Consider the following 144,179-nt stretch of genomic DNA (forward strand, 5'->3'; position numbering starts at 1 on the left):
GCAGGGGCATGTGTGAAGAGAGCTCTAGTTAAGGAGCAACTGAAGATTTCAGCAACAGAGCTTCGTGATGCTTGTAGCATTGTTGATTGGTGTAGTTTAGCACTATCACAGGGGGGGACTCTTTCACATATCCTACTGGTTCAGTGGTTGTCGTTGGAACATGGCTGTGGACATACATGCTTAGAAGGAAAAAAATTCTTGCATTCGAAGACTATCAAAAGCACAAAATAATTCTCATATATTCGCATCTTATTATAGCAACAAATGTAAAGTTGTTGAAGCATCAAGGAAGACCAAAAGTAAAAGAACTTTTTACTATTGCTAATGTTGATCATGAAGCCCTATTGGAGACCCTAAAATAGAGAGAGGACCCTATTGGAACACTCGACTAGGTATATTTACTTCTTATGTTATTTTCCTCATAATGATTCAATGAACTGATGATTATCTTGTTTAATACAACAAGTTACTAATTTTTTTATGATATTGGAATGTAGGTACATCATGAAGAGTTTCGAGGGGGGGATTGTAATTGGGGAGAATTCTTAAGATTTATGATGTATTATGATGTAAAATGTGAATTTTTTTTGTATATGATTTTTGTAATAATGAAAAAGACAGGTTAAATTAGTTGCACATTCTAATTTGCATTTTGGTAGGTTCTTTGTAAGGAATTATAAGAGGAAGATATTGAACAAGTTCTTGCAAATCATATTTGCATGTGATACAAGGCTATAAGGACAATTTTAAGAGCATTTATAACTATATGAAAGATAATTGCTTGCGGATATCTTATTACAAGTTTGGCTTTTTTCCTTATTTGATATAAAGCTGATATTATGATTATTAAAACTACTTTTATCAAACTAATCAAATAAGAAAAATCTAGAAAGTATGAATGAACAATTAGAATACTTGATTTCTTCTATTTTGCAACCAATCATGGCATTTGAAAGCATAAATAGTCATAATATTGTATAATGTTTTAAAAGACTTTCATATTGAAAAGTTGTAAAGGACCATGAGATTTGAATTTTAGTAATGTCTAGGTTTGCATAGGGTAAGTGATTCATTATATAGGTCCTAATAAGGTCTCATAATAATCTCAAGTCATTTCATAAGTTGAAACATTCAATAAGTCACTTAAAATTTAGCTTATTGCTTTAGAAAATTCAAATCTTGAATGTAATAGCTACATGAGCATTTTGGACTGAAACTCCATATTTTAAATTTTATGAAGGAATAGGAAGTGAAACCGATTGGAGGTGGTTGAGGGGTTATTAACCATCCCCTGAAACTTATAAATAGTGTTTGTACAGACTGTAAGGGTAGTATGTATGGACTGATTCATAATTTTGAATAAAAAAGCTTGGATTTTAATAGCAATTTGAAGGTTCTTTGGAGTTTTTGAGTTCTTTATGATATTCTAGTGCATTGAGGCATCTTCTAAGATCTATAAGGAAGTTTAGGACCAAGTTTTGATTTCATTTTTGAAGGGTTATTCATCTAACTTGCTGATTGTTGGTTGTAGCAGTCCTTTTCATAAGCATTTTGACAATTTTTTCATCTAATCATGGTCATTTCATGAAATGCTTACCTGATTTTTCATGGAATTCCATTGTCCTAACATGTATAGTGTCTTCTAACACTGAAATGATCAACTAACCAGAATAATTGGTGGCCACCAAACATAAAAGGGTGAAAACAAGGGTTGAAAGTGAGGGGACAATCCTATAGGAAGAGATTTTCCTTAAAGTGGGTAGTTTTTGTGAGTTGATTCATGTTTATGGTTATAAAAAATAGATGTCTAAATTTTGAATTAGTCCAAGAAGGCTTGGCACGTGTAAGATTGGTGATGCCCTAAGAACAAGGGTTTTGAGAAGGTGAATTGGGGCTTTTGAGATTAGGGAACCCATAGACTGAAATTGAGAGTGGATTTGTCTAATTGAAGTCATTTTAAGATCCTATGCAAAGTTTGGAGTCCAGATCTTAAGTCCTTCTAGTGGTTGCTTTGTAAATGCATCTTTTCTACATTGTTAAAAAATAGGAGAAGTGTGAAAGTTCATTGATATTTTCCAAAGGAAGGGTATCTATGTCTTATATATGTTTTGTGAAAGGATAAAGGGTATCCAAAACATCCATTTATTCAAGGAGTCTTTTGAAAGAAAAAAAAAAATTTATCCACCTATTTGTCTTGCTGTTGTCACAGAATTATAAAGTTGCATAGACAACATTTTGGCATGTTGTGCATTTTGGCTTGAAAAATATTGAAACTCAAGGGTAAGTGTTGGAACATGGTGAATATGTCAAAACAAACTCATTGAAGCCTTAAAACCTCCTGGAGTTGACCATTTGTGGGATTTGACCATCAGGACCTAAAAGGGTCACTTGGCACATTGTTACAAATTTACTCATTTTAGGTTGTTACTTGGGTCCATCACCCTATCCTTTGCATCATTTTTATATTGTCAACATTTAGTCTGAAGCAACATGTTGCATTTGATCCTCTCCATAATCATCTTTATGTTCAAGTGCATCATGGTTCATAGTGTTTCTCCTTTTTGTTGGTTCATCACAGTTACCATGCATTATTACAACCATGCCAACTCTTCCTCCATTGGTTACCATGCTTAGAATCATTAGAAAATTTGCATATACTCTGAATTTTTAGTAGCAAGGTTCTCACAAAAAACTTTTACAATACTATAAAAATAATCTTCTAAGTTTTGGTTAGCTACCATCTCCAAATGAGCTATTCATTAATATGGTGATTTAACATCATTCTAATATGTTGAGCTCTTAGGTCCACCCCTTGAAACAAGATTAAAATAGATAAGAATTTCTTTGCATGCAGTCTCAAGCCTCCCCAAATGAACTAGTCATTAGCAAGGTGGTTCAACATCACCCATTAGTGTTGAACCCTTAGGCCTACCTTTCCAAATGAGAGGAAAACTGGTTCTTAGTTCAATAACATTAAGGAAATACAGGGAAAACTAGTGCAAAGCACCTAATCATTTTTCTTTTCTTGATGTAATAAGGTCTAGGGATAGATCTAATGATCTCCCTATGACCATCCACATTTGTAATGGACACAAGACCCCATGGTGCAACTATAAGCCTTGGCCATCAATTGGTCCAATAAAGTGGATTTTTGGTAAATTTCATGTTTTTTTAGGTAAGTCTAGATGTTTAGAACATTATTAGGGTCCCTAGGAGTTTGTAGAGTCCATTTGCAATCAAATTTGCAATAAAACTTGTCTTAACGCAAAAATTGCAAAAAGTTGCTTAGCAACTTTTGCAATTTTCTTGACAACTTTTCAAAATCTAACTCCTAACGGCTAGAACTGTTTGAATCGCTAGTTCCATTAGCTCTAGGTGGGTGGGTGAACCCTAGTGACACCCTTTTTCTAGCCAGAAAGACCATCCATCGTCCACGGCCACCCTGTACCGAGGAGTCCCCAAGGTTCTCTAAGCACGTTTTGAGGTCGATCTTCTGAGGGTCATAACTCGGAGCTCGTGAGGGCTATCGATGAACTATCAAATGCTACAAGATGATGATGTTGAGGCTTAAAATAATCTATCTCATTTTTGAGAGATCACATTCCATTTTCATTCGGCACAATGATCTCGCTCGATGCCAAAACTCGTAGTGTGCCTCAGTTCATAGGTGCACCACAACATAACTTTGACACCACTAATCTTGGTATCAAATTGTCAGTGCTGTTAGCTTTGGATGGGTGGGTGAACCCTAATGACACCCTTGTTTCAGCCATGCAGACCATCCATCATTTGCGGGCACCTCGTACTAAGGAGTCTCCAAGGTGCTCTAAGTGCATTTCGAGGTCAATCTTTTGAGGGTCATAACCCAGAGCTTGTGAGGGCTATCGATGAACTGTAAAATGCTATAGGACAGTGACATTGAGGCCTAAAATAACCTATCTCATTTTTGAGAGATCACATTTTGTTTGGATTCGGCACAATGATCTCTCTTGATGCCAAAACTCATAGTGTGCCTCAGTTCATAGGTGCACCACAGCGTAACTTTGAAACTGCCAACCTTGGCATCGAATCATCAATTCTGTTAGCTCTAGATGGGTGGGTGAACCCTAGTTCCACCCTTGTTCTAGCCACGGAGACCATCCATCATCACGGCCACCCCGTACTAAGGAGTCCCCAAGGTTCTCTAAGTGTTTTTTGAGGTTGATCTTCTGAGGGTCATAACTCGGAGCTCATGAGGTCTATTGATGAACTATTAAATGCTACAGGATGGTGATGTTGAGGCCTAAAATAACCTATCTCATTTTTGAGAGATCACATTCTGTTTGCATTCGGCACAGCTATCTCGCTCAATGCCAAAACTTGCAGTGTGCCTCAATTCATAGGTGCACCACAGCGTAACTTTGACACCACTGATCTTGGCATCGAATCATCAGTGCCATTAGCTTCGGATGGGTAGGTGAACCATAGTGACACCCTTGTTCCAGCCACGGAGACCATCCATCATTTTCGGCCACCTCATACTGAGGAGTCTCCAAGGTGCTCTAAGTGCATTTTGAGATCGATCTTTCAAGGGTCATAACTCGGAGCTCATGAGGACTATCAATGAACTATCAAATTCTACAAGACAATGATGTTGAAGCCTAAAATAACCTATCTCATTTTTGAGAGATCACATTCTGTTTGGATTCGACACAGCGATCTTGCTCAATGCCAAAACTCACAGTGCGTCTTAGTTCATAGGTGCACCACAGCGTAACTTTGAAACCGCTGATCTTGGCATCAAATTGTCAGTACCATTAGCTCTAGATGGGTAGGTGAACCCTAGTGACATCCGTGTTCCCACCACGGAGACCATCCATCATTTGTGGCCACCCCGTACTGAGGAGTCTCCAAGGTGCTCTAAGTGAATTTTAAGGTCGATCTTTTGACAGTCATAACTGGGACCTCATTAGGGCTATCGATGAACTGTCAAGTGCTACAGGATGGTGATGCTGAGACCTAAAATAACCTATCTTATTTTTGAGAGATCACATTTTGTTTGGATTCGGCACAACGATCTTGCTCGATGTCAAAAATTGCAATGTGCCTCAATTCATAGGTGCACCACAACTTAACTTTGAAATTGTTGATCTTGGCATTGAATCATCAGTGCCATTAGCTCCGGGTGGATGGGTGAACCCTAGTCACACCCTTTTTCCAGCCACGGAGACCATCCATCGTCCGCAGCCACCTCATACCGAGGAGTCTCCAAGGTGCTCTAAGTGCCTTTCGAGGTTGATATTTCGAGGGTCATAACTTGGAGCTCGTGAGGGCTATCGATGAATTTTTAAATTCTATAGGATGGTTATGCTGAGGTTTAAAATAACCTATCTCATTTTTGAGAGATCACATTCCATTTGCATTTGGCACAGCGATCTCACTCGATGCCAAAACTTGTAGTGTACCTCAGTTCATAGGTGCACCATAGCGTAACTTTGAAACCACTGATCTTGGCATCAAATCATCAACGCCATTAGCTCTAGGTGCGCGGGTGAATCCTAGTCACACCCTTGTTCTGGCCATGGAGACCATCCATCATTTGCAGCCACCCCGTACTAAGGAGTCTCCAAGATGCTCTAAGTGCCTTTTGAGTCAATCTTTCGAGGGTCATAACTCAGAGCTCGTGAGGGCTATCAATGAACTGTTGAATGCTACAGGATGGTGATGCTAAGGCCTAAAATAATCTATCTCATTTTCAAGAGATCACATTCTATTTGCATTCGGCACAACAATCTCGCTCGATGCCAAAACTCGTAGTGTGCCTCAGTTCATAGGTGCACCACAGCGTAACTTTGAAACCACTGATCTTGGCATTGAATTGTTAGTGCCATTAGCTCCAAGTGGGCGGGTGAACCTTAGTGATACCCTTGTTCTAGCCACGGAGACCATCCTTCGTCCATGGCCACCCTATACCGAGGAGTCTCAAAGGTGCTCTAAGTGCATTTTGAGGTCGATATTTCAAGGCTCATAACTCAGAGCTCATGAGGACTATCAATGAATCGTTGAATGCTATAGGATGGTGATGCTGAGGCCTAAAATAACTCAGAGCTCTTGAGGGCTATCGATGAACTGTCCAATCAAGTCTCTTAAGTTGAGATATTTTGAAGTTATGTTGAAATTGAAAAATTGTAGTATGAGAATAGTAACAAAGTGAAGTGCTAGTTATCAAAGATTTTGAATCTATGAATGACTTGGTGGTTGGGAATAGAATCCATGGTTGAGGAGTGGAGTCCTTAATTGTGTTGAGATTAGATTTGAAGCCAAGAGTTAGTTTCAAGGTTGAAGGTGGAGTTTAAAATTAGATTTGGGGTTATCTGAACCTTGTGTAGGAGATTAACAAGTGTGTTTATGTCATGATAGCAATTCAAATTATACATTGCATCCAAATTTGACAATAAAGGTTGTTAAAATGTTATTCAAAAATTATTTCATTTGAATCAAATATAACAAACATAATCAAAATTAATGATATTCCATAAACATGAACAATACACATGATCCACGATAAATTGAACAATACTAGATACTAAATTAATATGTATATCATTGTGCACATAAATGACAAAAATATATATCAAAATACATGTATCCATAGAAAAAAATTTACACAAATATATATCAAAGATCATGTATCCATAGACAAAGTACTCAAATATATATCAAAATACATAGATCCATATACAAAATGTGGCTGATCATGCCATCAGAATGTGTATAATATCAATGTTTTTGTATACAATGTGGCATATGCCATCTCAAAATGTTGCATGATGCATCCTACGACAACTATACTATCCTAGGGTGTTGGTGGATGATCAAAATGCAACCTCTTTGCTGCACTAGGTGGATCGGATGCCTCCTACATAAACAAAAAAGGAATACTCAAAGTTAGACTACTAAATTTATATGATTCTACGTATCTAACATTGAATTACTCAAATGCATAATGATCTTTTTTGTAATGGAGATTTATACTATCAAAATTTGATAATAAATACCTCTCTTGTCAACCTCCTATGTCGGTCAGGAGTCCTCTCGTATACCCTCGGCAATGCTGGTACCTCTCTGATTGTGGCTTGTATATGTTCAAATACGTTTGTCAAATGAATCTACAATTTAAACTATAATAGTATAATTCATAGCATGCTAAATTTATAACATATTTAATCATGAATTCAAACTACAAATTACTATTGTAGGCTCCTCCTCAGGAGTGAGTGGCCACATCATCAAATCTACATAACTCTCCTGTCAGACCTCATGTGCACTAGGAGTCTCCTATGAGATACAAAATAGTAGTTGTTAATATCACAAAAATTAGTTTTGAATTTATTAATGAAGATAAGGATAATAAAAAATAAATGATACTTATACATCTAATGGGGCTCTCAGTGTGAATGGAAATCCCTGATGGTCTACGACATGAAATCTGTACAGGCTCATCGCCAGTAGCCGTGCCCTATATACAATAAAGAATGTAATTAGATGGGATTACCACAAACATTTTACAAGAATGCATCAATATTTAATCATATAGAAAGTGCCTAATTACCTTTCCTTTGTCAATGCATGCTAGCTCATCCCCCGCACTTTGTCCCCCCAAGATAGGTGCTACTTGCAAGATAAAAGAAATATTAGTAACCATATATGCTACAATATCAAATAGAAAAAAAAATGCGAACACAACATAATGTACCATAGATTTCTCAAGGCCAAATGAAATGGACAAGAGTGTGGCATCATCAATCTGTCTAAGCTCCTCCTCGATCATCAACTAAACATGAATGAAGATCACATACATATAAAAGTCAATATGTCTTAAAAATTAAAATTACTCTATTATAAAAATTAACTTTAAATCGCATATGTCATAACAAAAAAATGTATACATGTACTGACACCGAAGGAGTTCATGCCTCTGCATTCCCCTCCTCTCTCGCATCAGGGTCTGCAGCCTCTACGCGTGTGTCTAGTGTATCCTCGTCTAATACAAAATGATACTCAAGAAGATCACCCATGGGACCCAGACAAATATTCTTGCCTATAATGCAAGTGTGAGGCACACAAACGTCTGATGAGCTAGCCGATGATGAATTGGCACCAGTATCATCAACACGAGGAGGCAGGACTAACCTAGCCTGAGATATCATTAGGCTACTCAACCTATGAATGGCTCTAATGGTCTGAGAGCTAGCCTCTATCATAATATTTGGATGTTGCACTCAAGGAGGAGGGGAGATATCAGTTGGGGGGACAAAAGTGCCAACTTTCTTTTACTGGGAAGAGGGTCTATCCTGAGGAGCTCCTAGTCCTAAGCCCATGTTGGGCTTCATGCTCCAATAGTTCACTTTAAGTTTCAACACAAATTCTGCATATAATTTTTTAAGGAAATAAAATGGTATGTCTAAATTGCCATGTGGAGGGATATCAAAGACATCCACCAACGATCCCAAAAGTTTGCACATATGGAATCATTTGTGCACCATTTAATTGATAGTTTGAATTTTTTTGAGTCGACTGGTAAACCCATTTTCGGGTTCGCAAAAAGGCTAGCCAAATCATCTTTGGTTATGTTGAGGGCCGCAACCTCATCATAGTCCAAACCATCATCAAACATCTCGTGCATTTCATCATGCCAATGAAGAGCGGCATTTTGTTGGTTCGTAAGGGTTTCAATGTTATCCACTATGGTGTTTAACGTGGATAACATAGGAGCCAATGCAGGTACATTATTATATGTTCTATGCAAACCTCTCAACTCAGTGAGATTTTCATTTATCAAATCCTTGATTCAAGGAGGGTTTTGAGGGGGTAGAGGATCATTTGGTGGACAGTTTTGTGGGGGTACTAGATCGTTTGGTGGGGGGTTATGAGGAATATTATTCCCTGCCTTAATGTCATCATTCTGATCAACCATTCCTATTGAATTGCAAAAAGTAATATATATTTTAAAAAATGTTAATTTTAACTTCTTCTTTTTCAAAAAAACCCTAGATTCAACTAAAACAAACAAAATCATGCTAAAATCTATTGAATTTAGATTTAAAATGAGTTAAAAAAAACAAAAAAAAACAAACTTCAATATCCAATATCTGATTGTAGATTTGATATCCGACCGTGGTGCACAATACTGGCCCCCAAATATGCGAAATAAGGGCCTGTGGGTCTAATTTTTTTTATATGTAATGTCACAAATATCAGATATCCGATACGACATATTATATTTTATATAAGATATAACATATATCTTATATTTTATATGATATTTTATATATAATATATTACATTATATTATATTATTTTATTATAATATAATATATTATTATATTATTATAATATAATAATATTATTATATTATATAATAATATTGTTATATTATATTATTATAATGTATTATATTATATTATATTATATTATACTTTTTTATTATATATTATATTATAATATATTACTTTTTTATTATTATATTATATTATATATATATATATATATTATATTACATTACTCTATATTATAATATTAAATATTATATTATATTATTATATTATATTATTATAATATAATACATTATAATATAATAATATTATTATAGTATAATATTATACGATTATAATATTATAATAATATTATTATTATATTATAGTATAATTATTATAATAATGATATTATTATATAATATAATATTAAATAATATATTATACTATTATAATATAATATTTTTATATTATTATAATATAATAATGATAATGTTATAACGCATTGATTATCGGATATTCGATATGTGATCGGATATCCGATAATATCCGATATCTGATGTCAAATCGGATATCCAATAAGGCTCGGCCTTTCCTTCTAGGTTTGGTACCTGGATAGGTGGAAAAAAGTCAGAGCAGATTTTGAAGCGCTTTTAAACGTCTTCAAACTCTATTTTTTTCACATCGCCACTTTTTGGCACACCATGATCCTGCACATACCCATCATTTGAATCTCCCTCGAAATTCCTACTGAAACCATCAACTATCCCAACAAATACATCTCTTATTCAAGAGAAATTAGCATCACCATTATCTCTAAGTATCTATGAGCACTTGTAACCAATTAATCCATGCCGACTCCAAATGCAACATAGCAATATAATGAAGTATCTAGCAAATGATCAATGTACCCAATACCAAGAAACTAAACCAAGATCAATGTCAAAGTTCTAACCATGGCCTCAGGAACATAATGTTAGAGTAATTAGTCGATATTTCCTAATTAACTGTAGTTTTCTTAGGCTAAACTTTAGGCATTTAATAATTAATTATTTGATTAATTATTATGATGCAACCTAGGTTAGACCTTTTTAGGGTTTTGATCTCCTTTATAAGGATGATCTTTCTTTGTAATTATTGATTGATTCACTTTTCATTATAGAAATCTCTCTTTTTGCACATCAAGAATGTCTCATCTATGGATCTAGAAATTCTAGCCTCCATAAATTTTGCTTCTCTCTTTCTGTGAAAAGAATTTGCATGCAGGTGATTCTTGGGAGCTGTGGGGTTAATCTTTCATCAACTTCAACACATAAATATGACAACACAATTGAAACCATCTCAACCAAAGAGATAACAAGCTCCATGTGAACATATCATAAAATGTCAAAACTCTAAATGTGTATCAAGAAAAGACCATGACATAATAATGAAATCATCCTAATACCAAGGATAACATGCCAAATGAAAACTTAAACCACACCTTTACCAAGAACTCCATGAGTCCTCAAGATGCAACCATCTCCACACACCATGAAGAAAAACTATCTCCACATGCCATGAAGAACCTAGTGCACCATGCAAATGGCAAAAACATGTCTACAACAACTAGATCTAAGACATTCTCCAACATATGCAAACACTCAATAAATATATCAATGCCAATATCTTCCACTCAATTGTGGTATTGAGTCACCCATGGCATCATAAAATATATCTCCTACATGAAGATCCTATAGGTCTACATGCACACAATTGAAGTGTCAATACCAAGTGAAACCATGATCTCTAACCCAAGAAGATACAAACCAATCAAGGAACTAATCCTACACTACCACCTCATCACTGTCACAAGTTCCCACTAAATGTGTATCCAAGCTATCCATGACATCAAGATGAAAAATCATCCTCTATTCATGAGAATCAACCAAGGTATTAAACCATAAAAGAACTCAAAGTACACATCATGAGCTCCTCAAAGGAACCTAAATAACCATGATCCTCAATCAAGAAAATAATATACCACCATAACCGAATCAGCAGTCCAAACCAATGAGCACCAATGAAGTACATGTATATCCAATCATGTCATGCCAAAATTTATGACACCATGAACTAAGTAACTAAATCTCAAAGTATCCAACCTGTCAATATAAAATATTCAACCACAAACCTCCACCATGATTTTACCTAGTATAAACATCTCATCCATTTTCCATAGAGAAAAATCAACAAATCATGTGACTAAGGACATAGACAACCCAAATTCAAGCCACAAATATGAATATGCATCAATAATAAGAGATCAATGGTAAAATATAACCCATATCCAAGCTATATTATAACCTCTAAGTATAAACCACTTACAACACTACACAACTTGTAGACCTGAAAAGTCACCATACATATCCAAACCAAATAGTGATAATCATATCATCATGAGACCAGCCTAAAATATAAGCTGAGTATATCATGACATCAAATTCCAAATCTCCAATCATATAATGTCATAAACTCATAATGTTAACATGCTCAATATATATCACAAACCACTTAGATCAATATATCACAAAATAAATCATGTCAAACCTACACCAAATTTGAATCAATGTGTAGAGCTCTCCAAGAGTTTTTCATTGACTACTCGAAGTCCAAAATTTGACTTTATATGCCCAAGTTATGCCCAAATTTGTGTTAAAAATAAATATCTAATTTTTAGGCTCTTAAAACTTGACAATATGTCAAAATCACATAATGAAACCTACTCCAAGTTGTTGTGCTCTAAAGTAGCTTTCCAAAGACTATAAGAAGTATGGAATTTGATATTCTAAGTGAAAGTTATGGTTGTTTTACCATGACAACCTTTTTACCATTTTCACTACATTTTCTTTTTCTTTTTTGACGACAATTTTGACGGGATTAAATTTGACAACCATTATGGGATGAAACTAGAAAACCCTTTCACTTTCCCTCAAAATTGCCAAACTAGGGCATATCATATATCAAAATTTATGGAAAAATCAACTTGGATCCAATGGTGAGGTATGTTTTTTCCCAAGAAATTGTTACAACAAGCTCCCCCTAAACCCTCATTTAAATGAAACATCTTTAAAACCTTTTGACCAATAATTTCACATGTCCAAAATCTTCCAACAACCCATAATAACAACAAATCCAAAACCTTCATATCTAAAGTAAATAACCTACGAAACTCATATATCTTTCCCTTTTCCTTTTATTTTTTCATGCATTCACATGGATTCAATATAGGGGTACAAAAACAAAACCATAGCTCTGATACTAGTTGTGAGGAAGTTTGCAAAAAAAAGTATAACCATTTCCACATAATCCATAATAGATTGCAAATAGATATGTAATTGAAATCCACATGCAATAGAATAGACAATTAACACAAAATATACCCTAGGAAACCCTCATTGAGAAAAAATTTAACCCTCCAAATGAATCCATCACCATGTAGTATTCAATAAAACACCATTGCAATACAATCATAGAAGCCTTCAAAGCCATAGCCACAACCAAGAAATCCATGTGAATAAACATGAATCCACACATCCTATGCCAGGCTTTCAACCTTCACAAATGCTCCCTTGGCTAACATGTCAAGCCTTGTCTTGCTCAACTTTCTTTTTGTTTTCTTCCCTTTTGTCTTGAATCTACAACTACCCTTGTGGTTACTTATATAGTAGAAATTCTCACAAAACCACTAAGTGGTATTACATAGACCATATGCTACCTAACCCATTGACACCACATTTAATATTGGACATTTTATTCTTTTTCCCCAATATTAAATAATTACTTCAAATATTATCACAATATTACAATACAACTCATCAAATATATCCCATGAGAATCTCCGCATGTTGTACATCTATCTAGGTTCTCCTAGGTGCAATATTACATACTAAAATAAAATAATATAATATAATATAATAGTATTATGCAATGTGTGCAATACACATGATCTCAACACAACTTTGGTAGAAGTCTACAAGATCTGCCACATTTAGGCCATAGATTGCCATAGGGGAAGTCCTAGCACATGCAAGTGAATGAGATTTTTCTTAGAGGAAGAGAAACAACAAACACAATCAAAGTCCTATTAACAACAATTATTGCATGTTTATTCTAATTTTTGGGAATTCACTACCTAATGATCATAATTATATGTACAATCACTTATAGGAGATTTCATAATTATCAATGCATTAACACATCATTTCATTTTCTCTCAAGGGATTTAATAATGGCATAAATCTTGACATTTGTGATTTTGCATTAGATAGTGAAGGATAATATTGTACTAGTTGGAACTAAATAAAATACCATCAGAATGAATGTAGGAAATAGTTGCATATTAATGAATTTTTTAGTTTGTAGATCTTAATAAACTTCAATAAGATCAAGCATCACCTAAACCTCTAAATATTTTAAGGAAAAATAAAAGAAATACAACCAAACAAAACAAAATAATCAACCCAATGAACAAAACTTAGCTATGAAATATGTTGTCTAAGGGCTACAAGTGAGCTATCAAAAATGAACTTAAACAATTGTGACACACTCCTCAAAGTTCAATTCATCCAAATTTCCCCTAGAGAATTGTCATTCTCACAAATCATCCTACACAAAAGGAAAAGAAAAATCTATTCACCCTTTCATGCAACCCATAAACCTAATTTTACATATATATATTTGGTGATCAAATAATGCCACACACTTATGATTGGGTATTCAAAAAAATTTGATCAAAGAAAATCTCAAATTCATAATGTTTAATCCATTATGAAAGGACAATGGTATCAAATTTGAGAAGACCCCACATATATGAATAGATTTTGTGAAATAGGAGACCAATTGTTGAGGCAAGTAAGAAAATGGTTTTTAACTCTACTAGATCAATAGAGGCTTATTTAAGGCATTGCAATCAACTATCATTGTAGGGGATGGGAATTTATCATAATAAAAAACCATAATCAATGCATAATGTACCCATATTCACATTGCCACTTCATTACTATTTGTTGATTTCAATATTATAGAATCAAGCACCTAATTAAGCATGTAAACTAACACATTAGCTTATTGAAATATAATTGATGGTATTCCCTATTTTTCATATGTCCAAATTTTTGGAAATCTAATGGTGAAAGTAAGATACTGAGAGGGGGGTGAATCAAGATCTTCAAAAATTTTACTACTTCAAACATAAACCATGTTAATACTCAATTCACCATTCATTTCCCTTAACCTTGTATGTAATCAAACATGCAACTTCATGAAATATCAAATCTAACATCTAATTGCATTAATAAAAGACATAAACACATAATCAACACATAAAACCAAACATTGGCAATGCAAAAACCCTCCAAGGTGAAGTTAAACTATGGTGGGGATGGCACGCCACAAAATCTTCACTACTACAGTAATAAAGTGTACCTGTTAGGGTTTAAAAGTTTGATCACTTCTAATGATCTACCCTATGAGGGGTATGCCCTACTAAGATCTTACAAAATTGTTAAGTCTACCTTGATTAAAGAGTTTAAGCTACACAATTAAGTGAGCACTATGTCAAGAGATCTACATAGGCCTATTGGGACCATTTTGTTAAGGAGATTCACCCTAATACACCTATTAGAATGTAACTGTATCTTGATCCTTCAGTTAGTATTTGAATGTTGATGACATATCACCTCTTTACAATATGTAATCATCTATTTATGACTAATATACAATAACTTCTTGTTGCACTACTCAGCCACCTTACTTCACAACTTGCTAATTCACCCTTAGCTTCACACACATGCAATTCTTCAATTGTCAACAACACAATTCTGGCTTGGATGGTTCTTAAATATCCATCTTAGAAGTTTCTATATCTCAAGCAATGATCCGGATTCATCTTTTTTGCCACTAAGTCCTTCCAACCATTTAATTAATTGATCTAATTGCATAGGGATTAATGATGCATAATTACCTCCTCCATCATAAAAATCTGTCTCCAACTCAGCAAAAATGGTTTAGTTAAGATTGTGTCTCATTCCAAGCATATATACAATAATTGTCTAGCTTGACACATATACCATTTGATGCTCACTAATGTTTGTTCTCCATGTTGTCTCTCAGTGCATATTGTACTCAACTTCTACTATATTGGTTGGCTTCTATAGACTCAGCTCATGTGTTGCCTCCTATATAACTTGGCAACCATTGTATACTTGATGACTATTGATTTTCTTAGTAGTCACTACTACTCATCAACTACTAATTGTATACACTTCTTCTTTACATTGCTTGGCCCATATAGAGTAGCTCAATCGTAGTGTTGACCAACAAACTCTGCCTTGTAAATGACTAAGTATTTTGCACTAACTAATAATACTATGATTTCCTTTAGGGCCAAAAATCTCCCCCTTTGGCATTAGTGGAAACAACACTTGTCATGATCAAAACTTAGCATAGAAAAAATTTCAAAAGTAAGTACTCCCGCTTAGGATGTACACCATACTTGTAGCTTGGCCTACATATTATACTATAAATTGCATTTTCAAAATCTTTTCCAAAAATTCTTTTGGTTTTCCAGCATCAAAACATAAAACTCGTTATTACTCCATTCCTTCTTATACAAAAAAAAATTATACATATTATTTATTTCCCTTAACACGCTCATACTTACTTGATCATACAATTTCCCCCTTGTTTTTGTCACTTGTGTCAAGAAGTTATATTCAATTGTTGCTCTGGGAGGATACCAAACACTTTCAAAAATGGATGGTGTCATCTCATAATAGTAATCATTGTGTTGTTCCAATTAGTATTCAAAATTTTGAGGACACACTTCTCAATTTCTATCTTGATTGTCAAATTTACAATGTTATTTGTAATGGATAAGTTTTGGTTGTGTGCAAGATCCTTCGTAGTCTATATATGCCTTTGCATTACTTCCATGTGAAGTAATAACTGGGCTTGAATAGAAGTTACCCCATCTCTAATATGACATTCTTCATGTAATAGTTCTGACTGCTTTCCTTGCAAAAATTTGAGTTATGTAAAATACACTAAGCGAGAACTTGGATCCATGCTTAATGTTTTGTTGTCCTTTTGAAGATCAACATCTATCTTATCCATTCTCTCCCTTATTGACTTTTATTATGAGGAAATATCATTACACAATTTGGAAAACAATGAATTTGCATTTATAACTAATTTTTTGAAATAATTAATAAGAGTAGATAGCTCAACATGTTGTATTGTAATCTCTTTTGATACCTTTTCTAACACTTTGTTTTCAAATTTCCTTTCTGACCACTGCATAAGTTTTTCTTGAGTGTCAATGTTAGGGTCATTCAATCTCTCCACTATCTTAATCAATAGCTCAATTATAGGAGCTTTCTCATATAAGTCATCGACAACAATTGTATCAAGAAATATGTCCTTGATGTCATATAATACCTATTTATATTGATGCTCTCTCCTAATTTCCTCTTGCTTGGGCTTTCTTGCCAATAAATCACTCAAAATGCTCATTTTCTCCTCACTCAATTTTGTGTGTGTCCCATTTAGGAATCAGAGTCTCCTTGTCCAATGTAATAAGTTTACCTTTGATTAATGATAGAGCCTTCATTTTCTTCTTCGTCATTTTCCCTTTGGAGTCTAGTGTGCTCTAGTCAACATTATCTATTGTAGACCTTGTGTTTGTACTTCCCGACTTGGCTTCTATGATTCCATCTTAGTCTCCTCATCTTTCAAAGACATTTCACCTAATTTTTTCTCTTCTCCTTTACTCTTGTCTATACCCAACTGTTTTATAGACTCATCTTGATTATCCTTGATGTCATATGTATGGATTTCATTAGTTGAAATCAGTTGTCCTACCTCCCTTTTTCCCTCCTAATGAGGTCATGAGGAACTTGGTTTGTTACTTGTAGCAGACTAATCTTCTTGATCATTTAAGTTGTTTGCTTCTTTCTCACCTTTTATTTTTACATTGATATTGCCCTCTTTGGTGTCATTTACTCGTTCTAGCTTAGGTGCATTATTTCCTTCATTGGCTGACATACCCTATTTCTTGACATCACCATCTCTTTCTTCACCTTGGATAACTTTTGAACTTACTCAAAATATAGGAATTGTTGGAATAACTAGTGTAGATTCTACTAGTTGTGTGCAAACATGTGTGTCTATCTTAGGATAGTCCTTTACTTGCACTAGCATGGGATTTGGATTTAACAATACCTCTTGTGTTGACTTCAATTGTAGAGCTCCCTCATTCTCTTCTTTCTCATCCAAGATAGTCATTTGTTGTTCAAATTCTTCATTGGTCACAACCTTCATTAGATTCTCATCAGGCTCATCTTCTATTGTAACTATTTCATTTTTCTCACCACCTTGTTGAACCGCATCATCATTGAATTATTCTTGATTGTCTAGTTCTATTTGTTCACCTTCCTTATCCCCATCCATCTTTTTATCTGTAGGCATCAATTCATATATCTTCTTCCATGTAGTTTTTCTTTCTTCCACTACATGTTCAATTTTGCCTTTTAAAATCAAGAAATCTTTGGTTTTAGGAAATAATTTCTCAGTATAATCTTTCATTGCCTTTTTAAATTATTTCCTATTCAATTCTTGCATAACAATGGCAAGTGCACCTTCCCTAGTTTGTTTGTTAGTCATCACTGCACGTTGCCAACTCTCATCCACTTTGCCATATAATTCATTAGGAATATATTTGAACTTACCCATCATATCCAAAGTAACTTCATCAACTTTGTTCTTATTAGCAACATCCAATTTTCCATACTTGATGAAATGGAATCCTGATAATCCTACACTTTCTTTGATGTTGTGAAAATCTCTTCAAGTGTTTGTGGGGGCTTGTGCACTACAAAGCTAAAGTGACTTGTATCTTCTCATTATGATCTTTCTTCATCATCTTCATCATTTACAATTACAAGCCTTCTCCTTGGTTTCTTTGCAATATTTCTCAACTCTACCTCATCAACAATACGCTTCCTCTTTGTCAAAATCTTCCTCTGAACATGTTTTGTAGCCTTATGTACTCCTTTCTTTGGCTTCACTACAGTTGCAGTGGTGGATGCTCTTGTCCCCTGTGATTTGACAATTTGAAATACAATTCCATACATACCTCTTTATCTTAGTTTTTGATGGAGGAATCACCTAATCTATTGGATTGGGGGACTAAAACTTCAACATTTGAACTATTGCTATCATCAAATTTCTTCTTCCAAGTTTGATTCATCTGGTTTCTCACTTCTTCAACATTAACCTTTTCTTTTTCATTATTCTCTTCAATATTATGTTATGGTTCTCGATTAATATTCTCTACTTAGGTGATCAACCTTTTGATAGTTAAAATATACTGGACCAAAATTTCTCCAATGCCTTGATCTTCCACTAAGATGTATCCTTGCATAATTTTCTCTAATACATCCATACTTTCCACATAATTGACAACTGAACCAAGTATTGTAATTTTAATTCAGAGAATTACCTTGAGCTTTAGGTATCCAATTTTGTTTTTCATTAGCTTTGCAATCTTCTATCTTATGACCATACTTCTGACAAGTGTAGCAATAACCTTCAAATCTGGATGTAACTTGTTTCTTACTGGCCTTTGATCTGCATTCATGCGCTTGATGTCCATGCTTGTTGCAATTGAAACAATTTCCACTAAATTTGGGCGTAGGATTTGAATTACTAGTTTTTCTTCTGGAAACATTTTTTGTATGGCATGGTTTTCTATAGTGATAGCATGTGGGCTTCTTGTTCCTTGTTGTTGCACTCTTTTTTTCTCCATTCTTTGATGATTGTCCTTGCTCAATAGATGATATGAACTCAATATAGCCTAATCTAGTAGTGTCATGAGGTCTTCTCTATTCTTTCAACTATTCATCAAGTTGTCTCATGGCCTCTCTAGATCTATTCATTCTTTGAATGAATTAATTTTCATATCTTAACCCATTTGTCAATTGATTGTTCTCATATCTCAGATTTGCAATCTCTTCCACCTTCCTAGTAATCTTACGATTGGCACTTAATAACTGATTGACCATATCAATTGATTATTAGATTGAGTTATCATTTGTACCTCACTGATTCTCTCATCAATATTTGTAACCATTTCCTTGTGTGAGTGCACCAAGATGGTGTACAAAAAGGGAGGTATAAGTGGACACCTTTTCTTTGAAATAAGGTAAACCTAAACTTAGATGAGATATTTGAGGGTCATCCACTAAAAATAATAAGACGTGTAAAACATATAAATTTTAGTACTCTAAATCTACTTTCTAAACTACAGAGTTCGTACAAAATGGATAAGATTAGGTGGTTCAAACCATGGGCACACAAAAAATAGTTCCTAGTCTTTTTAGAAAACATAACATAATTATTTTTGTGTGTAGCACAAAAGACCAAGTTATATTTAGTATCTTGCATATCTCTTTCATAGGATGATAGTTAAGAGACATTTCTAGAAGTTGTGTATTTTTTTGTAATTTTATGATGAGTATTTTTTTAATTATGAATTATTGAACTGACTACATCCTGAAATTTTGGTACCTGTTCATGTACTGAGCATAACTTGCATCAAAATAATCGAAGATGAAAACTTTTTTTTAAGTGTATAGAATCAAGTGTAAAATAGTAATAGATAATTTATTTTTAATTTAGTTAAGTATATATAAAAAAAAAATTTAAAAACGGTAGACATATGTCTGTGAGGAATGTCAAGGCATTGGTAAAAGTAATTAAAGTTTACAATGTTAATGTTGTCTAAAAAAAGAAAAAATTATATGATTAGAAAGCTAAGAAGACATGTAAGATTATGGTGGTGATTTTAGAGATACTTGCTTCACCATTAGAAAACCTGATGAAGGAAAATATGAGAATTCATTGTAGAAGATAAAAAAATGTCTAAAGGAAAAACAATGGAGGGAAAATAGTCTCCGAAGCCTTTGAGTCATTTTCCTAGACTATCACCAAGCCATAACTTGATTAGGTTTTTTGGATTCAAGTAAGTCGATCTAGCTATGAAAATAAAAAATACATTCAAAACCCGATCAAGTTTTGTATTACTACTTCACAATGTTAGATTGAGGGAGGGAGAGGGAGAGAGAGATATATATCAGGTTATGTATTCTAATAAAAAAGTGTCTATCATATCCCCAAATCCTTGTCTCCATCCCATCCTCTCTCTACATCACTCCCTCTCTATCATTTTCTCTCTTTATCCTATCCATGTTTCTCTTTCTCATATCCCCTTCTCTCTCTCACTCTTTATATTTATCCCCTAATCTCTCTCTTCATCACTCTCTCTCACGTATCCCCCTCCCTCTTTCTCCTATCCCCTTCTCTCTCTCATTCTTTCTATGCTTTCCTTAAATCTCTCTCCCCCCCCCCCCTCTCTCTCTCTCTCTCTCTCTCTATATATATATATATATATATATATATATATATATATATATATATATATATATATATATATATATATATATATATATATATATATATATATATATATATATCCCTCTCCCTCTCCCTCTCCCTCTCCCTCCCTCTTCGTACCCCTCTCTCTCTCTCTCACACACACACACACACTCTCTCTCTTTCTTCTATCCCCTTCTCTCCCTCTCTCTCATTCTCTCTCTCTCTCTCTCACACACTCTTTCTATCATATCCTCTAATCTCCCATAATCTCTCTCTCTCATATCCCTCTCTCTTATCCCATAATCTCTCTCTCTCTCTCTCTCTCTCTCTCACACACACACACACACACACACACATCCTCTAATTCTTCTCTCCATCCCATCCTCTCTCTCTCACATTCTCTCTTTGTTACTACCCCTCACTCCCTTTCTCCTATCCCCTTCTCTCCCTCTCTCTCATTCTTTCCATCTCTCTCTCTCTCTCTCTCTATCCCTCCTATCTCATAATCTCTTTATCTCTCTCTCCATACGTCCTATCTCGTAATCTCTCTCTCCATATGTCCTATCTCATAATCTCTCTATCTCTCTCATATCCCCTCTCTCTCTCTTTCTTATATCTTCTTCTCTCTCTCTCACCCCCATTCACTCTCCATCTCTCTTATTCACTTTCCCTCTTTGTATCCTATCCTCACCCTCTCTCTATCTCTCATTCTCTCCATTACTCTCTCCCTCCTTCAATCTACCTTTATGGAGTAGTAAACCAGAAACTGATAAGGTTTTGTAAAACCTAGTTGGGTTATTTGTCCATATGGATAATGCAATTGGAACTCAATAACCCAATTGGGTTATGCAAAACCTAATTGGGTTATTGAAAACTACAAATAAAACATGTCAACAATTATTATGTTGTTGCAGTGTAGTCTGTACCAGATTCTATTCTTGTTCACATGTATTTGTATACCAGGTATGCAAGTATAAGGTTTTTTGTTCTTGGAAATGCTAAATTTTACATTTTTCATGTGTCAACATCTTATTTTATGTTAGTACCTTATTGTTTATTTTATTCATGTTAATTTTTGTAGGGTAATTTGTATCTACAATCATGGAAAAAAACAAGAGAGGAACAATTGAAAAATGAGAGGCAGCAAAGGAAAAAATAAGGGATCATATGAGGATATTATGTGAATGTACATCATTAAATGTCTCCAATGTAAGTGATGAAAATCTACCTATTGATATTAATTCCAAGAATGCACCTAATTTAACAAACAAAAATGTTCAACATACCCCAATTGAAATGATTATGACAAATACACTTACGTCACTTGATGCCCCTAATGCAACATCTCAAGTTGAAATTATGAATGCACATGATGTAAGTAATAAAAATATAGAGCACACACGTACATCAGCATCTCCTAAAATAATTTGTAGAAAACCAAAGCTTCTAATTGACATTGATGAAAATATTTTGAAGCTAATGCATGATAAAATTTCAGAAAGAAATTGTAGGAGAATTGTTCAAAAGATTTGGAATAACTATTTTGAAAATTTAAATCAAATTGGATGATGTCAACTTCTTGTTGAAATGGTTAAAAATCTAAAATTTAGAGAGACAATGAGAATTTTGGGGTTAAGAACATCTAAATATAGTAGTGAAAGAACCATTGTTAGAAATCTCTTTGATGTATACAAATCCATTATTCAAAAGCACATACTAAAGATGCTAATACAATTCAACAGGTCCTCACATCAACCATAATAGGAAAGGAAATGGCAAAAACTTGTATGGTAAGCAAAACAAGTAAATCATTAAGGATAAGTAGAAAAATGTTAGTCAAAGCCTTAGTGAGGCGAGAGAAATTGAGAATTCTAATGAGACTTCCTTTTGGTCATTCCAAGGTAGACTCCCACATAAGGATAAAGTTATTGTTGATGCACTAAGAACATTAATAGAAAATTGTTGGTGTGACAACACAAGGGCTTCACCAAACCAAAAAGATGTTGTCAAAAGACAAATTGGAAAAACAAATCGTGAGCTACATGCAAAACATTTTTTGGATACAATTCAAACACAATTTTATGAAATGTTTCTTCAAAGATTTCCTCAAATTAAAATCAACCAAATATTTTTTAAGATGACAAAAATATTCTATGTTAAGATAAATCATACACACACTACATGTTGTTGTAGGGTTCGTGTTGAGTTTTCTATGCATTATAATATTTATCGTTATATATGTTGTACTTTGCATACTAACAAAATATTGCAGGAATGTGGTCTAAAATTACCTCCTAAGTCACTGAGAGAATTTATTACAAGTGTACTATGTAAACAAGATGATGGGTGCATTTATTAGAAGACCATGTGTTTGAAAGGTTTTTTCCCTCAATGTGGTGGTTTGCAAAAGTTGCATAGATGTCTACATCTAGATAGCACACATGAAATTGGTAAAACACTAGTTTCTCTTGGAAAGTGCAAATCAGTTATATATGGTGCTAGAAGATGGAAAAGAATTAAAGAGGTGTGAATTAGTGAAAAGTGATGTATGTGTAGCTGATTTTATGAAATTATTTCAAGAGAAAATAGTTTATGACTACATAGGTCATACACATAGAGCTAGATGGTTAGATGATGAATTCAAGTTGTGTAAGGACACTTTTCCCTTTGGTACAATTGTGAAATTTTTTGACTTTGCTGAAAACTATACACTAAAACTTCAGAATGAAGTGCAACCAATGTATTATAACTCTACACAAGTGTCATTTTTTGTACACATAGCATTTATTCATGCACATGATAGCACAGAGGATGATAGTAAAATATTAAGAGAGTATCACTTCTATACTAGCGATGATCAAACTCAGTCATCAGAGTTTGTGCAAGAATGTTTTAGAGTTTTCTATGAAAATTTGAGGAAAAGAGATGAAAGATACAATCAACACATTATATGGTCAGAAAATTGCACCACACAATTCAATAATGCAATGATGTTCTATTGGTTGAGTAGGATGCATGTGACAAGTGGAGTGCAACATTTTTGGAATTTCATTGAGATAGGACATGGAAAGGGAGAGCATGATGGTGTTGAAGCATGTGTGAAAAGAGCCCTTAGTAGAGAGAAATTAAAGTACAAAGGTGGCACAATATTAGAAAATGCTAAACAATTGTCCAATGGTGCAATTCTACAATGGGACTAGGTGATACAGGTAGGTCTATGGTTTCTAGATATTTTTGGTTGATACATGAACCTAACATTGAAAATGTGCAAGATTGTTGTACACTTATAAGATCAAGTGAGATGCATTCATTTCAAATTTCAAATGTAGTGTCACTAGCTATTCATACTAGAAAGCTTACATGTTTTTGTTCTTCGTGTATGCATCATTTATGGGATGAATGTGAATCAAAAGAGTGGGTTGACCAATGGTCTTGTAGACCTTTGCATCCAATTCATTCAAATCAGCTTCCTACAACACTACAACTCAACCAGGTTGAAGAATAGATTTTGAGCATGTATTTGACCTAGTTGAACCAAGTACTAAGTTATCAATTTAATACTTGGTTAAAATAGATTACTTTCAATTTTTTGATTAACTTATCCTTCCTTAATAATGTAGGTCATGTATATGTAGTTATTGCATATCAGAATAATGATAAAGGAACAAACTACTTTATGTGTTGGTGTATTGAACCCAAAAAGAAACTAATAGTTACAGTCATTAATGGTGAGGATATTGAGTACCCAATAGGATTTGTCATTGTGACATGCACATGGCTTAGAAGGTAGTATATTTTTGTCCCCTACCATGAATATCTATTTAAGTCAATTTTTCATGTATAATGTATTAAAATTTTGACTTTAAATTATCTTTATAATTAAATGTTGGTACCCTATCAAGAAATCTGCCATGTGGTTATTTGAGGATTTTGAGACACACAGGCATATTCTTCATTACTCTAACCTTATTGTCGCAACAAATATTCAATTGATATCGTATCGTGGTAGGTCTCTTAAAAAGAAGTTCTGGAAAGTATGTGAATTTGATAACAAGGCAATACTTGATACAATAAGGGTTAGAGTTGATCCAGAAGGTTCCCATGATTGATTATGCGCTATATAGCTTAATCATTCTACATGTGGTAGAATCATTTTGAAATTTTTGTATATATGTTATGTGAAATGTTGCAACTTCGTAATAATGTGCATATATAGATGCCAAATTTGTATATAAAAAAGAGAAGAAATGTAACATGTGCATATTTCTGTTATGCTTAAACCAAGGGTAGAAATAACAATTACATGCAAATATAAACAATATCAGTAAACAATAGATCACACAGAAGAGAATACAAGACACCAAGATTTAATATGGTTCACCCAAACTGTGGAAATTTTGATTTCCATATGGGGCTCCCACTAGATCAAACCACCGTAGACATCATTGTTCTTTTATTCTTGTTCAATCTAAAAGATCAACTAAAGATAAAGAGGAATTCAACTTCTCCCTTGTCACAATCTTTGTAAACATATCCACTAGATTTCCATTTATATGTATCTTGTCCATGTTTAATTGTCCATCATCCAAAATTGACTGAATGAAATGGTACCGTAACTATATCTATTTTCTCTTTGAATGTAGAGCTTAATTCTTTGCAAGATGAATGGCACTCTGACTATCTATAAAAAAATAATGATCCCTCTAAGGGTGTCCCAATTCTTTTAGGAAGAAATAAAGCCATATCATCTCCTTGGTTGCCTCTATAGTAGCAACATACTCTTCCTCTGTAGTGGATAAAACATTAACCTTTTACAAACAAGAAACCCAACTTATTGTTGCCCCACCAACAGTAAATACATAATGCGTAGTACTCTACCTGGTATCAATATCACCTATCAAATCTAAGTCAACAAATCCCTATAAATCAATAGTAGAGCCCCCAAAGTGTAAACACTTACTAGATGTTCCTCTCAAATATCTGAGATTCTATTCAATTGCATTCCAATGCTCAATTCCTGGATGACTCATATACCTACTAACAACTTCCACTACATGTGTAATATCTGGCCTTGTATATACCATAACATGTATCAAGCTTCCTATAACTAAAACATAAAGTACCTTGGAGATCTTGTTCTCCTCTTCTTGTGTCTTAAGACACATCTCCTTAGTCAATTTGAAATGACCAGGTAAGGGTGTGTTGATAGATTTAGCATTCTCCATAGAGAAATGTTGCAACACCTTCTCTATATAATTAGCTTGAGATAAAGTCAATTTCTTGTTCTTCCTATCTTTGCAAATCTTCATACCAAGGATTTTTTTTTCTACCCCCAAATCCTTTATAGCAAATGTATGTGCTAACTGGTGTTTCAACCCCTTAACATGATCTATGTTAGACCCAGCTACAAGCATATCATCAACATATAAACATAAAATAATGTAGTTTTCATCATCCAACCTCTTAAAGTAAATATAATGATTTAAATGACACCTACTATATTGGATGCTCATGCATAAAACTATCAAATTTTAGATACCATTGCCGAGGTGCTTGCCTCAAGCGATATAAACTTTTCTTTAATCTACATACTAAATTCTCTTTACTTTTGACCTTAAATCCCTATGGTTGAGACATATATCTCTTCATCCAAATCACCATGAAGGAAGGTTGTTTTAACATCAAGCTACTCCAAACGCAAATCTTCAGTAGCCATAATACTTAAAATAGTGCAAATAGAAGTCATTTTAACAACAGGAGATAATATCTCATCAAAATCAATGTCTTTTTTTTGTGCAAATCCTTTTACAAATAACCTAGCTTTAAATATTTTCTTACCTCCATCCTCTTCTTTCAACCTATAAACCCACTTATTCTGTAAAGCCCTTTTACCTGTAGGCAACTTACATAAATCACATGTCTTATTTTTTAGCAAAGAGTCCATTTCTTCTTTCATTGCAAACTCTCATTGAATCTGTGTATCCACTTGCACAACTTCATCATAATATTTTGGTTCACCAGCATCAGTAAGTAAAATAGAATACAAAGAGGAGAAAATATTTCTAGAGGTCTACTTGGCCTTGTTGACTGTTTAACATTCATTTTTATCTGAAACAATCAAAGTAGAAGGAATAGTATGACCTGTTCAAAGATATAAGGTGCCTACTTTCACACCTCTTGTTACTAGAAGGGAACCTTTTGAAACCTTTCAATTTTTATCATTAAAAGTAACTACACAACCCTTATCACCAAGTTGCTATGCTGAAATTAAACTCCTACTCAACCTTGAAACATTTCTTACCTTATGTAGTAGCCAATGATTCCCATTCTACAACTTAATCTAAACTTTTTCCTTTCCAACAATCTGACAAGATTCATTATCCCCCAAATAAACAAGCCCAAAATCCCCTTGGACATAACCAATAAAATAACCTTGATGAGGTGTAGCATGAAATGAAGCACCAAAATCTAAAACCCATGAATCATCAACACTTTCTAAAAATAGAAGCAAAGCATCCTCTTCAAATTTGTTACTTACCACATTTGTCTCCTTATTCCCTTATGGTTTATCTCCTTCATTTTTCTTTCAAGTCCAGCAATCTTTCTTCTTATGCCTTGGTTTCCCATAGTACCAGTAGTCATTTGGTCCTCTCAATTAAGACCTCTTCCCCCTTGATTTTCCTCTTGATTTTTCACAATTTCCATAATTATTTTCTCTCTCAGTTGTTTTGTCTCTACTTTGTGCATTCAAAGAACTTCTTGATGTAGATCCACTTGAGGTTTTCCTATGAGTATCCTCACTCAAAATAACATTGATCACATCATCATATTTTAGGGTATTAGATATTGAAACATAATTACTCATAGCTATTACTAAGCCATTCCAACTTCTAGGCAAAGAACACAAAATCAAGAGAGCCCTAATTTCTTCATCAAAATTAATACCCATAGAAGTTAACTGATTAGCAACAGTATTAAAGTCATTTAAATGATTTACAATAGATCCATCTTTTATCATCTTCATATTAAATAAACGCTTCATGAGAAATACCTTGTTTGAAGTGCAGGGCTTTTCATATAGTTTTGCTACAGTTTCCATCAACTCTTTTGTCATCTTCGCTTTTGTAATATTAAATGCTACAGATGGTGCTAGGCATAATTGAATGCTTCCAAGTGCTTTTTTGTCTAAAAGATCCCAATCGTCATTTGTCATAAATCCCTGATTCTTAGTTTTTCCTTCCAACGGCTTCTATAAATCCTTCTAATAAAGATAGTCTTCCATTTGCATCTTCCATAATTAAAAATTATGCCCATTAAACTTGTCAACCCTCAGCTTACCCTCGTCTACCATCACTCCCACTCAATCGTGAGACTCTCACTTAACCACAAGACTTTCTTGCAAAGGATAACTTAATTTTATTTTTTTTAAATAATACCTCACTTTGATACCACTTGTTAGGCTTAAACCAAGGACAAAAATAACAATTACATACAAATATAAATAATATCAAAAAATAATAGATCACATAGAAGAGAACACAAGACACCAAGATTTAACATGGTTCACCCAAACCCTAGGCTATGTTCACCAAACAACAAGTCCAATATTATTATGATCTATTAATTACAACCTAATTACAATCTATAATCTCACATAGCTCAATAACACCGCAAGAAGCAATTTTCACAGCACAACTTATGAAAAACCCCTAACCCTAATCCCTTTTATACAAGTATTTTTACCACTTTACGGTTATAATTGTATTGTTGGATTCTTTTAAGTTAGATTTTTAATTTTGTTTTGTGATTATCGATACTTGGTTACCAGATTTGATTAGATGTGTTTTATACTCAGTTGATTATATGTGATGAGTTACTAATTATTTAATTCGTTTATGATTATTTCAATGATGATATGTGTATGTTCATTTAGTGACTTTAGTTATTTCATGATGATTAGTAAATGAATGATTTATATGTAGTTTCTATGGTTACTTACCCCATACTCAGATTTGTATGGTGTACATGTCTATTTTTTTTTATGTCTGACATTTCTGATGTGGTTGAGGAAGGGAGTCGTAGTCACCTGCTAGTCGAGATATACACAATGCACCACTTCTCATCATTGCCTATTTAGTTTAAAATATTGTGTTTGTACATGTGTAAATTTTATGCAAATTACAGGTTTTGGGTATCAACTTCCCTAAATTGCCAAGATGAGCATACCCTATCACAGTATTTCAATGGTATAAGTGGGAAGATAACTCTTAAGTCCAAATCCTAAATCTTAAGCTAGTTGTCTTAGAAAGTAGGACAAGTATCTAAATTAGTTTACTTGTCTGAATGCATCAAGTGACATGAATTTGTGATTTTGACCCTAGTGTTTGATTTAGTTTTATGTTTTGTATGATGGGTTTTTGTATTTAGTTTTGTGAGTGTGTGATGATTTTCTGTTATAATTAAATCAAATTAAAAGATAATTTAATGATTTAATTTAACGGAAGTTTAATAAAGAAAATTCAATATTTAATTAACTAAAAAAATAATTAAATAAAAGAATTAAATTTTAAAGATTATATTAAAGTTTCATTTTTGACATATTTATATTTATTTACTTTAATGATAATTATTTAGGAGTTTTATTTTAATAATAAACTCTAAATAATGATATTAATTAAGTTAACAAATATATTAGTAAAAATGTCTTGTGAATTAATTAAATAAAACAATAAAATTTTAAGATAAAGTTAAAGTTCTAATTTAGGTGTATTTATATTTATTTAATTTAATAATTATTACTTAGGAGTTTTATTTTAATAATAAACTCTAAATAATGTATTACTTGAATTAATAAATATATTATTAAAATGTCTCATAATTAATATTAGAGAGTGAGCAATTATTCAATAAAATTTATTTTAATTAAATTGCATAAAGTGTATGTATGAAATAAAAATATAATAAATTAAATAAAGAGATAAAGTTAATTATTTAAATAAAGATATTTTGTAATTAAATATCTAAAAGTTTGTGTATGAAAAGGTAAAAGATAATAAAGTAATAAACGGTAATTGATTAGTGAGTTCCCTCTCGTGATTGCACAATTAGAGCCTCGAGTTAGGGGAGAACTCTTTATCAGAGATCTAGAGCTCATTATGCAATCACATAGGCTTTGGAGGAGCAATTCCAGAGAGGAAGGCTTTCAAAAAAAAGGAATTGTAGTGTATTATGTGCGTCCATCGTTTTAGCATCAGATCTAGGTAGAATCTCATGGTTTAATTGTACATGAATTGCTATTTTTTGAATTCTTGTCTTCTTTGTGTCTAAATAAATAAGTTTTCAAAATTTTTAATTTGGTTGAAACCCTTGTGTTGAAATTTATTGTTCTCTATCTGTGATTTTGTATGTGAACTAAAACCCTTGTTTGTTAAAATCAGATTTGAAACCCTCGTTTGATTTAAATTGGGTTATTTGTAATGGATTTGACTAAATTTGAGATAGGGGTTATGAAAAGAAAACAAGTTTTAAATTACTAAATTTAATTGTTTAAATTCCGTTGCTCTATAAGATCTAATTCAAAAAAAAATCATTTTTAGTAAGTCTCCATTTTTTAGTAAGTTTCCATTTTTGTAAGTTTCTATTTTTGAAAAGTTTCCATTTTTAGTAAGTTTCCATTTTTAAAAAGTTTCTATTTTTAGTGCATTTCTATTTTGGAAAGTTTCCATTTTTAGTAAGTTTCCATTTTTGGAAAGTTTCCATTGGTAGTAAGTTTATGTTTTTAGTATGTTACTATTTTTAGAAAGTTTCTATTTTTAGTAAGTTTCAATTTTTGGAAAGATTCAATTTTTAGCATGTTTCTATTTTTTAAAGTTTTTATTTTTTTAGTAGGTTTCCATTTTTGGAAAGTTTCTATTTTGAATAGATTTTTATTTTTAGAAAGTTTTTGTTTTTAAAAGTTTTCCATTTTTGGAAAGCTTCTATCTTTAGAAAGTTTCTATTTTTGAAAAGTTTATATTTTTAGCAAGTTTCCATTTTTAGCAGGTTTTCTTTTTGGGAAAGTTTTTCCAAAGTTTAAGTAATTTTAAATTATTATGGTAATAATCGATCAATATTATTATTCTTAATTTTAACAAGTATTGTAAAAAAATTTAATTTAATTATTTAAAATTTTAATTTCTTACTTTATTATTTAAATATAAGTCTAAAGTAAATTGAAAATCAAATAAATTAACTGAGAGAATTAAAGGTTATCTTTAGTAAACTTGGGTTGTGCTTGATGATTCTATTTTATATGAAAATGATTTATATTGCTAGGGAAGTTTTCTTAATCAACAACCTTAGTAATTAACATACTTTAAAAAGATGAAAAGTGTGATGTGTATGTTCATTAAACTCTTATGTTTTGATAACGAAATGAATTATGAAATAATGTTTACACAACTTTATGGGATTTGTTGAATCGTCTAGAATTCTAGTGAACTTAGAAATCTTAGTAAATCTAGTAGCTAGAGAAATGGAAACTGAAATCTTGTTTGAGATTGCAAACTTTATGAACTGTAATATTTGAAAAATGGAAATGAAGAGTTCAAACCTTTAATAGAAATTTAACCGTTGTGTTTTCAAAATGTAATGAATTGAGAAAGTTATTTTTGTATGTAATGTTTTTATGATGTGTGATTTTACTGTTGGATGTCGGATTGACTTAGTTCTTTGACCAAATCAAGAAGTTTACCAAAGGCTTGGGAGTTTTGTTTTGTGATGTCATGAAGATGTTTTGATCATAATCTTTTCTACTTAACCATGATAATGTGTCTTGTATGCTCTATAAAGTTTTTTGATCTATTGATTATTATTACTTTCCAATGTTCTTGTGTCAAACTAAGGTGAATGGTGTGACTTATCTGATATAACCTTTGAGTCTTTGATCACTTGTATTTGGATTGCTTTCTAGTCGCTTGTATAGGATTGAGGTGTTGGTATGATTTGTTCTTGGTAATGTCATGTTATGATGTGGACTGGTTTATGTGTACTTTCTTAGATCGGTCTTGTTAGGATGATCGTTTGATGCTTGTATTTTGACTTGTAATATTTCAATGCTTGTTAGTTGCTTGTTTAAGAACTTGTAGACACTTAAAATCACCCCAAATGTAATATTGATTCATTTAATATTTCCTTTGACGTTATAATTAATTATTTATTAATTAATTATATTTTTCATATTCTTCTACTTATTTAATTAAATAAGTTCATTTTCCTAATGTATTTAATGCATAGTGCTCCATAAATCCCCTTTTAAATAAATTTTGATTTATTTAATCCCTTCCACTTTATTAAATTTTGTAATCTCATGATTAAATTAAATCTTATTTAATCTAGTCTTAATCTCATCCTAAAACCTAGTCTGCACCCATCACTCTCATCCTTCTAAGCCTACCCACTACTTAATCCCCCTTATTTATCCTAAACCTATTTTGATAATCTCTTTAGCAACTAAGTGGTTACTCACACATGTGTGAGCAACACAAAGCTCAAGGAGCCTCCACTCATTAATCTCTCCAAAAAGGTACTCTTACACCTTTGTCCCCCACTCTTTCTCCCAAGGTTGCTCACACATGTGTGAGAACACCTTGAACCTCTCAACCATAAAGGCTCCTTTTGACTTTTGCATGGCTTGTCTTTTACCCCATGTGTCTCCATTGCAGCACCTATGTGGATGCCACATAGATGCCACTTCCCTAAGGCCTCTCTCAAACCTATAAATAGAGCCCTTGTCTCAAGCATTTTCAATCTCTCTCATTTGCACTGTTATCATGCTAGTATAGTTCTAGAGCTTTTAAAGATTTTTATGCATTGTTACTAACTCTTTGGTAGTTGTTTACTTCTTGCATTGTTTTTCATATTCATGATAGTATTACACCGTTAGATTTTCTTATTACATCCATTTCCACTATCCATTGAGTGCTCTCAAGAATGGTTGCTTCCATAGCCATGTCTTGAAGCATTCTTCATTATTTATCTTAGTTGCATGTTCATTATTACATTTCATTACCTTGAGATTCAATAGTTGTGTTTCAAGAGAGCACATCCACATCTCTCCAATCTAAAGCACACCAATGAGGCCTCTCATGGGTGCCCTTTGTTGAGCTGCTTTGAGGTTGCATGAGGACACTTAACAATTTTGTTGCATAGTTTTAAAACTCAAGTAGAATTAGTAGTTTTCCAATCTTATTTGAATCTTTGATATGCATATGCTACTGGTGTTTGCTTGTTTTTGCGTGCTCTAGGTTTTTGTGTATACAGAACTAATGTATTGTATGTGGTATTTTGAGATCTTTTTTATTTTACTGAACTTAGGATAGGTTATTTGTATGTCATGTTGGTAAGTGACTTGCAATGGAGGTCGAGGCCCTAAAGAGGCTGAAGGGTAACCCATTGTAGGTTATTTTAATAAGTGATAACATTTCATTAAATGAGTTTAAAATGAATTAATAATTGATTATTTTCCTCGCCCATGCATCGAGTGCTAGTATAGGCTAGGATGGGAGTAGAGAGGACACTTGGTTGCGACTATGCTTTGTTAGTATGCTTTGTCAATACGAAAGGATACTAGTGCATCATAGAGTCACTAGGGGGCTAGAGGATTAAAAGACTAGTCGGGTAACCTTAGAGTTGGTTCATGCGATGACACTTGCCCATATACATAATAGATTTTCTACATGTTAGTGTTGCCTCTGGTATTAGTTGATACTTGTGTCTTGGTACCCTTTGAGATAGTTTACTTTCACGAGATTCCTTGAACTTAGATGTTGGTTTTGACTTTTGTGCCTGTTATCCTATTTGGGAGTTGATTTTATCTCCTCGACAGGGTGGAGGTGGACATTTCTAGGTTCCACAAGGTCGGGTGTTAGTATTTTCTCTTATACCATTGAGATTCGACCGTCTGATGCCACTGTTGGATGTGTTTGTGTAGATGTTCCTTTATATCTATTCTTGTATTTCAATTATGGATGGTTATACTTAGTGTAGTGTATTTGATTTTTTGAATCTTATGTGACATTTTAATCTATTTTTATGTTCTATATTCTTTTAGCCCTTCATACCTGTAACCTATACAGTGGATGATTGTGCATTATGTTTATTAGCAAGTGGCATCTTTTATAATTGTATATTACTTAAATGGGATTTGTACTTATAGTTATTCTTTAATATAGATGTGTTATATATTGGTTTTAGTTTTAATTAAACTTAAATGTGATTCAATGTCACGGGATCCTAAGAGATGTAACCTATTTGTGTTGATGTATGAGAGTATGTTAATTGCTTCAGTTATTTTATATATGTTGTTGTTATGTTATTATCTTTATAAAAAATTGTTTGTCAAACTTAGTGAAAACTTTAGGTTAGTTCTTTTGGGTACTTGATCAGTCACCACAAACTAACAATTTGTATACCATATTTTGTATAAAAATTCGATAAGAGATGTCACATGTGCATATTTAGATGCCAAATTTTGTATATAAAAAAGAGAAGACATGTAACATGTGCATAATTGTATGTCATATTTTGTATAAAATTCCGATAAGAGATGTCACATGTGCATATTTAAATGCCAAATTTTGTATATAAAAAAGAGAAAACATGTAACATGTGCATATTTATTACATGTTCCTTAAAAAAATATTTAATTATCTTCAACTTATAAGGATTTAGATGGTTGTCTTCTTGCATTTTTCTTCTAATTTTTCCAAAACACTAGGAAAAAAATTATAGATTTGGATACCCATTTGGCTTCTCTACAACGTATACAAATCTTATATAGGGTTGTTTTGGACTGTGTCCTTGTTGTCACATTATGTCACCCCTTTTTAGGACTAAAATAACCCTCTAGTTGGCACCAGGCATGATGATGGCATCATCATGAGGTCAATAGGGTCCACGAAGAGTTAGGGTTAGGTTTTTACCATAGGTAAGATTTGTGGTTAAGTTTAAGGTAGGGTCAATTTGCAACTTTTTGAGCAACTTTGTAACTTTTGAGCAATTTTTGCTCTTGACATCTTTTGGTCGAATAGGTCCATCTAGGACTATTCTAGGATCCTAGTTAAGTTTCCTAGGACGTATTAAGTAACCTAATACCTCAGTTTTCAAACCCTAACAACTTTTAACCTATTCAGCAACTTTTGGCTCACTGAGCAACTTTTGACCAACTTAGGACCTAATCAACAATTTTGACTTTTCTTAGCAATCCATGGCTACTCTATTAGCTCAAGTTTGTCAAGTTTAGACTAGGACCAACATCTTTTCAACCACAAAATCCCTCCAACAGTATTGACCACACTGAATGGAAGCATCCCTAAGGGTCTCTAAGCACTATCGGTTGTGATCTTTGATCAGACATTTCTTTGAGCTTGTGCAAAGTATTAACAGATTGTTAGGCACTAGAGGATCGTGTTATCTAGGCCTACAACAACCTATCTCAGTTTTTAGAGATTCAACATTTTTTTGATTTGACATATGTATCTCGCTTATTGCCAAAAGTTACAATGTTACTCAATTAAAATGAGCAAGGTTGTGTATATTTCAAACTGTTGGTCCTAGGATCGAATCGTCTACTCTATTAGCTTTGGTTGGTCAACTTTAGCCTAGTACCAACCTCATTTCAACCACAATGTCCCTCCAATGGTATCAACCACACTTAACGGAAGTGTCCCTAAGGGTCTCTGAGCACCATCAAGTTATGATCTTTGATCAGGCATTTCTGTAAGCTCATGCAAGATATTGAAAAATTGTCAGATGCTATAGGATTGCTTTATCTAGGCCTATAACAACTTATCTCAATTTTCAGAGATTACACTTTTTTTGGATTTGACATTCATATCTCATCTATTGCCAAAAGTTGTAATGTCGCTTAGTTAAAATGAGAAAGGTTGTGTATATTTCAAACCGTTGGTCCTAGGATTGAATTGTACGCTTTGTTAACTCTGGTTGGTCAAGTTTAGCCTAGGACCAACCTTGTTTCAGCCACAATGTCCCTCTGACAGTATCGACCACACTAAACGAAAGCATCCCTAAGCGTCTCTAAGCACCATCAAGCTACAATCTTTGATTAGGCATTTCTTTGAGCTCATGCAAGGTATTGACAAACTATTAGGTGTTATAGCATCATGTTATCTAGGCCTACAATAACCTATCTTAATTTTAAGATTTTCAACTTTATTTCGATTTGGCATTCATATCTCGTCTATTGCCAAAATTTGTAATGTTGCTCAATTAAAATGAGTAAGGCTGTGTATATTTCAAACCAATGGTCCTAGGATCAAATTGTCTACTTTGTTAGCTCTGGTTGGTCGAGTTTAGCCTAGGCCCAACCTTGTTTCAGCCACAATGTCCCTTTGATGGTATCGACCACACTAAATGGAACTATCCCTAATAGTCTCTATGCACTATCAGGATGTGATCTTTGACACAAATACAAAAATCATGACATATTTTTACTTTTCATGTCTTATTACATCAAAATAAGTAACTTATGATTACATGTTATAATGAATTTGATAAACATGTTACATTGTCTGTATAAAATAATGAACGTTCATGTGTTTGATTAATTGCAAGAAAGTAAGCTGAAATACAAGTTTGTATGCATACATTGAACAAGTTGGATGGAAATCTAAGTTTAATGTATATAAAAATGAAAAATATATTATGTCATATCAATCATATAGTTATAAAAAAGATTTTGTGTCTCATTAATACAATACAAAAGTCGAATACCTGATAAATGTCAAATGTGTACAATAGAAATGTTGAATGTGTACAATACAAATATTGAATATATATAATACAAAAGTTGAATACACGACAACTGTTGAATGTGTACAATATAAATTATGAATATGCACAATATAAATCTCGAATATATACAATACAAAAGTTTAATATATGGCAATGTCATGTGATGACCACAACTACATATTTATATCACTATCAATATCTATGACTATGCAGAATCATCAAAATTGAGTCTCTTTGATGCAGTTTGTGGTTCACCAAGTGTCTGCAGAAGAAAAATTAAAATACACTATCAAATATCTTATCTATAAGTAATATGAAAATAACTAGGAATTGGGTTCTAAATTGTGGATAGTTGAGTTATTCATTATCTCATCCTTTTGTCCCATGACTGAGTGATAGTGGTAATGGGCTCCTTTGTGATGGGTGGGACTCCTGGCAAAGTGATGAGGTAGAGTGACAATGGGAGACCCAACTACCGATGAATCAATGCTCACTGGAGGCACAACCTATATGATAAGCGATGAAATGTTAGTATTATAGAGTGGCATTATGGATTACAGATAGAGTAAAAAAACAAAAACAAAATATACTGTAGCCTAAGCTAGATCTCTCATGCTAGCAAGAGCTACAAGCACTAATGAATCAATGCTGGTATGAGGCACAACCTGTATGGTAAGCGTTAAAATGTTAGAATTTTAGAGTAGGTGGTAGGGATTTCTATCACACACACGCACAAGCAATCCAAATTAAGATCACAAAAGGGCTTCAACTAAGACTCTACATACATACCTCTGGCCTTTGTTGTGTTTGACCCCGTCTTTGATGCTTGGGACTCCTTAAAAAATGAAATGGGAAAAGATTTTCACGAAGTCTCAAAGACTGATGTAATAGGTAAAAGATAAAAAACACATGTTAATAAGAAAAATTGTTGATAATTATTATAAAACTAAAAAAAAAAAATGCACTTATTTGTAAATTAAATTGTTTAATATGTATATCGGAAAATGCATACTATAAGCTAAAATTTATGATAAGGAAAATATGAAATTTTACCTATTTCATTGCCTCAATAGCAGTAGTCTTGGGAGCATTCATCAACTCTACAAAGCTAAATTGTTTCTACATATATTCAACAAACAAGTCAACGCATATTCATCAATATTGAGTACATGTATATAAATTCATTCATAATAAACTTAAAAATATAAACTTGACATGTATTTAATACCTTTTTTGTTTTGGTGTTCTTGTTATTTTCTTTCCCTTCCCTCGAGACCTTGAGCTATGTGGAGTACCCTAAAGAAGAAACAAATATAACATAAGTGGAATCAATAAGACACATCATGAGTTCAACTTAAATCATAAACTTGATAGGTGTGCAAGCTATGATACCGCATAGCTATTAAGGCCAAAGTTGATGGAAAAAAGTGTAGCATCATCAATTTGAGAAATTTCAGCCCCCAATGAGCCCTATAAAATAGTAAAGAGTATTGTTATAAATATGAGATAATGTTGTAAATGGCAAGAAGGCACAATAATAACAAGAATATCATAGGAGGGAAAGAAGACAAAAGGACTTGAAGGACAATATTGAAAGGATAATACAAGGCCTAGAAATTGAAAACAAAGAGACCGGGAAGAAAAAGAGAGATGTGAATGAACTTTTGGCTCCTTGTCAAGAAATAAAAGTGGAGATTCATGATCTCCCCACTCTTGTAAGACATCATATGTGATATGGAGGTTCTTTGATGAGGATGGGTATATGGAGGATGAACACACATGAGGTTCATTAGATAGAGTTTGGGTATGCTAGGAGCAAGATACTAGATGGGAATTGGATGGATTTGATGAATTTGGGAGGGTTTCGATGATGGTAGGAGATAGAAAGGTATTATTGTACTTTTAAGAATACAAATTAAGAAACAATATTTTAAATCGAATGTATTATTGTACTTTTAAGAATATTTAAAAAACTTTACCTTAGGTGTTCTTGCCTCTAGCCCCACACCTCTAGCAAAATGAGTACTATGCGGTGCTCTCGTACTACTTGTTGCACCTTGCATTGCATATTGTTTGAACATATCAATCTAGAGTGCTCTATAAAATTTTAAAAATATTTACTTTTATGATATTTCTAGATGATTAAATAATATCATGTCAAAACTCATGAGGTTCATTAGATAGGGTTTGGGTAATGCTAGGAGCAAGAGATGTTGATGGGAATTGGATGGATTTGATGAATGAGAGGGTTTCAATGATGGTAGGAGATGGAAGAGGATCTATAAGTGGGTTGGTTGTTAGTGTTATACCAATTGAGAGACAATATTTTAAGCCAATGTATTATTCTATGTTTAAGAATATTTAAAAAACTTTACCTCGAGTGTTCTTGCTCCTAGCCTCGCACCTCTAGAAAAATGAGTACTTTGTGGTGTTCTCGTACTACTTGTTGCACCCTACATTGCATATTGTTCACATATCAATCTAGAGTGATCTACAAATTATTAAATTTTAACTTTTATGATATTTAGGTGATTAAATAATATCATGTCAAAACTCAAACAAACAAACAAACTTGTGTCCCATGTCCACCAAAGGCCATCACCATGAAATCATCTTTGAGTGTGAAATCCCCACCTTCATATGAATAGCAAGTATGCCCACAATGTACACATGGATGACACAAAACTCGATCATGAGTCACCTCCATATCTATCCCATCACACATGTGTTGATAGCTAAAACAAAAATGTTGATTAGACCTCCAAGACTGTAATGATGCACGTGATGATGATGCAGGTGAAATAAGTGAGGATGACACTAGCGATGCAGGTGACACAAGACAAAATGACACTAGTGGGGCAGGTGACACAAGTGGATGACATTGGTGATGTAGGTGATGCTGATGGAGCTATAGTAGGATGTGATGACTAAGGTGCCATAGGTGATGATGATGGAGTTGTCACATGTTTTAATGACCCTAGTGCCATAGGTGATGATAATGGAGTTTTCGCATGTTTTGATGATCCTAAAGGTGCATCTGATGATGGTCGGGGTGTCATAGGTGAAGGAAAACTACTTAAATGTGAGCCATGTTGAATGATAACATCTGTTAACGCTGTAGTCTATAAATCAATAAACTCCTTTACAATTGATGTGAGCACAACACAAGGCATGGTTTTTCATGTTGTACATCTCCTCTCATGTTTTGGTACCACCTTATGAGCCCCAAGTTTCTCCTACACAAAGCCTCTCCCTCTACCCTAGAACTGATGGATGTAAATTAATTTTTCTTCTCACCAAGGATGAACTCACAATATAGTTTTCTCAAAAAATATAGAGGCACCTCATAATTATTACATGGTGGTAGGTCAAATATCATATACCACCTATCCCAAAAACATGATCTCATCCTAGCATGAGTGCACCAATGAATAAGAAAAGTTATAGTTGTGTCTAATAGGGAGTTGTCAGATATAGGATCAGTGAAAAGAGGACATATAGTACCTTTCTTTATGTCTTTATATTTCACTTGCTAATATTATAACCCACCAACATAAAATGCATGACACCTATCCCTCCATGTACCCCATTTCGTAACCTCCCTAGACACCTCATTTGTATTTTGGGCCATTTGTTCAAGTGTATTCGCTAGGGTTGAGTGGTGATCAAGTGTAGATGATCGCAACCTATTGACCATTTGGGTAATGTTAGCACTATTTTGTGAGAGGTAGTTTATGAGGTCCTCTTGTGTAGTAGTTAAATGATGTTATTGTATACGTTGAGAGTTTATAGGAAGTGGTGGTTGTTGAATGAGAACATTGAGTGGAGGGTTTTTTGGTTGTGTCACTATGGGTGGAGGGTTTTGTGGTTGCGTCACAACGGGGGGAGTGTTTTGTGGTTGTGTCATGATGGGTGGAGGGTTTGATTGTATAGGAGGTGGTCTTTCTTCTCTCCCTCATTTTCTTGGATTCCTCGATGCATCTATATTAAAAAAATTTAAAACAATTACAAAACTTATAAATAACAAAACCAAATTATAAAATTTGATTAAATAAATACATTAACGATGAATAGAATGAAGACTTACCTTGTTTGCAAGACACTATGAATGGAGATGCAATCGAAAATTGTTTTCTATAGTAAACACGATTAGGTTTTGGTGTTCTCCTATGCGATTCATGTTGCCGCTATCATTTAAGGGTATAAAAATGCCCTCAAATGCAAACAATAGTAAAAATATAAACTTTACAAAACCTAATTAGGTTATTAACTAATATAATTCAAAAAACCTGAGTGAGTTTTTTGAATTATATTAATTTATAACCCAATCGGGTTTTGTAAATTATAATGACCAGGCTTGGATACCAAGCTTGGCCGATATTTCACTTTTAAATAAGCCGATCAGGTTATTGAAATTTTCACTTTTTTTTTTGTGAGGGGAGGCGGGGATATGCACATTTTTGTACATCATCTTGGTGCACTTACCCCCCCTCTTGTCTTCATCATCCATTACCTTGTCTTCTTTTGCTTTTTTCTTTTGTTCAGTAACTTCACACAGCCTCACTGATTGTATTTCATGTTCTCTTTTCAATGCTCTTACTTCTTCATTTAGGATGTTGTTCTTCTCCAATAGATCTCTTATCGGTGCATCAATTTCACTAGATCTTCCTTCATCACATAAGTCTTCAATGCTTTCTTCCTTGTAGTGTTTGTCATTTTACTGGATTTCCATATCCTTCCTTCTCTTCAAGGAATTCTTTAGTTCCTCCTTTGTAACCTTGACTTTCTCAAATGCAAGCTATAAATCAAGCTTTTGATTCTCAATCACCTTTCCCAGCTTAGATATTTGACTCTCAAGTGATTAGACTTCTTTCTTAGAGAACATTGCTCTAATACTAATTGTTGGAAATCTAATGGGGAAAGTAAGATACATAGAGGGTTGGGGGGTGAACCAGGATCTTCAAAACTTTTACTACTTCAAAAATAAACTATGTTCACACTTAATTCACCATTCATTTCTCTTAACCTTGTATGTAATCAAACATGCAACTTCATAAAATATCATATATAACATCTACTTACATGAATAAAACACATAAATACATAATCAACACATAACACCAGATATGGTAACGTAGAAACTCTCCAAGGTGAAGGTGGAGATGGCACCTACAAGATCTTCACTACTACAGCAATAAAGTGTGACTATTAGGGCTATAAAGTTTGACCACTTATGATGTTCTACCCTATGATGGGTCTTCTCTGTTACGAGCTTACAAGACTGTTAAGTCTACCTTGATTAAAGGATTTAAACTTCACAATTAAGTGAGCACTCTACCAAGAGATTTACATAGGCCTTTTAGGACCACTTTGTTAAAAGATTCACCCTAATACACCTATTAGAATGTAACAATACCTTGATCCTTTGGTTTGAACTTAAATCTTGATGAGAAATCACCTCTTTACAATATGTAATCACCTCTTTTTGATTTATATAAAATAAGTGCTCTCTGTACTACTTGATCACCTTACTTCATAACTTGCTAATCCTCCCTTAGCTTTGCACATATGCAATTCTTCAACTCTCAACAACAAAATTCTAGCTTGGAATTGTGCTTTAATAGTCATCTTAGAAGTTTCTAGATCTCAAGAAATTATCCAAATTCATCCTTTTTGTCACTAAGTCCTTCCAATAATTTGATTAGTTGATCTCATTGCATAGAGATTAATGATGTGTAGTTACAAGCATAATTACCTCCTTGATTAACTCCCCAATCATAAAAATGTGTCTTTAACTTGGCAAAAATGGTTTACATAAGATTTTGTGTCATTCCAAAATATATACAAAAACAATCTAACTCGGCACGTATACCTTCTAATGCTTAGTTGTACGTGTTCTTCATGTTGTCCTTCAATGCATATTGTACTCAGCTTCTATTGTATTGGTTGACTTCTATAGTGCTCGATTCATGTGTTGCCTAACTCAGAAACCATTGTATACTTAACAACTATTGATTTGCTTGGCAGTCACTACTACTTGCAAACTACTGAATGTATACACTTCTTCTTTATATTGCTCAGCCTATATAGAGTAGCTCAGTTCACAGTGTTGACCAACAAACTTTGCCTTGTAAATGACTATGTGTTTTGCAGTAAGAGAAAAATACTATGAAATCCTTTAGGGTCAACACAAACTTATCGTTTCAATACAATATTGGATGTGTTTATGATTGATTTTTTGGGTTTGAAAGGATTAAAGGAAAGTGAAGTCCCAGGAAAATAGATACATATATCACATTAAACAACAATGTGATGGATTTCATATAAAAATAAATAATAATTAAAACTCTTGGATATACTTTGAATAAAATATTAGAGAGAATTGTATTTCCAATGATATGCACAAATTAGGCTCTATAAAAACAAAAGATTAACTAATTGAAATAAAAGAAAGTTACATAAATCCTAACAATCCATGAACATGTATGGTTTTCCTTATTTATTTTCAAAAGATCTCAAAAATATTTGAGAGAACTTTTCAATCTTCTAATTGGATAACTAATAAGGAAAAATCTATAAATATATATAATGAATATGGAAGCACTTAAGAACTATTTAATCTACCATATGGCTCTTGCTCCCGCCCATGCAGTGATTCAAACTCCTACGCCCACCCATTTCTCTCTGGCCAGTGATGCTATGGAGGTTGCTGGTCCATTTGTTGCAACTTGGTTCCCTTTCGTATATGCTCATGCAACTTCCTCTACCCTCCTGAATCTTGTGCCCCCTCCCGTTGTGGCTAGGGTCATTGTTGCAGGACCTAAAACTATTACTCCATTTGTTCATGTTGTGCATGTTTGTCTTGATGTGTCTCATGTTGTTGTGAGGAGATCTACTATCTCTTATGCAAATGTGACTTCTTTTGAATGAGCTATTAATGTTCCGGTTCTAAGGAAAGGGTTTCATCTTATTGTGGTTAGTTGTGCGGTTGTGCCCGTTCCTATAAGTAATTTGATTGTGCTTAATCTTGATTTAGACATTGTTGATGAGATCAACACATATGTGGATGATTTCTCTGTTACTACTGGTATTTTTTGTTTAGGGGTTTTTGGCCCTCTCTCTCAGGCTTGCATCCTTGAATCTCCAAATTTTGGGAACCAATCATTTTAGATTTAGTTTAGATTTACCCTGTGGCAAGGAATTTTTTATTGTGAAATTTGCTAATGCTGATGAAATAAATTTCATCTTGTGTTATGTTTTCTCTTGGGAGGAAAGGATCCCCCTGATGGCCAAACCTTGGTATCCAACATTTAATCTAACCGTTGAATCCTTTAATAAGATTGCTCTTTGGGTTAGACTGTCAAATCTTCCCCTTCACTTTTGGCAAGACTCAATCTTGGAGGTTGTGGGGGAAGCCCTTGGGGATTTCTTATTGGTTGATTCGGTCTCCTCCAATATCTATGGGAGAACATACGCTTGCATCCTTGTGGAGATGGATGTCTCTAAGGGGTTTCTTCAAGTGGTTCTTGGATTGAACTTCTTGATTATGAAGGTATCCTTTTAGATGTAGGAAATGTCATAAAACCAACTATCTCGCTACACAATGCTCCTTTGACAAGGTTAGATCAAAGAAATCACCTTCTTGGTGGTTGGGGGTTTTAGATTATCACTATATGGTTCATAAAGTAGCTTCAAATGTGGATGGGTTTGATAGCTCTTATCATATTGCTCTAACTTTGGATGAGGATTATGTTGATGTCTCTGGTGATTCGCATGTTGTCCCTATGATAGTTTTGACTCAAAATGTTGATGTTGATTTGTCTCTTGTTGTTGACTCTATTGTTTCGTTTGATGTCCCTTTGGCAGCTTTGAGTTAGAATGTTGTTGTTGTCCATTTTGCTGATGACTCTGTCTAGAACACTATTGTTGGTGCTTCTACCACTGCGAGGGTTTTGGGGGTTAGTGGGGATTGGCAAAAAGTTGCAGGAAAGGTGGAGCATGGTTGAACTTCAGTTAAAGGAAAAAAAGGCAAATCCTCCAAACCTTCTTTTGATATGCCTTTTTCGTTCTCAAAGACTTGACCAAAATGTAAACCTTAATGGTTTGTGGACTCTTGGATTGTTTTTCCTCTTGTTGGGAACTTTGGTGTGTCCCTCTAGTTTGTTAGGTGGTTTTCTATAGTTTTTTTAAAATTCTCATTGTTATATCTTTCTTGTCCCTTTGTACAAGGTTTCAAGTCCTTTCAAAACCTATTTTTACTTAATCAAAACTATTTAATCTACCATATATATTTATTATTTAATGGTTATAATGATTCATTGCATGTCTATGGATGAAACTCATATCATCAAAATAGAAAAATACCTTTACCCAATAATGGGAAAAAAATCTATGGGTACTTTGTACATCTTTTATTACTGATCACGTGTGTTTTTCTACTACTTGTCATTGATCCCTTAAAAGATTGCATTTCAAACTTCTATATTCTTGTCTGAGATGCTTGGGGTTGGTTTTTCGATACTCATAGGATAAATAAGAAAACATGACTTAAAAAAAAGGGATGAAAAATTAATTAATTTTAAAAAAATCCAACTAGTACAAAACAAGGGGCGTCCATGCATAATGCAGGTTAATCCTCCTTAACCCACAACTAAAATTGTGCTAAAGAGCCTACAAATTATTCATTTGTACCATTCAAAGCATGATTGTAAAACATTTCCATGACTTTTAACTCAACTCTTTGTAATATTAGAGATTTCATGTTTGGTTTACTAATTTGTAGAGAAGAACCTACAAACTTAAAAATATTGGAGAATTTTGTTTCATTAGTTTTGGTAGAAGGAATGTCTTAACAGTTGAGAAGTTGGCTTAATTATTGAGTAGAGTTTTAGGGTCTCATATTACTCATATACTTGGCCAAAATCTAGATCCAATAAGGATCAATAAATTTGTATAGAGGTAGGGAAAATAGTTGCAAGATTTGATGAGTACAGAGCATAGCCAAAGGTTGTCATGTGAAAGATTGGAAATATACAATAAGGACCAAAGGAATTAAAAGAAAAAAGGTCTATGAGTCTAATAAAAGTTGGGAATCAAAGAACATTTCAAAAGTTTTAAGATCCTATAAAGTCTATGGGTTTGATGAGATGTGGACACTAGACTTTGAAAGTGGGAATGAAATTGAGATGATGAATTGGCAAGGATATGAAATTTAGAGGAAGCTAGACAATGAGGATCAAGGAAGTGATATTTTTAGGGAATATGGGTCCAACATGAATATACATGTGAGAACTAGGACGAGAGTGTAAGGTTTCATTGGAGGCCCCATATCTAAAAGAGGGAGAAATGAGGAGAAAATAAAATGAAGCACATTAAGAAGAAGGTACCAAGGTCAAAGTTCATTTTTTCAAGGTTAGGTAATCACCGGTACCTAAGAAAGAAAGAAAGAAAGAAAGAAAGGGGAGGTTAGGGGTTTCAAAGGTCTCAACAAAAAGTATAGAACTTAAAAACCAATGAATAAGGAAGGTCATAGTGAGAAATTCCATGTACAAACTAAGGACTAAAGTTCAAGAAACTTGGTCCTTGAGTATCATGTTCATACAATGTACCTCAAACAATAAAGGGGAAATGGAAGGAAGAAGGTGAGGTTTAGGCTAGCAAATGGACTCAAAAAAAAATTGTTACATCTAAATGTGTCAAGAATTTTATTGGGCCTAGCATCTTATGAGAGCACATAGGGAACATACAAAACATAACATCCCAAGCACAAAACATTGATCATCTCATAATCCAACCTACAATGAATAACTCCATCATAAGCCTGAATATTACCTCAAAACCAAATTTTCTAAAGATAAATTTAGATGACAACACATTAATCAAGTGTTCTTAGGAAACACAACATAAGGGAACCTAAAAGATTTCTCAAATCTACTATCGATATTGGGTAAAAATGGTCACATACAAAAAAATGAGTTAAAAAAAAAAGATATATGGGATAAAACGAAATAGGGTGGCAACATATCCCACATATAAACATTTGAAATTGAGGAACTACAACCAAGAGATAATCAATCAGGCACACCAAGCTTAAATCAAATATGTCACTATAACAAAATAGACATCACATTCCTTATCCAGTCCCACTACCTTTGTTTGATTTGGTTTCATTACAATGAGGCATATGAAAATTTAATACTATTCATCCATCCAATGAAAATTTGCATATTGTTTCCATACTAAAATGTATCCTATGTTAACTTGCATGTGGAAAATCATGTATTATAAAGGAAATGGACTAGGATATCATGACTAAGGAATTAATAACTCCAAATCTTCTTTTGAAAAAATTAAAGATATTACTCCCACAAGCACTGGTATAACTTCTCCTAATATCTTTAAAAAAACCGTGCATTCCTCTAATGATCTTGTTTACATAAACCCCCTCATCAATTGCATCATCCCTGTGATTAATCTCTTCAACCCATCACTTGCATAAGATAAGATAAGATAAGATAAATCTATCAATGTCCAACAATAGACTACCAAGGGTCTAAGCGACTGAGAGAATACAACCAAAGAAGCAACGGACTACAAGACACCAAACGGTGTCTAGGAAAGAGCAAGTGAGAACAAAATAACAAAGCAACAAAGGAGCCATCAAGGAGGTAAGAACTAGGAATACTCAATCTTATCACCAACCTTAACCACCCATCTCCAAAATCCTTCACTGTGTGATTTATTCTTAATGATGAATTTTACACCACCTTCATGGGAATTAGAGACAACATCGATTTGTGGCATCACAAAACATAATTCAAAATAGAATTGGATGCATTCGCATATCCTAAGGAACACTTCCAACACAAAAATTCCCCATGCATGAAAAATTAAAATCTTATGAATTTTTCAATAGGCCTTTGGTCTACCGGTGAAGTTGAAAGTTTCTTAAAGAATCCACCAAGGATCAAGTCTCATTGAGTGCATGGCTCCAACCTTGAAATTGATCATTCCCCAAGTGAATTTTGTGAAATGGATACCACTTATTCCTTGGCTCTTAGTTGAAAAGGTTCAATGGTAAGGCTTGTGCTCCCGTATCGGGTAGCTACAAATATTTTATGTAGTACCTCCATCAAAAAATCCTATGAATTTCACAGGATGAAGGTACAAAAAATTATATGGATCAAACCAGCTCATATAATTGAAGCCACCCTTCCAACTCTAAAGTCCCAATATCCAAAAATTTCAATGTTGGAAGTTCATACAGGCACCCAAATTTGAGTATTCAAAATTTAAACACCCCTAATGCAAAATTATAATGATATGTAATATCAAAAGTGTAATTATGAACAACCCATTTAGTTCCCAAAATGCAGTAATGTTGCATACAAGTAGCCCCATATCTAAGAAAGAGCCTAAAAAAATGGAATATAAAACTAATTTAGATCTCCAAATTCTAGCAGTACAAATAGTCTCTCTCCTTAACCTGAATTCTCAACATTCAAGCATCTCACTATCCACAATCTCCCAAGACAATAAGTTCCATATACAATAAAACAAAATCTCTTATTACAACAAACAAAAGTGAAAATCTCATAATAAAACATGGTGTGTGAGCTTATTGGTCCTAATTCACTTTTGCCCCATAATACTTACACCCGTATATATCATCCACCCCTTTAATCTACCCAATCTCTTTTCATGTATCTTCAATACCACATCCATTTCATGTAAACTTTTACATAGCCACCAATATACATCATCCTCAAAAGTAGCCAACCTAGCCATCATCGAAGCCAAGACAATATTAATAGAGCATAATACTAGTAGCATGATCCATATGAAGCAACTACATACAATGCAATATTATTGGGCTAGCATGTACACTTGAATCCAAATTATGAAAAGGAAAAAAGAGAAAAAGAAAAAAAGAAAAAAAGAGAGCAAACAATGTCTAACAATGAAAATTATTCAAGTGCTTGTAGGGAACAATTGGAAGAAACCAAACTCATGAACATCATTTGTAAATTTGCTACCATAAAAATTATTCCAGTGCTTGTAGGAAACAATTGAAAGGAAACCGCACTCCTGAACATCATGTGTAAATTTTCTACCTATTCATTCCATGCACATGGAAGCAAGATTGTTTCAACAATCCATCACATAATCCATCCTTTGTGGTCATTTGCAAATCATCAATATCATACTTCCATATTGTCTCATTCATCACATTTACATTTGAATACCATCAATGCCTATTGCCACAATACCATACGTGTGGCATCAAGATGTAATCAATAGTTTGTCTCCCCTAGCCAAAATTGTAAAGTGCATTTAACATAGCATAAGATATACATCACGTTATCATCACAACTCAATAACAAATATTGATCGATCTATGCATTTACATTGACATCAACCTTGTCCAAGCAAAGAATCATATATAAACAACACATAAGCAAGCAAGTCATAGCATTCCTATGTGACAGACCTTGAAAGCACATCTTGCATCCCATCACCATTTTCATCTCAATCAACTCTCTCATCGCTATTTATAATCCCATTCAAATGCAATATACAAAATCAACTAAACTTATTCTAATAATCCATCTTAAACCACATTCAATCCAAAAATAAACCAACTTTTCTTGCTCTTCCATCCACCAAACACTACATTTAATTATTTCTCCTATTCCCAAATTAAAATTGAAAAATCATTTCAATCATATTCATCCATTCTAAATCAATCTCAACCCTCTACCAATCACAATCAAACCATCGACAAATAGGGTGTTCCACTTGTGGCTAGAGATTATGTTTACATTGATGGTAGGGTTTATGTTGGTATAGCGTCCACTAGGCACCCCCCTCAAAGACCTAGTACTAGACTTTCAAAGGCAATAAATGAGGGGTTCCCTCCCCTAAAGCCTGTATGTGTTGTTGGTGGATATAGTTTTTCTCTTGCTGTGAAAGTTTCTCCTTCAAATGATAAATCTTGACCTCTTGCTTATGCCAAGACATCCCCAATGGTGGTGTGTGGCTAGGATGTGATGTAAAACATCTTTGGTAAACCTTGTGCAAAGGAATTTTTTAATAATCTTTTTACCTTTTTAACAATGTGATTTCATGCTAAGCAGTTTATGGATTTAGGGCACTCATTCTCTCCATCAAGCCTAAACAATCTTATTTAATTATCTTTCGAAACCACTCAGTGTGTGTTTTGTGTGGTTTCATCTTCACAATCTTCCCCTTCATTTTTGGGACAGCTTATGTTTTGAGGTCATCGGCAACTCTATTTATTGTTTCGTAAAGGTGGATAAGATTGTGGTTACTTTGGTCTCTCTACCTTTGCACACATTTTGGTGTTTAGTGATATCTACATACCCCTCCCTAGAGATGGCATTCTCACTGTGAGGGATTGACATGGACTTAAGTGATGGATTATGAGGGGATCACATTTCAATGTTGATGGTGCTTCTCTAATGGTCATATTTGGTTAATGATTACTCTCTCCTATAACAGAAGAGTGATGTTACATAGTGGGAAGACACTAATGGTGAACATATGATTGTTCTACATTTTGATTCTTTTTCTAATGAAGCATCGTAGGTCAACAATGAAGATAGAGTTGTGATATTACAATTAAGATTTAATATGTAGTTTTTGAGTCAAACTCCTTGACCCATGTTTCATGAATCACTAGTGGTTCACAAAAACCCATCTTTCATGAGAATGAATGGAACACTAATTGCATCTAGGTGATGCTCACAAAGGTCAAGCATGTGACTTCCTATGTGGTCAACCCTCCCGATACTACACCTCAAGTGTGCTTAAGGATGAAGCTCCCGATTCAAATCTAGATGAAGCTCTTGCAACAAACTAAGCCTTTTCAAACCCTATGGATACTACTACTCCTATTGGTGCAAAACCTTCTAGTTGTGTTGATTCTACTCAATTTATTGCTCTCTCCTCCAATCTTCAACTAACAATGTACACCTTTCTCAACCCTTTGCTCTTTGCGCTGACAATTTTTCAAATAGTGTGTCTGAGTTGCTCCTCCTTGTGGTGGGAATCTTGATTATAGCATAGTCTAGACTGTTGTGAAAGAAATCATCATTTAACTACACCTCATCCTCATACTATTAGTGAGTTGTCTACCCACTCTTGAGGTGGGCTAATAGTCTTTCTACTAGTGTATCGTCGATATTTTGCAACCGTCAACACCTTTACTATTAATAGGCCTATAGGTAAGCACTCTTTCTATGCTACTAATTTTAATAAAAAATATTGTGCACCCACCCTCTTTTTTAAAATAACCAAAAGATTGTCATGATAATAGATTTCATGTTGCCATTATTGTGATCCTTTTGCCCTTACCCAAACTTATCGACATGTATCATTGATGTAAAAGATGGTCATAAGATAAGGTGTGTTTTCTACAAACCCAAGATTTATTATTCATAAAACATAATGCTTGGAATTTTAATGATACAAATTCTTCACGATGGTCAATTACATTTGTAAAACCCATTTTTCATCAGATGTACTAAATAGAGCAATTTAAGTCTTGCACGAGTAGATCTAGAAATATTTGTAGTGGTTTGAGTATCATCTGTTCAAAAACAGGATCACTGATAACAAATTAAATTGAAAAAAGACCAAAAATTGTTGGAGAAAAACTAAGAGAACAAAATTTAAGGATTGCAATTAAACTTCTTGTTGTAGAGGTCACCAAAATCAAAATAGTACCAACAATGAAAAAAAGCACTAAAACTCAAATCCTGTATGAGGAGAAATAGAACAAATTCAAACAGATTTCCCTCACAGAAGCTTCAATATTTCAGGCTTTGAGACTACTTTTTTAAAGGACAGATTCACCTCCAAATTATAACAGATATAACTTAAAGAACCTTGTCTAGGCTTAACTGATGCATTTTTTATTAAGATTGTGGCAACTTTCCAAAATTACATATATATAGACACACACACACACACGCGCGGAGAGGGAGAGAGGGAGAGAGATAGAGAGACGGTGTGCACAACCAGAACTTAGCTGCAGCCAGCTTCATCTATCTAACCTAGTAAATCAGGAAAAAGGGCCAACAAGCTTGTTACAAGTTGATCTCAACCAGGATTGAATTTGAAAACAAGACTTTCAACATGCAGTACGCAATGTGTATTCAATGTGGCTAAATATTCATCATTATTTCTATTTAGCTGTGATGGTCATTGAGATGGAAACAAAATGGTAGCTTGATTATAGCAATTTATTTCTTTCAATAATGAATGATAAAAAATGCTTATAACTCTTGTTTCTTATTAAAATAATAGCAAATTGGTTGTTACTAACCAGCTCACCATGAAATTTGCAAAATCTCAAACAATGAATACACGAAATAGTTAACAGAAGCACTGAAAATGAATATCATATCAGGCTTCTTGTCAAATCAATTTGAACAATAAATGCTGCAAGTAGTTTGTACATGGCCAATAGAAGAAGAGACCATTAAATGTCAAACGTCCCCAGCTAAGAACAACCCGAGAAACAAATGCTTGCAAACAAAGAATATAGCTATCCACTGAATCATGAAAGCAAGCTGCTAATCTTAAAGTTTTTCTGAAACAATCATTATCTATACCATATACCTTGCACATAACTTATTTATTATTTTAAAAAAATATTGAAATGAAATAATGATACAAGGATTGACATTGTATCTTTAAGCATAGCTTCTAGCTGTGTCTGCTTGCAATGAACTACCTGCTCCATCCAATAAGAACACATATTAATCCAATAATATCTCCATTCAAAAGGCACCTCACCACACTTTGCTTTTTCTTGGTGTAGGGGGGATATCTCGCCGCCATATCTCCTGTAAAGCCTCTATAGAGGACTGCCTTTTTATGACTGAAGTTGTCAAATGAAAACTTGCCATGATATGCTCCAATGCCACTTTCTCCAACCCCTCCAAAGGGCAAGTTGTGATTTGTAAGCTGAATAATCAACATGAGACATCAGATGCAAATAAAAAGCGAGAAGAAAAAGAATACCAAATAGAAAATAAAATCATATCAAAATGTCCAAGTATACAAGGAACTTGAATGAAACAAATTCGGGCACGGTATTCCTTAAACCTATTTGGGTTTCATTGTGGAATAGAAATGTTGAAATACCAAGTAAAGAAATGTGGAAGTGGCTTAACATACATGTAAAACAGTGTCATTGACAACCATCCCTCCGGCAGAGATGCTTGCAACCACCTCCTTCTCTAGTTTTTTGTTCTTTGAAAATAGATATGCTGCAAGAGGCTTTGGCCGAGAATTAACAAATTCCAAAGCTTCCTCCATCTTTTGCACCTGTTCATTTAAAATGCTAATTAGTCTTATTTTGAACATAATCTACAACGTCTGAATGTATGATAAACCAGTATATACATATTTATAATATGTATCTATTCATAAACCATATATTATATTATTAAACCATGCCGGTTCTCCTGGTATTGAAAATTTTACTGCACTAACTGAGTTGGAATGAAGAATCTTGGTCACTTCTCATTATATTGCGGCCAATTTTGAGCATGTCATAGGAATGACCATGTGTGTGGTACATGGGATTTTAATGGATTGGATTGAATGAGTTTGCAACAGAAAATAAGCCTAAACAATAAAATTTGAAACAAGAAGCACAACAAGCATGACATGAAAAATAATATCCTTCACACAAACACCTATCAACACAATAATGAGCCTGGAGAATAGATGGGCACCATTATTTGATAAAACACATTCAACACATTGCAAGGTGCATAAAAAGGCAGCTTAGGAAATTATATTCAAAGAGAGCATTTGTTTTGCACAACATTGACAAGCCAATAGACATTTTTTGTTTCACTGTAATCTATGCAAAAGTTGTGATTTCCAAGCACATCACCTAACTCCTAATGAAATCATATAAGAATTCAATGTGGTTTCCTCACGGACAATTTTTCCTTTCAAATCAGCAATCACTACCTTCAGTGAATGGATTCATTTTGAGCTATATTTTTAATAGATTCACAAATTGCATGCATTTGTAGGGAAGCTTGTTGAATTGAAGTCCAATTTGATGTTTCAGCTACTTTTGTTGCCACCAGAATACACTGCATAAACAAACAACAATCTTCTAATTCCAAACTTTCAAGAAGCAAGACAAAGGGGTAATGGTAGGTACAAGGGTATATTTCAACACTCGTGCAACATAAGCCTTATCTATGTAAAATAAATTTTAATTAGATAGGTGGGCTGTAGAAAATTCATGAAATATTCGAAGTATACTTGAGCAAAAATTACGGTGCATGTCATAGAGGTAATAAAATCAAGCCAAACAAAAATATGGAACAATGTTCTTTGGAATTTCTAGAACAGCACCAACAATGATTCTGCAATGTGTTTTTAGAAGCTACAGATATTTAATTTTACCCTAGCCATGGTAATAATATTTTTCTGCATTCTAAGTGGTGTTTTAGCATTAGAACAATAAATCAAATTCATATTCATATCTAGGTTTTTTCCAATGTCTATTTAATTGCTAATGATGCACAATGCTGGGTGCTCCTTTGCCCATATTGGGTAATTTACTTAAAAGTTGTGCAATTGTCAGCATGAACTTATATTAAAAATTTTATAGGGTGAATTACAAACTTCTTTCAGCTTACATCTCTAATTCGTGTAGGGCCTCTAAAACCAGCTTTAACGGGTACCACATTGCCTTCTGTTGTTTGGAATCAGGATAGTATATCGGCAACTTACAATGTTTGGTTTCAAAATTGAATTTACATTGAGTGCTATAGCTGCATAATAATGATCCCAAGCAGTCATCAATAAAGCTAACCAGGTGAACTAAAGAGGTGCAAGCACTCAAAATCATTGATCCAAGATTCCCTAGGAAATGTTTACAAGACTTATTGATCGTGATTTTAACAAAACCTGAGGGATGTAACATTGTAGCTTCTAACTTAATTTAAATCTATCTCTGGTCATTTATGAATAGTGCAGATTTATACTTTGTATCGTTGACTATTATATTCCCATTTTGTTTTGTTTCTCATTCTCCACCTTATTCCCATTTATGCTCAATGATGAATATATCGTATGAGAACTTACAGTTACGATTGGAAGCAATGGACCAAATATTTCATCTGCCATAATCAAAGAATCTGCCGGAGGATCCAACAAAAGAGTAGGTGTAATAATCCTGCACCATAATAATCACCACAAGTGTCAAAAGCATTTTTATAGCTATCACTGCATGTAAGAAAATAATAGGAAAAAAATTCCTCTTTTCCTCACACCTATCTTTGGTTGTGTAAATATTCTTAAGGGTGCAAAATGTTTTGGATATACATACCATTAGAAAAAATGATTAGTCAAAAAAAAATGAGTAAAGAAATGCAATCAATTGGAGTAAATGACACAACCACAATTAGAGTATTTATAGTCTTCACTTCAAGTTAATGAACCTAGTTAAGCTTTAGTTACAAGGAGTTTGAAAGGGCCAGGCAAGCAGAAGGTAATCATCAAGTTGTACAAGCAGATTTTAAGTAAGATAACAGATTAATTCATGAGAATAAGGCAACAAGAGTTAATCTAACCTAGAAAGAATAATTCAAAGAATTTTTAAAAGAAGCTTCAGACAAGAAAGAATAAGATTGGAAATAGCATTTCAGCTAGTCGGAAGTTCAAACATACAACACAACTTTATGAGCAAGAATCAGAAGTGGATCCCCCTTCCTTGATCAACAGAAGACTTTTCACCTTACATGAGATTGAGATTGGCACTAAAATATTGGGGGATGAAATGGCACGACTTAGTCAAATTTCAAATAAAATTTCTAAAACAGGGATGATAACTTATGCACCCCTGAGAATTTTCAACATCATTTTGTAAGGGTTTCCAAGAAATTGGACAACTAGCCCAAGAATACCAGTTATAAAGGGTGACGATGTTAATAATCAACCCCTTATTTACAAAAATATCTTGATAGCATGGTCAAAAGAAGATTCAGCAAATGGGCAGGAAACAAAAAGGAAATGCAAGCAAAAGGTCAAGCAGAGTTTTAGGCCTCGACGCTCTACAGTTGATCGCTCAATTACTTCAAGGTGCATGATAAAAAATTATGCTCCGCAGGGTTTCAGTGATGGCTCGGGGCTGCAGGATATGTTTCCGATATGGATACTCTTTAGGGCCAAATTTTAGGGGACAGTAGGGATGGCTATTAGAAAAATAGGAAAAAATTTATATGGAGAGAAATTTCAGATGTCTATATAATAATGTTGATAAAGCATTCATCATAGACATTTTCGAAGATTAATACATAGCATTAGACTTGAATTGAGATTTCACATGTAAATCTGTAAGAAATTAACAAAAATCATACGCTTTCATTGTCTATACATGGCATACATATAGCAAACGCTCCAAGTTTCAAGCATAAAATGACATAAAATATTAAAATGTAATTGCTATAACAAAACTAGTAAACTATAAACATATAAGTCCATAATAATACATATCTTTCCATAACCAGTAAATGGTAGGTCTAGGGGTCTAAATCAAGTAGCTTGCATGGCCTAACTTCCTCTTTCAACTGCTGTTCATTCTTTCACTTGCTGCTCTTCTCCTTTGCAAATGTAAAAATGGATTATTTTTTCTTATTTTGGGTTATTTTAGAATTAGGTTAAAGTTTGGTATTGCTGATTGTGGTTTGGGTGTCCTTGTGGGCTAGCCAGCCATTTTTTCAAATTTAAATTTTCTTTTTTTTAAAATAGCCGTCCAAAAATGGCTTGGACCATAGGGGATGGCCAAAAGTCCCCAAGCCGGCTAGTGGAATAGTCCCCGGGATGTACTGGGGACTTTTCACCATCTCATATGTCCCCAGCCACTCTCAGAGCAATTTTGGGGGCTGTTTCCAAATTTCGTAGAAAAGGGTATGAGAGAAAGAACAGGAAAATGACATCCCCGCACCCTGGTTAGGATGGAAGCAGATCAAAAAATCTGGTGGAGCATAGTTTAAAAAGGTTGGGAAGACGAGGGAGCTGCCTTTTATTGTTTTGTTGACTTCAAAAAGGCTTTTGACACAGAGTTCACAGGGATAAGCAAAGGTATGTCAAATCAAAGGCTGCAAGAATAATTATGCCCTTGAACATTCTTTTAGAGCAGTAGGGATGCAAGTTAATACCAGCAAGACCAAACTCATGATTTTATCCAGCAGTGAAAAATAGGGCAGCACAAGTTCTACTTTGACGGCAACAATCGTTTAATAGTAATGGAGTACAGGTTTCCAGGGATTGGATTCAACAACAAGCTTAGTTGAGATGGCTGCAGAAAAAAGATAACTATGGGAGCTTGGAAAGTTTTATATGCTTGCCAAAATAGATGCAAAGAGGCTTAGTTATTGGATTGGAAAACCATTCAGATTTTTTAAAGCTTTTAGTGCTTTTCTGGTGCTCTATGTTAATTGTGGTCTAGTATTACATTAAACTCTAAGTGGGAACAAATAGAGATAGTTCAAGGGACTTGATAACAAGCAAGTTCAAAAAAGGAGGTTTGGTCGCAAAAGACATTACTCTATGTGAAATGGGGGCTGCACCTATCGAAGCAATTGCAATGGTTGTCTCATTAGTTATCTAAAAGTTGTTTTCAATAATATCATGAGCAATGCAAAAGGTCAGGGGAAAAAACCACAAATGGATGGCAAATGGAATATTTATTTCAATGCATAAGAAGAGATAAGGTAAAAAAATAGATAAGTTCCACAAGCATATGTGGAGTTAAAAGATAGGCAGAAAAAAGAAGTATAATCTTAAAAGAATTCGACCCCTCATGGGGCCATCAGCAAAAAGCATACATAACAGCTAATATTCAGTAGAGAAAAGATTATTCTTGCTCACTTAAGAAACAATGTTCATCAGCTCCGATATGAAATAGGGAGGTAGAAAAGACCTAAAGACACATTGGAAGTGTGTGTAATTTTTGCAATACCCAGGCAGTGGAATCAGAAACACACTTCAATATGAAATACAGTGCCTCCAAGGACATCAGAGATAAGCATACCAATTTAGTGAAAATTGTTTCTTGGCACAGTTTATTCAAAGAAGATGAAACTCCTTGAGGCCCCATTTAGTTGTTGGAATTAGACAAGAATTGGCATGTCCAATCTCTGAAAATTTCAAATCCATTGTCTGGGTGTCCAAAATCGGAATTGGGATTTGAGGAAATGCGGTTTCAGTATCCCCATTTGACCCCCCAAAACAAGAATTCCGTCTCCCATCAAAATACTTGTTATTTGCAATCCACGTTTTAAATCCCATTTTTCCAAATGAACAGGTCCATTGGGAAGATAGTACCCGGCAATGAAGATCTGAGCTGGGAGAAAGACTTGGACAGACTTTGCATTGAGCAGGTATGTATATATCTAGCCTGTAAGATGCGGATCATAAAATTATTACACCCCTTCACAAACTATACTCCCCATGCATCTCAATATGACAGGCCAGCAGCAACTGGTCAGTGGGGCTATCGGAACTGCTTTCACACCCTCCGAATACGACATGAAGTTGACCTCTGAAGTTTATGAACACTGGGAACTCCACAAACAAATGAAACGAGAGATTAATGTGGGAGTTGGGGAGAATCCCATTCAACATCTCCACTATGATCAAAATTTGCCTGGATTACAAGAAATTTACCTAAATTTTTGTAAATGAGATTTTAAATGAACATACCCTCAGTTCAATAAAGGCAGAAATATTTGATCGAGGGTTTCTATGTCTTATTGCCACATACTGCGATTATAATTTGTGTATGCGTTGTTCTCTCACACTAGTTCATTGATAATTTTCACATTTATTTTCAGTATAAATAAACAAATCAAAATATAACACTTGAAATAGGGGAGCTTAGCAAATCAAAAAGAGGGCAAAAGATCAATAAATTTTTATTTCAAATTTGACTCGAATATATATCTTACGGATCAATGAAGGTATAAAATATTATGTTGTACAACCAACGGAAGAATCGTTGTAAAAAGAATAACGATTGGATGGATTCAACGGTTGAAAATCAGGATATGGGTGGAGTTGGAAGCACCATGAACAGATCCTTGAACAAATTGGAGATATGAACCGTCTCTCACAGTAATTTTTATATTCATCTTCTAAACCATATAATCGTATTTTGAACCAAACAGACTTGGAATAAAAAATTCTGAATATCAAATAATTTTTCAGTTTGAACCAAACGGTCCCAAAATAAATTCCAAAAACCGTAATCTAAATTTCATGTTCCAGAATCCAAAATCCAGGATTTTCAATGCTAATTCTCAAATAATATTCGAGCAACCAAACAGACCCTGAAAGAAACAGATGAAATGCAGAAGATCATTATTACAAGGATGGATGTCCCATAGGCTATTTTTAGCCTTGTGGATTTTAAAAGATCTATCTATCTACCTTAGTAGTTTTTCATTCTGGTTAGGAGACAATTATTGACTATGGCTGAGATAGTTGACCCTTGTTTGTACTTATTACTTCAAGTCACTTCAAAACTTGTTAAACTGCACTCCTGTTGTCTTAAATCTTTAAGCTGTTAATATAAAATGAATAGGCTCCAATAAACAACTCTCAGACTTTGTATAGAGGGTTTGGGTCATCATAAAGATCTTGATATATTTATGCTAACTATGTTTCTGGATCCTTCAAAAAGGCATTGGATGCCCTAGAGAGAAGTAATTAAGCATCTATAACAAGTTTCATTTATATAACTTACATGATATTCACAACTCAGAATTGCCCAAAAAAATGAGGGTTTAGCCTTGAGATTACTAAGGATTTATTTAAAACTAGGAGCAGAAATTATCAGAATATTCAAAATTTCAGGTATTTTTATGCAGAATACTAATAATAGTAATGCTCATGGTATTCTTACTGAGTTCACTTAGATTTTCTCCAGTTTCTGCAGTCTTTATTGTAGGACTAGATGAGAATCAACTCATATTTTAGTAAGTTCAAACCTCTCCCCAGCTGTTGTGATCCCAACTACACATCTCAACATATAATACTAATAATAGAAATGCTCATGGTATTCTTACTGAGTTCACTTAGATTTTCTCCAGTTTTTGCAGTCTTTATTGTAGTACTAGATGAGTTTTTTATCAACTCATATTTTAGTAAGTTCAAAACTCTCCCCAGCTGTTGTGATCCCAACTCCACATCTCAATATTTAACCTGAGTTTCTATCGTAAGGCTTTATTTCATAAAGACTCCATTAATAAAAAAACAAAATAGCAAATAATGTCAACACGCGTTGCTTGTTATCCAATATTTGTAATTTGTGTATGCACAGAAGTTGCTACAAGAGGAATAATTTGTCTTATGGCACAATTTTGAGCATCCTGAACTCTTCAAGTGGCCCATGCTCATTTACGAGGCTATTAGAGGCATCTAGCAAGCATAATGATTAGTGTCCCAAAAGTTGCTTATTCTATATGTTAAAAATATGAACCAGAAATATAAGATAGCAACAAATGAAATGCAACAAGTCAAAAACGATAGACAACATCAGAAGTTATCCTGGGAAAAACCCTCATCACTGACGGAAACAACCCAGCCCACTGAAAGGTCGCATATTAGAATTGCAAACCCAATTGCAAAATGTTTGCTCCTTTTTAATACTTCAATCCTTAATGATCATCCAATGATCAAAGTTTATATAAATAAAAGAGAATCGCCTCACAAATTTCCGAGACAGTGAGTTACCAGATTCCCTCCTATCCTTGGGAGTTCCTTGTTCAATTCTCACAGAAGTCTGGTCCATGTCAGATTTTGTCAAAAGTCTGCCACAGAGACCGAATTCTGCTGGGAATTCTCTCAGAGGAACCCTGGCAGAATTCAGAGGAATTTTGAGCGACTTTGATTTCCAGCACAGGAACCCAGACATAATAAATTAGACTCAGAAAAATACCCTTTTGTTTACATTTTAAAAAAAAGATTAATGCCAAATTAGACTCAGAATCAGACTAAGCGCATGATTAGACTCAAATTACAAATCATATTTAATTTGAATTAAATGCTACTTGAGAAAAATCAAGATGTATAAAAGTGGCACATGTCTATTATGGAATGTATATAATACACCATAATTCATGCATATAGGCTAACATGTGTATAAAACAATGGATTAACCAAAATCTAAAGATATCTTTACTGTAGTTAAATTTGGATCCAAAGCCTGCTTTCTTGGCTTCATCCAGTCTGATCCAAAGCTGCTTTTGTTGAATCATCCAGTATGATAATTAAAGTGTGAAGCTTATAGTATGGCAACAATCACAAACTTGGCCTTAAAGGGGCCTATAACATTACTTTTAGTGCTTCTAATTTGCAACAGCAGAATGTTGATAATTTGCTTGATAGTTTTTGATGCTATTTGATTGTGATAATGTTAACATTATTGTTTTTGAACTGAAACATTGATATGGTGGTGTATTTTGATATGTTGCTTTAATATTAGCACAGTGGTCTATGAACTAATTTGCTGCTGCATGTGTATGTGTGTGTATTTCTAAAAAGTAAAAACAGATATTCTTGCACAGACGAACCCAAAACGAATCCAAACCCTATCCCAAAAAAATTAGAACAAATTTCAAAAACGAATCTCGAACTCGAATCCCAAATGGCAACTTAGATGAGACATAGATATATAAGACAAATAATCTCAAAACACAGAAAATATGAGTACGCTGCATACACACATAGCATACCATAACAATCTGCACAATTGAATTATACTAACAATAATTTGTCTTCCAAGTCGTTCAAGTCAGAGTCACCATCTTTTCTCAATACATGTTGGGCATCAAGAACAACATAAGAGAATGAATGTGATATTGTGATTATCTCAGATACAACTAAAAGTCGAACCAAGACTATAAAAGATGACGTTACAAATACGAACGAACTCACACATAAATGAAACAACAACAAAATAAGAGTCCCGATATGTCAGAATGACAATTGTTGACGTCATGGACAGTATCAGTAATGCTGGAAACAAAACGACACAAACAAATGAATGACCACATAACCTCCTGCAACAGCTGAAGACTCCTCATCAATATCATTAATAAACACATACGCATATGAAGCTGGCACAACAGCTGAGTCATAAGCCACTGTAAGCCAAAATATAGAAGACAATAAGTCAAGCCAAGAAGAATAGATATGAGCATAGCCATAGCTCGAACACCACAGGAGAAACTTGGGGCATAACAACTGCAACACAAAATGTACTGAAGACCATTAATTTTAAATAATAGATGCATTACCAAAATAGGAAGACATAGCAAATGACAGAATAAAAAAGAAGAACATTTGAAGAAGCAGATCCAAACTGAAGCATCAAACAGCAGATGAATTTCAGAAAACTCTCGGCAATCATCTCAAACAAAAGATCTACCTGGCAGTACCAAGAATTCAACATTGTAGAATTCTGTATGCATGTTTTGAGGCATTTAATGTTATTATTAATTTTTTTACTGGCCACAAATGTAAGAAAAGGAAGAAAAATCCAAACCATTGAATAGAAATATCCTGAAGCCATAAGGGCCCAAAAATCTAGGCATTGTTTAATAATCCCTGACAACAATCAATAATACTAGTGGAATAGAATTTTTTAAGCATTTGTTTGAGCAAAGTCCTCTAAATGACAAGGGAAAAGGTCCGACTTCTCAAGATCAATTTATCAAAGAAGAAAATAAATGTTCGATTAAAGATCTTACAATTTTTTCTCATCACGCTGACCCCCATAGATGACTTTATCTGACACCTTTGGATCATCCAGAAGCCTTGTTAGTCGTGAAAAATGGTTTAAATTGACAATTCGGGACATATCTTTAGTTTGAAATGCATCCTTTCCAAAAAAGCTCTCCAGTGTACTTTTCAGAGCATCTATCTGCAAGACAGTAATCAAAAACAAATTCATCTCCTTTGAAATGAAAAGGAAAGAGCCCAAGAATTACTAAACCCAATAACCTTAAATCACAACTAATGCATTACACATAAAATTCACATAGTAAAGCTGCTTAGACTATCCTCCACGGACTTGACAAGGCATACCAATTTAGGAGCAAAGGAATCCAAAGTAATAATGTAATCTGGAGCAATGCAAGCTTGTCCATTATTACTTCCCCACTTGCCAGCTACAATTCGCCTTGCTGTAACCTTAAGATAGACAACAAAATCACCAACTTTTATAAATAACATAGAAGAATTGAGGTATGTCAATTATAGATCATTACAAAGTTTAACTAGTCAACTCGTATTTTCAATCCAGTAACCAAACCCACCATTAAATCAGCTGTTGGGTCAACGATGACTGGACATTTTCCTCCAAGTTCTAAGGTGACAGGAGTAAGGTGATTAGCTGCTGCAGCCATCACAATCTTTCCTATTCTGCCGCTCCCTGAATGTTACAAATATTAGCATACATATTGTTTATATTTATGAGTGATAAAGTTTAACATCAATGCTCACTCTACACACACATACATATGTTATGTATGTATGTACAGACATGCATTTGTGTGTACTTAACATGCAGCAAATTCCTATAAGTAAAAATTTGTCATGATATAGTTCTTGTTATAGACTTGCCAAATAATGGAGGAAGGAAATGTAAGGTTAGTGTTCCTTAAAAAGTGTACTGATGAAAGAATTCAATATGGTAAAAAAGAGCAAGCTTGTAGTAAGAAGACAATGAGAAGGGAAAAATAAAGCCACAAAACAAGTCACCTCAGGACAAAAAAAGGGCCCACCATTGGTCAGTAGCTAGCCAAACAAGATTTGTGCATGGAGGAGGAAGCAAGCAAGCATGTGGATATATGTTGTGTTCCCCCAAGTTTCCGGGACAGGGACGGCAGGGGATGGAGGGACAAGTTTCTGGGACGGCAAAAAAGTGGGGGCAGGGGGTGGCAAATGGGGATGGCTATATATAGGGAAAATCCAAAAAATATAAAATATATAGAGAAATGTGCATATATACATTACATTCATATGAAGACATGGATAAGCCATGGCATTTAAACACCTTCCAAATTGAAACACACTACTATCATTTAATTCTGAAACTACACTTCCAATTCCTTTAAGTGGACTGATATTATCATTAATACAAAAAGGTCCTCTATACAGTTCTGATCATGATATAGGTTTGTTACAATAAGACGGTATCTTGATGCAACTTCCAATATTCACCATATCTTCCACAAAGGACCCATATCAACCCAAGACAAACCCAGCACTAATGTATTGTCAGATAATGACATAACAGTGCATGATCTAGGTCTATAATGCACTTTTCAGACTTTCCCAGCACCTTGCAAACACTTTGCTATATAATTCTAAGTATGTAGCATGACTATAACAGCAACATTAATTCCAAGACTCTTAATGTAATGTTATCAAATACTAATTAGAGGACCTCAAATAGAAGGAATTAACTACCAAACAGTAATGAGTATGTTAGGGTGAACTTGGAAGGAGGGGCACACATTAAAAAAAAAATTTATAAATTATAAATGCTGATGTTGTCTATAAAATCAGGGACGCCTAGCTGTCCTCGGGACTTCCAAGGCATCCCCAACCGTCCCTAGGACATACGGACGTCCCCGAAAAATTACCCAAAGTCCCCAAGTTTCCGGGACATTTCCTAGGAATTTTCAGAAAAGGGGGACAGGGTGGGACATCTCATACCCATCCCCAAGACGTGCCCATTTCTGAAACTTCACCTTTTTGGGTGGCAATGCATCCCCAGGGAACGTAGGATATATGCAAGCTTGCAGGGCAGTGAGGCATCCGTATTGGATAACTAATTAATGGTTGAGAGTATTGATGAGATGCCAATGGTGATATCATACATCATGTACTTGCAGAGTTTTCCAGGTTTTTGGTGAGTTTACCTGATTTTCAAAACAAATAAAATTGATGTATTTATAAGGGATTTGAACACCTCTTTAAAACACTTTTATTTTTCATTACGTTCCATTAGGTTAGACTTTTGCGCATTGCAATAGGAACAGAAGATAGCCCTTCTCTTGAATATAAGGAAAACTCAGTCTAGAAGGTTATTCTCAATTTACATTAGTTCAACAAAACTGCCATTTAATGAGAAGTTAGCCACTTATTGTGACAATTTAGTGAAATCTGACCAACCATGGATCATGTTCTGCTATTATTATCTGATTCTTTCCACAATTACAGAGCCAGAGGGGATCAAAGAAACGTACACAAATACCAGGGATATTCAAATGGCTCACAAATCAACAGTTCCTCCATTGAACAAGATTTGGAGTACATACTCCTTTATCCACTCAGTTAAGTACAACCATGTGTACAAAAAAATAGAGGATTTGGTCTATGTTGTGTTTTTAGCTTAAACAGAAATATCAAATAGGTTCAATATGAGTTTCTTAGCGTTTAAGTGGTTCGAGTTAGTCTATTTTGCATTTCACTTTCATGGACTAATGTGAACGTATTTCATTTAGCTGAATAAATATAATAAAGTGTAAACATGCATTACTGATTTAGATTTATCTTCTATCGTGTTCTTATAAGCAATAATAATGCTTTTTGTAATTAAGGCAGATTTTTGCAAGATTGGGTTCTAATCTGAATTGATATAAAGATAGGAGCAAGATAGAAGGATTTAATGACAACACAAGTTTTTCACAGGACTGAGAAACTGAAGTTGTAGAGAATCAAAACATAGTACATGTTAATTTCTATGCAGCTATTTGTTGTATTAATTCTAATATCTGGAGGTTGGCCTGTAAGTTCTTTTAAGGAATGAAAAACAGACCTGAAGGTGTACTTATCTATGCATGTTTTTGAATTTTGAGGAGTTCGTATTACTGTGTGAATCATAGTTCGCAGACTCAGACATGAAGAATACTGAGCAAGGCCAAAAGTTTGAACTTGACAAATTCTCGAATAGTACTCGGCAACTTAGAAAGTAGGTAAATTAAAATATTGTAAACAAACTTTTTTTTTTTTGAAAAATTCAATTACCAAATATTTTAAATTAAAAAACAAAGTCTTGAAAGAAAAATGCATCGTTATATAGCAAAAGATCCTGTAAAAATCACAATTTAGCTAACATTTCATTGCTTCAATATTTATGCCTATGTTTTTTCTATCTATAAATTCCCAAGAGTTAGACTTGTGAAAACTCGCCCAGCCAAAAAAGAAAGCAAGTACTCGGCAACACGGAGTGTAGTCACGAGTTTGCAAACTGCGGTGAAATCATGAAATGATATTTACTATTTAGCATTAGGACCAAGTATTATGAAAATTCCTCAGTAAAATTCCACTTCAGCTTGTCTCATGTCACATTAGCGAACAAATTACAATGCAAGGGTGACAAGGAGTTTGATGGACTCTTCAACTTTTTGTTTTATTATTTTTATTTTCAAAAGCTTTGGAGAACATGGTATTTGTAATGTCCCCCACTTAGCCAGTTTGGAGGTATGTTGTCGTTAGCCCATTCTTGTATGGTCCCGAGGGCTAACCAGGACTTCAAAAGGGATCCTGAGGTTATTTGGCCTAGTCAAATTTAATTACAGGCCAAACGGAGTTCATTTGTTGGATTGTCAGGAAGACTTACTATTTTTAGTAAGCCAATAGGGAGATGCAGTGCCTTCAATTTTCAGTGACAGGATGAGATGCGTTTTGTTGGGCTCTTTCTAATGAGCTTTTATATGTGGGATTTCGAGTTTATTTTGTATATTATTTTAATGTTTGAAGTTACAATGGTAAAATGACTATTTAAATTAAATATTATAATGTTTCATAAAGTCACTTTATAAAAATCAAGAGTCCCCCTTTTGAGTACATACATGGACTTTGTAAAAAGAAAAAAAGAAGTAATATTAAAAGTCATGTATTATCCCACATTGGCAAGACGGAAGTGTAGAGCAAGTGAGGAAGGGATTAAAAGAAAGAGGATAGCTCTCATTTATTCATGCTTGGAAATATCAAAGAAATTGGGAAATTTTCTGGAGATTATATCTCAATAGTTTGAAGGACGAAATCACTTCAAGCTGGAAATCTTGACGCCATTGAAAGATATGGTCATGAGATTCAACATAGTAGCAATCCAAAAAAGCAGATACAAAAAAGCAGTCTGAAAAAGCGGAACCGAAAAAGCAGACTGAAAAAGCGGGTCCGAAAAAACAGTCTGAAAAAAGCAGAGTCGAAAAAGCAGGCCGAAAAAGCAGTTCGAAAAAAGCAAAGCAGAAGGGGCAGCATTGAAGGAAATTATTACAGCCATTTACAACCAGATTCTTTTGTTCGTATTGCTTTTTAGGGTGTTATAAGCTTTCAGCTGTAAGTGTGCATTATACCAGCGTTATCATTTTGTAATCCATATAAATGCCAAAGTCTTGGCCATATTTCATGAGCATTGTAATTTCCATTGCAATTAAAAAGATAATAGTTGCTGGTGTCATTTAAGCAATTTAATATCATTATTTATCAGCTAGTTAGTTTGCATACCAACTGTTTGTAAAAATGTCAGTTGGCTGTAGGTGTTCATTTCTCATGCTTAAATCATATATATGCACTGAATATTGTCAAAATTAGTAGCACATTCATGTTAGGCCATTGTGTAGTCCATTTGGAGTCTTCTAGCACAAGATTCTCGTTGATGCAAATTGGAAAAGAGTCATTTAAAGCCAGCTGAAATACTATATCAGTCATACGTCCCTTGCATGTGAATTGTTTGATGAAATTCCTTGAGCTTTCATCAGCATTTTTTGAGAGCAGACTTGAGGAGGGCCATTACAGTATTCATTAAGCACATCATGTAGAAGCATTAATTAACAAATATAATGAGAGCAAAGGCGACATTCAAGGATATGGAGTGAAAATTAAGCTTTGTCATGCTTCTTACATGATAATAGTGTATAATTGTAAATATATAAAACAATTCAGAGGATGATATCACAGCATAGTGAGTATGCTATTCAGAGTAGCATGGATCTGCTCTTTCCTTGATGTTATACTATTTATTTATGTAGCAGCATTATTTGTACAAGTGATTGATACAGGACAGAATTAACCTTATGAAAACAAGTTGAATATTTCCACGACTAAACATTCTCTTTCCTTGATGTTATACTATTTATTTATGTAGCAGCATTATTTGTACAAGTGATTGATACAGGACAGAATTAACCTTATGAAAACAAGTTGAATATTTCCACGACTAAACATTGTGCATGCTCTATTTAGTTTATAAAGAGTTCAATTTGTAAACAGAAGATTGGCACTGATTACCCCCTTGTTGGGATCATATTAGGCATAGCCCAAAATTCCATTATTCTCTTTTGAGTTAATCACAACATTACAGTCCATAAAAATAAGAAGCATAAAAAGAATTGCAAGGGTAACTTATTTGGATGATTCAATGTGGAGTAATAACACAAACAAAAGAAATGATGTGTAAAGATTCTTCCTTGCATCACAAATACCTGTATAAAATATTTTATCCCATCTTTGTTCTAGCAAACTTGTTGTTTCAGCAACACTACCCTCAAAAACACGAATTGCGGTGCCATCTAGATATTTTGATATAAGCTTGGCAAGCAGAGAAGATGTTGCAGGTGCCACCTCGGATGGTTTCAAGACCACTGCATTACCTGCCGCAATAGCTCCTACTACAGGATCCATGGATAACACTAAATAAACAAAACAAAAATTAGTATCTGTCTCTATTATAAGAGCATGAAACATTAAAATTAAAATTTAAAAGAATGATTGTGTTTTTCCGTTAGGAAATGGGCGTGTTTTTTATCATAGAACTGAACAAATAAACATCATAGACAATCAACCAGCTTTTCAACAAAAGAATCAGACCATGCTTTGTACTTTATACAATCAAATTTTCAAATCATTAGTAGTCATTTATTCACGTATTTTTATTGCTAACACGAATTTCAAATACTTGTAAGTGATCAGCCCAAACTTTATCCACCCTAATTCTCTAAATGTCAATAGCATTGAGAAACCATTAGACATTTACCCATAGCGCACATTAAAAAATGTGATAGTGCTGACACATATTAGTAAATTTCACTAAGATCATATATAGGTGATCACCATAATAATCATATTAGTAAGTTTCCAAATGGATAGTAAAGGCTATGGAGGGAAATGAACCTTAGAAAGCTCTTATAAGGAGAAATATACAAGATTCAGTTCATAACAATGCCAAAAAGTGGAAAAACATTCATCTTCGAGATTTTCTTTTGCCAAATTCAATGTTATCCCTTCAGTATCACCTGTTTTTCGTAGCATTTGGAAGGCCTAAGAGTACTGCAGGAGTTTGATAGAAGGGAGTGATGTTATTAACAAAGAGTACAATGAAATTTATGTGGATGATTATGGTAAGTATAATTCAAAGTGTAAGCCCTTGGCCTTGCTGCAAGATTACTCCACCAAGAATTGGAATAATGAGGGCATATCGTCATTCAATGACTTATTCATAAACGGTAAATTTAAAACATGGCCATACTTACAAACAGAATTTAACTTGATAGACTCTACTAAGAGAACCTCTTTCATCAGTACATGGATTCTGGAAAAATTGAAGCAGCTGGGAAAGATTAACAATTCTGATTTTATGAAAAGTTTACTTGGAATCATGATTCCCCCTTCTTCAAAACCAAGGCTCTTTGTCTATATAAGTTGTTATCTCAAAACCAAAGTACTTTTGAACATGTTAATAAGAAACTAGAATCAAAGAAAGGTAGGGCTACATTAGCTCAAACCAACACTATCGAATGGTGAACAAGGAATCTCAAAGATGCAACAACTGATGATAGTTTCCATCCATCTCCTTTCACAAGTTGGTATCTCTTCAGTTGTAGGGAAGTGTTGTTCCACATAAACTTCATTTAGCCAATCAAAAAGAATAGGCTTACCTCTCAACAAGCAGAGGAATTGGTGGTTGTCCATAGTGCCTTTTGACTTTAGGATCGAAGATAAAAGTGCACAGTGCCTTTATTGGGGCAAAAAAATGCTGAAGATGAAAGCATATGCCTACACAAGGAGAATGGAAGCTTGGCATTCAAGCCATGGAAGCTCTAAGGAGTAGGAGTTTGAAATAAATGCAACACTATCCCCCACTCATGGAACATTAGTTAAAGCATATCCCTGCAAAATGAATTGTATTGGATGTGGATCCAATAAGCAAACCCTCACAATTCAAAGGTGCAGCCATAATAGAACCCTCACTAATAAATCTTTTTTTTGAAAGACTATTGTGAATGTGTTGTCATATGAATATTTGAAATATCCTATTTTTAAAAAAATTCCCCTTTTTTAATTGCTATCCACTAAAAACTGGTGATCTTAAAAACCCATCCAAAAAAAACATCCCCATCCATGGAAGCTCTAAGGGTTAGGAGTTTGAAATAAATGCAACACTATCCCCCACTCATGGAACATTAGTTAAAGCATATCCCTGCAAAATGAATTGTATTGGATGTGGATCCAATAAGCAAACCCTCACAATTCAAAGGTGCAGCCATAATAGAACCCTCACTAATAAATCTTTTTTTTGAAAGACTATTGTGAATGTGTTGTCATATGAATATTTGAAATATCCTATTTTTAAAAAATTTCCCCTTTTTTAATTGCTATCCACTAAAAACTGGTGACCTTAAAAACCCATCCAAAAAATACATCCCCATCCCTTTTGTCCTCATCATGAAAACTTGGTGGAAGATAGGAATTTCTTTTGTTTTATCCTTTAAATGATCATGACAATTAAGCTTGGATGACACTAGTTATAATAGGTGAAAAAAGATCTTTTTCCTAGGAGATAATAAATGTAATTTATGATGATCTGTTAATATCGTTGGATTAAAGTAGTCCTACTTTGAGATTTTGGGACAAGGAGATGGAGGGATGTGGTGAAGAGGTTACAAGGATAATGAAAATAAAATTATTTTGGGGAATGGCGTGTGAATGTGGGAATGGTTAGTAAAATAACTGAAGAAAACTAAAAGCATCTAAAAATTTAAAAAGATAAATACTATGTTATGTACCCTTTTCTGGACTGAATAATTGTTAATATTATTTTAAGTGGACCCTGGTAATGTCTAATTTTAGAGGCAACATAATAATTTAATAATAATTAAAATGAAAAGTGTTTTTAAGTACTTAAGGGAAATTTAAATCTAAGGGCCTGATTAGGGAAGCATATGAAGGAGTCGCCTAGTTTCATATCCAAGTTCTCTTTTTTGCATCCAATTTTCAGATCTTGAGCAATTTGCTCAACTAAGGGCAACCAAAGAAAGACCTTGTTTCCAATTTTGGGTGATTCCATCCTTGTGCTGATTTTTTGAGGATTTCAAAACATTTTCAGTTTGATACATTGCCACCATTGTCTTAATGCTTAATTCCTGAAGGGTTTCAGTGGAGATTCCAGCAAATAGGCAAAACTTGGGTCTAGAGGAAAATTTACGGATTTTGTTGCCATCTCATATTTGAAGATTCCTATATTGATGTTTTTCATTGTGAATATTTTAGCATCATATAGAGTTAAATCTGAGTTGCTTCAGTCAATCCTAACTGAACATCACATTGGGATATGACAATTCAGTCACTCTGGGCATTGGAACAGTCATACTAGCTGCTTATTACATTATTTCACTCATCCAACATAAGGGACCAGTCTATTGGTGAAGCACCATCATCTCTAAGAAGATATCAATCGGATTTGGGCATTTAGCATATGTTTCCAAGCCTATTATTTGATACACTCCATATTTCTAGCCATATAAACTAATACAACATTGAGTTCCCTCCCATGGTGGGTGTCAATCAAAGCAAAGAAATTTCCACAATTCATGTAATATAGATAATGAAGTTTCTGGATTTGATTGTCTGAGGGTTTTTTGCATCAGTATTTCAAATCACACTTAGGGATCCATCATCAGGATGAGAAGAGAGTTGAAAGAACAAAAATGATGGATAACGGAGTGTGATTCGAAACGTCAATGCAAAAAACTCACACAATCGAATCCAGAAACTGCATTATCTACAGTAGGACATTATTTAGAGGGAGGATCATGCAACATTAGTTTGTGTTTCACTCAGCAAGCTTACCTTAGCACCATCATTTTGAAGGGTAAAAATGACAAGAAATTGCGGTTCCAGACTTGCGCCACCATTGGAACAATACATTTGATAATATACTGTTGTTCCAGCTATATATCCAGCAGATCTGCATCTTTTCCAGCTGATTACAGCCTTCTTCAGCACTATATGTCTAGTTGTACACCTCTGAGCAGCAGTTGTACATCTCTGAGCAGCAGCTGTACCATTAATACCATGGTTACCAAACTTATTGCTGTTTACAATCTAAGTAAGGTCTGGTCTAGGCGTGACTTGCAGCTTTCCATCAGGGTAAAGCATTTTGTGTGCACAAAAATATTTTATAAATCCTGATTTTTACTTTCCAGCTTCCTTGTTCATTGTTCCAACAAATTTTTATGTCTATACCATTCAAATATATCATTTTGGAAGGTTATGTGAATGTCCTAATTCAGAATTGATTGCATCTAGCATTCTAGGGTTTTATTACATTATTCACGAAAGCTTGATGTTTATTGCAATTGTGGACTCATATTAGCGAATCAAGGACTTGTGAAAGTGTGATCAGAATTCGTACTTGCAGTTTGGTTTCATTTCCTTTCAAGAAAAGTCAGAAAATAAAATATAGCATGCTTCCATTGGGGAACGTCACAACCGTACTACATTTGCAATGACAATTCCCTCCTTTCTTTATTTTTTATAGCTTTTTCTTCTTTGCACTAAATGAAATCGGTTGTATGGTGCTTAAAAAAGGACATCCCGTCCACAATATCTGAGCCGTTGGTGGCAACATCTAAATCTCTGTAAGGACACGTCCCTGTGGAATACTGTTTGGGACTGACCCTTACTATGTTTCAAAAAAACAATTCTACATCTTAACAGTACTCTGCAATCATGTTCTTTTGACAGTGTTTTGATTGGGGCATACAGCTTTGGGGAGGGTAATGTATTGTGATAGTCCATTTAAACCTAAGGTTTAGGAAAACCAATTAAACTACATCCTATTTTTTGGCATTTCACAATGTTTTGCAATTGTACTTTTGTTCCAAATGTGTGTATGATTGAATGGGACCGGGAAATGAGGGAAAGAACAGTTTATATTAAACCTTAAAACATAGTTGCCAAGGAACTGCAATATAGGAATGTGTACCACATACCAGTCCCATAAATTCTGGTGATTATATTTAATACTTATGAAAAATGTGACCCTTTGATCATTCATTCACTCATGTACACTAATTTAATTGTCATCCTATTACTACATCAGTCCAAAAACCCGTCTTCTAACAAGTATGCTATAAAAAAGAAATCTACCCAAAAATAAAATGTCTGGTATATTTTTACAAGTTCTGGTCAGATTCATAATCAGTGTATCCCACTTTCTTAATTTATGATATACAAATGAGACATCGTTTTCAAAATCCAAAAGAAAACATATAAAGCTATAGTCCTAAATAGATAGATTAAAAAGGATATTGCATATACACAGGCAAAAGTAACTCTACTTACAAAAGGGATAGTTCCATGCAGAAATAATCAAAATGACCCCCAATGGTTCTGGTATAATTTCAGCTGATGAAGGAAAGCTTGTGATTGTAGTTCCAACCTGTATGTCATTAATGATATCCTTGTTATATTCCAAAAACATCCATGCTAACCTACAGTGAATTAGACTTGTATAAGTTACTTTTTTACTGGATAATCACATGTGTATTAGTGGAACACGGTCATTTTTCCACAACATAACACTTCTATAAAGAAATTTCATAGGGCAGGCTTTTGCGGATCCCGTCAATTAAAGGGCAAAAGGCTGACATTTGATGATATATGAAATGTTCAATATCAATCTCATAAAATCAAAAATTCATCACATTAAAAATGCATTTTAATTGTCACCTTTTCTGGGGCCATCCATTTCTTTAGCCCACTGATCACTACTTTGCATGAGGCTTTTAAAAGTGATATCTGCATTTCACCAAAATTGGAAATTATGTCATATAGGAACAAAGAAAAGATAAGTTGCTGTGGTATAAAAGAAGAAACAGAATATGCACAGCTGGTCAAGAAATAAATACTCAAGAAGAAACAGAATAAAACATTTGGCACTTTAATCAGATACCGATGTAGAATGGACCAGAATATCACCAGGGGGAATTAAGAAACATGGTTAAGAGTTTCTCAATCATAACGTCACAAAGACATAAACTGGCAGCATAACAAAGGACAATCATCAACAGCCATGGATTAGAACAAACTAAATTGACCAAAAACAAAATAAAGCGATTCAAGTAATACAGGAAATGAGTCCACCTAAAAACATTCGCTGTCATGTCATTGCAACAAACTAACAAAAACATGTTTACACTTATCAAAGTAGTGGATCCCATTGGCCAAAGATAGGTTGTCGAATAAGGGGAAAAAGTAATAAAATATAGCATCATTATTTTGATATGACCAACAATAACTCTGCTGTCATTTCAATAAACTTAACACGTATAGAAAACTAAGAACTGAAGTCAATCTAAAATCTCAACAGAAATCTCAAACTGCTGAAATATCTGAAACTTAAATTGCTGATCATCTCAACTAGTGAGACATCTGAAAATCTAAAACCGCTGGTAAAACTGAAACTGAAATCTGAAATGCTTAAATCTAATAAGAGTACACCTAGATGTACAAGTCTCAATTATGAACTAGACTAACACTAAACACTACTCAGATTTGTTGAACTGGAACAAGAATATTTGTGATAATAAATGGAATAGTAAAAAGACTAGCAACTGGAAATAAGGCATATTAGGTGGATCAAATGAGTAAAAGAATCAAGAAAGGAAAATTTTCTTATTGTTAATATAAAAACCATTCAATAAATATGAGTATATGACTCTTCCCTACCTCGCTCCCACCTCAAGAAGGGTATTTCTATGATTTTAAATTTTAAAATTATAAATGATTAAAAAAGGTGTCCCTTATTGAAAAATACAGCTGCCTTTACACATAGTCCATAGATATTACATAGTTTCAACCTCTGATGTCATCTTGGACACTTTCCTAGGTACATGGAGACCTATAGATGTCTGCATTTATTTTTAATCATTTAACCTTAATAGAAGATGGAAAAAAAAAATTAGTGATGCAAGATTGCTTGTGGGCCTGTATGCTCCCACATCAGATACGCTAGGTGGGAAAAAATTGTGAGGACTCACAAAATGGAGTGAAGTAGTTGGACTAATCTTTCAAGCTGTAAACAACCTGCAGAAAATGCCATCATTAATGTAGACAGATAGCCTCTTCCTCCGCCTCTTCCAACACGTAACTGGGACATTTGTTGACCTCCTCCACCAAGTGTGCCCTCTTCTTCTCTTCCCTCTTGTGGACCCCTATTGACCACAATCCAACCTCCTTTGCCACTAGCTATCTCTTCTCCTCCTCCAAAATACTCTCTACTCTCCTCTCCTTTGTGAAATCTCGTCCACCACAAATCAACCATCTCCACCAATATCCTACAGCAACCTCAACATTCTTTACAGGCAAATACTTAAAACCCATATGCAAATTTGCAATTGCCCTCCCTCCTACTTTCAACCTTATAAACAAAGGCAACATGAACAACATCTTCAGATTTTACCTCATTCTCTTTTGCTGCCACAATATCCTCTTCATTCTCATCTTAATCATCTACAACCTTTTCACTTTCAACTATTGCGGTCAAATCTTATTCATCCTCTTTAGTCGCCATGGCTACAACTTTCTCCAATACTACACTAAGTGTTTAACAGTAATCATCTTGATCTCTTCCTCAAGCAACTCTCCCTCTTCACCAAGTTCCTAATCAATTAATGGACGTTTATGCATACTTGGATACTCTATATCAACCTTATTCTCTTTTCCTAGATATGCGTCCTCCAAAGGATGTTTCTCCGTCATCATCAATTTCTCATCTCCTGCTTTATTTCCACCAAGACATCTTGCACCTCTTGCCTCGATTTTTGTGCTACCCTCTCAAACACAGTCATCCATCTCCTCTTTCTCCCCTTCTATAACCAAGGATTGCCAAAACAAAAGCCCACACTATTTATTTATTTTATCCATGAATTGCCTCAAGTCTCTCCAATTATCACCATTGTGGTACTCCACACTTGCACCAATCTCTCGAGCTCCTCTCAACTCTCACCAATTAACTCGTTTTGCAGCTTCAAGATCTTCATCAATCAAGACTTCAACACCTTCAATGATCCTTTTGAGCCCTCCACAAATGCTTCACACCCTTAAGTGCGAGCTACCTCACGATCAACAATTGGTTCACACAACATCACATTTCAGCCACAAGTCCTAGAACAAGTCCCCTCGTGTTTAGCACTCTACCTATGCACTCAAGAAATTTGCTCCACAACTTCTCTACATAACACCTCTTTCAAAGTTCTCATACATCTGCGGCAAACTCAAATACATCTATCTCTACCAATGCTCTTAGTGGAGAAACTATGTGCAAATACATCTATCTCTACCAACACTCTTAGTGGAGGAACTATGTGCATCTTGTACCCAACTTCAATCTCTATTGGAGGACAACCAGCGTGCTCTCAAAAAAATCCATCCAAACCAAGGTTCATTGCTTCACATTTGGTGATCTATCTATACACTCAAGATCTCTAGCTCTAGTATCATCTGATGTAGAGGACTCCCGTAACAAACTCTAAACACATGTTCTCTTACACCATATGAGGATTACTCCAACGAACATTCAAATATAGCATAACAACAAGAATAAATCAAGAAATAAATTGCCTTCTATTTCTCAATGAAATGAAAATTCACACATGCTCTATCATTTCAATAAAATGAAGTACAAATTCTTCAAATACAAAATATTAGCTGCTTAGGCTTTACAAATGTGCAAAATGGAGTTAGAAGCAATTCTTCTACACTACTTGCTACTACTCTTTGTCTACGAAGAGAAGAACTCAACTCTAAATGAATAACCTCTAGCCCAAGCCTCCCTTTATAGAACTCGTGTTTCTTGGAAATCCAACTCCCCTCTTGATGAACAACACATTATTATCAATAAAAGAAACACATAGCCAATACATGATCTTTCGATTTCTGCAAGAGGCCACCTAAGGATATGTGTTTTCAATTTTCCCAAGTGGATGCCTAAAGGGTGTATTTTCCCATTTTTATGTAACCATTCAATAATATGAGTGCAAGACTGTTCTCGTTCCTTGTTCCCAAGTCAAGAAGGGTATTTATATGATTTTAACATTAGAAATGATAGAAAAGGTGTTCCTTAATGAAAAACACAATTGCCCTTACACATAGGTCACAAATATTGCATATTTTCAAGCTTCTATGCCCACTTTGGACACTCTCTTAGGTACATGGAGACCTATATATGTTTGCATTTATTTTTTAAACTCCTAACCTCAATCTAAAATGAAAAAAACAACTCTTTTTGGGTGATGCAAGATTGCTTGTGGGCCAGGATGCTCCCCTATAAATATGCAAGGTACAGAATAATAAAGACCTACTCCAAAAATATAGGAATGAACCCAGAAAGTCCCAAGCAATGTACATTTGAGCCCAGATAACCAATTTAATGAGAAGCTCAATGGGGTTTAGTAGTCAAATTCCAGTTTTCATGACACTCCAGCATAATCACCAGGAAACTCCAGTCATGGAATCTCATTCCTGTACTCTCATCTTATGGCGACAATATTCAAATGCAATAAACCCGAGTCCTGAATTATGTACCGATGTCACATATCCAACATCAGCATCCTATACTACCCATTCCAAGTACCCAAAGGTCTGTTGATGAACATTTTGCTCCCAATCCTCAATCATATGTTTTTTTCAAATTATTTTCGCAACTCTATTGAAAAATTACTTCACTCACGTTTTGATTATTGACAAGGAAAGTTTCAGCAATATAGTTTGCTAAATCAAATTTGCAATTGTACTACTAATGAGTATTCTACCAAAAACTCTTTGTTAGTTTATATCCTACAGTTTTTGACCATAACGATGATCACTTTTAACATCCTTCCAATGAAATTGTTTTGTAAGACCTGTCAAAGCGTGTGAAAAGGTTATTCATCTTTAGCCTGGATGCAAAAGGTTATTCATCTTTAGCCTGGGTGCAAAGACGAAATTTGGAGTTGTCAAGTCTCAAAATCAGTAAAAGTCTAGAGATTTAGGCCATCTAACAAATCCTTCTCAATGAAATCAAAGGTTTGTTTAAAATTTAGAATGATGAAACTAGGGTAGTCATCAAAGATACAAGGATCAGACCAGACATTATCTTGCTAAACCGCATGTTCGGATCTTTCAATACATAAAAGTTCAGTAGACACGACGATTCGTATTAGACAAACATGCATGGGAGAAGAGCAGAAGAAGACATGAGAAGCAAGGTAGAGCACCTATAAAACAATACCTCGTGAATGAAAGACTCGAAAGGAGGCTTTCCCATATCTCGATATAGCGCATCCATAATGTCCTCCTGCTTTTCATCGATCATCTTCGTAATTTGCTTGATCTGAGCGATTCTCCATTGGAAAGGTCTAGTGTGACCTGACCTAAAAGTATCCCTGAGCTGTCTCGATGTATAAGCTGCATTGGCCATGAAATCTCAGAAAAGGGAGGCAGAGAGGGAAAGTGGTGATGATATGAAAAGGGATTATAATGTAAGCTTTCAGCCTTAAGCGCAATTGCTGTTCGTGAATATGTCGTTTCCTTCATCGTTACTCCAACTGCTTAGACTTATTCACTTCGTCGAAAATCGGGGATCTTCTGTGGTTTCCTAATACGCCTTAATTGCCTAATCCAGTCAATCAATTCCCCTTCACTTCCCCCATCATGCCTTAAATGGCTAATCCAGTCAATAAATTCTCCCTTCACTTCTCCTTCGAGGGCTCATTAACGAAAAGTCATCGGGTAACAAACCATGACGTTTGCTGTCTGAAAGATTTTTGTAACATGTTTCCTCTTTTATCTTGGACAATGGCAAATGTGCCTAAATTTGAAGGCTGTATGGTTGTCTTTAACAATAGAATCTTTAAATTGTAAAATGTAGATATTAAATAAATTATTTTATAATATATTTTAAAATGTACATTTTAAATATATTATTTTGAAGCAAATGTTTTTATTAATCTATTTTTCAAATGTATATAGATTTATTTATTTTTATACATGTTACTTATTGTTCAAAAGACAATCTTAAGTAAAGAATTATCATATAAAATATAAAATTATAAAATTGTTCAATATGATTTTTAAATTTATGTCATTGTTTGAGATGATTTTTAAATTTAAGCCATATCTTCGTACTTTATGATCATTTGTTTCAACTTAAATTTTTATTTTGAGGTTAATCAAATGTTATTGTAGAAAAAGTTCATATTAAAATAGAAAATTTTAAAAAGTCAATTTCAATAGTTAATTTTTCTTTTTTTGACCAAGTTGATAAAACCTGAGGAGGTACTCAAATCAATCCCAATAGACTACTCCTCTTCCACCAAACGTCACATATGTTTAGAATAACTCAAATCTTGATCAAAGAAGAGACAATTTCTTCAAAAGGAAACTCAAATAAGCTATAGAAATCACCACTTAACCCTTGAATCTCAATCATAACAATGGGTGGTGTAAGTAGTTCTTGGTCTCCCTTATTATCCTTCCTTAAAAGTCAATATATTCATTCTCCTTTCCTCTATGCCATTAGTATTTCCAAAGAATTTGTTGCCTTGCTCTAAGGTATTGCCTCTTTTGTTAGTTTTTAGTCTAAATTGTGTTTAATCATTGGCATAATTCTAAATTTGACCATCTAGTTTCTAGTGTTTCTATTTATCTTCTTAACTATTTTTATATTTAGTATTATTCCTTCTATTTTTTTAATAGTTGGATTTTATTTCCTTCTTGCTCTTTCTTTTAGTCTTATTTGTTTTTTCTTTTTTTTAATTTTCTTCACTATGTTTTGGTTTTAGTTTTACTATAAATATTTTCTTCATTTATTAGTTCCTTTTTCTTACTTGATTCCACTTTGTTCTTTTATATTCTTTGATATTTTCTTCTCACATTTTCATAGTCTTGTTGTCTTTGTTATTTATTTTTAATGACTCTGTTTGGTTGTCTTTTCATCCCTTTTTTTTTTGTTATTTTTATTTATTTTCATTTCTATATGTTTTATATTTTAAATATTTTTCTTATACCCTCACACTCTTGAGACGTGTGCATATATGTATATGTAGATATACATGTCTATACATATATGTAAACGTAGATACACATGTACATATGTACATCTACATATACATATACATACACATAAATGATGCATACAAATATTTTTGTTTCATTCTTTTAAATTGGACTTTTCTTGTTAATTTAATTTTTTTCTTTCAAGTTAACTATTAAGGTCTTTTCAACTATTATTTTTTTACCTTCTTTATAATTTTTCAACCATTTTTTATAGTTAATCTAACCATTTTTCACTTAATTCTTTTAATTTCAATTGTCTCTTGTTCCTTATTCTTGTGTCCTCCTTCTTCCTTGGTCACTTGTATCCTCCTCCCTCTCTCTCTTTTTTCTTGTTTAGTTTCTTTTGATTCATACAACTCATTTTTTTCTTAAGCATGTATGATTTAGAAATGGTTTGCATTGATTCACTATAGGCTATAGAAATATGATATTATAAATTTATCTTTGTTTGACAAAGATCCTAAAGATATTCCTCAACATTTTGGAATAACTAAAAAGGACTACACACTTAAGTCAAACAAAAAGATAGGTATTAAAAATTACCAGAAATCAAATCTATGCACCAAAATTGATTCTAATAATTGTTAGATATTTAGAGCATTTTCATAACATGATTGGAGACATGACACATTCGTCAGGCATGTGCAAGTTGATATATTATGAACTTCATATCAATGAAGATTATTGTAAACAAAATTGAGTTAGTACTTCAATATAATTTATTTTTATTTTAATTTCAATAAAGTGATGATATATTTGAACTATCCTCCCTCCTTACATAATATTTAACTAATATATTTGAAGTATATAAGAGATATAATGCGTCTTATGCTTACTCTTTGTATTAGATATCTAGTAAAATAGATCATAAAATTAATTAAAATTACATTTGAAATAAATATTTTATTTATTTACTTTTTTTATATGTAAGCTTTTAAGAGGTTGAGGCCATATATTAAATATAATAATAGTACAACCCAGCTCATGAGACACTAATAGGACGGAATTGGGTGATGGTCCCTAAATTTAGGCCAAATTTTTAAAATATAACCTTTATTCCACATCCAGTGGTTATAATTTTTTTTTTAATTTATTTACTTTATATTTTACTGAGAGTTATTTTATTATTTAATACTATCTTTAATTTTGAATATATAAATAAAATTTGATGTAAAAATTAATTCACATTTAATTTTCTTTATAACTTTCATTGTTACAACATTTGACACTTCTACTTTATTATCATTATAGAACACCTCTCAATTTTGTTAATTACAAATATCTTTAAAATTGACTTAATAAAAATTAAATTCAAATAATTGAACAAAAAAAATTCAAACTGAAAGGGGAAAAAATCTAGTTTGAAAATGTTTATCATTATTCTTTTCCACTTTATGTTATGTATTATTCAAATTTCTAAAAAGTAAAAACATATCCATTAGAATTTTTGTACATTTGTTACACATTCAACAATTTATATTGAGTCTAACTCTATACAAATCATCCACATTAGAAGTTACAATTGTAACACATAATATTTTTATATTGATCGACTTCTACTCTTATTATCATTATAGAACCACCCTCAATATACTTAAAATTTGACTTAATAAAAATTAATTTCAAATAATCAAACAAAAAATATTTTCAAATTGAAAGGCAAGTAAGTCTCATTGAAAGAGTCTATCATTATTTTTTCTACTTTATGTATTATTAAAAAAATTAAAAAGTAAAAACATATCTATTAGATTTTTATACATTTATTACACATTCAACAATTTATATTGGGTCTAACTCTATGTCAATCATCCACATAAGAAGTTACAATTGTAACACATAATATTTTTATATTGACTATTATGCATGAAAAGGTTTCAAGCATATTAACAATTTAGATGGTCTCTATTATTTTCTAATTGATAAATATGATATGTTTCATTTATAGTGAAAGAAACATATTTGTGAAGTAAAGTTCCAAACAAGGCATCTACAAATCCTGTCTAGGCCACCAACAAAAATTTAAAAAACACCACCCACAAAATAATCTCCTAGTTTGAAAGACAACCACATATCCCCAAAGGACATACATAGCACCAAATTGTGCAAATATCTCTTTACAAAATCAAATTAGCAAGATATACAATATTAACAGCCCCATCCAATGCAAGAGCACAAAATGCAAAACCAAAACCACCATTTAGCCAATTCTATCATGTTGTTTGTGAGGAGGAAGCAACTTCTAGCCTCCTTACTTTTTTTTTCTCATTGGTGGATGTCCTCGTCATTGCTTGGGGTTCTCTAGGCCTGACTTTCCTTATTAATTGTGTATCTCTCTTATCTATATAAGCATCATTTAAGCCCACTCAAGCCCAAACCCACATATGGTCAATAGGTGTCCTTCTCTAAATGCATTTCAAATCAATAAATGAATGGGCGTGCATCAATGTCACCAATTTGCATCCAAGCCTCCACCCTCACACTAACCCAACTCTAGTTTAGGCCCTGAGGAAGATATCATTTAACCCACCCCTCCACTCCTCCTAGACGCACTTCGTCGCCAACTAGTAGGTGTTAGCAATAGAACCCAACTCTAGTTTAGGCCTTGAGAAAGATAAATCACCCCCACTCCTCCCAGATGCATTTTGTCACCAACTAGAGGGTGTTTGTAGTAGAACCCATTCTAAACACTAGCCTAGGAATAGGAAAGCAATTTTGATGGTAGTTTGATATCTCCCTTCCGCAATGAGGTAGTCATCTCCAAGAACGATTAAGACTTTATGGAGGAGCTCTACATCCTTGAAGGCAAAGATATTATTTAGATAGTCTTGTGAAATCTTGCCCCATAAGGCAATCATAGCCTTCGTTCTTCTCAATGAGAAATTCGACCAAATCTTCAGTCCACTATAGAACCCCCTCTCAAACTCAAACCATCTTTGTTAGTGTGGAGATGAAGGAAAATAATGGCAACGTCTAAACAACAAACTAAAACATATATCTTAGCAAGAGGCACACTTAGCATCTTTTTCAAACTTCATTTTCCTTCATTTCATACCTCCTCGCACACACCAACAAACAATAAACCCTAAGTAAATGTTGGGGCATAAACATTTGTATTTGACTCACTAATTGATTTGCATTGAATTCATTATGTTAGCATGTCCTCTCCTAAGAAGTCTAGAAATACTAGTGTTCACTTCATCTTTTGACATCAATGCCATAATGAACAACCTATCTACCTCTTTGTTGCCTTCTCGCCTAATGTGGGATACTTCAAAAAAAATGAACGTTGATGTTACCTTTGAAATCAATTCAACAAGCTTATCAATATGACAATCCTCCAATATACCTTTAACAATTGTGTCTATTATAGTGCAAGAATCTCCTTCTAGATGCACTTGGGGTATTGCTAATTAGTTTTCTACTATGTTCCACGTAATCCTATTTTAGCTTCTACAATTTCATTGGTTATCAATTTGCCAATCCTCCAATCTACCTTTAACAAATGTGATTGTTATAATGCAAGAATCTCCTTCCAAATGCACTTGGGGTATTGCCAATTAGTTTTCTACTATGTTCCACGTAATCTTGATTTAGCTTCTACAATTTTATTGGTTCCTAACACCAATTTTTGTGTGTACCAAGATAAGACACCACCCTTCCAATCTTTGGTAATATATCTCGTCCTCAACAAATCGATATTTTCACCATAGAAATTTATGTTCACCCACCTTTCTTCCAGCTCTTTCCACTTTGCTTACAACTCTTCGAATGAGGATGGATTCACCAATCTAGGCCCATTAACATGCTTACTCTTAATAAATTTTTGTTCAATACTTCCATTGTGGGTGCATGAGTGGATGACTATTAGTGCATGTGAAAAAAAATAGTGATCTCTTAATTATCATGCATTTTTTTTTTTCAATATAGTAAATGGAAAATTAATTGGCAAGAACATAATGATTATTGGTACAAAGGTGATTACTAGGCAACATCTAAACAACAAACTTAAAATAATAGCTTACTAAAAGGATGATTTTTTAAAAGTATCCTTATATATATATTGAGGTTTAGCTTGCTAGATAGCTATAGGTCAACAATTGGGTCCTCTACCCTATCCCAAAATAACAAAAACTTTTAAACGACATAAAATTTAGTAAATAGGTTTTGTCATTGTTAATTAGTTACCTCTTTGATTTAATAATGGGTTGACACTTGTTTACCAAACATCATTGATATGAGTTGACATTATAGAAAATTATATGGGGATGTTAGGACTTTGCTAAATGTTGACTTAGTTATTTGGCGAAGAAGAATTGGTAGCAATAGAATGTGTGATATTGTTAGCTTCCATTCTATATGCCTCAATGGGTTTTTGACAAGTTTGTGAGAAATGTGTTATTATTTCAATTGTTAAGATAAAGTCTTCCTACGAGAATTTACAAGGGTCATTAGATTGAGAAAGGGAAATGAGATGGAGAAAGGACATTAAAGAAAGATGTGGGGGTTCAACACTGTGTAGGTCCCATAGGCTACTTTAGCCTTGTGGACATCATTAAAATCTATCATATCATATCATATCTGTATGGATCAAGAAATTAACAACTTGCAACATTGAAAATTGAGAATTTTGGATTTTACTAAGGAAATAGATACTATGTCTTGTGTCGAGATCAAAAAGTCCATAACAAATGTGGTATTCGATACTAGACAATTGAAGAGATGGACAAATGTATTTAATGAAGTTGGTTCATACTTTCTCCATAATGGCATGGATGTTGTAGAGCACCACACTTCAATTGCATCCTTGATCATCAACAAATCGAAGGAAAGTGTAATATTTGTCCTTAAAAATATTCAATGCAATCTTTAACTTGAAAATGTTTTGTATTAAACTTTTTTGAGATATTGTTGATGATGGTTTCTTTTATGAATACAATGCTTTTATGGTTTCCAAATTAATTAATAGCAATGCTTTTTTGGATCGAAATAAATTACAATAAAAAAATCGCAATAAACTTCATAAAAGGAAATAAAAGAAAAGGTTGCAAAAGTCCATTACAAAGCTTCAATTGAACCAATTACGAATTAAGAGAACCAACAAGAGATAACTAAAATACATCAGCCAAGTTCTAGCAAGAAACAACAATAAACATTTGTTAAACTATATCAATCTCCAAAAACAAGCAACACTAAACCAAATCTGAGCACAACCTAAACTAGAAACTTAAAAAACATTAGTGGCTATCTTGAGCAACATTTTCCTTTTGTGTTCAACTCATTATAAGGAGGTTCCTAAAAAAATATTAAATCCTTTCAACTAGTCTTAGGTTTTGGGATATTAAAAGTCATTTGAATACTAACAAATTGACTTTTAATAATAGCAATTCTAATACAACTATTAGGGTTTTGTAATTTTTGCATTGTGTATAATAGGCAATGCATTCTTTCTTCCTCTCATATATGCATACACGAGAGCATCCAAGCAATCATAAAATGTTGCATAATAATCATGCAAGTTCAATCTAATGGTAATTATGAAGTTGTGATGCAAGAGCATCTTGCATCTGAAATAAAGGGGGCATGTTGAAAGTAATATTTTATTTTATTTTTATTTTTTATCTTAAAAAAAAAATTATGGAGAGAGAAAGTGACGAAAATTAGAGAAGAAATAATAAAAAATAAAAAAATGAAAAAAAGGAGAAAAGAGGAATTTCTATTTTCAAGGTGCATAGGTGGCATAATAGAAAAATAAAATAAAAAATGGTTGTCATTCCATTTATTGAGGTGTGTAGGTGGAATTCTAGAAGGTTGTGGATATTGTGTAGGTGGAATCCTAAAAGGTTGTGGATATTGTGTAGGTGTTGTTGGAGTTGATGAAATCCAACTCCGAAGATGCCCAAGATCACCTGCATGCAAAAACCTGTCAAAGGGAAGCCAAGGAGAGAAGAGGGTGGAGCAAGGGAAAAACCTTAAACGGACATGAGAGACAACAAGATATTGCAACACAAGAAAATATGTATTTACACTATGCAAGAATGAGTTATGTTGATGAAATACAATGAGAGAGAGGCTGCTTATAAAGGCCTCATGGAAGCTTGTAGAACAAGCTGGAAGGTGGTAGAAGATAAAGTTGACAACCAAGCACTCTTCCACAAAAAAGTGGAACATGCTAGAAAGGAACAAACTCTCATGTTGTCAACAACTAACCACTACCTGCATTAAATGCATTAACCTAAGTAAGCTTAAGTAAATAGAATAATTAATTAATTATTTACTCTAACACCCCCCCTTAAGTGCAACTTAAGGAAATGCCTTAAGCTCACAAAATTAAGAAATGCAAAAATGGGTCTCGGCAACAAGGCCATGTTAGATACCCATGTATAAAGCAATGAAATGCAACCTCTGAAAATAGGGAAAGAGAGAAAACCACGTGGGAAAAACCCTCCCCCAAAAAGAGGTAAAAACCTAGTGAAGAATTGAAAAAGCCTCCAACTAGGGAAATGTCCCCTAAAATAGGAACAAGGAGTGATCATGAAGAGCATCACTGAAGCATGAAAAAGCCACAAAATCTGCCATCTAAAAGAAAACTGTTAATCTGAAGAACCTCCATGGAAGAAGAAGGCACGAACCAAGCGTGTCTATATGGTAGATGATCCATCTCACCGAAATGCATAGGTAGTCAGCCACTGCAATCGCCTCATATATAAGATCAACCACTGAATACATAGTTCACACTATCGAACCATCGAACCATGGATGCATTAGAACAATAGCATAACACCCCCTTAATGCAGACAGGGTGAGATGACAAGCAACTGAGAAGGTGGGCAAAAAATCTCCTGCAGACAAACCAAGAATGACGAGAGAGGAAGAGGTACAAACACCTATAAAGACACAGTCACAATGATGTTGCATGGGGCTAATGTCGTGGAAGGGACAATCACTTGACAAAGGGAGAATGCCTAAAACAGCAAACAACTATCCCCCCATGGTGCTTCATATAAATAGTGCAAGTACAACTGACTCAAAACAACGTTCATGACCCTCAAAATGCAAGAGTGGCACTCTATCTTAGTGCATATAGAAAAGTGTTTACAAGTGATAGCTACAATGATCAAAAAAGGAAAAAAGCTGACTCAAAAGAAAGTATAGCCTAAAACAAAAGAAACCATGCCAGGAAAATGATCAATGGACCTCAAACACCCAAGATATCCACCATATAAAAAAAAATTCCAAAAACATGATAGCAAAGCATGGGCCAAAAACTAAGAAAAAAGACTACATTTCTGAAAAGATGACAAAACCAACTTTCCAAAAATATAACGTTTTCAAAAAATTGACATAGGATGCAAAAGATATGCAAGCTGGAGTCAAAAACACAACTTCAGACTTCAACTAAAGAAATGGGTAATAAAACTGCATCAAAACATGAAAATACCTACACCAATGTCTCCATCTCGGAACCAGCTTTCTAGTACTTCTTTCAAATCAGAAAAATACCTCTGTATGCTCAAGTTATGGCCAAAAAACCGCAAGTAGGTCCAAAACTGGCCCTAAAGAGGTGCAAGGGCTATAATGCAGTGACGTCATGCTGACATCAGCATATCAAGCCATTAAATTTGATGGCCCAGCAACTGTCGCAGCAAAAAAGAAGCCATGTGGCATATGGCTGACGTGGCAGGGGTGATGTGGCGGGTCCACGTAGCACCCAGGCCACGTGTCACCCCCGCACTAGCTGCCAACGATGCAACAAATGCTGACTGGACTTCCACGTAGGTTGTACCGCTGACTGTCACCGCCGATGTGGTTGATGACGAAGCGAGCGGCATAGTTGGAGGAGACTGGGCGGAGGTGACGTGTTTCGGTGGCTCTCGGGCGGAGCTCTGGCGGAGCGGTCTTGCAACCGGGACTGGGCTGAGCGCCGAGGGGAGACTGAGCGCAAGCAGCGCTCTAGCTAAGCACGAGCGGCCCTGCAATGGCCGCTAGGCGGTGCCGTGGTGGCGCGGCCCTGAATCTACTTTTTAAAAATTTGTAAGCCTGAAATCATCTGTACAATCTGTACGAAAGCCCTTCAAATAAAAAAATTTGCCTCCAGGAGCCCTGTCTCCAAAATTGAAAAGTTTTATATGAATCCTAACTGCAAACAACCTTCCAGATCCAATGGCAATGTTTGTTTGGGCCCAATGTGCTCTGAAAATTTGTTGTTCTCCTGATTTGAAGAAAAATGCACAAACAAACTAGGGTTTGTGTCTCCAAATCATGGCCTCAAAAAACCTTCAACGAAGCAGCAGCAAGGAGGCTCTGATAGCATGTTGGAGTTGATGAAATCCAACTCCAAAGACGCCCAAGATCACCTACATGCAAAAACCTGTCAAAGGGAAGCCAATGAGAGAAGAGTGTGGAGCAAGGGAAAAACCCTAGACGAACATGAGAGACAACAAGATATTGCAACACAAGAAAATATGTATTTACAATATGCAAGAATGAGTTATGTTGATGAAATACAATGAGAGAGAGGCTGCTTATAAAGGCCTCATGGAAGCTTCTAGAACAAGCTGGAAGGTGGTAGAAGATAAGGTTGACAACCAAGCACTCTTCCACAAAAAAGTGGAACATGCTAGAAAGGAACAAACTCTCGTGTTGTCAACAACTAACCACTACATGCATTAAATGCACTAACCTAAGTAAGCTTAAGTAAATAGAATAAATAAATAATTTTAGAAGGTTGTGGATAAATCATCATTAGGTGGTAAGTGCCTATTTAAGCAAGGCAAATGAGCATTTCTAATCAAACTTTGGAAGGTCAAGCTTCAAGGTGTGAAAGCTCTTAAGGTGTAGCTCTTCAAGTAGAAGTTCTTGTGGGGAAGCTTTGGAGGTGAAGGCTCTTAATTGGGAAGTTCTTCTTGGTGAAGTTCTTGGTGTGAAGACTCTTCTTGTGAAAATTCTTATTTGGGAGTTCTCTTATGTTGAAGAATTTGTAAACTTCTTTTTGAAGAAGTCATATCTATGATACCATCTTGTGTATGTTGTAAGGATTTTCAAGTATAATAAAATTGTTTGGGAAGCATTTTGTCTCTCTTTGTCTCCATATTGTTGCATTTTTTGTTATGAGTTGGTAGGGTGGTGTGGGCCTTCATCAAGTTGCAACTTCATACTTACCCTAGTTGCCCTTAAGTTTATCAAACTCAACAGCTGACTTGTATGAATTTAGTCAGATTTTGTATTGAAATTTTCAAGACTATTGATAGTGATAGTTGTTTTGTATATTAAGAATAATTGTGACTTTGAGTCCTAAAATAGTGAAGTTTTTCTTTCAAGATTCATACAGTAATTTTGTTGAATTTTGTATTGAAATTTTCAAGGCTATTGATAGTGATAGTTTTTTATTATCAACAAATCATAAAATAGTGAGGTTTGTCTTTCATGGGTCATACAATAATTGTGTATTCTTTCAAGGATGCGAATGATATGAATCTTTAATTTTGGAAAGAGGAACTATTGAGGAGTCTAAAATAGAGGCTCTAACAATAGTCTAGTCTAATAATGGTCATCAATTGGCTTTATCTCTTGAATGTAAGAGTTTAATTGTGAAGGTGACTCTTAATTTATTATATTTTATATCAATGAATGTAAGAATTTAATTGTAGAAAGTGATTTTCCATGTATTATCATTTTATTAGTATAGAGTCTGTTTGGTTGCAGGTATAAGAATGGAGAATAGGAATGGCTATTTTAATAACAACTTTTTTTGGAATGAGTATAAGTTCATTTTAGAGGCAAAATGAGAATATGTATTCCTACTCCCTATTGCAATTGACGAACCAAACAAAAAATAGAAAACTTATCTCAAATTTTCTATTCCTATTCCAATAACCAAACATATTCCAGCAACCAAAGAGACCAAGTGACCCAAACTAAATTAACGATTAAATAAGGCTCCTCCACTTCCTACCAAATATGGAGGCTTTCTTTGTTCATCGTTATAAGGTACTAGTGTGTTGATTTTCTAGTGAATGTCGAAATCGACCATCTATTGATTGAATGAAAAGTTGAACTCGTAGGATGGACTATTCCCAATCATCAATTAGGATTGACATCCTTTATTATGTCCTTCAGTGTAGGTTTTGGGTACCTCGAGTTTACGCTACTTTGCCTTGTTTATTTAACGCTAGGTATATGGAGAAGCTCGATTGGGGTACATACAACAGATTAAGACATCTATGTCATATTTTGTTATTATGGGAGTCAAGAGTATATGAAGCGAAAAGTGAAGAGTTTGATGTTGTTTTACAACTCCGTGGTGTCTTTCCTCTCTCTGTATTCTGTTAAGATTTTTACCAAGAGCAAGTAGGGTGAAGTATGAAGTTGCAATAGACTCGAGGAAAAGGGAAGCGACATATAGCATTGTAGTTTTAGATAGGTGCTTCAACAAGACTTTTGTTATTATAACCTTGGCAAAGAGAATTTTGGGGAGTATTGATAAACACTAAAGTCTTCAGGTCATGTACAAAATTGTAGTTGATTTCAATGGTATATGTTGCAAACGTTGAAGATTTGTATTGGATTTTTTATATTAATAATAGAAGAGGTCCAGTAAATCATGATAGTTCTATCGTAGATCTTTCTTAATTACTGGTTTTAAAAGAGTTTCAAACATGAAAATGTATGTACTAATAGTTGATTGTTTTATAGCTTTTTCAGTTTTTTGGTTGATGATTGACCAACCTGTGCACTACTTAAGACATTTCATAATGACTACTGGGACATTTAACCACAAGTATTGGTGTTATTTAAGTCAGTATCTATTGGTGCATGAAAATAACAAATTTTGGGTGAACATTTGAAATGACACTTTTCGACTACTAAGTGATCCACGATCCCAACAAAGAGAGATCCGTGAATACGCAAAAGTTGAAACCTTAGCTTTAAGCTTTTCACTCACCTAAGGAGGTACGCCAAAAAAAATTGGCAAAATCTAACTTTTGGTTTAAAAGTTCTAGGTGCGCAAAGTTATATCAAATGCATTATAAAAGATACATGTCATTAATCATTATAACTAATTTCTGGTTAGTTATAATATACAATTTATATGCTTATAGGTATTATTTTGATCAATAATGACGCAAGTTGCAAATTTATTTTTATATACACGAGGATAAAAAAGTAGTCATCTTAAAGTGTAGTAGAATATTTACTTTAAAATGTATTACAATAATCATGCACTACAATCACCTCAATACTTCTACACAAATGGTTAAATACTAAGAGTCTCACAACTCTTTCAATTAAAGTCTACAAATTCTCATTAACATTAAGTATAGTATAAGTGGGTATTATATATGAATTTATAAATATATTTTTATTATCATTTTTTCTTTAAAGTTAGTAATTTGAAGTTTGAATGAACGTCAATGGGCCTTTGGTTTACTGGTGAAGTTGAATGGTTTCAAATGAATCTATCATGTATCAAGCTTTGTTAAATGTAAGGCTTTGACATCATAAGAGATGAGGTTGGGACCATGCCTTAAGCAAATCTAATGGAATGGATATTTCTTAGTCAGCATTTAACTAAAGAGATTTCAACATATAAACTTGTGCTCTTGTATCATATAGCGAAAAATATCGTTATCATAGCCTTTATTGAACTACTTTGCTTGCAAGCTTTATGCCTTTAGCCAGCAACCTTCTTGACATATATGAACCTCCTGAAAAAACAATTTGATAAACAAGAGATATTCAAGTATTGACACATGGTCACTTATCACACCCTTCCCCCTATATATAACCACAAGAAATGTAAAATGGGTTCTCGTTATTTTTATTCTACATTGGATTGTAGCTTAGGTGTTTAGGTGGGAATCGAGACAATGGTAAAATCGAATAGGAACGTGGTCATCCTCCTGCTACCAAACATTAGGTGGGGTATAAGATCATGAGCTGTCTTAGATTCGGATAGCCGCGCAAACCTACCTTTTAACTTCTTTATTGTTTTTATTTTATTTGCTAGGAACACGAGGCTGGAGGGTGGAAGTCCACGACAACCTTTCTTCAACAACTATTTGTGATAGGTGGGCTTGGGCGGTTTGGGCTTTCCAGCTGCGGCCATGATGGTGTAGATGTTTTTATAGTTAGGCGGTGATGTTGACTATTGTCTCCTAATTGATGTAAATGTTTTTATAGTTTGGTAGAGATGTTGACTATTGTATCCGTATTAGGTATATAAAAAAAAATTAAAATTTTGGATTAAAAGAAGAAAGTAAAAGGAGGAAGTGAGATCAGGATGAGGAAAGGAGGAAATCCATTCTACTTGTCACCTCAAATATAGAGGAAATTCTATAGAGAAGTGTGCTCGAGCTTAAGTGATATTGGAATGGGTGACCTCTTGAGAAGTCTCAGTGGTTTGTCTTTGTGAGCATCACCTAGATCTAATGTGTGTTAAGTGTTCCATTCATTGTCATGAGAGATGGGTTTTTGTAAACCACTATTGATAAAATATGGGTCAATGAGTTTGACTCAGAAAACTAAACACTTGAATCCTAATAGCAATATCAAAATTTGACGTATTGTGGAAAATATCTCCTACATATCAATTTTAAAACTTTGATAGCGGCTTTAAGATTAATTTTTATATTACTATTTTAATTATGGTTACTACTATGAACATCCTTAAGCACTTATGTTGGTTAAGTAGGTTTTGTGTGAATGGATTTTCGATATTACATGTTAGGATTGTAGCTCTATTGGTTATTATGTAGTTAATTATCTATTGTTAATGGGTTCTCTATTGTTTTGTTCTTAAAGGTCATTTCCCTTGCTTAGGTTACTTTAATATCAAAAACAAGGTAACAACTAATTTCCAAATGTGTGGAAATGAACTCCCTTTAATTCTCAACCTTGATTTTTCTTCTAAATCAAAAAATGTTTGATTGAATTTAAATTTTTATTTATAGGGTTGCATAGCATATTTAAAAAATTGGACCCAGTTTATTACCTTTGACATGAAATAATTTAAGCATTGTTTGATAATAGGTATGATACATTAAGGCCGTATTATGATTATGTAACATTGTAAAAAATAAAGATTCTCTATACAAAAAGACACTAGGGCAAACAACCCAATAGCACCCAAGCTAACTTCAAGCACCTAGAACTCCTAATTCGTATGTCCAAACTTGTCAATTTTTTGGGTGAACCTTCGTAGGTGTGTGAAGAGCTTAAAGCTAACCTATCAACTTTTCCACATTTGTGAAGCTCTCTGTACAACTCACAGAGTGTGAGGTGGTCTAAAAGTGTCATTTTAAAACATTTGCCTACCCTATTATGTTCACCCCCCAATAGTCGCTCACCAAAAAAAAAAAAACTTTTTGTACAAATGGACCAATTAGCAACCAAGAAAGCTAAAAAATGATCAACCATTAGTACATGTGTGATTGACTATTAGCACATGTCCTATCATTTTTGGGGGCTTTTTATGAGCGGTACTTGGAGGGGATGGCTAACGGTAGATGTGACGCTCATTCAAACATGGGCGGCAATCGGCTCGTCTCCCTTACTGCAAAAACATAAATATCAACATAACACAATATGTTTTTGTATTTGAATATGGCATCAAAGAAAGGCATCAGTCTTTTCATATAACTTGGTTCGTGTGCTTTACCTTTGGCCACAAAATGAAAATCTATTCATCTTAATTTGAGGCTTCCTTTTATTTATTTTTTGTACTAGTTTAGACAAAGTATGAAACACCTAAACTCAGAGAGGTTTGTTGTATGTAACAAACATGTCTGACACGGGATTAAGTAAAACTTTTTAAACCCTATTCTAGACAATTTAATTCTCAACGTTGGCTTTAGAAGTTTATCGATTCCTAGAATACATATCTTATATAATGCATCACTAGACTTATCAAGTAAAAGTTTGAGGGCTTCAATGTTAATTGTATTAATGGTACATTTCAAATAGTTGTACATCTAATGATCAAATATTTTTAAAGTAATTGTATTAATTTTAATTTTTTTTTGTATAGTATATGATTTGAATTCATCACCATCTAGGTGTCTACAATGTTGGACTTTGTCAAAACCAAGCACCCTTTGAGTCATATTCTAATATTTCAGATCAATTATAGATTAATACTTCTCTCTTGAAGTTATATTTTTCTCATATTCAAGAAATCAAATGTATAATGCAAAAGATTGATTAAAAACAAAACTTTTATCTTAATAGTATACTTATACTTCATATATAAAATTTATGTAGAAAACATTGAAAAAAAATCAATAAATTGTAGTGTTTATTTAAAAAACATAGGAACAACAATCTAAAATGAAAGAAAATAATAATAATAATAAATATTGATTTTTGTGCTTAAGGCATTTCATAAATGAAATGAATGAGCTAGGATGAGCAAATGCACAGTTCAAAAATACAGAGAAGGTTGCGAGACAATTACACTAATCGCAGTCATTCAATATATTTTCTCTCATTTGTTGTCTTACCTAACTATTTTTATTTTGTTGTTCATTTTAAACTTATGGTTGTGGTAGAATGTAGTAGGGGAGATGACCTAATAGCCACCCAGGCTAAATATTGTGCACGTAGAACTCCTAAACTATATGTCAAATTTTGTCCAATTTTCCAATGTATCTCAATAGGTGATTTAAGAGCTTAAAGTTAAGGTTTTAGCTTTCGATATTCACAAATCTCTCTCTAGAGACAAACGACCACAAAGTGGTATTTGAAAAGTGTCACTTGATACCCGCTATGTTCTTGCACCAATATTTCTTCACTCAAAAATGTCATTACTTGTGGCCAAATGTCCCAATAGTTTTTATGAAATGTCCCAATAGTGGTGAATAAATGGGTCAATACCATCCAAAGAAGCTAATAAATGATTGACTATTAGGACATGTGTGATCGATTGTTAGTATCAATGTTTTCATTATTGGGGATCTTTTAATAGTAGTAATTGGGGGCTAAACATGGCAAAAAGATCATGATTATTGGACCCCCTAATGGTTATTAGATATCTTCCCCTAGCTATCACCAAGTTTAATGTGATGCCTAGGCAGTACCTTTACTCTATTATTTCCATTAAATGACATGGTAGAGAACTTGTCTAATTTATCAACTTGACAAATAATCATTGAACCTTCACTGTTGGCTTGATCTCAATTAGTATCATCTCATCAAGCACTCAAAAATGATGTGTTCTTTCATCAGCGTCATACATTTTCTATTTTATTAAAAAAAATCTAAACATATTTCAATTTGTAATATCAATAGTTCATTTCAAGAAATAACTCGAACTAGAGTAGTGTACGAGGATGTGTGACCTCCCAGGAAGTCTTGATCCTTCACCTATGTGAGCATCATCTAGATCCCATGAGTATTACTTTATTCCATTCATTCTCACAAGAGATGGGTACATGTGAACCGCTACTCATGAAACATGGGTCAATGAGTTTGACTCAAAAACTATACAATTAAATCCTAATAGCAATATCACAATAATAGGGAAGTAATAACATTTAAGACTTTATTTGACTTTCTTGTAAATGAGAAACCCCTCTAGTAAAATTGATCATTTACTCCTTGTATTCTAGATCATTTATTCTTTTGAAATATTATTGTGCAAGTGTTGATATTATGTAGATGTGATGAAATTATCTTTTTGCCTAATATATAGGGTTTTTCCTTGCTCTTCTATGAAGAGTTTTAATCTTTAAATTATTATTTTTACAAATATCATTTGTCATGTTCATACATTAATTATGCATGCAACCAACCTATATTATTCTTAATAATACCTTGGGTTTTCTTACATGTTTTTCACATCATACAAAATTGCAAATAAGAATATGGTATTAGAAGGTTATGGTTTAAAATTATGTCATTTTGCTTCCCTTATTTGTTTTTGTTTGTTGGCTACTATAGGTTTAATAAAGTGTTTGATCTTGTGAACATTATTAAAAAAGAATCAGTGAGTCATTAATTAAACCTCTCTCACAAACTCAATGAAGGCTACTAAATTTTATCTCTATCCACACAAATATTTAGAAATATGGTTTCCAGAAGAAAAATACTTAGGTTTGTTCTTGCGTAATTTTATTTATACTATAACATTTGCATAAATATATAATTAAGTAATAAAATTTTATGTAAAATGATTCTATAAATTGATTAAATAAAATTATGTTAATAGATAATCAATGTAAATAATAATAAAATTGCAATAAATAAATAAGTGGTAAATATATAAAAATTATATGGTAAAAGATTTGGGTATGCATTTATATGATTTTAATGTATCTTTAAAAATATATATATATATTTATATTTTATAATTTATATTATATACTATAAAATATAAATATAATATAATTTATAATTAATGTATAGTATATATTTGATATAACATAATGTAAATTATATATAACAATATAGGCAAAAGTCTACAACACAATGATAAATTGTGAGCCTCTTATGTAGGTCTTGGGTTCAAGTCTGCTTGAGCTTAATAGATTATAATTCATCTTGAATTTGGCCTCTTACCCATCAAAAAAAATATTATACATAACAATTACACTTATTAATATATAACATTACATAATTTATAATATTTTATTATTATTATTATTCTATATTATAACTTATAATAGAAACTAGTACATACAAATTAGATTATATATAAAATAATTATATGCATATTTATCAAAAAATATTATAAAATTATTATAATTAATAGTTAACAATAGATTACATATAATTCAAGGCAAGAGCCTACAACACAACGGCAAATTGTGACCCTCTTATCTGGGAGGTCTTAGGTTTGAGTGTACTCGAACTTAATAACTAATAATAATTAATCACAACACATAATAATAACTAATCTTGGCTTTGACCTCTTACTAATCAAAAAAAAATTACATATAATGCAATTATACTTATAACATTTGATATACTATAAATTGTACATTATTACATATTTTATTTTATAATTAATATTAAAATTTTATATATTACCATATATTATACTCTACACTAGGAGTTTATACACAAATATGCATATAATAATTCATGACAAAAACAACAACATGCAGTATAACAACAACAATTTTTCAAGCATGGTGGCATAACTGTAGAGTAAAGGACTTTACCAAAAAATACATCCACTCTTCTTACCCATTGCACATTTCAGCGTAATAACTAATTTATATATTTAACTATGTCATAAATAGGAGAGAGGATCTAATACTTGCACATCCTTACTTCACACTTATCAAAATCTTAAGTGAAAATTTCAAATCACTCCCAAATTTGTATAGCAACTTACTTGACAAGTCATCTTCTTGTCCACGTCATCAATTAGATGTTACGTCAACATGTTTGTTGTCAAGATGTCCTAAACAATCCAAATAAAAAGTGAAACCAATATTCGTGCAAACAAGTATTCATACTTGCACAATTGATGTGGCATCACATCATTGGTTGCCTTTTACAATTAAATGTACATTTCATTTAATTATGAGTAGTCGTCATTGTACTAACAACTTTAAAATGGCAACTATTGGTGCAATGTTGTCAAATAATATTCATAAATCAATAAGCATAGATATCAGATTAATAACTCGGATCACAATCATTGGAATGTGTTCAAGTGATGTTGCTAGGCTTTGCTCTAAATCAATAGTATCCCTGTATCTATGGACATTTTTTTTAAGTTAATATTGTGGCCTCAAATCTTGTACTAGCAAACTTTAACAACAGGCGCATTCATGCCTTTAATGTGGTGGGTTGTGAACTTGAAATGGAATGTCAAATATCATGGAGAGTAGCTTCACACTGCTAGCTAAGTGTGAAGATTATTATATCGTATAAGATATTTAGACGAGAGGGGCAATCATGATTTTCAAGATAGAAATAATTTATGTTAGACCCAAGTTTGATGTCTACATCTTGCTCATATTTTTGATTGAGGAATATGTTCTTAAGTCTATCTTGTTACTTATGTCCTATGACTCTTATGTTGGTCTATGCATTTATACTGGTCACTACTATTTGTTGGTGGGACAATATTGTTTCACTTGGATGTATGTGACGTCTATTAATATATGTTTTATACCACTTTTAGTTAAAATCAATATGATTTTTTAATAGCATTTATAGAATTGATTAATGGATAATGTCGCTTGATCTTGGTTCCATGGCTTCTCAAAACTATAGTAGGCTACTTTGTATTCAATTAAACATAATTAACTTATCCAATTTACTTGCTTAAGAAAAGAAATTGCTCTATATTGCTGAAACTGGATATAATGAGTCTCTAGCTAACAATGCCTAAATCATTTTATGCTTACTATCTCAATTAGAATTTAAGATAAATGGTTTGTCCAATTTCACCCTCTTACGATATATCATTAAAAAATAATACAATTTTAAAGCTGAATGAAAATGTAAAATTGTTTTTTGTAAATTATAACCGTCATTTTATTTATGGACTAAAATGACACATTTCATCTCACTTAGCCATAGATACTGCAAAAAGTTGAAAATAATGTTCCTAAAAATCTTGAACAATCAAATGTCAATTGTTTGAGTAATAATATGTTCCATATTTCAATAGCAGTAGTTGACAATAAACCACCTCCAATGATCCTGGATCTGTTGCTTGGTATTCACTAACTTCAAACCAAACACATGCTCCCCAATGACAAAAACTAACATTTGTTAAAGAGGTGTTATCTAAACACAAACACATACAAAACTACCATTGTTTATATTTCTTCATATATTTTATATGGAAAACTCATCCAGAAGCTTTTTGCCCCTATTTCCACCCATCCCCTGTTGTTGGTAACACAAATACCTAATTTCAATCCAATTTGAATATATCAAAAAGAAATATTGATTGTACTTAATAATAATGCTAGTAATCATTACCGAAAGGTATGTCCTTTCTGTCAACATGAGGATTTTTAAATAAAATTATTCTAGAATATGACTATGACTAAACTAAAAACTAATAATTTTAGTGGCATGGGCATAGCTCCATAATGGTGAAGGGGAGATGCGACAACTTAATAGGACATGGTGGTACTAACGAGCAATTCACATCAAAAAGAGGAAGATAAAAATTAACATAAATACAAAATGAAAGGAAGACTTCAAACAGAAAGTAAACACTGAAGATTGCATAATTTACCATCTTTGAGCACCTCCCATGCTCTTGTAGAGTTAGAAATAGCTTATGTTTTCCTTGAAGGAAGTGAACCAAATTTCATACACCCAAAATGAGCGGTGATTCGAAGATAGAAATGGGAATGGTGACCCAACAAGCAAATTTACTTGTTTCGTGAATAGAGTCAGATGGAGAGGCCCAGAAGTACACATTTCTTGGACATGTTTTGTGAGACAGTCCACACGCCTTCTTGTGCCTCCAAATTTTCCACACGTTACAACCATGCAAATGTAAAGGAACTACAAAAAACCAAGTGTGTAGAAAATGAGTGTTGTGTCAAAAGCAAAAACCACCTGAACGATGAAAGAGTGGTTTATTTCCTCATGAGAATAAAGATTCAATATAAGACAAAGTCTTTTAGAGCAGCTTGTGACATATTCATGTAGAATGCAAAAATCTACAAAGCCAACAATGAAGAATGTAAAGCTTGTGACAAAAGCTAAACAAAGTGCTCAAGATGTGTTAGTTTTTTGGTTAAATATGAAAGGGAATTCATAATGGAAAGAGGTTTGAAATTGAAAATGACAGTTCCAAATGCAAGTTTTGTTGGATGGGACTATCACTCCTCTTGTTGTGGCTAAGCAATTTCCACAAAATGTGATAGATCTAGCAAATGGGAATATTTATACTTCCTTTCACTAGATGAGTGATTTTTGCATAAGAGGGATAATTATAGCTAGAGAGGGAGGCTAGAAGTTTGCAGTGCCTACTCAAGTTATTTCTTTGTCTAAGTGGCAGGAAATTTGCAATGTAGCTTTTTTGGAGTCTTCTTCTTTTCCATCCACTAACATATCTATTAAAAAAATACTAAGATGTTTTTTTTCCTTCCATTTTCAAAATTATATATATAATGTGTGGGTATATTGTATGTTCGTGGTGCAGGAGCACCTAGGACAGGTGGTTAGCAATGAAATAAGACTCTTGGACAAGCTTAGGAATAATTAGGTCCTTAGTTTGAGGCCCTTATGCATGTAAAGAAACAATGAAATGCATTATAGGCAACTTGGTGTCAACATGTTGCATTGGCAAAATGTTGTCAATTAGGTCCAAAAGTGCAAAAAGTTGTCTCAAAGGGCTATTTAAGTTTAAGAAGGTAGTTAGGCATGGAAAGGGCCTAAACATGGTCTAAATAAACTTTCATGGTTGATTTGGAGTCATAATGTGTAGTCTCGTAAAGTTGAAAGTGTCAAAATTCAAAAATTGTCAATTTTGCAAAAATTGCACATTGACAATTTTGTAATTTTGCAATTTTATGGTCCAAGAAGTTGCAAAAGAGGTTAGAAGGCACAAGGAGGCTACCAACGAGTAGGAGTTGGTTTAGTTCCCTCCAATTCACCATTGTACAGGTTGGAAGTTTTGAGGAGTACGGATGCAAAAGAATTTGGGAAAAAGGCTGACAATTTTGAATAGAGAGAATGGATTTATTTGCAAAGTGATTGATCTAGTCTTCTGGTGTTTAGTTTTGGTTCCTACATATTGATTACTTTCTTTTTGGTTTGGTTTGAAGTTCTTATCAATCTATTGTGTCTACAATAAATGTTTTTGTAAACTGTCTATTTGTTGGCCAGTACTAGGGCGGACTTTACAAAATGGTGTTTACCAGCATTCCCCATGGTTGGAATTCTCTGGAACCTTGAGAAATGTTAGTAGAGACATTGTGCTTTGTAACATAGGAAGGATGGAGCGGGTAGCACAAGGCCGAGGCCTTTCCTTGGAAGCCCTAGATGAGACTAGGTTGTTCTCGACTAGAAGTTGAAACAAGGAAGGCAGTTTTCTTGCAAGGGTGAAGCAATTTTGATGGAATGGGTGTAATGGATAGAGAGAGCATAGAGTAAAGATACTATGGGTGCAAGGAGAAGTGTGGAAAGTCTCTAGGATGGGAGAAAAGGCAAATTTACTTCAGACTGATCTAAAATGTTGAAAAAACCCTAGCAAACCCTCAAAAATTGGGTTAGGGTATCTAGTGTAACTTGGGAACCTAAGACCTTAGGATTCTTGAAGGACTCTAAAAAGGGTATCCTGAACTGGAGTTAGTTTGGGACCTTGTTTGGGACCTTGTTTAGGAAAGATTTGTACAAATCCAATATTAGTCCATTAGGAGGGCTAATTGGGGCTATTAGGCCTAAAAGGGAATTTCCTCTAGTTTGAATAGATCGTATAGGAAGCTATTGAATGGAATGTGAAAGATGGATCCTGGGAAGAGCCTCCAACCCTTGCAAGATAAGTTGAGTCATTGGGGAGGCCTAGAAAGAAGCTACAAACTAGTATGCAAGCCTTATATGGGTAGGTTGGTCTATGGCAAGTGGTCACTAGGTGATTAGGGCTAACTTTTGTGTAAGTAGAGTTTTTCAAGGAGTGAGCAACATCTACTTACACTACCCTAGACTATTCCTATCAGTTCAGTTTTACATTTTTCTATAGCATCAAATTTCATTAAAATCTCATTTTCAATGTTAAATTAAGTTTTAAGTTTCAAATCTAGAAGGGTTTATTTTCAGGAACCCCATTTACTTTATTATCAACTTAGTGTTACAACCCTAGGGTTGATAGGAGCCATTGATAGCATAATTGGACTTGTAACAATTATTTTGAAAGAGTGTGTAATGAAAAGGTTATGACTTTCTTCGACATGCTATTTTAAGTGCCAAGAACTATTGCCCTCACAAGAAAAGCAAGAAATCAAGCCAATGACATAATGCAATAGGAAATAAGGTAAAGGACTTTAAGTTTGATCCACAACAACGTTTTATATGAATAACCTTGAAATGTGGTGAAAAAAATCTATTTTGCAAATACAAAGGAAGTGAGCCCCACTGAATTCTAGCAATGCAAGACCTAAATTTGAGTTTGATCGGTTTAAAAGAGCTAGTGCCAATAGCCTGGGTCAAACCTAATCATTCTCGAAATGGCAAATGCATTTGAAGGTTGTCACTCGGAATGGAGAAACCTCGAGCATCCGTGTGCAGCCTATAAGAATAGCTATGGCCATTTTCATTTCCATTATTGTCTTCACAAAGATTTGAACTTGAACTTCTCCCCGCTTGATGGAATTACTTTGGTAGTCTTTACTATGGCCAAAGGTTTTCTCTCAAGCAAAATAATGTTCGTTGAGAGATTTGGGAAAGATGGCATTCACATTGGCATTTGGAAGAGAAGTTGAAGCTGCTCTGCTACTTTGGTGAGGTGGAACGTAAGGCATGACGACCATTGTAGATCCTTTGCAAGAATAGGTGGAGACAAAACAAAACACTTAAACTGAAAGGTAATGCATGCACAAAGGAATGAAACATCGTTGGATCGGACTACGAGCCTGGATCAGGAATGTACAAAATTGGGAATTATTGTAGCATTATTTTTTGTTCAAAGAAACCTACAATGGCAACCTAGATTAATCTAGAGACCATTTTAGGGGAAGCTTCCAGAAAAAACTAAAGAACTTCCAGAACTTAATCTAGAGACCATTTTAGGGGAAGCTTCTAGAAAAAACTAAAGAGCTTCCAAAACTTAATCTACATTTTATGATTTTTTTCAATGCAAATTGATTTTTCTCATTGCTTTGGCCAATGAAAAATAAGAAAAGTCATAATTTTTAATCAGTAAAAATGAATATCGAAAATCAGCCATAAAGCTTTTGTTTGCTAGAATTTAATAATTTAATCTGATTGATTGCTTAACTTAGTCAAATTAAAATTTTGAAATCAAACAATTCCATTAGTTTACGTACCGTAGGCAAGATAATAACAATCAAGTGTACTTCGAGAATAGAGATGTCTATGCAGTAGAAAAAATACATCTGATGTGATTGTTTTCTAAATTTATTAAATAATTTAAACAACAGTAATTCTGTGACTGTTAAATTAATTAATTAATTTAACAAATAATCACATTGCTTGCTATGTAGCCATATCCTTTTCATACGTTCAATTTCACTTTTACAAATGGCCATAACCTTTAACTACGAGCGAAATGAAGACCAGTACGTAGCATAAGGAAGCGTCTACTCTTTAATCCGATGACAGAATTCACTGAATAAACATTGTCTTACAATTTACTAATTTATTTGAAGATTACTTACAATGATTTTTATTTTTTTAATTAAAAAACTAGAATATAGAAAATTCTGTCGAAGTTATCCACTGGCGTTAATGTTCTACTAAAGCTCCACGACAGTCAACTATGCTTTTAATTCTCTCGACAAGGAACACATGGGCAGGTTTCTACGACCGGAGACATTGCTGAAGTGTCCGGATTTACCGAATAGCATTTAGCGCAATAGTCATATGCAAAAGTCATGTACCGCGGATAAGACGTGTCAAAGTAAATAGCGACTTAATGTGAGCGCGAATTTACCAAAACAAAAATAAGTTTGGTGCATCAATTTTTGAGTCAAACGCATTCACCCATGTTTCATGAGTAGTGATTCAATATGAATCCATCTCTCATGACAATAAATGGAACACTTAGCACTCATTGGATCTAGGTGATGCTCACAGGGGTGAAGCACGGGGACTTCCTGGGAGGTCACCCATCCCAATACTACTCCAACCTGAGCGTGCTTAACTACGGAGTTTCCTCCATGGTTAAACCCAAAGCTTGCAACCTCATTTGCAAAACCTTCACCAAGTGTTGTGCCTTATGAACCATTCATTAGAAAGCCCCTTAAGCTCATCGATTGATAAGTAGGAGATAATTTCCACAGCAAGTCAAATTGTGATATTGCTATCAGGATTTAACTGTGGTTTTGAGTCAAACTCATTGACCCATCTTTCATGAGTAGTGATTCAACATGAATCCATCTCTCATGAGAATAAATGGAACACTTAGCACTCATTGGATCCAGGTGATGCTCACAAGGGTGAAGCACCGGGACTTCTCGGGAGGTCACCCATCGCAGTACTACTCCAACTTGAGCACGCTTAACTACGGAATTTCCTCCATGGTTAAACCCAAAGCTTGCAACCCCATTTGCACTCAAAAAAATAGTTAAACCTTGATAACAATATCACAATTTGACTTGCTGTGGAAATTATCTCCTACTTATCAATTGATGAACTTAAGGGGCTTTCTAATGAATGGTTCATAAGGCACAACACTTGGTGAAGGTTTTGCAAACGGTGTTGCACTCAAAAATATAGTTAAACCTTGATAACAATATCACAATTTGACTTGCTGTGGAAATTATCTCCTACTTATCAATTGATGAACTTAAGGGGCTTTCTAATGAATGGTTCATAAGGCACAACACTTGGTGAAGGTACCATTTGCAAGCTTTGGGTTTAACCATGGAGGAAACTCCATAGTTAAGGGCACTCAGGCTGGAGTAGTACTAGGATGGGTGACCTCCCGGGAAGTCCCGGTGCTTCACCCCTGTGAGCATCACCTAGAGCCAATGAGTGCTAAGTGTTCCATTTATTCTCATAAGAGATGGATTCATGTTGAATCACTACTCATGAAACATGGGTCAATGAGTTTGATTCAAAAACACAGTTAAAACCTGATAACAATATCACAATTTGACTTGCTGTGGAAATTATCTCCTACTTATCAATTGATGAGCTTAAGGGGCTTTCTAATGAATGGTTCATAAGGCACAACACTTGGTGAAGGTTTTGCAAATGGAGTTGCAAGCTTTGGGTTTAACCATGGAGGAAACTCCGTAGTTAAGCGCGCTCAGGCTGGAGTAGTATTGGGATGGGTGACCTCCCGGGAAGCCCCGGTGCTTCACCCCTGTGAGCATCACCTAGATCCAATGAGTGCTAAGTATTCCATTTATTGTCATGAGAGATGGATTCATGTTGAATCACTACTCATGAAACATGGGTCAATGAGTTTGACTCAAAAACACAATTAAATCCTAATAGCAATATCACAATTTGACTTCTTGTGGAAATTATCTCCTACTTATCAATTGATGAGCTTAAGGGGCTTTCTAATGAATGGTTTATAAGGCACAACACTTGGGGAAGGTTTTGCAAATGGGGTTGCAAGCTTTGGGTTTAACCATGGAGGAAACTCCGTAGTTAAGCACGCTCATGTTGGAGTAGTACTAGGATGGGTGACCTCCCGAGAAATCTCGGTGCTTCACCCCTGTGAGCATCACCTAGATCCAATGAGTGCTAAGTGTTCCATTTATTCTTATGAGAGATGGATTCATGTTGAATCACTACTCATGAAACATGGGTCAATGAGTTTGATTCAAAAACACAATTAAATCCTGATAGAAATATCACAATTTGACTTGCTGTGGAAATTATCTCCTACTTATCAATTAATGAGCTTAAGGGGCTTTCTAATGAATGGTTCCTAAGGTGCAACACTTGGTGAAGGTTTTGCAAATGGGGTTGCAAGCTTTGGGTTTAACCATGGAGGAAACTCCATAGTTAAGCGCGCTCAGGCTGGAGTAGTACTGGTATGGGTGACCTCCCAAGAAGTCTCGGTGCTTCACCCCTGTGAGCATCACCTAGATCCAATGAGTGCTAAGTGTTCCATTTATTGTCATGAGAGATGGATTCATGTTGAATCACTATTCATGAAAAATGGGTCAATGAGTTTGACTCAAAAACACAATTAAATCTTGATAGCAATATCACAATTTGACTTGCTATGGAAATTATCTCCTACTTATCAATGGATAAACGGATAAAACGTGTCAATTAATATTTAATATTTAATAGTGGAATTTATCAAAATTGATGATTTTTTATTAAATTTCTTTAGTTAGATTAATCGATTCAATAGTAAAATTTAATTATTATTAATATATATTATTTTATTTTATAGTAAAAACTAATGAAATTTATGATAAAATTAAATTTATAGAATATTTTAAAATAATAGATTATGAATGCTAATATTTTTTTTAAAAATTAACATGAGTTTACTTTTTTAAATATGTATATATTTGTTTCTTTATTGTTTATTACATATTCATATTAATTTACAGTTTTATTAAAATGGAGCAAATGAATAAGGAAGGTTCGTAATAAATTGAATTTTTTTTCATATATTATAAGTTATAACTATTTTCTAATTTTACATTATTTTTCTCTTTTTGACAATCAATATTTTTGAGATATTGAAATGACCAAACCATAATTTTTTTTTTAAAATGATATGACAATTATTAGTGGTCATCAAATGCCATACGTGGTTTGATGTATGCAATGGCATTACTCTACAAAATGGAAAAAATCCAAATATCAATAATAGAGAGCAGATTTCCACAATCCATAGATAAATTCTTAAAATATTTCTAAATCCATAGAGAAATTCTTAGAATATTTCTAGATTCAATTGTGTCAAAGCTTTTGCATCAATGTTTCAGATCACACTTTGTGTTCCATCATCAGATGACTATTATGAGTGGTCATCAAATGCCAAACATGGTTTGATGTATGCAATGGCACTACTCCACAAAATGGGAAACGTCCAAACATCAATAATAGAGAGTAGATTTCCACAATCCATAGATAAATTCTTGGAATGTTTATGGATTCAATTGTGTCAAAGCTTTTGCATCGATGTGATCCAAAACATCGATGTAAAACCTTTGACACATTGAATCCAAAAGCATTCTAAGAATTTGTCCAAACATCAAACTAAAAAGCAACTTACCAAGGGAACACTTAATTTTATTTTAAATTATCTTTCTACAAAATCAACTATGTAGCCAACTAAAAGGCAATTTATATCTAGGAAAAATCATTTTTTGAAAACTCTATTTTATAACTACTTTATAGTTGGTTGCATAGCGAGAAGTGCACTCTAGGTGCAATGCCAAAGTTTGGTTTAAACTTCATTCAAATATGTCAATATTGAATTTGATGCATGGGAAGGCATTTCGCAAGGTTGATTACATAGCCACAGGTGTATTCTAGGTGCATGGCAAGGGTGGGTTTAAACATAATCTCACTCATCACATTTTAGTTCAATGTGGAAAGTCTTAAAATTGAGTTTGATGACTCTAGGAGGATTGCCAAGGTTTACACAATCTAAACTTTTTTTAAATATAGGCATTCAATAGATAAGCAAGTTCTAATTTTAAACTTCTTAAAAATCTTCAATCACAATTTTGATTAGTTTTCAATTGTTTACAACAACTCATTAAGTAAGATTCTTATTTATAATTAAGATTTTAGACCCAACATCAAATATGATACCATACCAAGATGTTTTTTTTAATGTCGAAAAATATCATCCAAAACAAATAGACTAGGGGAAGAATACCAATGGTTCTTAAATCTAAATTAGTGCACTCTAAGCTATCAAAAGATACATTGGACTTTGACATTTTTTTAAGTCTTTTACGTGACTTAAACCACCTCGGACTATTATTTTGGGTTGTGAGTAATCAAGACAAATGTTGTAGAATTTATTTTGTACACAAGGGTCAAAATGGTAATTTAGAAGTATCATTCGATACCTAGTTAAATATAGCCCAATTATCATGCACTACAACCACCTCGACAACTTGTACGACTAATCCAATTCATATTCCTTTAAGAACCAATACATTTACTTCTAATAGTTGTAGTGATGTGCCATAGGTACCAATAGAGACACAACCCCTCCAATTAAAATTGGCATATCATAACTATTGCGGTACAAGTGGGCAGCTATTGGTACATGTGAAATCTATTAATTGATTTGTTGCTTTCTAGATCTATTGAATTCATTTCATCCAATAATGTGTACAAATGGTCAACACAAGCAACTTTAAAGAAAAAACTAATAGTGTTATGCCATTAAAAACAGGGAAACCAAGGACTCACATCCCCCTCCAAACCTCGAAGCCCTTGTCCCTAAGATGTCCCTGCACCAGGTACTTTGAGTACTCGAGTACCCCCATCTCTGCTATTTCACAACCATACTGTTGTTGGGATGGGTACTTACTTTCTTTTTCTTTTTCTTTTTTTTGAACATTACTATTGGGTATGTACTATGTTGAATGTTCAATGGTTCTAGTTTGTGTTGTAATTTTTGTATGTTCAAGTATTTCAATCCGGCATGTTATACTAAAACATCATTTCATAATAATAACTAGCATTTCAAGTTCTATATGTATAGTACACAACACCTCTCCCTACCCCATTGGCCCGAAATTGAGGGCCATTGTCCCCTATCCTAGAAACTTATCATGACTTACCCCATTGCTAGTGTTACACTAATTAAAAATAATAGAAAACACAAAAAAATGTTAGCACAACTAATAGAACATGTCCAACTACTAGACTCTCTCCCCTACATACATATGCAAATAAAACATTGATATTATGAATGGTACACAATTTAATATATGTATTTGTTTGAAATAAACCATGGATATATTTAATATAATAGGGGGAATAACAAAACATATAAACTTTTAGACACAAAAAGTAGTACCCCAACTATTGGAATAACCAAGTCCACGTCTTTCTCCTATTGCAACTGAAACTGTAGTTAACTCCACCACGTGTGTGTATGATTGAATATGTCTCCAAACACATGGCAAGGTTGTTAAGTGAAGTGATTGTGTTGTCACATTACACCATCCACATGTACACTCTAGACTCTTTGTTTGTAGCTGGAAGTCCTCTATTTATAGAGGCTATCTAATATGTATTATTGTGCAGCCAGATTAATAAAATACTTATGTTATCTGTTGTCACCACTTTCTTTCTTGGTTATATTTTTTAATATGGTATCAGAGTTGTTAGATTTTTTGGCTGTGATTTTATCAAAGCAAATCGGATCCATGGGCAATGAGCAGTGGGTTGGATTTGAGAAGCTCAATATAGATCTCTTCAGAAAATGCATGTAGTCTATTGATAAATTTTTGAAAGATGACAAGATGGATAAGAGCAATTTTTATGATGTTGCAAACAACAGGATGTGTGGTGATTATTTTGATTCTTTGAAATACAACTATCCCTACCAAGAATGAGCAGGCGTTCTCTACATACTCTGACAATCAGCCTGGCATGTTAATTAAAGTCTTTGAATAAGACAGGTGTGTTAACAACTTAATTGCATGAGGGTATTGAGCAACTCTACAATGAGATAAGTGGATCAATGATGTGTCATCAAGACAAGTTGGTTTGAATAATATTTTTCATTCATGAAAACTATTGGTTGTAAGTTTTTTTTGTAATTGTTTGCACATGTGTAGGCTAGGAGAAATGAGCATTAATAAGATAGCAAGGAAATAATCATCAGACTTTAATTCTATTCCTTTACAAGTCATATAGGCTTAGTTTGGTTTATAAATAAATCATGTGTGCTTAGTGCATAGAGTTTGGATTGGTGGTGCGATGGTATCTTTAATTCCAAAAAATAAGCTAAAAGCCATGTAGATCAAATTAATGATGATTGTAGTAAGAGGTGCATCATTGGTTGTGCTCGACACCCAAAAAGTTGTTTTCCTTTCGATTTGACATATTGATGAACCATGTATCTGAAAAATATTCCTAGAGAACTAGTGAGCACAGCGACTAGGTACCCATGTGCCTTAGTGGATGGATTGCTTTTCATATGGACTCAATATTATTGTGCATGAGAAAAGTTTAGAGCTGGTTTTTCCGTCATTGGAACAATGTTTTTGCAAAGTTTGAGGGGTTTGTGGTAATCCAAAACCACTTGTTTAAGTAAATATGTTGAACGGTTTGTGGTAAGCCAAAACCACTTGTTTAGGTGAAAAACCTAAAAGTTTTTTGAAGGGTTTGTGCTAAGCCAAAACCACTTGCTTAGGTGAAAAACCTAAAATTCTTGAAGGGTTTGTGGTAAGCCAAAACCACTTGTTTGGGTGCAAAACTGTAATGGGCACCCCTGGATGTCCCAAAAAACTAAACCAATTTGCTGAAAGGAATTTTGTCAAACAGTTTGCATGCAACCTCTTATTTCTCCGTTTAATGTTCTAAACCCCTTATAACTCCGGAAATCAAACGTTTATTTGTTTGTTGTGTTTTGTGCATGGAATTGGTATCATACAACATAAACAAGAAAGAAACTACAATAATATGCAAAGTGGAAATGAACTGCTGCTAATAAAATGTTATTTTCAGAATTCATAAAACCAAATACATGGCAGATTTAAAAACTCACTAATTACTTCAGCAGTATTGACATAATACTCCAGCCCATGCTTTCGAACTTGCTGCTACAATACTTTGTCTTTCAATCAGTCCACTACCTTCGTAATACCATTCCCTCAAAGCGGCATAAGCATCGGACAAGTAGTGAAGAAGATATGAGCAAAATACCAAATCTGCCTGCAGCCGGAAATGCAACTAAACTGCCTAATAATGAAGCCAATAACAAAGAATTCCAAAGGCCAAACCTCGAGGGAATGACTTCTAGAATGTTACAAGAGAGGATAGACGTCCTCAAATGCCAAGAACGAAGCTGCAACTCACACACCAATTTCTTCTCATATTCAACCTGTCTAATGAAGTCACAAATGCTTCCTTTTATTCTATTCCCAAGGGTCCGCTCAACTCATATGGGCAATGTGGGATAAAAGATGTGTAATATATAAAACATATATTAAAATACCCCTTATGTCTCCCTTGGGTACACATCACCATAAAATAAATATTAAAGTAACACTTTAATATTTTACAATTAAATTAGGCGTTACTTTAATAAAACTTCATGCATTAAAATGTATTAGCAATCGGACTCCGAATACTGCGAGTGATAGCTCATCGAAAAGCTCTCACCGAAGAGTATCGAATCCAATCACCAAAATTGACCTGCACTGTGTCCTGTCGACTTACTAAAAATAGTAAGTATGCCTGAAACTGAGTAAATCAACTTCGTTTTGGCCCAAACTGGAAATGACTAAGCCAAAACACTCCAGGATCCCTTTAAACCCTTCGTTAGCCCTCGGGACCACGTAGAACAAGGCTAACGCACACACACTTGGTCAACTACTAAAATGGGGACATTACAAAAACCTTAAAAAAAATTGAAACATTTGTGGTAAGCCAAAACCACTTGTTTGGATGAGAAACCCAAAAGAAAATCAACTACATCAGTTGGGGCAAATCCCAAATGGTTATGGGTCAAACAGTTAAAAACCCATATCATAATGACACAAGGAACAAACTGATAATCAGAAGCGAAACTGAATTTTTTATGTTGTAAAATGAATACCTAAAAAGGCTCAATGTCAGGACCTATTCTATTTGAATTTCCTATTGTAATTTCTTCCACATAAAGAGTCTTTAGTGGTGGAAATTAAGGGAGGGTGTTGGAATAGACCAAGTCCACGTCTTTTTCCTATTGCAACTGAAACTGCAGTTAACTTCACCACTTGTGTGTATGATTGAATATGTCTCCAAACACATGGCAAGGTTGTTAAGTGAAGTGTTAGTGCTATCACATTACACCATCCACATTTATGCTTTAAACTCTTCATTTGTAGCTAGAAGTTCTCTATTTATAAAGGCTATCTAATCTACATTATTGTGCAGCCAGATTAATAAAATGCTTTTGTTATCTGTTGTCACCACTTTCTTTCTTAGTTCTATTTTTAAATACCAACTTGAACAAGGGAAGACTAGGATTGATTGGAACACTTAATAGCGGGCACTTCAAGAGAAGGTGCTTCAAACAGAAGCAGGTATAGATGGAAAAAAGGTACCTAAATGTCAAAATGGAGTCTACCTTTTCTATGTCTTGTTGATGCATGTTTTATGATCCACCATAGTAGAACAAAATACCAATCTATATTATCCTCTCTTGAATAAAGTCTCATGTATACTAAGATTGCTAGAAGATCATGCGATGAATTCAAGGTTCCTTTTATGTCAAGTCTTGACTGTGGATAAGCTTGGTGGTTGATGTGATTTGTTGATGATCACAAGGGGCCCTATGTGTGTTTACTCAAATTAATTTCAAACCAACCTGGATGTGGGAGCTATCTAAAGTTTTTGCAATGAAGTACTTTTTTTTTGGGTTTTCACAAAGTATGCAAAAATGAAATGGGATAGGGTTTAGAGATCCTAATCTATTCCTAAGGGAAACGATGACAACATATAGTACTCTTGTGGACAAATCCCTCAATTTATCAAGCTTTGTTTTGCAAAGTTATACTGCAACTACACATGAACTGGTGCAATCTTCAAGGATTGAGCCAAAGATTTTCATACCACCACATACACCATCATAAAAAACAATATATATGAATGATAGAAGTTAAACATATGCATGAAAGGGGTTCAAGCTAACTTTGCACAATCATTTAGAATCACTAAAACGTTATAAGTATAAACCAAAAGAATTATCAATACACCATCACATTCTCCATTGCAATCATAACATTTTAACTAAACTAAACTTAATCTACGTGAGGGAATTTAAGAGAACAAGCAAGCACCAAGACACATCAAGTATTCACCAAGGTTCAATGAAAACTCTATTATCTCAGTAGCTCATAGCAACAATCTCAAATAATCCTCTCCTTTACAAATGAGGAGTGAGGCCTTTATATAGGTCCTTGATTACAACAGATGGCCTGCATGATCACAATTACTGATAGCCCATATCATGCCACATCAGCCCTAATTAGGGTTAGGGCAAAGAAAAGGATTCTACATTAATGCAATAAGAAATATACTACCACAGTGGGTATAAATTCTCACTATGCAAGCTTGGACAGAAAGAGAGTGCAGTGCAATAAATATCCACTATGCATATCCATTCCTCGATAAATGCTCAATCTTCCTAGAATAGATTATTTGTTGATTCTATTCTCCGAATCTATAGAAGTTTGACTTGGAGACCTCAACTCATCAGTAAAGATAATTGGGTGCCACAAAATCATGATGAAGGCCACGTAAGCTTGATTCCTTTCCAATTGTGTTAAATTTTTTTAACTAAGATCCATCTTTGACTGGCTTTTCTAAAAAATCTCTCCTCAAACATCCCATCTTTCATGTTATTGCTCGAAAATTTCTCCCTATAATGGATTGGAATTTGTTGTTGATGAATTTGTCACTTTAGAATTTCCTCATATTGAACTTCCTTCACCATATTCTTGGATTTTTGGATTTAAACTTTGATCTTTGAACCTTGAATGACTGGGAACAAATCACTTAGTACTTCGATGTATGTGATATTGCTACTAGAATTTTGGATTTGAGTGTCTTTCTTGAATTTCTTGAATTAGAGCTTTCTCCTCCTTTCTCTTCAATACTTTAAATTCATTGTTACGCATTTTCTTATGCTTTTGAAGAATACCCCTTTTTGTTTATCATCATCAATCATTTTTGTGGTCCCATGTACACACTTGAAGAGGGTGAAATTTGAGATCTAGAGGTAAAAAAATTCAACACTTAGCCATTTTTCCTTCCATGGAGGAGAAATTTTCCAACACTTTGTCGTCTTCCATGAAGGGGGAATTTTCCAACACTTTGTCATTTTTTAATTTCATGAAGGAAAAATTTCCAACACTAGTCAAATTTCATACTTAACCAAATATTATCCATTCCTTGAAATTTGTTTTATGGAGAAGAAATTTTCCAACACTCAACATTTTCCATCTTTCCATGAAGGAGAAATTTCAAACTTAGCCTTTTTTCTTCCATGAAGGAGTCATTTTTCTCTTCCATGAAGGAGAAATTTTCAAACACTTGGGCATTTTTCCTTCCATAAAGGAGAAATTTTCAACACTTAGTCATTTCTCCAAGATTTCTAGTTTTCTTGCCGGTGAAAATTTTGAGTGGTCATGGATTTTGTCCACGATGGAAGAATCCCGCAACAACCATTTTTCTCCAAGGCAAGATTTTTTTAGTGATAAGGGATTTTTTCCATGATGGAAGAATTCTGCAACAAATATTTTTCTCCAAGATTGGATTTTTTGAGTGACTATGGATTTTGTCATAGAAGAATTCCATGATAACCTTTTTTCTCCAAGGCATGATTTTTTTAATGGTTATGGATTTTGTCCATGATGGAAGAATTCCACAACCACCATTTTTCTTCAAGGCCGGGTTTTTTGAGTGGTCATGGATTTTGTCCATGATGGGAGAATTCCGCAACAACCTTTTTCTCCAAGGCGAGTTTTTTTGAGTAATCATGGATTTTGTCCATGATGGAAGAATTCCACAACAACCATTTTTCCTGATGTTTTAATGCCTTTCCACTTTTGGATATTTCAAGGGTGATTCTAGACTTGACCATTTTTTGATTGACTATCTTGCTTGCTCATTCTTTTGGATATGGAAATAGATAACCTTTTGTCTCTTTATCATCCAAAGTTTACTAAAAATAGACTTTCTAAAAATAGTTAATTGTTCCAATGTCAAAAAAGGTAAATTTGAGAGGCAGTAAAATTTACTAAAAGTAGACTTACTAAAAATAGAATTTCTAAAAATTGCATGTCAAGACATTCAATTCTCAAATAAGCAAACAGTTTCCATTCTGGGAGCCACATGGACAACACTTTCCAGACTTAGCCAAAGATACCAATTCTCATTCGAAAGAGGGGACCTTAGAAGACCGAACCCAAGACTAACAAGAACTAAAGCCAAAAGGACACGTTTTATCATGCCACAGTATGGTTCATAAAGTACAAGATTTTCTTACTGCTTGTAGACAAGAAATGTACACATATTTTCTTGTATTCTCTTGTTTTACACCTGATTTTGGTACCGTCATAAATGTAATGTCTTAATGCTCAATTTGTTTTATTTTGTGTATGAGCTGATGCAACATCCAAAACCTGTCAACCACCAACTTATTACAGTCCTAAACGGTCCAAACCAACGCTCTTTCCAACTATCCAAGTATGGATCAGTCCCTTTGACAGGACTGCACCTGTGACCAATTCCTTAAAGTCCTACTCTCTTTTCCTATTTTCCCCATCAAACCCCCAACATGATTGTTACACATCAGCTTACACACCAAATAACTCAAATTGAAATCTGGGATCTTGCATGTTGAGGGCAGGCCTAGGTCATCAGTCGAGATCAATTCGTTATTGGATATTGTTCAGATCACATATTGCATCTATATGGTCCCCCAATGTTATTCATTGGCAGAAGGATCTTAACTACTACCAAAGAAGTAATTTCCATCTGAATTAAGCAGGCTCTGAAAGATGCTTTTCAAAACCAAGTTTCAAACACAGGTTTAAGCACATCCAAACAAGTTTACAGATTTGCATGACAAGAAGACACTTCTGCGCCTTAAGAATTAATCCTCACTAAGAAGGTCAGAATGCATGCACGGCCTTGTCCAGAAGAAGAGTGAAGTCCTTCAGCTGGTTTGTAGCAGCCAAAACGTTGTTTATCCAATCATAAACCATTGATACTAGTCGTTGAGGATAGACTACAGAAAAATATCAATTGGCTGAATCCAATTGATGATTCAGATTAAGAATATCTAACCCTCTCCTCTCCTTTTATCATTTCAGTAGTCTCAGTTCCATTCTTTGGGTCTGACTCTCTTTAGTCCAACATAATAACTGTAGGTGAATTATATTTCCCAACACTATATATCGATTCTTCCAACTCCACTAGAAGGTATAAATCACATTTAAATAAGATATACTGGTTTATGACTCCTGGTTTTTGTAGGTAAGCGAAAGATGCTAGAAATTTTCCATTTCTCTTATCAATACCCTGGCTGAGGGCTGCCTTTTGCAAATAGTCACTTAAGATTTTGTGTGTAGATCAGTCCATAAGTGACACCACAAATGTCAAAACTTCAACAAACAATGTAATCTGATCTCAAAAAACATTAAAGATTTCCTATGGTTAGGTGGAAAATTACATTCAATGAGAATTAGTCAACCTTTCAATTACCTGTCCACACTCTGCTTTTCCTATTCAAATACTATTCAAAGGACTTTTAGACATGTCCTTTATGTGTTTCTCCTTAGCAAATGCCCCCTTACCCTCTGGATGGACTCCATTACCAGTCTGGCTTGCTTTCGAGTTTGCAAGAAGACAAGTATCACCTGCATAAAGACATCTCACAAATTCAAGAAGAGAATTTAAAGTGGAGGTTAATGGATAGAAAATTGGGATATGTCTCATTAATGAATGTTGTTTGTCTCTTCAGTAACCCCTAAGTCCTTGAAAATCTTGAATAGTGTCAGTGACTCGGTAATACTGTAAATTTATTAATTTTCATTAACTTATTCATGATAATATGAAATACAAGCAACAATTCATCTTTTGAAAGTTGCTGTGTGACTAGAGCTTGATAAATAAGTAATTGATGGTTGGATGATTCTTGTTGGTAGCCATTAAAATCAGGTTGTTTGCTGCATTATTGAACAGTTGTTTTACTTTGAAAGCATAATATAGAACAAGGTTCAAATGGATGTTGACATTGGAGATAATAGCAAATATGAATCTTTTTAATTGGAAAAATTAAGCACTTGAGATTGTTGAAGCAGTTGGCTGCTTTTAACACTGAAATCTTCTTTCCTTGACATTATCGGTGTAGAAGAGGCCAGCAAGCAAAAGGTTTTTTATAATCTAGATAATCACTAACGTGCACATCCTGCACGCATTTCCCTAAGTGAACCTCCCATTTTGAGATCATGCCTTCTCATCTTCAAGAATCAACATATTTCTATTAGTTTTAACCAAAACATCAAGAGGTCTTACGCAGATAAGAGACCCAATTTCTACATTCATTTGCAACTAGGTGGACTCATTCTCCATTTTCGTTTAGGTGGAAAAATGAATGAGTGAAAGAAAACAGAAAATCATGTAAGCATTTGTCCAAATCTTCATATACTTCCTTCACTTTATTTTCCTGGCGGTTGTTAAAACCAGTCTTTTACCGACAAAAGAATAAAAAATTTTGTGGAGAAAAATAGAAAGGAAAAAAATTAGAAAACATATTTATGATTAAAACTTAAAAGTAATACAAGTTAATTTTACTAGCTACAAGATCCCCATACGGTTATTAAAATCAGGGAAGGCAACCATGTGAAGTTCCTATGAGGGCCCACAAGGAAACAGAGAAGATAAGTAACATTTAAAAAGCAACCATTTGATGGTATAAAATGCTCTAGCTGTATATTTGTTTAAACATAAACAGACAAATGCCTATAACCATAATATCTTGTTCACTGGCATCCATCATCATTGGCACTTATTTTTAGAAGAGAAACATTCTTTAAAAGTAAGCCCATATCCTACATCTGCTGTCCCTAGAGAACTCATCTGTTAGACTCAAGAAGAGTTCAGTACCTTGTTCCCACTGACAACAAGCACTTAAAATCACTTTAATACCACTGAAATTGTTCTTAGAATATTGCAAGCTGTAGCAGACACTTTCTGATTTTCAATCACTTTGGATTGCTGCAGGAGTAAGATTACAAACAAACAACAGCGCTAAAGCTAAGGCTAGAGCCAGTGGAATATACTTTAGCAGCACAATATAGAATCTCCTCACTTATCACTGGTACCCGTTCACTTATTTTAGTCTCACTGTTTAAGCCAAGAAATAAGGAAGCTCCATATCAACAGAAAAAAGTATGTCTGATCTGAGCTATTGGTTACAACAAGTAAAATAGTAAAATTCTAAGAGTCTTATACTGGGCAAATTTAGTTCAAATGTGTATCAATTTTTTGGAATGAATCAGCAGTATCCTAGTACAAGGCATAAATTATGTCATCATAATCAACAGTGAATTTTTTCGGATAGGTAGGATGTGTCTAATTATCAGTATAACTCCTATAAATAAATGTAAGTGCATTATATCAGATGCTCAGTGGGGCAGCAGCCAATTAAATTAGTCAATTTTGAGTATGAATTGGCAAACAGAGGGGACTGAAAAGTTGTAAATTCACTTATCGATTTGGACAGTAAGGCTAGTGGCTGTTTTAATGGCAACTTACTGTAGCTTGATGTCAAAATCATTGTGCTCTGCAAATATGGCAATCTCAAGTTGACCCTTTAGGATTTTGAAGTGGCCATACTAGAGGATTTTAAAGTGGACCTAACAGTTAAATTTTATGGCATAGCGAAGTAAGATCTTCCTGAGAATGACAAGAACCCAAAAACACATGGTGTAATTCTGATCAAAGAGAAAGTGACTGCAAACCCAGAGGGACCTGAGTTTATTATTCAGAGACAGAGTTTGGCTTTAAAGAAACTTCTGTACAATTGTATGATGATATGAAGGTAGGTCAGCCAAAAAAGTGTTGTTGGTAATAGAAGAATAGGAAGCTTGAAAATATAATCACTAACAAATTACTTACATTAGGATGAGAAGACGATAGTGGATTCCGCAATGTTTGGTCCATTATGGTAACTTGTCAGCTATTTGTTTCTTTTTTCCTTTTTTTTCTTTTTTTTTTGTTTTGGGGGTGGTGAGGGGGGGTCGCTATATTTCAAGAATTGAGGATGGAGGAATTAGAGGGAATGATTACACGAAAAAGGATTGGTATGGATATAAGTTCTTAGAACTGCATATTCCAACCTTTGTATGAAGTTGAGATTTACAAGTTATGGCATAAGTTTAAAAGCCACATTTCTATGAGTACTTCATAGGTAATGCTTGGCTCAACTTAAGAAGCTCAGAAGATTACAACAGATCAAGCTGTGATGCCAGAGAGCCAAATATATTAATTGGTTTTCATCTAACTAAAGATGTGATTAAAAATACATGAATCAGTTCTTGAACCAATGCTGTCTGCATGTTCTTGAACCAATGCTGTCTGCATGTTTTAATTACAATTAAGCCTAAGGCATACAAGGATCATAATTCAAATCAGAAGCAGTTACATGGATAAGAGGATAAGGGGGTGGTCACTGCCCTCAGACACCTGTATACTTTGAAAGGATAGAAGAACTAGAAGCGTGGAGATTATTTAACTAAAAGCAGATTGCAGATGTGGCTCGTGCAATGCAATGAATTTAGGATGTGCACACAATGGAAAACTTGAGAAGTCTCTTAAGAGTCTACTCGACAGTGATCTATGCAATATATGTACAAAATGGACTTGCTGCAATAATTCTGGTGATTTGTAAACAAATGCAATTGACAGGTGTGACACCGAACTTAACAAACTTTGCTAGAATTGTAGTTTTGGAATCCCATGTGACAATCCAGCAAATAAAAATTGACACAAGATTTTTCTTCTCAGATGTATACATGTATTCTAAATGTGGAAAATATACAAAAGACACAATCTTATGGACTGTAATCCTTGTTATAAGTGCATTAAATGTTCCTGAAAAAGCTTTGGTTATTTTTATGAAATGCACTGGCAAAAGAATTAAGTCAAATACTATCAACCTTTGCCAGAGATTTGGGGATCTACTCGATAGCAGGATGCATGGAGATGGTAGAAGGGAGCAGCAGGGAGCAGAGGAATATAGAAATTCGTTAGCTCTGAACTATGCTGGAATTGTTCATGACCAATCTTCATTAGCAATCATACTGGCCTCTTCTCTCTTTTCTGAAATTGATGTGACAGTTGTTTCCACATTTTATTCGTTAGATCTTATTTGAGTCATAAAATGCGGGAATATGTAGTGAAAAGAATTTATTTTGTTCATTGTCTAGGGTAAGAGTTTAAGGCCTGACCGAAGATTTTTCTTTAAATCTCTGATCTTGAATAGAATCTTTGGTCTGGACTTCACCATTTGCATGCTGCAAATTTTGTACTCAATGTTTATCTGAGTATCTAGCCATCTCCTTCAAAAGGCAGGCAGAACAATGATTCGTATTGACTTCCTTTTCGTTTTGTTTAAGTAATATCGCAAGGCGTTCTTCTTTATTTGTTAATGGAAAATAAAAAATTAAGTATGCCGCTGCCAGGATGATCTGGAGCGATATAGATACCCTGTTCTTTGCCCTAGGTAAGTCTTTTAAAAGTGAGTTCCTGGACCTCTGTCAACAAGTATTTAGTTGCAAGTTCTAATCTCACGATCTGCGGCGACATGTACACCTTGCATGCCAACTCCTGAAATTGGTACTGTGAGATTTCAGTTTTGAGTTTTAATCTCCGGGTGTGATGTTCAGACGCACTTTGCATGATTTTTCGCCGTTAATACAATACAAAGCCCAATCGGAACAGTGCTGAAGTCGGAGTTTTAATCTGAGGGCGTAGTGTTTACATGCAATATGCGTGCTTTATTCCTCTTCAGTACAAATTAAAGTCCAGTCTGACAAGTATCTAGTTCTGACTTCTGAGTTTTAATCTCAGTTCTAACTACTAATTAAATGCGCTTTTAATGCAGTATTCCCGCTATTACAACACAGATTCCTTAAAATTGAGCAACTTACTAAAAGCAGATAGTCTTTTAGTATGGAATCAAATTCACAAAGATTCAATCTAACTTTTGAGTTAAATAGCAATGCAAAATGGTTCTATCTCTAAATATCCGACGAAATTTGTCGATAAATCAAAGCAAGACAAAGAGACCGCGAAAAATCGGAAGCTTTCAAATGCGACTAATTTATTCGACTTGTAATGCTAAATTGTTTGATAATACCAGACAGATTTGAGAACAGAGCAATAAATGAAAAGAGGGGGAAAAAAACATTGATTGCGTCAGAAACGGAATAAACAAACAACAGAATCTAAATACCTCCGAGATGAAAGACTCAAAATGAGGCTTTCCGATATCCTGATGCAGAGACTCCGCAATCTCATCCTGATTTTCATCAACAAGCTTCAAAATCTGCTTAAGCTGAGAAATTCTCCACTCGTAAGGCCGCGTCCTTCCCGAAGCATAGCTCTCCCTGAGCTCCTTCACTGTACTAGCCGCCGCCAGCGTCATCGTACACCTCGATTAGTCACAAACAGGAAAAGAAAAAGGAAACCAGGGAATCCTTAAGAATCGAACCGGGGCCAAACAATGCAAGGAAAAAAGATAATCTCTGCCTTCGAAATGAGGCAGAGCGGGGTTTCTTAAATTGTTTATTATTTTTATTTTTGGTACAACTGTCCGCTTTTTTCCACGATGACACTCAAAATAGTTGATAGATTATCTTTGCTTTTGGAAGGCAGTGTTAAGGTGATCGACACTTACTTGCGACGACAATTCCGAGTTTTCTTCGACTTTACTGGCGGCTGTTTAACTTCTGGCGTTCAAAGAGTGGAAAAATAAATGGTTGAAATGGAAGGTGTCGATTCATTCCTGAGTGTTTGGATTGCATGCTGGCCGTCTCGTACAAAGAGAATTTTAGGCGAACAACTTATCGCGTTTTAAGATTTGTCGGTAATGAAGAAAGAGAATAATTATTATTATTAATAAAAGATATCGAAATTATTGAGCGCGTGGGCCCTCCGGATTTTTCGTGAATCTCGATTCTCTCCGACAGGCCTTGGCGTCACGCTTGTGTCTAAACCTGCCCTACTCTTTTTATTTCTCTTTTTATTTTACTTTTTTAATGTGTTTTGATAGGTTTTTTTTTAAATTTAATTTTTCCGTGGTAGTTTCTCTTTTACCTTTATTTTTTAACTTATTAGTCCATGTCTATATAAAGGCACGAAACTAATAGATGTGGGTCACTACTAATTTTTATAAGCAGAATTAAAGAATTTCTAAAGTTTAAAATTTAATTTATTTTTAAATTAATTTTCAATCAATAATTTATATTTTATGATTGGTTAATAATAATTTTGACAAATGTAGAATTAAATTTTTTATACAAAAATTAGTTCTAAAGCTCTAGAATTCTCCACAAGGTTCCAAAGCAAAAGTCCTCTTGTAAAGTCAAATGATAAATCTACATTCTTCACTATTGCAGGGCAAATGGGTTTGGCTAGTGTGGCAACCCCATGAATCACTAAGACCCGTGACAGCCTAAAATCAAAAACCAAAAATGGTTTCCTCAACACCAGCCATGGGCAATTCTAGTAATGCCCAGAGGACGAAATTAGGCTACACCTCTTCAGTCCAAATGGGTCACACCACATAACACAAGCCACACTGAAATTGTTGAATTTCTACCAACAATCTAATCCCACAATATGTTATGCTCAATTTTATGAGAAAATATATTCAGCCACCATCTAAGGAGCAGGAACAAGAAAAATAGCAACCAGACCCATTTGTATGCCCCTCTGTTGCCCCCAACATTCTACATGTACAATTACAAGAGGCATTCCTTCTCATATGTGATGAATATTGCTTCAGTTGCTCCATCCTCTAGGGAAGGCACATCAAGCTCCAATGCATCTCATCTTTGTTTCGTCCATCTAGATTTTTACTCACAAATTCAAACCCCTTGTTTTAGTTCCAAGATGAGATGTCTCCCACAAATAGGCCCTCTAATTAAGGTAACAACAACCCTCTATCTGAAAGCTTCCAATACTTCCTATTGTTGTTACAATGTTTTGGAAGCTTCAAGCATTGCTCTGACAACCAATGGATAAATGCAAGACAATTCTCATCAATCCAATTAGGCTTCCAACAACCATCAGTGGCTCTGTGAATGGCTCGGACAAAGACACGCTCAAGCAACCCCCACAAAAAAATGTCAGTACTATGTAAGTTGTTAGAAAACTCATTATAAAGAAAAAATGCAAAGGTCAATTGCATAAAAACAATTGGCCAAGCCCGTATTATACACTTTGAGAGAAGCCTGAACACTGAAATTGAAACCATGCCAATTGGGTCATCCATGAAACCATGGCTTTTTGCAATGTTTTGTCTCTTTACTTAAACAAAACTTTGCTTCGTAAACTCTGTACTGCAATTCCTTGCCTGAATAATACTAATGTCTTTCATGTGTAACCCAACTAATAGTTTGTGAATGCTTTAATTCATAATGAATTTCACGTTTGAAAATTTGTTTCATTTATGGGTTTTTGTCCATAAGAAATTCATTTATGTCCACTAAATATGGGAATTACCTAATAGCAAAGGAGCTTGGACTGCTTTGATTACAATACAATATATTTATTTATATTATTGTCTTTGTTTTATTACAACAAATGATGCCCTTGCCATTATAATATGTAATGCCCACCCGTAGTTTGCTTTATATTATATATGTTGAACTCTTTTAGGTCCATTTCATACATGTGTTAGTTTCAGAGATATATGGTATGATGTTATTTGATTACTTGAAAATATCATTTATGATTACATAGTTTATTATATTTCACGTGTTGTATAATGATTATGATTACTTATGTGTTAATGTTGCATTCTTAGTTAGTAAATATGATTGCTTTCATAACAATGTCAGGTGATATGTCTTTAATGATGACTTTTTTACATTCATAGTAATGCATTGTTATATCTGAGCATTTGATGAGTTGACTCGTGATTCACTATGGTACTTACCCTATACTTGCATGTGCATGGTGCGCGTGTCTATTTTATTTTTATGTCTGACGTGTCTAATGTGGTTAAAGGAGGGAGTTGTAGTCACCTGCTAGTCGGGATCTACACGATGTACCACTCCCTACAATTGCATGTCTAGTTTAGTTATATATATACATATGTACATGCTTGTCTTTTATGCAGGTTGCAGGTGTCAGGCATTGACTTCTATGAATTGCTAGGATGAGCGTGCCTTATCACAATAACTCAATGGTAAGAATGAGAAGATAATGATCAGGTCCATTCTTAGTCATAGCCTAAACACTTGTCATACAAGGAGGACTCGTATTTGACTCTCTGCCCCTTTTTAAACCTGCAAGTTTGTCTTTGTGTGTGTTGTTTGAGTTTGGGTTTTGAATAGTTTTGCTTATGTGGATTTGACTATGTTATTTATTTGGTAAAAGGTTTAATTATGATATTTAGCTCAATCACATAGTATTAGAATTATTACATATTATTTAAATAGAAGGAAGAATTATTATATCAGGATATTTAATTAATTGAAAAATTAAATTAATTAAATATTTGTTATTTATTTATTTAAAAGACTTGATTTAAAAAGTCTAAATGTGAAAGTTGGAAAAAGGATAAATTAAAATATTAAACACTAAATATTGGTTTATCATGAATATTTAATTAATGATAATAAAATTAGAGTTGCACATAATTAGTGGGCTTTAATTATTATTAATGATTAAACTAATTATATGCAATTTAATTGCACATTAATTAATAAAATTAAAATAAGATTCTTGTGTGAAAAATAAGATATTTAATTTAAAAGAAAGGATATTTATTTATTTTATTAAAAAAAGATAAATTTATTTTGTAAAAAGAAAGATAGAAAGAAATAATATTTATTTATTTAATATTAAAAGAAAGGGGAAAAAGTAGAAATTGTGTATTTCTTTTCTTTAAAAAATAAATAAAATGATTTTATTTATTTTTGAAAATATAAGAAAACAAAGAAAAAATGTTATTTTATTTTAGTTGAGTTACCTTCTTTTGTAAGTTCACTTATTTTAGAAACTTTAGTTTTAATAGTTTTATACTTTTATTTGTCTTTATTAAGAGGTCATTCTAGTTATTTTGCTCTTTGGAGAACAATAAGATAATTTAAAACAGAGATTTTAGGAGACAAGTTACAGGTTATGCATTCAGATTTTGAACTAAAAGATTTTTTTTCAAAGCTTGGGAGTAAAATCTATAATTGGGTTTTATTTTTCTCAATAAATCAACTTGGTGTTTGAAGGTAGGGGTTTTTAAATCTCTTTGTGATTTTTTTTGGAAATATTGTCTTCTCTATGTTTTCCTGATTATGAATAAATGTGTTTGTAGTTACTTGTGTGTCAGTTTGAGGGTTTAAAACATGTGATTTAGCTATAACTTTTATTTAATATATTTTGTAAAAAATGTAAAGATACTTTTAGACACTCATTTGGATTTTATTTAACATATATGATTGTTTTGTACAAACATGATCAAATATTGTTTGTCATGCTAAAACTAGGCCTATGTGAGCTTGATTCTTCAACCAGAGACACACAACCAATCACTTATAACTTTTGTAAAATATATAGTTATGAAAATATCTTCTTTGTGATTGTAAATAAGTCTATTATGAGTACTTTTTTTTATTTTCATTAAGATCCAACAGTTCAAACAAAAGATATGCTCTTTCTTCTAAATTGGTAACCTTCAAATCTGAATAGTGTTGCTAAGAACATTCATATTTTACACCATTCAAATGAAATTTTCTTTAGGATTACTAATAATGAAAAATGTGTGAAATTAAATTATCTTCCATTGATATAGGTAGCAGATTTGTATCATTCCATATGATATTGTAACATTTAAATTATTCGTTGATTTACATAGAGAAAATGCATAAAAACTCACTATTATAAACTTTGAAAATATTTTATCTTTATTGCTAAATATTATTGATTAAAACAAAAAATAATAATTAACTCTAAACTTATTAGATAATTAATATACTAAATTTATCTACACTTATATATGCTTTATATTATCAAATAAAACTTCTGAATATAATCTAATCCAAATCATTTGATGGAACCTTGTATTATTCGATGTGTGTTTATTTGAAGTTTTGTGGTATTTGTTTTGTGATAGGTTTTGAATTTTTTTAATGTGGTGTTTTATTTTGTGATGACTGTTATGCGAACTATTTGGTTGGCCAAACTACGATGTGCACCGGAGGTGTCTTTTAAGATTTTTTTTTTTATGATGGTTATTTGACTAGATGTCAGGATGTACCTTATGATTCAAAATTGAGGCTTATGTTTATGAGATTTATTTGGTAAGCATATATGATGACTTGGGTTTTGAGAACTAAATTATTTTTGGGTTTCCTATTAAGGAACCGAGTTCTATCTTTATGGGTGTTGTGGTATGGGACACAATTGTGGTTTATGTGCTTAGGGGAGGTTGTCTAGGTATGTGTCTTTGGGAGTGGTTTGAAATAGGGGTCCAGGATGCAAAGTGGTCAGTACCAGGTTAACCTATTGTAAGTTGCATAATAATTGATAACATAGTAATTAAAATATCTTGTCTAACCCTTTTTTCTCGAGATACATTAAAAAGAAAAGTTAGAGATGTGCCTCACCCATGCCTTGAGTGCTTGTACAGGCTAAGGATGAGAATGGGATGATACCTAGTGAGAGGTATGACTAGTTTTCCTCATCTTCATGAGAGATTATTCTGGTTTTGCATGTGTCACATTGAGGATCTAGGGTCTAGAGTGACTAGTTGAGGGTAACTCAATACTTGAGGGTCCATGGTCTAATGAGAGACCAGTCCAAGGTAACTCAAATAGTTTGACCATGTGATGACACTCCCTAGTATGTAGCCTGAGTCTTCTCCATAGGTTTTGTATTTACCTCTGGTGGTACAGTTATTGGTGTTGTGCTTATTGTTGGTGTTTACTTTAATTTATGAAGATTCATGGTGATTGTGGCTTTTTCCTGGAGTGGGTATATTTTAGGATTGTATATCATTATTTTGGCTTTTGAGTCTACTTGGTATATGTATGTTTATTTGATTGCAGTGTATGTATTGGATTGAGTGTTTATTTTATTTGGACTATCTTTTCTTCTTGAGTAGTATGTGTTACCCTTGAGGTAATTGTTGACTATTAGGATTCCTTGCCTAGGAATGTTTCATGATTGATTAGTCGTATGTGGATCATTCATTATCTTCCCTACACAGTGGGAGTGGAAGCCTAACCAAGTGATCACGCGATCGAGTGGTAGTGTCTTCTTACCATTTGGGTCTCCCTTAGAGTGATAGATGTTAGATGCTCATGGATGCAGTTGTACCAGTACCATTCATATTCCTATCTCAAAGAATTCTATTCATTTGGTGTATATATATGTTATCATGTATCTTGTGTTATGATGTAATTGTGTATATTCTTACATACCCTACAACATGTGCAATGGATGATATTTATTTAATGTATTTCTTTTTATCAATTGCTTTTACGCATTTTCTTATGAGAGGATGTATATGGTATTTCCTTGTGATCATGAACATTGTATTTGAGACTTAACTAATTAATAAAACTTTCTTAAATGTGACTCAACGCGAAGGAACCCTTTAGGAATGAAATTTGTGTTGTAATTGCATTTGTGTAAATGTTGTGTATGTGTATATTGCTTCCACATTGTTACTTTGACGTTGTTTAAACTTTTTTTGATTGTGACATTTTCATGGAGTGGATATATTTTGGGATTTTATGTCATTATTTTGGCTTTTGATTTCTACTTGGTATATGTATGTTTATTTGATTTTAGTATATGTATTGGATTGAGTGTTTATTTTATTTGGACTATCTTTTCTTCTTGAGTAGTATGTGCTACCCTTGAGGTAATTGTTGACTATTAGGATTCCTTGCCTAGGAATGTTTCATGATTCATTAGTCATATGTGGATTGTTCATTATCTTCCCTACACGGTGGGAGTGGAAGCCTGACCAAGTGATCACGCAATATGGTGGTAGTGTCTTTTTACCATTTGGGTCACCCTGAGAGTGATAGATGTTAAATGCTCATGGATGCAGCTCTACCAGTATCATTTGTATTCCTATCTCAGAGAATTCTATTCAGTTGGTGTATATATATGTTATCATGTATCTTGTCTTATGATGTAATTATGTATATTCTTGCATACCCTACAATATGTGCAGTGGATGTTATTTATTTGATGTACTTCTTTTTATCGGTTGCTTTTACGCATTTGCTTATGAGATGATGTATATGATATTTCCTTGTGATCATGAACATTGTATTTGAGACTTAACTAATTAATAAAACTTTCTTAAATGTGACTCAACGTGAAGGAACCCTTTAGGAATGAAATCTATGTTGTAATTGCATTTGTGTAAATGTTGTGTATGTTTATATTGCTTCCACATTGTTACTTTGATGTTGTTTAAACTTGTTTTTAAAGTTTAGTAAACATTGTAATATGTTAGGTTTATTTCTCTTAGGTTCCTAAGCAGGGCATTACATAATTCATTTACCATGGTATCTAACAGGTTGCATGGTGCAATTATCCAAAAATCCATGCAGTTTTCATAAGACTATAAAAAATTGTTTATTTTCACAAGTTTAAAACCTTTTATGTCTGTTGTCATACAATTATATTTAACATATATTTTTAATTTTATTCTATCTTTTATATTTCTTATATTTATCATACAAGTTTTTATTTTTTAATTCTTAAAATAAAATATCATTTGAAAAAATACAACTATTTTAAAATTATATAATGTATTGATTTTAGAATATATGTTATATATAAATTGTAATAATATTATTATTTAAAGTTTGTAGTAGATATAATTAAGCATTGTTTGAATCAATGAAAAAAATAATGAAAGTGTGTTTAGAAAAGTTTTATTTAATAATAGACAATTTTAAAAAAATAACTACTTTGTTATATTATAATTATTAGATTCTAATTCTAAAATATATATACATTATAAATTTTTAATTTAATTTAACATATATTTTTAAATGTTAGCACAACATATACAAAAATTAGAAATTATACATATAATTTGTTCTAAAAAAAATTAGTTATCCTTATTTACCAATCTCTAAAAAGACTACAAACCAATTACATTTTTTTACTATATGAATGTTAGAAACAATAGTCCACCAAGATAACTAAGAGGGGGGAGGGGGGTTGAATCAGTTATCCAACAATTAAAACACTTATATTCTTTAAACAAACTTAACCATTCAACCAAAGTAAACAACAACCATACAAAGATGCACATAGACAACTACACCAGATATGTTGACTAGGGAAACCCTTGATCAGAGGGAAAACCCTGATGGGAATGATGCCCACAAGATGATGTACTAATATAAATATTCCTTGTTAGAGGATGGACCCTGTTAGGAGTCTATTACAACATTTAGTACAATGAGTCCCTATTAGGAGACTTTAAATCCCTGTTAGGAGTTGTGGTACAATGTATGCAAGATGAGCCCATTGCCTAAACATGCAATTTCAACTACAAGAAGAGCTCACTGCTCAAACAAGTAATTTATTGTTATCTTCTTTCCTCTATCCTTTCCTTTTTCCTATCAACCAAACCAATCACTGTCAGACCTTGTAGACCAGATCACCAACCTCGGATCCAAATACCAAACCTCAGATCTCTCAGCAAAACCTTGGCAATGAAGTTTTCTTCACTTCCCCATTGTTCTACTCAACTTCACATTCCATGCTATCTATTGCTTATCGATCATTCACAATCCACATTCCATACATTACATGATAAAGGAAAATGTCCTTCCTTTATATTGAGTCCATAAAACAAATCATTGAGTCAGCTATTAGGCCTTCTCAATTAATTATTATAGAACCACATTAAGAACATGTTTCACTTAGCAATAACACAAATCTTCCATCTTGTAACTTGAATAACTTTCCATATACACAATATTATGATGAGCAAGCTTAGCCACATCATCCTCAACATGTCTTCTTCATGTCCTCAACCTCGATCCTCAAGATATCAACTCTACTAAGAGATATAACAAGTTTACCAGAACATGCCTCTGTAAGCTCTATCTCAAAATAGACATCACCAAAACTTACATAACTTCTTCTAGACTTATCCTTTTTGCTTCCAATGTTAACTACATATGCCAGATACTCAAAAGTATCTCCCATGACCTTGGGTGGTTATCATGCTCTATTAGCTGTCTGTACCAACTTGATCTTTTCGTTGTTCTTTTGTTAGATACCACAGAAAACATCAAACATGTTATGTTGACATCAATGAAAAACTCAATCATGAATGTAACATATCATCATCAAACCAATCTTCCAACAATCTCTCAACAATGAAATTAGTAACTCCAAAATGTTTGTTTTATTCAACATGGCATTTGTTCAAAAATAATATCAATATTTTACCTTGTATTTACTATGAGATTTGGATCTCCCCTTCTCCTTTTTCTTTTCCTCTTTATTTTCTTGCTCCTTTAATCCACCCAAAATAAAAAATTATATTTTATGTTTTTCCATCTCATCTCCTATATAAGAAGAGTGCTTGCCACCCCTTAAAGTGTGAACTTAACTAAGTCATACGACCTCTTGATTATATATATATTTTAATTCATGTATTAGGTGAAGCGATTTTCTAAGGGCATGATTGTTGTATTGGTTGGGAGGATGGAACTTAACTATAAGCATATATTAAAGTGAAACTTGTTAGTAGTATTACTATTAATATTGCATGAATATATTTGAAATTATGTTTTCTATGTTGGATTGATTACCATTGTTTCTCATTAAATTTCTTCATCTTGTGTATTAAAAAAATTCCTATATACATAATGCACTTCCTAAGAATTTATTTATTTAGCTTGCAATATAAAATTAATATTGTTTTTAATATACTCTTAATAACTTGTTTTTTCCATAATCCAATATTACTACTTAAAAATACAATGTTAACATTATATTTATATCTACTCTTTTACCTATTAATTTAATGTTATACAACATAATCTTTGGAGGCAGGGACTCAAACTCTTGTTTTTTTAAATATACTATGTTTTAGATTAAAAAATTGATGGTATATATGTATTTTTTATGGAAATAGGTGGATTTTACAAATGTTAAAATATTCAGATTTTGGAAAAGAGTATATTGTAGCACTTGTAAATAGATTGTCTAGATATTAATTCTTGTAAGATTTGATGTAAACAAATCTTCTAAGCTCAAGAAACCTGCATGCAAAAAAACTGTCACAGAGAAAGATAGAGAAGAAAAGTACAAGGACTTTTCTTTGACAATATCCAAGATTAAATTATTAGCCAAAAGAATAAATGAAGTGTACAATGGATCAATCTTTATAAAAGGAGATTAAAAAACCTAATAGAAAACCCTAAAAGGAAAAAAGACATTTAATAATTAAATTAATTATTAAATGATTAATGCAAATACATAAAAGTGAAATCTTAAGAATGGGGTAAAGTTAATTTAATTAATACAATTAAATTAATACTTCACTCTAACACACCCCCTTAAGATGAGCAACAATATAGCTACAAACAATGCAAAAAGAAAGCAAAGGAACTACAATGCTTAATGTAAACTTGGGTCCCAACAATATGGCCTGATGAGGTACCTAATCACAACCAAAACTCTATGAAATGGAGAAACAGGGAAAATCACATGGGAAAAACCCTACTCCAAAAAGAGATAGAAAGATTTTGAAAGATGAAAAAGAAAGTCTCATGAGACTCTCTTTAAACCATAAATACAATGAAACCCCCCATCAAGACTCCATAGCCCCCTTAGAATGGTAAAACTCATGTGTCATGGATGAGACCAATGTGGATCCAATCTGGAAGAAACAAAGGTGGTGGACAAAGAAGATGGAACCCTCAATGTGAGGTGAAGTTGAAAGTCCTGACTGATGCTCAAAAGACAACTCCTAAGATTCCTGAAATGGAATTTCCATTGGAGGTGAGATAACAATTGTGTTGAATATGTCATTAGAGAGTAGATGAATGTCCTTTGATATGCCATTAACAACAACATTGGGTGGCTCAAAGAATGGAGTGGGAATGTCAAGCTATGCTTAAGAGGAACCTTGTGTAACAAATGGAATCTAAATAGGAGGCACTTGTGGAGAAGTCACAACACTACTCTCAAGAACAAAACATAAGTTCAAATGGCCTAATTTCACCTCAACTGGCTCTCATGGAGAAAAATAATGATTCTCTGATGGTGGACCAAAATGAGAGAAAGAGTACAAGTGGGAAGAATGATCAACAATCCTTGTAGCAACAATATTGCATGTCTTACTATCTCTGATGTACACTAAGTCTTGTGTGAACTCAACTATCCTCCATGTTCCACTGTGAGTAATCTGATAAATAGAGAGAAGATTAGAGGACAAGGATGGAATGCATAGTACATGAAATTTACCATCATCAATTTCAATAGAACCTTTCCCACATAAAGTCATAACAGTTTTATTTCCCATCAAAATGTGTGGATTACAAGAAGCCTCAAAAGAAGAAAATAGATCCTAAGAAGATGTCATATGGTGTGAAGCACCTGATATAGTAACCATCTAGAAGAATGTGAAGTATTAGTTGCACATAATGCATGACCCTTTCCTATGTCTTTACCATTTGATTGAAGTGATGATTAAGAAGAAGAAGACCTATGAGAAGTAGAAGGAATATTAATGATGCTCTTCTAAAGGAGAGCTATCAAATTTGAAACTTGTTTGGCATAGCCATCTAATTTCTTCTCATAGCAATGTGACTCATCATGATGGGGCTTATTAAAATAAGAATACTTTGATCGATTTGGCTTTGATTTACCTCCCTTATGAAGAGGTGGGCCTAATGAAAATTAAGGTTTAGAATTAATCTAAGACTCTATAGGATGCGACTTATGATCCTTCTCCTTCTTTCCAAAAGATGTCTGAGCTACCAATGCACAAGTCTGTGAGCTTGTGAGAGAATCCAACTAAGAGATCTTAGTTTTCTCTCAAGTCAAATGATCACAAAAAACCTCAAAGTATGACATGGTAAATTTAGTACCCAGAGCATCCATGTTGGAATGGAAGGTAGAAGAAAAAATTTGATAGTTTCCATGAAGCATAGAAAGAATCAGGTGAGTGCACCCAGTGCCAGTCTTGATCTTCCCACAACCCCTCAATAAACATCTTTGTTGTTTGAAATTCATCAAGAAGTCCTCAATACAAGGAAAAGAATCTGGTACTTGAGAGAAGTAAGCTCTGCCTCAATCTGAAGTGCCCTGAACTTATTCATTATATCAAACATGTCATTAAGCTTGGTCCACATAGCTAGAGGGGTATTGTACCCATCAAGACGAAATTGTAGGTTGTTTGATACTTGTACAGAAACCAACACCATTATCTCAACCATATTGTTCATGTGTTGCAAGACCTTGAAAGGCTTCTATAAAACCGGTTGCATTGCATCTAAAACAAGACCACAACTCTTTTGACCTAAGAAGTCGTGTCATTGGGGATTTCCATGTGTGATAGTTATGAGGAGTCAGAAGTTCTAGACAAGAAAGGGTCTTAGTCATACATTTAAAGAAGGGGTTTTGTTTTGATCATAAATTTCAAGTTTACTGAAGTAAATTATAGAAACAATAATGGAAAACATCCCCCACAATGCAAAAAATTGAACCCCAAAAGCTACAAGGAATGCGTATACAAGTAAGAGAAAAATCTTCAAATGAGTATCATGTGTACCTTTGAAAAATTCTAATGAAAATGATAGAATTTGGAAAGTTCTCAAGAAAATCTTTCCAACGCTTCTTCTGGATTTAAAAAATTGGAGCTAAAATGAGCAATCTTGCCCCCCCGAAATGTAAGAGCAATCATCTAGCTTTGACTACAAAAATAGGTACCATACTGGAATGATTCACCAATAAAACCCACACCAATGTGTCCATCTTAGAATTGTATATGAGAAATATGTTAGCAAGTAACACTAATCTATTCAAAAACAAAAGCATTAACTAGCATAAAAACCATAACATATATGAGAGACAAAGTGAAACCCTCAAATGAGAATATGAGCCATAGAATGGCTCTCCCAATGAAGATAGTCACTTGATTTAGGGATGAGTCTATTATGTGGATGTGGGATGTATGCTCAAGGTTCTCAAAACTAGCTTCAATGGAGATGGAAAATGGCAAATTGGTAGCTTTGTGAGCTCTCAATTTGGCATTATGAGGGTATGGTTGATGGTTTTTGGCTCTCAAAAGGGCATTATAACTTTAGCTCCAAGATTGTGATGAAATGGCTTGGGAGGGGATTCAATTCATAGGCTAAGGGCTTGAGGGATGGAGGGCTAAGATGGAAGGAAAGATGAAAGCTTAAGGAGGGCTAGGATGCACTCAAAGGGGAGCACATGGATTGTGCTTGTTTAGCACCAATCAAGGAGTGACACATGTCACAAGGTGAGTGGATGGAGGAAAGGGGATGGATGAGTCAACAAAGGAGGCTCAAGGGACAATATCTTCATAAAGACCCTTCATTATGGCTTGTAAGAGCTTGTAAGAGTCTTTATGGCCTTTGTAAGAGCATTCATTGTTGGGTGGTTGGGATATTTTGGAGGGAGTTGAGATTGTTGACTTTCCTTGGCTTAGGAAAGTCTTAAGCTTGCTTAGGGAATGTGACAACATTAGGAGGTGGATTAGGCTTGGGTTTAGGATTAGATTAGGGATGTTAGAGATTTGCAAGTGGATGACATTCATGAGGGTGGGTGAGTTAGTGGCTAAGCTTAGTTAGTATGGGTGGATGGGGTGGATTAGGCTAAATGGAGGGTTAGGGATAAGTTAGGGGCTTTTAGATTTGAGGGATTTATTTATCAAATAGATTTATTTGATAAATGGGGATTTTGGAATTAGATAGAAGAAAAGGATTTAATTGATAAATGATAGGTTATTTGATTTATCAATTAGGACTATAGATGATTAATTAAATTAATCAGCTAGGGGATGGCAAAGGATTAATTAAATAGGAATTTAATTAATGATGCCTTTAGAGATAACTAAATAGGATTACCAAAGCGGTGTAATCAAATTTAGGTGTCTACAAGAATCATCTTTTTGATGGTATCTCATTTTCCCAATTTCAATACTATATGCTCAAGATTTCGTAAAAAAAAAAAAAAAGGTAGGTATAGAAGGCAAAATAAACACAAAAAAACCCTAAAGCCCCAAGAATCCAGCCACCTAGGCGTGCATATGATCACAGCTAAGCATTGGAGGACTGGCAGCTTGGTTGGTGGCATGATAGCGGTGGGTTGGTGGCGGACGTCAACAGAAGGAGGTCTTGAGCTACTCTTGGGTTCTGGGAGCTCGTGAGCGGCTGCATAATACATTTAATAAAATGTGTCACATTTTTAGAAAAATGCAATTTTTTGTACCTTGGTTTTTGTGTCAAAGTTCCCATGACCCTAGTATGTAAAAAAAAATTGCTGTAATGCTCAACTAAGCATTACCTAAAGATAAGAAAACAAAGAACAAATACCATAAACTCAACAATTTTTTTTTTTTAAACGTCTTAAAACAAATACAAATACACAGATTGAATCATTCTCAATCTAAAAACCTCAATAAGAAATATAATATCATCCAAATATGTTTTCATAATTATGCTTAATCCATATCGAGTTAAGTACAATAATGTCGTACAACATCATTTCTAAACACCTATGTCCAACATAGGAACCCTAAATGTTGTTTCAAAAGTAACTTCAACAGTAATCTTTGGTTACTTGCTAAACAATCTCGGACCACTTGGAAAACATACAAAAATGCAACACAACACAACAAGGGTGCTCAGTACACACTGAGTTAAAAAGCGTAATCCACCTGCATACATGTTAGAATAAACATATATAAACCATAATGCAGATATCTGAACCACTTAACATAGTGCAGTTTCAAATTAATATGCAAGAAGTAAACATTTACTTAACAATGTAAAATTAAACTCGCACTAAGAATAACCCGTAAATGAACCATATATATACTGAGGTGTCATCGTTATGGCACTAAGATTCTGCATCCATGTATGATATGCCCATAGTCAACACATAACGGTAATCTCTATTATACTTGTCAATGACAGAATAGAGACATGTCTTGTTCTCTGTACTTAACCATATCGGTTTAAGTCATAGGTAAGGCCAATTATCTTTTATATGTAATTAACCCACCCAATACAATTTTAAGTTATCACTAAATTAATTAACAGAATCGGATAAACCAAATTCAGCCACCCCAATATATGTTCATCACAGTTATTCCTAAAATACACATCAAACAGATATACTAAGAATGTACATGCAACAGATATAAATCAGTTTACAACATGATACTGCACCCTTTAATCCATCTGAAACACATCTTATTCTACCAAGTTCAAAGGTAAATATAGATAATTACAACAACATAAATAAAACCTATATTATCAAGATCACATAAATACAATTGAAGTATAGCTCAGCTCAACGATACTTACAAAATCTGCATATTATACATTCGATTCCCTGCTGACCTAACTAGCTATACTTAACTTCGAACTGACTAAGACAACAAATCAAAATGCACATGATACTCTTGTTTTAAAATTAAAAAAAAAATATATATCATTAAACAAATATCATATTCTATTTCAATACTTGAAAACAACTTACATCTTAATTATGAACAGAAACATATATCTTTATAATAAGAGAATGTTGTTTCAAAACATCTTATCTCCAAATGATCCTTAAATGCTATAAAAACACTTCATATTCTAAATTTAACATAATAAAAACTAAATACAACCATTACTTTAACGAATGATCATTAACAAAGTTGTTAATATTCAAGTGTCTACTGCAGTTATACTACTGTATAACAAAAGCCACCATTCAATTATATTCACATCAGCATATGAAACATAATATTAGAGTTCAATATAAAATGTGATTCATAAAATTTATAGTAACTTTCATCATGCCAATAATCAAAAGTAATAAGGATGTAATTCATCAATACTACAGAGCATATACTAACTATTCATAAAATATCCACATTAATATAGAAATAACAACAACTCTCAATGCCTTTGTTTTTTCAAATGGTGTCATATTCAATTGTGGATAATATCTCAAAACAACAGGTAGTTATAACTCAATCTTCCTCATATTATAATAACCAAATTAAGCCATCTCTATGTTTCCTCTGTTTATAATGAGTTTCGTATTAACATTCACATAAGATTGCTCTCGGTTACTATTCACGACAGTCATCACATCCTTTCAAACAACTTAAACACAACTATATATAAATTCAAAACTCTTTATTGAAAATAACTTCTATATTTATAAAAGAAAACAAACTATAATGTTGCTCAAAATTACCACATGGCCCAAACTATCCTCATATATGTTTGACAGAGCGTCACACAACAACAAACAATATAATTTCCATTTATTACAAAATTTCATTTTACTGCTATTAAGGATACGAACCATATAACACTTCAATAGTAAACAACCATCAACAACATATAAAACTCATTCATGTAAAACTGATAATCACTAATGCTACATTGTCTATGTTTCATACCAACCGTTTGACGTTATGTCTGTTGCGGTTTCACTTAGTTGTTCAACCATCGTCAATATTTTTGAATTCAAACATCTCTAACACCAAATATGACTTCTAATTCCTCTTTTTTAAAATCATATATAGTGGTCAAACTAACAATGCACCTGTATCCATATTTCAAAAGTTGAATTCGGGCTTCACACCTACAGACACAAACATACAGTATAATAATGATAGAGCCCTATCTTCATAAAAGTTATTTGATAATATAACTATACCTATGGTCCATGCAGATTCATAAAAACGAAAGCACAATTCCATATGGATTCGACTCGGTAACACTTATGTTTTTGCAAACAATTGACACAAGTAATTGCACAAAATATTTTTACAAAATATCCAAGCCAAAACTATAGCTCAATTCATAACGTAACTGCGATCTACATTGCAAGCTATTTAAATGATAGAATGATAATAATATACATGAAGTTGAAATACCCAAGTGACCACGGTTTAATAAAACAGAGTATAGAAACCATCTAAACCCCAAAGCAAACAGCAATACACAAAACAAAGATGTATATATGTAACCCATATCCAAATATGGATATAAACAGGTCTCGACACTTATGCCCAACCCTGCTTACACCCATACCTGGGTATCGACAAGCATATTATTAAAAAAATACTGTAGCCTCTACAATTATTCAAGCAAAATTAACACCCAAAATAGTAAAGGAATAGGTAAGGAAGTGCCCCCTACCTCCAAATTTCAGAAGATGAAAACTCAAAACGATGCCCAGCAACCAAATTTGCTGCCAAAACCCCAAACCAAAACCAGACTTCCAAAACTGAAAACTCTGATAATGAATGATACTCTGAATTCCAACAATGTACGACTTCATAAGCATGAAAGCCTTATTGACCATATCCACCATGATGCTAAATTTTAGCAATAAGCATCACAGATGCAAAACATACAAAGAAATGTGGCCAAATTCCTGGCCCAAACACAACAAGAACTCAAACATATGCATACAAAAATGGTCGACTAATTCAATGTAATAATTCCTCTTAAATGAGCACTAAATGCAACCGAACCACTTCCACAATGATGAGTACAGATGGAAATCATCTTGCCACTGCCATATATGTTTGGCTATTAAACTTCAACATAATACCTCATTCAAAGCATCGAGACCCATTTAGGGTTTTAGGTTAGAAAACTTTGTTTTTTTTTGAAAATATGATATGCAAAACACATACCTAATAACCTTCGCGAGTTTAAACCCCATATATATTAATAGCAATTGATTTAAAACATAAACATAATGCATATATATATATATATATATATATATATATATATATATATATATAGACCTTTTAATATACAACACACATATGTATAAATATATATATAACATGTGAAAAGAGTATTAGGAAAATACCTAAGTTCTGCAAATATCACTAAATAGTGTATTATCATTAATACTGATGCACAAAATATAAACATGATAATCATAACATTATGTTGATGTACAACAAAATATGAAAGCGATAACTATAAAATTTGAGCTACATTAAAAGCTTTTTAGAAATGTTCTCCATTCATATTCTACCTGAAGACAATATACAACAATATCATTAAAACTAGAAACATTAGGCATTAATTCTAACTACATCATAAGTTTGTCAGATTCATAAATGTCTCTATCAAAGCTTAAAATAAAGTAATTTTGAAATCGAAACATAATCATCCAAAAAGAACTTATAATCACAAAGTCTTAAAATGCAGTAAAACTGAAGTAGTGGTCAGGCATAACACCCTCCCCCACTAGGCTTTGACTTTCTCTTGGAAGTCAGCAAACAAGTGCAGATGAGCTACTCTCATCATTTCAATGTCCTCCCAGGTAGCAGATGTTTCATCATTGGGGTCCCATAGGACTTTTACCTACCTTATTTCTCTTCCTCTTAAACTCATAGTTCTTCTTTGCATGATCTGTACTAGTTCCAGCATGATTTGTCCATCCAAAATCTGCAAATTCTTCCAATCAAGCATGTGAGTAATATCAGGAATATACTTACACAAAATTGAAACATGAAATACATTATGAATGCGTGAAAGACTCGGTGGCAAGGCAAGTTTGTAGGCAACAGGTCCAATCCGCTGCAAAATTTCAAACGGACCTACAAATCTTGGTGCTAACTTGGATCCCTTTCCATAATGAATTGGACTCTTACGCGGTCTTACCCGGAGAAACACTTTATCACCAACCAAGAATTGACGGTCGATTCTATGCTTATCAACGTATTTTTTATGTCTATCCTAAGCAGTAATAAGGTGCTCTCTGATCCTCTTAATCTATTGTTCCAAATCTTGCAACATGTCAGATCCTAAAAGAGTCCTGGCCTCCAAATTATCCCAGCTAAGCGGTGTCCTACAAGGTCTACCATACAATGCTTGAAATGGTGCCATACCTATGGAACTATGATATCCATTATTGTACGCAAACTCTACCAAGTGCAAGTACTCCTCCCATTTATTCTGTCTATCCATTACGTACATCCTAAGCATGTCTTCCAAAATTTGGTTGACACGTTCAATTTGTCTATCTATTTCTGGGTGATAAGCTGAACTGAAATTCAGCTGAGTACCTAACTCTCGCTGCATTGATTTCCAAAGAGAAGAAGTAAACACTGGATTCCTATTAGAAATAATCTTTTTAGGAATTTCGTGTAACTTAACTATATGTTCCATATAAATCTTGGCAACCGTAGTTGCATTATAGGATGATCTAATAGGAATAAAATGAGCAACCTTCAAAAATTGGTCCACTACCACCATAATAGCATCCTGCCTATGAGCTGTCATAGACAATCCAGTAATAAAATCTATCGAAATGGTGTCCCATTTCCATTCCGGAATACTATGTGGCTGCAATAAACCTGCAGGGTGCTGATGTTCAACCTTAACTCGCTGACATTCCAAGCATCGAGCCACAAAGTCTGCTATGTCTCTCTTCATTCCAGGCCAATAATAATGCTGCTTAAGGTAAGTATGCATTTTCTTGACACCCTGATGAGCTGAATATGGTGCTTTGTGGGCCTCAAACATAATCAGATTCCTCAAATCACCCAATATAGGAACATACACACTCCCTCTATACAACAGAAAACCTTCAGAATTCATTGAATACCCCTCAAAACACCCTTCCAAGACGCTGCCACTGTCCAAAATAGCCTTAACATCCTAGAACCAATGATCTGTGAAAAGGTTCTATAAAATCTTATCCTTAAGATCCACTGAAAGAATCAAAGAAGATAATTCATGTCGCCTTCTGCTAAGTGCATCAGCAACCACGTTCTCCTTCCCTTGCACATATTTAATCTCAAAATCGTATTCACACAGGAACTCCATCCATCTTCGTTTCCTAGCATTGAGGTCTGGTTGTGTAAAAAGATACTGAAGGCTTTGGTGATCAGAATGTAACTCAAATCGTTGACCCAGAAGAAAATGTCACCACTTGGTCAAAGCATGCATAATCACGGCAAGTTCGAGATCATGAGTAGGGTAATTCACCTCATGAATCTTTATCTTTCTAGACTCATAAGCTATAACATGTCCATCTTGCATCAACACTGCCCCTATGCCATCCAAGGATGCATCAGTGCAAACCACGAACTCCTTAGTGGAATTAGAGACTGCTAGAACTGGTGCACTAGTCAAACATTCCTTAAGTTTCTGAAATGCTACCTCGCACTCATCTGTCCACACAAATTTCTTCCCTTTTCTCTAAAGAGATGTGATAGGATGCGCTATTCTGGAGAAGTTTGATACAAATCTACGGTAATAGCTTGCTAAGCCCATGAAACTTCAAACCTCAGACACATTCGTAGGTGCTGGCCAATCAATAATAGCCCAAATTTTGGATGGATCTACAGAAATTCCATCACTAGAAATGATATGCCCCAAGTAACAAATCTCTGATTTGAAGAATTTGCATTTCTCAGGATTGGCATACAGTTTGTTCCTACGAAGGCATTCCAAAACTTGCTCTAAATGCTACTCGTGCTCCTCAACAGAGTCAGAATACACCAAAATGTCATCCAGAAATAGCACTACGAATTTGTCTAGATAAGTTCTAAACACATCATTCATCAGGCTCATGAACATAGAAGGTGCATTTGTTAACCCAAAAGGTACCACTGTGAATTCGTAGTGCTCATACCTGGTGTGAAAAGTTGTCTTATAAATATCCACTTCCTAGATTCTAAGTTGATGATACCCAGATTTCAGATCAATCTTTGAAAAGATTCGGGCACCCTTGACCTGGTCAAACAAGTCATCAATTCTAGGCAAAGGATACCTATTCTTAATAGTGACTTTGTTTAACTGTTTATAGTCTATGCAAAGTCTTAAGGAGTCATCTTTCTTCTTGACAAAGATTACTGGAGCACCCCATGGTGAAACACTAGGACGAACCAAACCTTTCTCCAAAAGCTCCTCCAATTGAGATTTCAGTTCACCCAGCTCTTGAGTTGTCATTTTGTATGGAGTCTTGGAAATTGGTTTCGTTCTTGGCACCAAATCAATTTGAAAGTCAATTTCTCTTCTCGGAGGTATTCCAGGAATCTTCTCAACAAAGACATCTGAAAACCTCTGCAAGACTGGATGATCGAGAGAAGAACCTCTAACTACGAAAACTTCTAAATTGTTTACCGATATGGCAAACAAATTGCAGCCTTTTCGAACACACCTTACCAATTGCTTGGTAAAAATTGTCTGCAAAGAGATAGGTCTCTTGATTCCCGCAATAACTCTAGCTGATCCAAAATCATCCACGCAATTGATTGTCTTGTCCTTACAATCTATAACTGCTTGATGTTGTTCTAACCAATCCATCCCAAAAACTATGTCATACGATCCTAAAGGTATAACCCTAAGGTTCACTGAAGTTGTGAAAGATTTCATATGAATCTTACAGTCAGGAGCAATACTATCAGCATTCACCTTAGACCTTGACGCTAACTCCACTTGCCATCTCTCCCTTACGCTAACCACAGGAATTCCATTATTTGCAACTAAAGCAGAAGAAATAAAAGAATCTATAGCTCCCGAGTCAAATAAAATAGATACTTTCATACCTTCAGTATTACCCTGAGCTTCAATAACCGTGTTCTGGTGTTCGGCTTACTTCTGATCCAGGGTTGCAAAGATACGGTGGTTCCTAGCAGAATCACCATCTGTTGCTTCAGACCTAGCTAGCTTAGGTCCAACCTTTGGCTTATCCTAGTTAGGGCACGAAGACTGATAATGACCTATCTGTCCGCAATGAAAACAATAAACAGATTTCCTGAATCCCAAGTTCTGACCCGAAGGATTAGGAAATGGCTTATTACTTTGCACACTCTGAGCTGGTTGAGATGATCTCGGCTGTTCTGAACCCTTGGAGTCCTTATCAAACTTCTTCCTCTTGAATTTCCCACCCGAAAATCCTGACTTCGAACTACCTTGAGGAGGCTTTTGACTCTTATTAACATCCGGAGTAGATGGATTCATGCTGGTTTTGTATGAAGCCCCATGATAACCAAACTTCATCTCAATCAGCTTTGCTCGCTCTAAAGCTTCCTGCATAGTCAAAGGTCAGAAAGTTCTCACTTCCTCCCCAATCAAGGGCATAAGCCCTCTGATAAAGTGATGTATCATGGCCTTATCATTTTCAGCCCACCCAGAAAGCTTCTTAAGCTCATAGAACCTATGTTCATAAGCTTCCACTGTAGAGCCAGATTGCATAATTTGAAAGAACTCCTTGGCACGGGCCTGACGCCAATATTCTGACATGAATCTCTCCTTAAAACCCTCAACAAAGAGTTCCCAAGTAACCAGAGAGATATCAATGCCAAGCTTCTTCAGCTCCTGTTCCCACCACAAGGAACCCAATCCTCTCAAGTGCATCACCGTCCATCTTACTTTCACGTTACTCATGTAATGGTGTAAGACAAAGCATCGCTCAATATTCAGCAGCCAAGCTTCTGCCGCTGTACCCTGTTTCGTACCATAAAATAATGGCCCTTTCATTTTGGACAGATCCTTGAGCTGAGCTCTTGCCACTGGATCTTCCTCTACAGGAAGGTTAATACCCTACACAAGAGGTCTCCTATCATTCGCTCCCCCACCAGGAATCTGGTTGTTAGCCTCAATATTATCAAGACGTTCCAGAATCCTCTGAAGTACCATAGCCTGGTCAGCTTGGTTATCCTGGTTGTTTCCAACCACAACATTCTGATCAAACTGATCATTCCTAGCATCATTCTGGTACCTAGGACCTCTACCACGACCCTTGCCCTTGCCTCTGCCTTTGCCTGCAAGGTTATCCTCAGGAATGCCACATCCTCGTATTCCTCTAGTGACGGGAGGCATGATAGCAACCTAAAAACAAAAATCTATTAATAATGCATCGATGACGTGTTAAACCCTATAACCCAAGAGTCCTGGTTATTCTAACCCAGGCTCTAATACCAAATGTAATGCTCAACTAAGCATAATCGAAAGATAAGAAAACAAAGAACAAATACCATAAACTCAACAATTTTTTTTTTAAAACGTCTTAAAACAACTAAAAATACATAGATTGAATCATTCTTAATCTGAAAACCTCAATAAGAAATATAATATCATCCAAATATGTTTTCATAATGATGCTTAATACATATCAAGTTCAGTACAATAATGTAGTACAACATCATTTCTAAACACCTATGTCCAACATAGGAACCCTAAATGCTGTTTCAAAAGTAACTTCAACAGTCATCTTTGGTTACATGCTAAACAATCTCGAAGCACCTGGAAAACATACAAAAATGCAACACAACACAACAAGGGGGCTCAGTACACACTGAGTTAAAAAGCGTATTCCACCTACATACATGTTAGAATAAACATATATAAACCATAATGCAGATATCTGAAC

General features: G+C 33.9%; 1 protein-coding gene across 2 annotated transcripts; it reads right to left on the reverse strand.

Moving 5' to 3' along the window:
* Window positions 1-51,956: 51,956 nt before the first annotated feature.
* ALDH3H1 (aldehyde dehydrogenase 3H1) lies at window positions 51,957-121,099 on the reverse strand. 2 transcript variants are annotated; one of them, XM_089829681.1, is made up of 10 exons: window positions 120,802-121,099; window positions 73,650-73,718; window positions 73,263-73,359; window positions 68,123-68,329; window positions 62,942-63,057; window positions 62,712-62,816; window positions 62,375-62,547; window positions 54,705-54,795; window positions 52,767-52,916; window positions 51,957-52,553 (listed from the first exon to the last, which is right to left on the reverse strand). In XM_089829681.1, exons 1-10 carry the CDS (start codon window positions 120,991-120,993, stop codon window positions 52,317-52,319), a joined length of 1,437 nt encoding a protein of 478 aa, XP_089685807.1. In that variant the 5' UTR covers window positions 120,994-121,099; the 3' UTR covers window positions 51,957-52,316. The 2 variants fall into 2 exon arrangements, with proteins under 2 accessions (XP_089685807.1, XP_089685808.1); XM_089829682.1 differs by lacking the exon at window positions 120,802-121,099 and adding an exon at window positions 78,190-78,715.
* Between the last annotated feature and the right edge of the window lie 23,080 nt (window positions 121,100-144,179).

Source organism: Cupressus sempervirens, chromosome 5 (assembly GCF_028749045.1).
Source record: "Cupressus sempervirens isolate cs-2001-9-10 chromosome 5, ASM2874904v1, whole genome shotgun sequence".
Classification (NCBI taxonomy): Eukaryota; Viridiplantae; Streptophyta; class Pinopsida; order Cupressales; family Cupressaceae; genus Cupressus; species Cupressus sempervirens.

Bases quoted from the DNA above. Each gene is read 5' to 3' on its own strand.
- ALDH3H1 (XM_089829681.1), bottom strand. From the start codon at position 120,993: ATGACGCTGGCGGCGGCTAGTACAGTGAAGGAGCTCAGGGAGAGCTAT. The intron at 73,360-73,649 runs GTGACAATTAAA...AATGACATACAG, and splicing joins AATGGATGGCCCCAGAAAAG to GTTGGAACTACAATCACAAG. The intron at 62,548-62,711 runs GTATGCCTTGTC...ACTGTCTTGCAG, and splicing joins ATTCCTTTGCTCCTAAATTG to ATAGATGCTCTGAAAAGTAC.